Raw genomic sequence first — 144,179 nt, 5'->3', positions numbered from 1 at the left:
ACAGCCACCAAAATTATTCTCAGAAGAATGGAAAACAATTACAGGGACAACTATTTGAAGACCAGTATGGTTTACAGTGTGGGAACAAGAAAGCAATTTGGCACTGAAGCAAGTGACATGAGCAGTTGAAAAAGGGCCAGAGTACATTCATAGCATTTGTAGATCTTGAGAAAGCATTCCCCAGTGTCAACTGGAAAGCATTACTCAGTATCCTTCGCCAACCAGGAATCAGCTTCATAGCATATGCAAAGTCAGTAGTTCACTGTGGTAGTAAAGAGTAATCATCTAGCAGTCCAGTAACAGGTTACTTTTTGCTTGCAAAAATGAGGTAGGTTTTATTTATTTATTTTTTTCATCTTGGGCATATAGTTGAGAAAATGATGAATCCAAATTTTCAACCTACTAAAGACTTGTTACGACTTTTTGTGGACAAAAAACAAATTTGGGCTTTTTTCCAGGTTTTCGGCTATTATTCAGAAACTATGCACCCTACTGAAACTTTTACTATCCAAAATGCAAGATCATAAAATTTTGCGCCAAATGATCTATTTAAATGTCAAAATCAGTGCAGCCATTTGGTTGTCTAGGTTTGTTTATTTTTACCAAATGGTTAAAAAGTCGGCTCCAATGTTTGTTGCTTAAAAACAGCTACGCAAATGAAAAATGTCAAGTTATCGAAGTTTTAGAGTGCGAAATTTAATGTTATAAAAGCATATAGTTTTTCAGTTTTAGGCACTATGAAGTGTTCATACATTTTAAAGCCAAAAGCATTTTTTTTTTTTTTTCCTGGAAAGACAGCTCTCTAACTAGCATGTGTTCTTCCGTATATATGTTATTTTCTTCATTCATGTGTATTTTTACTCATTTATATCCATGCCTTAACTGGTAACAGTGGTTACTTAAATGAAAACCAAGTACATGGCAATGGCCAAAACGTATTTACACACGAGTAATACTTCAGAAACAAACTTGTACAAATGAACAAATAAAAGGGCATGACAATATTAAAAAACACACTTTAAATATCAGATTCACATTTAAGTTCTATAGAGGTTGTTTGGTAGACTGCAGCAGGTCCCAGTCCAACATCTAATCTTCAGGCTCCATTGCAGCACCTTCACCAGCTTCCTCATCCTGGAATACATATTCCAACTCTTCCCCATCGCTGACAAACTCAATTTCTGTGGCGTTCTCAGAAGATAAGCCACAATAGTGTTTGCAACTGTAACTGGGTAACCTCTTTTGATGCTAGTCAATTGTCAGGATGAGCATTACTGCGAAGGGCATTTGTTTCTAAAGCATTATGTCAGGGTGAAAAGCACTAAATAAATTACTTTTCCTCTCTTAACATGTGGGCAGGGCTTGGGTATGAGGTGGAATGAAACAGCATTCTTCCATAAGATAACTTTTATTGAAAGATTTGTACAATGGTTTCCTTACCAGATTGTTCTGGCTGGGAGAGCAGCAGCTGTGTCATTTGTTAAGCCTTCTGCTGCATGAGCGGCGGCGTCTGATTACACTTGGCGGTGTGTATCTCGTGTCGCTGTTTCGCCCAGTTGACTGGAGATGCGAATCGTGAGGTGGCCCTTTTAATTATTGAGAAAGTCGTTAATCGGATGGTGATACCTTGGATGTGGCATCCCAGTGTTTCTCTTCTCTATGCGGCCGCGTGTGTCAGTGTTGTGCGTCGGCCAGCGGAGCGGCACAGCGGGGTGAAGGCCAGTGTCCCGGACTCTAACAACGGACTCGCCAGTCTTCGGCTGTCAGATCTTCATCACCAGCTCACAGGTGACTGCTGATGTGAGGCCATCTCCTTCCCATCCTCATAAGTCACCCGGGTATGTAAAAATCAGTCTTCAAATACCTTCTAACTTCTGTCTTCTGGTGGCGAGGCTGCTGCTTGCTATTCCATTACAGCGGCGGACTTGGTACTTCTGTGTACGATGTAGTCTCTTCCTGCATGACGGTCTTCAGCACTGACTGAACTATACTGGAACTGAACTCGAACCAAAACTGAGCTGAAAACTCCTGTCGGGCCCACTGCGTCTCGCGTATTTATTTACTTCAGTTCACTGGAGGTGAACGACTTCAAGGTCATTGCCTCTTCTGTCACGTTGAAAAGCTTCTCGAAGAATCTTCTTAACATCGACCATTGGCGCTTGGAATGTAGGCGAGGGCCTTTGATCACATGTGACAATTGAGAAACACATGAGCCGGTCGGGCGATGCCCTGACGGCTGAATTGACAGCTTCCACTTATGTGGAGAGGGCGATGGCTTCTCCTGAACGTGCTATGCAAGCGCCGGCCGTTGCCACTGCTGCTTTGTCCACTGTTTCCCAGTGTGTAATTCTTCTAAACTAAGTTTTTCATTTATTTTCTAATTTCTACCTCACTTCACATTGATTTCACTAATTTATTTACCTATTTTAAGTACCACTCAACACAACATCCACACACTGTTGTGCATCTTGTTTTGCATGCGCAGGAAACCATCTCCACCAGTGTGTGTGGTGCCGCGTCTTATCATCATCATCATCATCATCATCATCATCATCACGGGAACCAGGCCTGATAAATTTTTCTTCCAGCTCCACTTGCATGGATCAATTTTCTTCCACATGTAAGATTGCACTTGACGGTAAGATTGCAGTGAGTGCTACCCTGCTGTGTCTGATGTTGGCAGTAGCCTTTCAAGTTGGAGAGATTTTCTCAGGGCAGAATTTACAAAAAGGTCATAACTGAGCTCGTCCAAAGTCATGTAGTTGGAATTCCCATACAGTGTTACCATCAGCTGATCTCCTGCCTGTGCTATTAGAGCTTGAAAGCCTGAGTTTTTAACAATTTCAGCAGCTTGCACTTTTATGTGTAGCTGTTGCTCCATAAGGTTTAGTAATTTCTTTTTCCTCAGCCAAAAAAAGATGATGTGGTACCACATCCAGTGAATGCATCGTTAAAAAGGGCAAATGTAGGATCAAAATTGAAAGAATTACTGGAGTAACACATTCCTGCTGATCTGCCTCTTCCCGGTTTATAGAAGTACAAGTAGTTGTAGTTGCTTCCTCGAGCTATTAGGAGAAAAAGTACGTAAATGTCCTTGCTCATAACCACCATAGTCAGACCCAGCAACTTGGAAGATAGCTGTTTCAACAGTTAATGAATCCACTTCTTCTGCTTGTATCACTTGAGTACCTAAGTCTACAAGTTTCCATACGAGCATCAAAATCGAGATTTTTCCTGCTGATGAAGAACCTGGTGTCTTTAGACAATGAGGTATTTCAGAAGACGTGTTCCCCTTTGCAGACCATCACTTGGGTAGAGATCAAATGTAACTGTCATTTCGGATCTGCAGTGCTTTCTCAAACAGGTTTCATGTTTCGTACAGATGGCTCCGAGCTTTTCTTTGATGTGCCAAACAATCTTATGGAGCAGGTAATCACCATCCACCACAAAGCTTTTTATTTTGGGTACTTCATTCTGTTGGAGAAGTGTGAATGCATCATACAGAGATGATTCTGTACCTTTAACAACATGGATTATGGGGAGCGCAAATGAGAAACAGAACTTAAAGTCCTTTATCAGACTGCTCGATAACACAGTCTGTGAAACAATGTTACTGGGTTTATGGTAGGAATCCTCTTCTTCCCCATATTGAGAGCCATAGTGCAGCAAGCAAGTGTTATGACCTTGAGGTTGCATCAAAATTAGGCATTTTTGAAGTTCTGTCCTTTAAGTCCGGTGATACCCTTAATTTCTTCTACTAACGCCTCACAACAATTCAGCAGTTCATCATCAATTACTCAACTGCTTACTGACAATCACATTATATTTAGGGAAAGGTGGATGTTTTAACAGCCAATCATTCAGACTGTCACTATCTGCTGCATAGTTTGCTCTATTGTTACATCAGACCATACACGACACCAAAATTTATCACTTCGCCTAATGGTGAAGTAACCTGCAGCAGCAAATTTACTGAATTCAGCAGTATCCATTCAGTCTTCCAATGTGAGCACTTCTTGTTAAGGAAAGGTAAGTGCTTTCAGTGTAGTGGAAATGACCAGCAGCATTAAAGTACAGAAGCATTTCCGTAATGGTGTTTAAATACAAATTCCACTACACTCAGCCTCAATGAACTGTTCTGCGAGTATAATCATGTGATAATATTGCACATATAATTTAGATTTTTTCCGCTTGCTTCAATGTGGCAAATTGCCTTTACAAATCTGGTTATCGCATTTCCGTAACCTTTGTTTTCATGGCATTTGAATATGGATGGTCTGTTATGGAGAAGCAACAATTTCTCAATTATTTTCATTTCATCTTTTTTGAATGCAGTCTCCTGGAAGAGGTAATATTACAATACCACATGACCAGTGTATGAGCTCTACTCTTACTGCTCTATGAGATGCATGCCCACTCAAAACTTTATCCACACTGTTTTCAGCAAATATTGTGGGCAGTAAGTCTCTCAAGCCATTTCCTTGCCATTAATACACTTAGGGGCATTAGAAGTGCGACCCACCTAACTGTACAATGACATGTTCTAAATCACTGCCTTTGCTTCTTACAATACCCACAGTCTTCAGATAAAGTGGCTGATCAAAAGTGACAGACCACCACCTTTGATCATGTTTTATGCATTCTTTTCAATGCCGTTATAAGAGATGTATATATTTTGTCATACTAAGTTGGAGGATCCATCCCACTCTGGCACATTGGTGACTTTTGTCCACTTTCCATAAAGCCACAGAATCCCATATCCAGAGAGTGATATCTTCAAGCATTCAGGGTCTTTGAAATTTAGATCGTGTATAAAAATACTGTTTAAGCCAACTCCATCACGGCGCAAGGAATGACAGTCGTGATTCTTTCCATGGAATGGAAATTGTGCATATGTTAAAACCAGCATTATTAAAGATGAACTGAATGAATCCTTCACTGGTTACGTTACGATAATCAGGTCATTCAATCGAGGACATTTCAAAAAGGGGAGCATCCATACATGGAGCTGCGAAGCCAGTTGAACTAAGAGAGTCAACAATAAGTCGATCCAAATCTTTCTTACATGAATGTACTGGGCCCAGTCAATAGTAAAAATAAAAATGACCATGGCCCTACTGCCAAAATCTACTTGTGGCAAAGCAACAATTTTTTTTCATTTACCTGGAGCTCATTTATTTTTAAAAATCAGTTCCTCAAAGAAATCGAGCAATGATTCAGGAATCACTGATTGGAGTGTGTGTGTGTGTTGGGGTTTATGGGCGCTCAACATCGAGGTCATCAGCGCCCTGACACACATTAAAAGGAACGAATGTGGAGAGACCTAATAAAACTGAAAAACACACTCAAAGAAAACAGGAAAAGAGGGAAATTACTACATAAGAAAGTATAACCGAAGGGAAGGGAAAACAGAGCAACAAGAATGACACAGGAATGTGTCATTGGCTGGCCACTTACAGAAAAGATGGGCGAGCTTGTCACACAGTGAGCAAATTAAAATCCGCTCCCTAAAATCTTTGTAAAAACATTTGACAAGGCACAGAACTTTAAAACTTTAACCACATTCGTCCGAGTGTTGCCTAAAAGAGTTGGCAGGTCCGCTGGCAAATCAGCCGAGGCCCGCTGGTCAGAAAATAAAACACAATCCAGTAAAATGTGGCTCACAGTGACCTGGACGCCGCAAGCACCACACAATGGAGGGTCTTCTCGCCGGAGCAGGAAGCCATGCGTCATAGGGCTGTGGCCTATTCGAAGCCGAGTGAGGAGAACCTCGTCCCGTCGATGGGGCTGAAAGGAAGTACACCACACACGCGTTGTGGGCTTGACTAGACGGAGCTTATTGTCAGTCACTTCCAGCCACTCATCCTCCCACCGACACATGACTCTGGAGCTCAACAGCGAGGTGAGTGCGTGCAACGGGATAGGACACTGAGATACGTGTGGATCAAGACACGCCTCCTTGGCTGCGAGATCTGCCCGTTCATTCCCAGCAATGCCGACATGCCCCGGAACCCAGCAGAAAGCTACAACCTTCCCTAGTCGCTGTAGTCGGAGGAGGGCATCCTGGATGGTCTGGACTACTTTATTCGCCGGATACAAACGGTGCAAGGATTGAAGGGCACTGAGTGAATCGGAACAGACAAGAAATTTAAGAGAGGAAGAAAGTCTCATCGGCTCCAGTGCCCGCAAGATCGCAGACAATTCTGCATCAAAGACCGTGAAAGGCGGAGGCAGTCGGACCTTAAGGACACGATCCGGAAAAACAACGGAGCAGCCAACGGAATCCCCTTGTTTCGACCCATCCGTAAAAACAGCTACATAGTCGTGGTGCTCAGATAAAATAGCAGAAAATGCTACATTAAAAACGGTGGCAGGAGTGCAATCTCTCTTGTACTGCAATAAATCTAAAATCACACGTGGCCTCGTCAGTAACCAGGGTGGCAGGCGGTTAAAACCCAGGATTTGGGGTTGTACAGACTCCACATCGAGGGACTCAAGCACACGGTGCACTCTGATCCCAAACGGCAATGTAGCCCGGGGACGGCGGGAAAAAAGGCGATCCAGAGGTGGATGGGCAACAAGATGGTGAGCAGGCGAGCTGGGAGCTGCAAGAAACTTACAAGCTTGGCGCACCAGCAGGAGCTGCCGCCGGATGGTAAGTGGCGGTTCGCCAGCCTCAGCACAGAGGCTGGGTACGGGACTGGTCCGATAAGCACCCGTAGCCAGTCGAATCCCAGCATGGTGAACAGCGTCAAGGATCCGCAAATAAGACGGCCTCGCTGACCCATATACTGTGCAGCCATAGTCCAGCCGTGAGCGCACGAAAGCTCGATAAAACTGAAGGAGACGCGCCCTGTCCGCTCCCCAAGACCTGTGGCTGAGGCACTTGAGGATGTTCAGTGCCTTCAGCGTTCTGGCTTTCAAGTCACGTAGGTGTGGCAACCACGACAACCTGGAGTCAAAAATTAGGCCGAGAAACCGCACTGTGTCTTCAAACTGTAGGACAGTATCCCCCATATGCAAGGCAGGCAACGTAAAAAGACGATGAGAACGATTAAAATGAACACAAACACACTTATCGGCAGAAAACCTAAAACCCGTCTTTGCAGCCCACTCCTCTAACCGCCGCACCGTTAGTTGCAATTGACGGCTCGCGGATGCAACACTAGAGGAGGAACAGAAAACAGCAAAGTCGTCTACAAACAAGGAGCACTGTACTGGACTCCGCACTGTAGACGTTATACTGTTGATTGCTATGGCAAAGAGGGTAACGCTTAAAACACTGCCCTGGGGGACACCGTTCTCTTGCTCAAAGCGATCAGACAGTGTGTTACCAACGCGGGTCCGAAAAAACCGCTGAGACAGGAAAGACCGAATGAAAATAGGGAGGCGGCCACGAAAGCCCCATTGATGCAGTTGTGCAAGAATACAGTGTCTCCAAGTAGTATCATATGCCTTACTGATATCAAAGAAGATACCGATACAGTGATGCTGACGGAGGAAAGCCTGCTGAATAGCCGCCTCGAGGAGGGTCAGGTTGTCAACTGTGGATCGGAATTTTCGGAATCCACACTGAAAGCGGCTAAGAAGCTGTCTGGTCTCTAGCAGCCAGACCAGACGACGGTTAACCATCCGTTCCAGGGTCTTTCCGACACAGCTTGTCAAGGCGATACTACGATAACTACTGGGACATGTGCGGTCCTTTCCTGGTTTGAGGAGAGGGATGAGGATTGCCTCCCTCCACGAGGTTGGGAACACTCCCGTGTGCCATATGAGATTAAAACATTCAAGGAGGATTTCCTTTGACGCCGCTGGAAGATGTCTAAGCATGGAGTACCGGATGCGGTCGTAACCTGGTGCAGTGTCAGAAGTCTCAGTAAGAGCCGACTCAAGTTCCCACATGGAGAAAGGGGAGTTGTAGGCCTCAGAACCGTTCGACCGAAAGTTCAAATTCGCTCTTTCGACAGTCGCACGGTAGCGACGAAACGCCGGATCCTGGGTTGCAGTGGCAGTACTTTGTGCAAAATGCTCTGCCAGCGACTGAGCTGTGGCGCTGGGTGTCGTTTGGAGGCATCCCTGGTTCAGGACTGCAGCTATTGGTAAACGGCTGCGTTTACCGGAAATCCTCCGGATGGCTTCCCATACCTTTGTGGAACAAGTGGAACGGTTGATGGAGTCCAGAAACTCCTGCCATGACCTTTTCTTGCTCTCTTTAATGACACGGCGTGCCCTGGCTCTCGCGATACGAAAGGCGGTGAGATTGACCGTTGTTGGGCGGCATTTAAATCTGCGAAGAGCCGCACGCCTGTCACGGATGGCTGAACGGCACTCTTCTGTCCACCAAGGCACAAGGCGCCGCTTAAGAGTGCCAGAAGACTGTGGGATGGACAGGTCAGCAGCATGGTGGATCACAAGCGTGATGTGATCCACCCATTCCTGTACGCTGGTGTGGCGGTCAAAGACAGCCAACCGAGTGAACAGTGGCCAGTTAGCCCTGCCAATCATCCACGATGGTGGCCGCTGCTCCAGCAATACACCATCCAGGAGATGAATGCGGATAGGGAAGTGATCGCTGGAATGTAGGTCGTCAATGACCTCCCAGTGAACGGAGTCAGTGAGGGTTGGAGAGCAGAAAGATAGGTCAATGGCTGAGAATGACCCCGTAGCACTAGAGAAATGAGTCGGAGTACCTGTGTTGAGGATGCACAACACTTGAGATGTTAGGAGGCCCTCCAAAATTCGACCTCGAGCGCAAAGAGAAGTGGAGCCCCACAGGACATGATGGGCATTGAAGTCTCCCAGGAGGAGAAATGGGCGGGGGAGTTGGTCGATAAGGTGTGTGAGAGCCTCTAAGTTCACTGCATCCAGAGGAGGTAAATAAAGGGAGCAAACGGTAAGCCTCCGACCGGAATAAATTGCAACTGCAACTGCTTGCAGGTCAGTATCCAGGGGGAGAGCAGAGGAGTGGTGGTCATTATCGACAAACACGGCGACTCCGCCTTTGGCCCTGTCTCCAGTCAGGTCATCTTTGCGATACAACCTATAGCCCCTGAGTACAGGAGCATCAGATTGTTTGAGATGTGTTTCCTGTAAACACAAGCACAGGGGGCGTTGCTGTGCTAGGAGGTGCAGTTCCTCCACATGTGCCCGGAATCCATTCATGTTCCACTGAATAATGGGAGCCATCTATCAGGGCGGGAGTACCTTCAGGCGCACTTTCTGTCGGGGAGGAGAGCCCACAACAGGTGGAGGCTCAGTTTTGGGGCGAGACGATTGCCCCAGTCTGACATCTACCTCCATCGCCTCAGAAGAGGAGTCGAGAGAGACGTCAGAGAGAATGACATCCACATCAGCAGACTGTAGAACTTCAGTCTCCTTTAGTGGGCGAGTCTTCACCTTTGTCTTTGGCTTCGATTTTCTGGCCTGAGGTGGCATTGGAGCCAAAACCTCAGAAGCAGTAGGGGGTGTACCAGCACTAGGCAGTACACAAGACTGGACCCGGGAAGGGGCAGGAAGTTCTTTGATGTCAGCTACCACAGCCTGGTCAGAAGGCCGGGAGGGAGCAGCAGGCTTCACAGGAATGGCAGCAGCACATGTACACTGACAAACGCAGGTGCTAGTGCTGACAGTAGCAACCTCCGTTTGGGTAGCGGCATCGGTTTTCAAGATAGGCTGTTTCAGAACGGAAGAAAAGGAGGCAGCGAACGTGGGCGGCTGCATGGACTTGTAGATTTTCTTTGCCTCACCATACGGGATGCGTTTAGTGGTTTTAAGTTCCTGGATCTTCCGTTCCTCAAGGAAAACTCTGCATTCCCTACTCCACACAGGGTGATCCCCAGAGCAGTTCACACACTTGGGAGGAGAGGAGCAATCAACTCCCTCATGAGCGGCTTTACCACATTTCCCACAAGTGGCTTCCCCTTTACAGCCGAGAGTAGTGTGGCCAAAGTGTTGGCATTTAAAACACCGCATGGGGTTGGGGTAATAAGGCCGTACACTGAGACGTAGGAAACCTGCCTTCACATGCTCTGGCAATTTGGTGCTGTTAAATGTAAGAATAAATGAGTCAGTTTTTATGAGAGCACCATCCACCCGTTTCATAACGTGTTGCACGTCCACAATTCCTTCCCGGGACCATTCAGACTTCAGTTCGTCTTGGGGAATGTCGACGAGATCTCTGCAAGTCACAACACCCTTGCTGTAGTTCAAGGTGTTGTGAAAGTCCGTCTCTATCGCAAACTCCCCAAGAAAGTGTGCCTTCTGAAGGTTCTGGACTTGCTGGAAGCTAGATGTTTCAACCAGCAAGGTGCCATTGCGCAGGCGCTTTACAGACTTTAACGTGCCAGCAATACCCTCTAAGCCCTTCTGTATATAAAATGGCGAAACTTTGTCAAAACTCCCATCTTTTCTTTTAATTATGAGAAACACATTCTGAGAAGCAGAATGCGTTCTGTTACTAGTACCTGAATCAGGAGGACTGGCTACACGAGCCCTCTTGTTAGATTGGGTGTTAGAACCTACCAGCGGCCCACCCTTTCCGCTGGGAGGAAAAGAAAAGTTCGAGGGTTCCATCTCGATCCCACGAGCAGCTAGGGAACTAAAGGTCCGCTCAGACAGAGCCCCGCATGCCTGAGTAAGCCCTATACAACTGGGGTGCGGCAGGTGCCCCAGAGGTTGCCCGCTTGCGACTGTTCCACCTCAACAGCCATGCATCTCATAGGCGCGGAGCACACCGGAAGATTGAGGGGTTTTTTATAGAGGTTTGTTCCATCCTCGCGATCCGGGCGGCCAAGCCAAGATCCCCATTCCCTGAGACACACAACATTCCACCGCCGCGCCGCACGGTGGTCGCTGAAGTGTACTCAGAGCTTACGGTGATGGGGGACAGGTGGCGCTTACCAGTCCCCAGCTCAGGAACCCCGGGGTCGCCAAGCCCGTACCCAGCAAATGAATGCTGAGCCCCTGGGGGCATCACTGATTGGACATCTGATAAGAAATCATAAGGTAGGGGTATTGTGATGTATCATAGACCTGTGTACTGATGTCCACACTAAGTATATCTGCAGCCACGCATACGATTCTCAGATGCTCCTCATGGATCTGATAGCTTGCTGCGACAGAAACTATCTTAGTTTCTTATAGCATGTACTTTTGAAACGCACTACTCTTTATGTCCGTCAACAACCATTTCTTCACCATGTTTCCAGAAGAGTTGGGTTTCTATGGTCCTTATATCTGCCGCCCAGCCATTTGTGATTTGGTCCTTTAAACCCTGCAAAGTAAACTGGACTCTTCCAATTGTTCAGTGTTGGAAGATAACATTTCCATTGCTTCATGTATCTGTGTGGATTCAGTACTTCCTTGTTTTCCTCCAACCCTGATTGGCTGGTAGAAATCCCTTTAACAAGACCATTGATACTGAGCATCTTTAGCACAAATGTCATCACAAATACGTTCCAATGCTTCACAATCCCACTCATCACCTCGTCTTTCAGTCACCCTGATAACAGTATATCTTTATTCAACTTTCATTACTTTATGAACAAAATTCAGCCAGATCAGTTAATAACTTACAATGTGCTGCAATTTTCCTAACCCTACTGAATTCTAGTAGCATTTCCAGTTCTTTCTGTTTCACTTTAACCGCATCACCCTCTGCCAAATTGCTGTTGTATGTAAAACACCCCTGCTTACGATCTGGAGTGCTATTTTTCGATGCATTGACCACACAACAAAAGTAAACTCTAATGATAATTTTGCAAGATACGAGGATTTTTGAACATGTCCCTCACACAACACAGGAAGACTGGTTGCGGCTAACAATGGTAACAATAACAAAGGAACAGAGGGGCTGGCAGCCTCGGCTGTTTACGACATGTCATTTGAAGGAGATCTAGAGATACCTCAAAACCAGAAGTTGGGGACACATTTATGTCTTTCTAGTCGACATTTCTTTTCTTTGGCTTTCAAGTGTATGAATGATTAATAGCATTTAAAACTGAAAAATTTAGGCAAGTTGGTAAAAACGAATGACCTTTGGCAACTGATTGTAACCAAATGGCTCCACCGATTCTGACATTTAAGTAGGTCAGTCGATGCAAAATGCAACACTCTTTCATTTTGCTAATAGTAAAATTTTCAATAGGATGCAAAGTTTCTCAGTAGTCAAAAATCTGAAAAAGTGCTAAAATGTCGGGTTTTCCCCCCCACAAAAAGTTGTCCTCAGTGTTCTGAAGGTAAAAAACTAATTCTACACAGTCTCAACTATATACACGAGACAAAAAAATAAATTCTTGTACCTCATTTTTTGCAAGCAAAGGGCAGTTTTGTGACGCGGTTACTGGACTCACAACACCCTTAAGGTGGTACGGCAGGTTTGCTACCTATCATCACACTTATTTAATCTGTACATACAGGGAACTATCAACAGGGTGAGAGAAGTAGACATACAAGTAACAATTCATGGAGATGAGGTGGACATGCTGAGATTTTCCAATGACATAGCACTAATTGCAGAAAGTGAAGGAGACCTGCAAAAAAATCCTGAACACAAGCTAAAAGGAGATATTATACAGAATTGTCCAGGAAGAGAATGCTTTTATAAGAAGAAAATCATATTCACCACAAAGAATATAAGCTTTGAAGTGGTGAAACAAATGTTGAAGACCTACATGTGGAGCATTACAACATACCTCAGCAAAGCTTGGACAATAGGAGTGAGAGAGACGAGAGGAGACTCACGGCGCTGCACCTTATCACTTGCCTCACCCACTGCTCTGCCACTTAAGTGATGAAATGTGAAATCATTACTATGAACTGTGCACTAGAGTGGACTTGTTAACAAACCCTGTTTATTTAAAGTGAAAATATGGGAAACACACTTTATTCAATGATTTTTCTTCATGTAGTAATCACAGCTAAACCTAATGAAATGGACATACTTTACATGATAAGACAATTAATTAACTGTTGCTTGACAGGCCATGCTGAGGAAACCTGCAAGGCAAATAATTTTAATATTAGGAGTATGAGAATGCACCATTGCACCAGGAGGCATGCCACAGGTACAGTAAAAATGGGACTCCAATAATGACAATGTATATTGTAGGATAATTCGAATTACAGCTTTATTTGATTGAAAGAATATACTGTGTTTGTCACTCAGCATGTATAAACTGTGATTTGTTTCATTTCACTGCTTTAACTAGACATTTTGTTCATATTAACTTAAATATACAGGCAAAGCATATGGTCAATGGGTTGCAGGAGATCAATTGAAAATCAGTACAGTTGCTCCTCGAGACATCATTTCAAACACCAATAGCAAACTGTGATGCACATATGTGCCTGGAGAGGGAGGGAGGGGGGGGGGGGGAGAGAGAGAGAGAGAGAGAGAGAGAGAGAGAGAGAGAGAGAGAGAGAGAGAGAGAGAGAGAGAGAGAGAGCGAGCGCAACAGGTGTAACAGAGATACTGAGTCAGAGATCGAGATGAAATGTATTTATCTTTTAATCCATAAAGAGTGAACAATGGTGTACTTCCACTATACTCCATCTGAATACAGTAACGTTTCAACACTGAAAATATTAATTTTCAATCTACCTAATTAGGAAAGGAGCTACTCTGAAACATGACAGCTATGTTATCATCATCTTGACAACAGTCTATTCTGTTAATGGGTCACATAAATTTTATATTTATATTTTCTCCTGAACTACTATGTAAATTTTGTTTTTGTAGGAAAGACAGTGATTAAAATTTACTAAAACCTCATTAGAATTGCCGCTAATAATGCACGAATATGTATCAATTTACAAAAGAAAGAATATACATACCTATGAGGCTAAATATTTGAGAAGAACAAAAAATGTACTATTTTCAGATGGTTTGCGAGTCTCTAAACCTTTGAAAAGGGAGACTACAGCATACCTATTTCATCATTAATGGCAATGTGATTCTCAGATTGAAAACTTAACCTTCATGTACATGAAGTGTACTCAGATTTACTAATCATCACAGAATCACACACTATCATGACTCAGTTACAAATTATGTTACAACTGAACTGTTCTCAGGCAGTCTTAAGTATTTTTATTAAATATCAGGAAATTGATTTGAATTCAAATCAACAGAAATGTTTGAGGCACCAAGTTGTTAGTACGAGCATTCAAGCAGACAATAGATTGAAAGTGGTGACATTCAGCTATCTCTAGAACCATTTGTACTTCAAAACATAAAACCATGTATTAACTTTGTCATCCAGCATTCAATGTCTTCTTCGTCTTCCTCTCAGCCCAGAAATATTTCCTTCTAGATCTATGTTTACATTCCACAAACTTCTGTGGAGTTCAACAGGGTACATCCAATATTGTATCAATTGTTAAGGCTTTTACTTTTACCATTCACACATGGAGCACACGAAGAATGGCTGCCTCATAGCCTCTGTATGTGCTGTAATTATTTTAATCCTGACTCTGTGATTCCTATGAGATTGATATGCAAGAGGTTATAAATATTTTCCAGTTTAACACCTAATGTTGGTTCTGAAAACTTTACAAGCAGATTTTCGCAAGATAGTTTGCATTTTTCTCCAAGTGTCCGGCAGTTCAGTTCCTTCAGCATCTTCATAACACTGTCCCATGGGTCAAACAAATCACTATCTGTTGCAGGCAATTTCTTCATACACATCACGGCCAAGATGTTTTCCTCATTCTTGTAATTTCTGTTAGTTTTACATCCTTTCCAATTCTTACTTCTTTGTTTCCCATCTGTCAGTCTATCACTTTAAGAAAAAATTTTTCTCTGTGACACTGTGATTTACTGCCATATAACACACCGACGAAACACCTGACCAAGCTCACTCTTCATTTTGTCCAAATTGTTTCTGCAGTCAACAAATCTTTCACATTTTCAAAAGCTCTACTTCTTATTTCCTCGGCACAGCCTCCATTTTGCGATCAAATTTGTAAGTGGCTTAAAGATTTTACTGGTTCCAAAGACATTCCTTCCAGTTTTTGTCAGTGTCTTAATGTTTCCCAATCCTGATAATGGAAATGTCGTGTGACTAGGGCCTGCCGTCGGGTAGACTGTTCGCTGGGTGCAAGTCTTTCGATGTGACGCCACTTCAGCGACTTGCGCGTCGATGGGGATGAAATAATGATGAGTAGGACAACACAACACCCAGTCCCTGAGTGGAGAAAATCTCCGACCCAGCCGGAAATCGAACCCGGGCCCTTAGGCCCAATCCTGATTACTTTGGCCTATCCTACCATTTATCCTCATCCCATACTCTTTTTCCACATTTACAATAATTTCCAACTTACATTTGATTTCTGCCTCTGATTCAGCCAATACTGCTCTATTACTTAAATACATAATTGTAATTTACCTTGTTTTTCCAGATTTTTCACTTTTTTCACACTGACTACTTTAACTACTTTTTTCTAGGCTGATCAGTTCATTATTCACCTTTCTATATCATTTTTTCCTTCTGCAGAATAGTTGTTCTTCCATTATATCTAACATACTTTATACAACCCATTCTTTTGTAATTATGGCCACAATTATTCATTTTAGACTGCAGTTAAATATTTACCATAAATTTCATTTGAGGATACATTTACCATAAAACATCACGTAAAATTGGTTTGGAATGCTTCTTCGTAACTCTTTCACTGTAATTTTACTGACACACACACGTGTGCGCACACACCTGCAGTACAACAGCACCACCACATAACCAGATGAAAATGTCAGGAGTCCTTGATAGTGAATATTATCAATGGATGACATAGCATTATTCCAAGTAGAGTTTCAGCAAAAACCTCCACTTCTACTGATAAGTTCACTTGCTAACTTAATCGCCAACTCTGAAGTACTTCCTTAACAACATGATCCAAATAGCTGAAAGTGAACACGAGAATCTCAGTGCTGTTATATTTCATAGGTTGGCCAGTGTAAAGGCAATTTTCTGAAATAGCCGGTTTCCTCAGTTGTTTTAAGTGTGAGACGAACTTGCCCTCCACTGTCCTGATGGGATGACCAATGTATGACATGTCACCACTGCAAGGGACACAGTAGATACCTGCCTTACGTAACCTAATATCATCCTTTTCCAAACATAGAAGGGCCCTAGTCTCAGATGGTCGTTGAAAAATAGAATATGACCAATCTTGTAGGAAATGCTGCCTGCATAATGCAAAAAGGCTGTAGACTTTGGTGTCGCCTTTCTTTTTTTTTATCATTCGCATTGTGTGTGTGATTTGTTTTCCACTATAACCACTGTGACACGAGGTTACTTCGAACTGGGCTAATTCAGATGATAAATTTTCTGAGATGACATAGGCCCTATGGAAGAAGTTCCAAAGTACCCGTTCACAAGAAGCCGGATGGTGACAACTATCAGCCTAAGACATATGAATTAGTATGAGCTGGCTTCCTATGAATGTCATGTCTCAATACACCACCAACCTTCCGCCTGACCAATACATTTTTTATGTCCATTGTGAAGTAAATATTCAAGTGGATTGGGTTCAGATGTTTCCACCAAAATAAATACAAGCTGTCAGTTGCACAAAATTTTTTGATTCCATTTCAAGAGATTAATCTGTTATGTTAAGTTTGATACATGCTTGAATCATAAGAAAGCAGAGATTAAATATGGATTGGATGATAACGACATCCTAAAATTATCAAGTAAAAAATATAGAAAGTTTGCAAAAAATGTGGAGTAACTGAGCATAAATAAAAAAAGTACAAAAAGTTTGTTAAAAACTAATATACAACAGTGGAGCATTAGAAGAATCAACTACCTTTGCTCACAAATATTGAACTGTTATAAATCGCAGTAAGTGCACAGTATATGCAGTGAATAGCAACTATCAGCTCAAAACAGAATTCTCTTTCCATCTCCTTTTAGTTAGCGCTGTTTCAATGTAATTTTACCTTTACACCTTATTGGCTGTTTGATCTGAAGTACAACTGTCTAGCTTCTGTTAAACACTTTATATGGTTCCATAAGTGTGTCCCCAGCTGCCTTCCCTCTATGGCTACATTGTGCCAGCTGGAAAGACCATGTCGTAACTGCAATTTGACTAGGATTGGGGGTTGTCTCAGGAGGCATGGGTGCCAGGAGAAAAATGGCAGGGAACTGGAGGGAGGATTGGGGAAAGGTGTCTAGTGTCTGGGAGAGAGAGGCTGCAGATACGAGGGATAATAATGTAATTTTGACATAGGCATTAGATTTAGGATTTACTTTCATTCCAATTGATCCGTAGTGAGGTGGTCCTCCAGGATGTGGAATATGTCAGAACTTTTACTTTTACCATTCACATATGGAGCATGTCATGCAGTGCATACTGAAGATTACATGGAGGAATGGGTTAGGAGGGGGAACAGAACAGAGAAAATGGAGGTTTGGGGAGGAGGGGACTGAGGGTGTGTGTAGGATGGGTTAAGGTAGGTTCCATAGCCAAGAATAGACATGGGTGTGCAGCAGGGGCCCAGCAAAGATTGAGACCAGGATCTAAGGTTATGTTGTGACATTGTCATTGTTAATGACTATGTTATCTCAGTGGTGTGTGCTACCACTGAAGTAAGACATATTGTGTGGCTGTATCCAACAGATCTAGCACATGTGTATGACCCACATGGCAAGGGAATAAGAAGAGGGTGTGGTCTAATGATGGACTAGCATATTGCATAGATTGGGTGGGTGACAGAATACCACACTGGGAGAGGCGAGACAAATTGTAGGAAGGATGCTCCTCATTTTCGGGCATCATAATAAATAGTCACAGCCCTGGTGAAGGATATGGTTCAGTAGTTTCAGTTTGGGATGGCAGTGGGTGATGAGAGTGGTGTTTGTTCTTGGGGACAGTCAGAGGATTAGGGGCTTGCAAGAGGATATAGTGCAAGAAACCTGTCCCTGGACTAGATTTGGGGGATAGTGGCTGTCTGTGAAGGCCTTAGAGTAAGATCTTTAGCATATGGGGCAGGGGATTTCTTGTCACTGCAGACGCGGTGTCCACATGTGTGCGGACCACAGGGGAGTGATTTTACCAAAAAATATAGACTGGCTAACTGTTGACTGTAACGATGAGCATTAACTTGCTCGATATGCTGAGTCTCAGTAATGTTCCATCAGGATTTTCCATTATATATTTATTAAAGGTGTAACAGTGACAACTCTGATGGAATGTGGTGAGGTAGCTGTGACTACAATGTTACAACTGAAATTTTACCATTCTTACAAAGCAAGTACAGTATTTAGGTGAAATGAGGCACTGAGAGCACAAGCGGACTAACCCCGGAGAAGTCAATATGGAGGAAACAGGTCTCATAATACGGGCCCACAAATAATGTATGTTTGTGATACATTGCAGCCTTGTACCATGCATATGATGTAACTGTGGTTTTATTGAACAATATTTTGACATAGATAAATTACAAAAGTACTATATAGTAGAATATTAGCAGTTTTGTTGTGGCTTAGTCCATTTTCGCTCCAAGTAGTTGAACATTCTCAATGACAGGTCCGTTAGTACGCTGATGCATGTGACAATAGTATTCATTACTAGTATACATTGTACACATTACATGTACCATTTTACATTGGTTTCTGTAATGTTACGCATTGTGTTACATTTCAAAATCATCCACAGGCAATGTGTCTACAGCATTTGATGACGTTTGTAAAGTTTTGTAGAAATCATGATGAAGTGGAGGTACATACGGAAGCAAACTTAGCAGATCCTTCTTTTTTGCCTCTGTAATTACATTTCCATTAGGATAAAGCAGTTCGAGATTGCTGATGCATGTGGATGTTCGTTTGGCCACATCAATTTCCTGAAATGGCTCTTGGTTTTGGTTCGAGTATTTATACAATATTTTGAATCTGTTGGTTGCTTCATACCGCAGCCACTGTATGTTCAACCATTGTACTTTACAATTGCCAGAAGACATTTTTCGATTCGTGATGTTTCTTTCGAGTTGTTTTGTTGAAAAGAAACATTCCGCATTCATATTAATTACCTTGAATGGATTCCTTTTTCTGGCACTCACTACCACATCATTCCAGTGTTTAGGACGGTAAATATTAGGAAAATACTTTTTTCGTTTCTGAACTAAGCCAAAATCCTGATCACAGGGCAGGTACGAGTGTCCGCTAACTAAAAATTTATGGTCTATTTCCTTCACAGAGAACTCTGAGCTGTTGACAATGTATTGGCACAGTACAGCAACCTTTATGTTTCTATTCTGGCCTCCGCACTGATCAGAGTACATAATTAGTTTTTCAGTCCTGACAAAATTGCGTATGAAGTACAGCAAACAAGAACCAATTTCTTGTGGCCCTCTCGACGCAATGGATTCATGCCACAGAAACATGTATACATCATCATTGTGCATATTGTGGATGCCAAAGCAATATGTCCACAACTGACGTTTGTAATAGCAAACTCCAGTTGAGATGATCGGTGTAGGCAAAGTTTTCATCAAATCAAATGTTATCACTGTAACGTTACCATCTGATTTGCTAAGCAATGTATCACTATGTAAACCTGCCCGTGCATACTCAGCTTTTTGCTGATGGAATTCACGTTCTGCAATTAACTCCATCCTCTCCTTATCATTATCGGCAGCTGTTATTTTTACCTGCAAAGCATCACATGTTCGACAAGAGTCGGACACTGGTGGATGAAATGACAAATTGAAGTTTTCGTAAAAAATTTTGCGGAAAATAAAATGAGAAACGGGCATTTGCTCCTCTGCACAGTACAGTGAATACATGACTGATAAATTTAAATCTGGTCCTAAATACTTTCTACCGTTATTTTTATGATACGCATAATGGCTTTCATACGCCGGGAATTTTTCTATGAAACGTTTTACTACATCAACTTTGTGGCGAGGTGTTTTATTACCAGGTTCACCTTTACCTCTACCATCACGAGGAGGGGTGGCTTTTTCCCCTTTATTCTTGAGTACCCTATCGATTCTTCCAGCAGATACGGCTAAAGTATTCTGAAAGAATCTTTTGCACACCCTCGTTTCAGACCCATTTGAATTGAGCAAGTAATACAATCTCGTCTTCTCCCTACGTGAATGTTGCTGACCTACGTAAGACCGTGCTTTATCAACGACTTTAATCATGGTAAACAGGAAAGCCGACTGCAGATCGTGGCTGCCTAAATTATAAAACTCATTGAACACTTGTTCCTGCTGTTCTTCGTTGATGTGTTTGTGGCACTCATACCGGCACGTACACTCGCTGATTTTCCGCAATTCCTTTCGAGGTACAAGGTTACCCTTACGGTTTACATACTCTTGACCTAGAGCTCTCCGTTCTTTCCTAACGTTACGAAGCCATTTATCTTCGTTTCTAAGGCGCTTCTTTCCTCGGCTCCGTACCACGGCATCGTCGTTCGTCTCTGGCACGTCCTCTGGAACAGTTGTTGCTGCAGCCGTGCTCGCTCTCGCGTCTCCCGGCACTTCCCCATCGGACGCAAACATCTCTGTAATAACAATATCCATCCCTCAATGTAATATTAACTACACTACAGTAATGGTCAACGTGTGCATTGGTATCCACAGGCGAAGCAATTGCTCAACACAACTCGGCGGGCGGTAAAACATTGTTGTACACATAACATTACAAGTGATCGTTACTTGATTACACAAAATAGCAATACATAAAGTATTGTTTGTATGTCATTCTGTTTTCGTATGGAAAACAACCTGCATTTTCTGAACAAAGTCACCATTCGAGATACGGTACATCTAGACGTGTTTGCATATGAACGCGTTAGTGTACAATCGACAATGTTATCCGCAAAAAAGGAATGGAACACAATACAAACTAACCTTCCAATTGCTCCTCCACGCTTTTCGCAGGGGCTGCCATGCTGATCAACTGAAATACACGTCCATGTGGTCACTGGTCCAATACGTTGTTCCACACTAAATACACAAGTCTTTCGTTCGCCGGCGTCACGCGCAATGGCAGTGGACGGAGAGCATAGAGCACAAATGGACTATGACGCATAGTCCACTCCTGCTCTCAACGGTATCTATCGGCGGTTGAGTGCAACAGCAATGTTTACGTTGCTACATTAGACAAACCTTCAGATAAACAAACAGATCAACATGCATTGCATAATACTCGTATACTGTTATCACAACATGTCAATACCTCAAATTCACAAAACGTGTGGGTTAGTCCGCTTGTGCTCTCAGTGCCTCAAATAGTTCTTGCCACCAATCTTTAGGATGGCTCCAAGCAGCGGCAGCAGCAGATAAATTATCAGTGAAATACTACTAAAATTCTTTGAAAACAATAACATGCTGACTCAAATCTGTTTCGAAAAGTTTTTCGGCAATACCAATTCATACAAAGTTGGTGAAAGTATGTAAGTACTTTGTTCCATTTTGAACATTTAACACGTTTTATTCAAACTTACTTTTCTTCCTTCCTCGATTTTAAATTGTTTAATTTTCTTCTTCTTGTTCTTAATATGTGCCACACAGGCATTCCGAAACTTCAGATAGAGATGACAACAACAAAGAACACAATACAGTATTGGAAGGACAGCAATTTAAGGTAGATGCAACAGCTGGCATTAAAAAAAAAAAAAGTATGGCAAATTTCACTTGAGAAATTGGAGGGAATATCCCAGAGTGAACGAACTGCATTTAAAAACATTAAATTAACATTAAATTATTTGCAATTGGCCATAAGGACTACCATCAGCTGTAGAATAGAATGACAATGACAATTTGTGCCGGACAGGGACTCGAACCCAGATTTCCCACGTATCGCAAGCGGTCGCCTTATCATTTGGCTATCTGTGCATGACTCACTGCCAGACCCAAACTTCCACATGTTGTCAACCATGTGTCTACGACCTGCACTCTTACATCCATTATGTATATTCTCATACAGCTCAGACTTACTGGACAGGATGAGAAAGCATGTCTTTGCTTCTCTTCCTGATCTGTAAGTCTCCCCAACCCACGGCTGTGGGCAACTTTCTCTCACCGTTTCCTAAACCTCTCCACACCTTTCCCTTCATTCCTCCTCTTTCCCCTTCAACCCTTCTACCAGGAGCAGCAGCCACGGCTCTGAAAGCTTGCAAATTTCAATATCTTTGTATACATTCTCTCCAGCCTTGGCTTTCTGATTATTTTTTATCTACCTAATTACATCAAATTTTCAAAAATTGATTATTTGCCTCGATATATCATCTTCATCAAAGCAACAGTTAGTCCAAATTTTTTCCTGTTTGTTTGGTGTTACACCATCAGAGCTGAAGAAGTCATCACTTTTTATTTCCACTACACTGAACTTTTGTTTCTTGACTCTGCATGTTTTGACTATGTTCTGAATCTCATGTATTGGTTAAATGATTTGGTTGCATCTCATCTTGCTCTCAATGTGTCATCAGGCATATAATTGTGGTCAGGAATTAAACATTTTTGGGTGATCTCTTTGATGCACTGGACAGGCTCTCCTAACTATTTGCATTAAAATGATTATACATATGATATTTATATTTTGGCTACCACAAGAGTCTGACCAAAGCGCAACAATTTCTTTTGTGGGATTAGCATTTGAGTGTTTAGTAAGACATGATCCTCTCTCATAAGATCCTTGACATGCTACCCCCTCATGCCAAAGATGCATAGTTGCTTTGGACATACCTTTGTCACGAATGCCCAAATTGAAGCAAGAAAGTTGATGTACATAATTGGTAGAACACAACACCTGTGGGAACTTATGGGCTGAAGTTAACTTTTGTGCATCAAAAGAAAGTAATGTGCATTCACTATATTTTGCTTTCTCTTTGTCTTTTCACATTACCCTTGCAATGTCAATCTGTTGGTGATCTAGCTGTCTTTCCAAGTTTACACTTGCAAGAGCTTCCAGAATTTTAGAAGTCTTTACTAGCACACTTAGAGAGTAGGTTTTAATTTGAAGATATCACAGCTTTCCAGGTGTGTTTTTGTGGGGATTAAGTGCAAGGTTGAACTGTTTCAAAAACTTTTTCACACATATTGTGACACAATTTCTGATTCTGATTTTCTGCTGTCCATTGCTGTTATACAGCCTATATATCAAGCTTAAGTTGAGACTGCAAGACAAATACTTTCTACTGCGACTATTATTTCAACAATAGTGGCACCTGTAGCAAGGAATGAAGTAACATGATTTCTGATGCACTGAATTCTTTCTTCTGTATATTTATTATGCGGCTCTTTTCCTCTTTTGTTTTGTAATCCAACAGACTTCATTTTCAGAAGATCCCAGAGAATCTTCCCAATGTTAATGTGTGTTTACATGCACATCTTCACAAACCTTCACATCACCTCGTGTCATAAGAGTGAAGTAACGTCAGGTGAATGTTCTTGGTGAATCTTCAGCATTTGATCTTTTATAGTTCACACAGAAAGCCTTTACAGCCCCTCCAATCAAAGACATTAGTGTTTCATACTGCACAGTGTTAAAACACACATCAAAAATTGATTGTCAATCCTGCAGTGATACTTTTTCACAACGGCTCTGTCGACATTTACTGCCGTACTCCTTAAACTTGTTCCCTTACTGTTCACCCTGTCCTGTCGATGATGTGAATGCATTTCTGCAGTTTAGCAAGTCACCTGAACATTCCATTTGGATGGATTGCTTGTCTTGCACTTCATCTCAATAGTTTCACTGGATTCTGCAAAAGATAAAAATGTTCTTAATGTAAAGCTCCTCACTTACATTTTAATGAATCCAACTTGGCAAGCAAAGAAATAAAATGAAACTTGACATCTCATGTGCAGTCAAAATTATTGTATGCATATTTCGTGTGGCAAAGTGAACCAACTACATTCCCTAAGATGACAATGTTCTCGATGTGCAACAGTTTTAACAACTGATCAATAACATGTTGCAAGTATTTCATTACATAGTTTCCACTTAAGTTAATTCACTTTCGCATATGATCTTGGTCTTAAATAATTGCACACAGTAAGGGAACATTCCACACAATTTTTAATCAGGTTTATTTACTTTAAAGTATAAAACGTACCTTAACTACTTGACTGACCTGAGGACGGCATACATTTGTTGCTGTAACCACACTCAACATATACATCGCTGTCATCTGACTCAACTGAATCCACCATCTTGTCACTGGATTTTGTTCACTTTTGCACCAGAGAGAACTGTACATTTGAGATACTCTGGAAGTGCCAACATGGCAAATATCACTCAGTCTCCCTCAAGAAGCTTGGTTTGCTTTGCCACATTAATATTTACAATATACTACATCATTTCCCATACTAAACTCAAAAACTGTAGTTGATTCACTCTGGTATAGGACCACACCTCCCCTTCCCCCCCCCCCCCCCCCAATTAAACACTTTGTTTTATTAAGGTGGGTCTCCCTAGTTTACTGCTGACCAACAAAAACATGAAAAATTTTCCAGCAATGTTAGGACAATTTTTAAGGCAAGATAAACTTAGTTTTTTGACTGATTTGTTACTGCTGATGAGCCATAAGGAACCACTTGTTGCAAAGAACTTAACAGAAGTCGAAGCAGTAGCCCTGCACCAAAGAGAAAGTAATCATCATCTGCTGGAGATATTATTGCCAGTGTTACCTGGGTGCAAAAGAAATTATTTTTATCAACTGCCTTGCAGAGGGTATAGCAGTTACTAGTAAATATTGCAAAAGTAATCTTAAACTATTGGATGATATCTTTCACCTTTTAGCTCCGGCTCACTAATATGTTATGGCAATGAGAAAACTGTGGTATCTGAAAAAGAAATTGTCGGAACACTCTCCACTCATGTTTGGAACTTACATCTAGTATACCTAATGAGTGTATGACTTGAAAACTAGTCAAGTCCAATAAGAGTTTGGCAGCTACAAATATTTTGAAATGCAGCACTGCACTTACAGGCGTACACTCTACTCACTAGAAAACAATGGGTGAAGAGCACTGAAATGAAAAGACAACTATATCAAAAATGTGTGTTCTTAAACAAAACATAATTTTTGAAATACACATGATATTTGTTTCCAGCGGACAAGCAAAAGAAATGGTGGTAATTGTCAGAAAAACAATTACCTTTCTACAAAACAGAGTAGACAGGACACATGTAAATTTAAAGACTAACATCTGGAAAGATAGTGGTCAACTGTGATAGCAGGATGGCACTAGAGAGCAATCATCACAAACTGAGTCTTAATTTAAACTGATTTTCTTTTCCTTCTTAATTTATATGTTCTCTTTCTTTCTCCTGTTTCAATTCTTTATCTTTTGCCCTCTTTATACCAGTAAGAATTACTACATCTTCTCCCCTACATGCTGTACCACATTTCTCCACCTTTCTTCAATTTACTGTTTTTCATTTACACTGTATGGTTTTCTAAAGCTTAGTTCTCATTTCTACACAATTACAGGCAGCCCTTATAGTCACAATTCTGAATCACAGCTGTTTATTCATTGTACCTAAGAATATATCTGTGTCTGGACGAAGGTAAATCAATTGATATTTTTTTTCTTCTCTTGACCACTTGTGGTTTTACTCCTTTTCTTCCCTACAGCATAATATTCGCTCCATTTAGAGAGAGAGAGAGAGAGAGAGAGAGAGAGAGAGAGAGAGAGAGAGAGAGAGAGAGAGAACAAAGTACCCATATGTACAGTTTTTATATGGAGCAACATTTATTCACAGCTTTTCAATTTGGTAACTTCGAAGTGAACACTTATTTCATTTTCATAATATGCTCTATGAAAACCTGATGCCCGACTGATATACAAAAAATATCAGACGAGTTGCAAAAACACTGTATCCCCAGCAGCTATAAATATAATGACCGAACTAAACTGGACACATGTTTAAAGTGTCACTACCATATGTATATTTCGAAATTTCCACAAAAAGAAATAGACTGAGGAGATTTCTCATGTAACAAGGGCCTCACCCATCTTGCACCTGGATTAACCCTACTGAGAAGTTTAAATCTATATGAATAGCATATTTGGCAATAACAAATCTGCAGTGTGTTTTTTTTTTTGCAAGCGTGCATGCATTCATGCACCACACTGAACACTTATTACCATTTTTCCAAAACACTTACAGAATGTATGGAAAGTGTTTATATTGTGTTAGACAAACTGAAGGTCACAAAAAATGGCAAAACAGAGGAAGTATTTGACCTCCAGAATGAATTTTCACTCTGCAAGAGAGTGTGCACTGATTTAAAACTTCTTTGCAAATTATCAACGTGTTTGGATCAGAACAGTAACCGAGAACCTTTGCCTTTTGCAGACAACTGCTCTACTAACATATCTACATGAATCTCTTTAAGTGGCATCACAGCTCTACTTCTGCCAGTACCCCTCTTCTACTTTCCAAGCTTCACAGAGAATCTCTGCCATACCTCACACGACTAGACCTCTGCGAAAATAGGGTACTGACAAGGAATAGCTTAGGGTATTGTATCCATAATAAATTTTAATGTTGCAGCAGTCTGTGCACTAAATGGAAACTTCCTGGCAGATAAAAACTATTTGTTAGATTGGAAAAGTAGAATAAAACTACCAGCACAAGTAAAGTTCCGAGGAAGGGTTGTGTGTCATGCCCAGATTACTCTGTTAGTAGAGCAGTTGCATACAGAAGACAGAGGTTTCGGGTTTGTGCCCTAGTCCAGCATGCTGTTTTGACATGCCAGGAAGTTTCAAATATTTAACTTTTTTTTTACTGTGTACTCTGCCTAGCTGTGTTGTCATTATGCACAAAAACACAGGTACCATCACATGTCGAAACCAAACCTGAAATTTTATATACAAGAACACAACAAAAGAATGCACTATCAAAATATTAGCTGCTAAGGTGCACTGTATGTATTTTTTTTTTTTTTTTTTAAGAAGTTAAAGTTATTCATTTTTGACACACAAATAACCACATATAAACAGCGGTTTGTACAGTCCTTCCTGCCTGGTGCACGTGTCAGCAAATACGCAGACACAGCCATGTAGCTCGAAGTCCAAAGTGCGAGCACATGAATTTCAAGCCTTTAAATCATACCAAAAATGTCTCAAAGCATCACTTTCATGAACAAATTGCAGTTCATGTTATTAGCTAAATTGTTGCAGATGTAATTCAGGGTGGCTGCTCAAATCGGGGAGCGAGGGGATAAATAAATACATTCCTGAGAATTCTAGGCATGAGGAGGAAGATGGTGTTAAGAAGCTCTTGATAAATTAATGGTAAGTGGGGGCAGATGAGTGGGGCCTGGGCAGAATATCACAATAATGACTTTTCTTTCCTCAGCATTTCAGCTCATCTATATACCAGCCATTATCAGTTATTTAGCCTCAGTTTTTAAACATCAATAACTTGTATGGAATAATATTCATATCATTAATACACGTCAAGATCTTAAGTATTTATAACTTACGATTTATAAAACTCAATAAAATTCCCTGAGATTTTATGAAGTTCCCCAAGATTTCTCCTATTTTTCCAGGCAAAATTTAATTCCCAGGAATTCCAGGTTTGTCCAGAAGAATCACCACCCCAGCATGAGGAAATAAAATCAAGGCTGGGTATGATGATACATTACAGATGACTTCCATCAATTGTGGTTTTAATATGTTGACATGAAATATTGTGAAACAACTCCTGTAACACAGTTCTTATAATCAAACATTGGAAAATCCAAGATGGAATGTAGCAATGTTGTAAAAACAAAAGTTGCTACTCACCATATAGCAGAGATGCTGAGTCGCAGATAGGCACAACAAAAAGACTGTCACAAATTATCTTTCAGCCATTACAGCCTTCGTCAGCATTAGACGGTAAACACACATTTACACACTCATGCAAATACAATTCACACACACGACTGCAGTCTCCCAAATGATAAAGTTCGGTCTGCATGCGGTTCTTGCACGAAACAAGAATGATTGGCATTATACAAGTTTTTACATCAACTACAAATTTCTCTGTAGTATTACCTACTAATCACGTCTTCTACATATTTATTTGAAGTGCACTTTGTGATTTTCCCATCTTCATTTTCCACATAATTTCCTGAATATGTTTAACTATGTCAAAGAAGCATGAAAATCTAAAACATTACTCTCACTTGCAATTCAGAGAGCTCAGTCAAGTAGATCTCCATTTGGTAAGGGTGCATCAACTCTCACCAGCAGTTTTAAATCTTCTGAATAGTCTTTCATTTTGCATATTTCATGTTGGCATACATTTTGTACTTCATGTAAATCTTTGTTCCATTTATACAATTCGCGTTCAGATTTTATGAAACAGAACTGGCTTTGCACACTGCTTAGCTCTAAGCATATTCTCACTCCATCAGTTAACCAAAAAATTTACCTTTTCTTTGGTTGGTTTGTGGGGTTAAAGGGACCAGACTGCTACGGTCATCGGTCCCTACAGCCTTTTCTTTGACACTTAAAGCTGTTATGTACCTTTTTTCCGGGTTAGGAAGATACTGTGTTTTGTTCTGGACTACTAGCTAGCACAACAATCATCATTTGAACCATAATTCAAAGAGTCATTAGTTATTTCCTGTTTCATCTAGTGTTCCTCAATTGCTAAAGAAATGTTGACATAAAATGAACTAATATGTAACACATATGTAGGTCTTCATGAGAAGCTTCATATTTCACCTTTGCAACACTGGAACCTGCACAAAGACAGATGCGTAAGCTAGCAAAGAAAATTAATTCAGTTTTATTGCCATTGCCAACACATAGCAATACTGCAATTACTAATTATTGCCGATATTAAATGAGTTGCAAATTGAAGAGAATAGTAACGGCTAACAAATGCATACGAGAAACTAACTGAAAGGGAAATTCACTTTACAAATTACGATCGTGTTGTGCAGTGTTATACATTTATCGATTTGTCACCTACATCTACATCTGCATCTACATGGTTACTCTGCAATTCACACTAAAATGCCTGGCAAAGGGTTCATCGAACCATTTTCAAACTACTTCTCTACCATTCTGCTCTCGAATGGCGCAGGGGGTATCCCACCTAAATATTTCCGTTCGAGGTCTGATTTATCTTATTTTATTAAGACTTCTCCCTATGTAGGTGGGTGGGTGTTAAAATATTTTCGCATTCAGAAGAGAAAGTTGGTAATTGAAATTTTGTAAGTAGATCTCAGTGACTGCCATCCCAATTGACGTATAATGTTAGTGACACTCTCACCCCTATTGCACGGTAACACGAAATGAGCTGCCCTACTTTGCACTTTTTTGATGTCCTCCGTCAATCCTACCTGGTAAGGATCCCATATTGCGCTCCAATATTCCAGCAGAGGATGGACAAGTGTAATGTAGGCTGTTTCTTTAGTGGGTTTGTTGCATCTTCTAAGTGTTCTGCCAAAGAAGCGCAGTCTTTGTTTCGCCTTCCCCACAATATTATCTATGTGGTCTTTGCAATTTAAGTTGCTCTAATTGTAATTCCTAGGTATTTAGTCGAATTGACAGCCCTTAGATTTGTGCAATCTATCGTATACCCAAAATTTATCGGATTTCATTTAGTACCCATGTGGATGACCCCACACTTTTCTTTGTTTAGTGCTAATTGCCACTTTTCACACCATACAGAAATTCTCTGTAGATCATTTTGTAATTGGAATTGATTGTCTGATGATTTTACTAGACGGTAAATAACCACATCACCTGCAAACAATCTAAGGGGGCTGCTCAGATTATCACCTAAATCATTTATGTAAATCAGGAACAGCAGAGGGCCTATGACACTATCTTGCAAAACACCAGTTATCACTTTTATTCTACTCGATGATTTACCGTCTACCACTACGAACTGTGACCTCTCTGAAAGGAAATCACGCATCCAGTCACACAACTGAGAAGATACTCCATATGCATGCAATTTGATTAATAGTCACTTGTGAGAAACAGTATCAAAAGCCTTCTGGAAATCTAGGAATATGGAATCGATCTGAGATCCCTTGTCGACAGCACTCATTACTTCATGGGAATAAAGAGCTAGCTGTGTTGCACAAAAACAATATTTTCTGAATCTGCGTTCCTTATGTGTCAATAAGTCATTTTCTTCAAGTTGATTCATAATGTTCGAGTACAGTATATGCTCCAAAACCCTACAGCAAATTGAGGTCAGTGATATGGGTCTGTAATTCAATGGGTTACTCTTATTTCCTTTCTTGAATATTGGTGGAACCTGTGCTACTTTCCAGTCTTTAGGAACAGACCTTTCGTCAACTGAGCAGTTGTATATGATTGCTAAGAAAGGCGCCATCGTGTCTGCAAACTCTGAAAGGAACCTGATTGGCATACCACCTGGACCGGAAGACTTGCCTTTCTGAAGTGATTTGTTTTGCAACACCTAAGATATATACTTTTATGTCACTCACGGTAACAGCTGTTCTGGTTTCGAATTCTGGAATATTTATTTCATCTTCTTTCGTGAAGGAATTATGGAAAACTGCATTTACTAACTCCACTTTGGTGGCACCATCATCGATAACATTTCCATCGCTATCGCGCAATGACGGTATTGACTGTGAAGCGAGGCAATGCATCCACTGTGTTTTGCAAGCACTGTTTGCTGCAGCTATAGCAGGGGTGTACATTCCTCCAGTTACCTGGTGTGCTATGAATATTTGTGAATTTTGAGTATTTTTTTTTTAATACTTGCACAGTGAGTCTTATCTGCCAAATGTGTTTCTTTCAGTGTATTCTTCCTACATAAAAAATCTCAGGATAGGTTTTGACGTGCTGGATTGGACAATCCGCTTGTCAGAGTCTTACAAACTATTTTATGGAGGTGTATGTTACAATTTACAAATGCAGCTAGTTTATTTGTAATAGTGAATATAGATGAATACTGTTGAGCATTTCACAACAGTAATTTTGGACAACAACCTCTGCAAAGATAAGAAACTCATATCCAAAGAATCAGGTTGCAAACAGTGAAGAATATTGAATAGCACATTGTCAAGGGAATGAAAAACAGTGAACTGCAAATTCAGCGTTATATAACAACCCATTCAAATGTGATTTTGTCATCCACGGTATGCTTGGTATGTGTGTATTACACAAGGTTATCCACAGATGTGACAAAATGTACTCATTAATACAACACACCAATATCATAAAGGGGAATCAAACACACACTGAATTAAAATGACAACAGACAGCTCCACAGGCTCTTAAAAATATCTTTACTCACACTTCATAAAATGCTCTTTATTTTATTTCATGGTGGATAACTGCATTCACTGAACACTCTTAATCATTTGAATTGGCAACTGTGATGCGCAAAATTTTATTTGCACCGTGTTCCAAGACGACTGTTTAGGTACTGGTGCTCAGCTTATGAACAGTGCTGAAACAAACTGATCCTAACAGTAATAGAGTCCACTAAAAAAATTAAAAAAAAATCTTTTATGCATTTTGTTACGTCTGATACTCACTCAGGTGGTAGCTATTACCATGTTCAGTTTTGTAGCACCAAATGTGTGGTGCTGCAGTTGGCACACGACGGAAAACAGCAGTGTGTCACTTTACATCACTTGAGAGCATCACTTGCGTCTATGGACACTGGTGGCATAGACGAGGAAGAGAGATGATGCTGCCACACCACCTCTGCATGCATTGCTTGATTTGGTAAGAGGGTGGGTGACTTGAAACAGCATAAGGTCAACACCTCAACCCAGCCAGAGTGCCTGATGCCTAACACACCCCTCCTCTTATACAATAATTTGTGAGAAATTCTGCTGTATAATTTTATCTGTGGTATTTACAAAGAAGTTAACTGCTAAGTTTAATGGACAGGTTATCTTACAAACTTGTGGTGAAAAAGATTTCTAACAATTTACAAATATTTTATTTGTTTACTTTCTATGAACTTCTGTTTTAACAAAACCTGATTTATAATACTGACACACTGAAAAACACACGATTAGAGAGACTGTGTACTTTTAAGCACTAAAAGCCATATCAAATAAATGCGTGGTTGCACCCATACTACCCAATACATATACCAGTAGTAAAAATGTGCTACAATCTAATAGCACAGAAATGTGAGGCAACACAAGCCTGTACTTGATGATTTACAAATTGTTTCTTTTAATTTTTCAGTTCTGAGTATATTTATACAAAATACACTGCTTATTGGCTTACATTCTTCAGCAACACAACACAGGGGTTTAATGTTTCAATCATTCACACACAAATTATTTGTTTCTACATCCCACATACAATGAACTACTTCACTGCATTTTATCTGACGTTGGACAGTCACAAACACATACACATAAGTACGAACACAGTGTTTGTTGTTTGCAATGTATACTCAGTCTTACTAAATCAGTTCTAGTCTTCATGTATATTGAACAGTTTAGCAACTTCATTTAAATCATCATACTTGCTCTCATCCTTTAAAACCTGAAAAAGAACAAAGTTATGATTTCTTTCACTGCTTAAAAGCAAGCTAAATAATACAGTACATCTTCTACAAGATTTGTTGAGGTGGGGAAAAAAAAGGTCGAAGACACATTTGTTGCATTTTACTCTTTCTCTTCTTCAATAGTGAATGTTAACACTAAGCTGCAGCAAGTGTGTACATTGTTGGCAAGATTGGGGAAGGTAAAACATTTAAGTGAAGAAAGTAATAGTGCGAGGGAGAAAGCTCAGAAATAGGTTGACAGATGCTGAATATGGGGACTTGAAGGTGCGGGTTGAAGGATGACTAGTGCTGAGAGGAGATCACAAGTGTACAGAGATCTGAGACAAAATGAACTTTATGGAGGGGGCATGCACAGATTCGAATCGTGGAAACTATGGAAGAGAGGCGGAAAGGGGTGGGAGTAAAATGATGGAAGGTGTGAGGAAAATACCATTAAAGTTGACAAAACTGATCTTACACCAGTTATTGTTTCAAATGTTATGAGATATTTCATCCACTACTTTAGAAACTGTTCAGTCAGTGTGTCGTGAATGATGTTCCCCAATTTAGAAGTGTGGGCTTTTGTAGCTGCAGTTCACTTCAGTAAAATTCTAGGAAGTATGACTTCATGATGTGACTGAACTATCAACACTTCTCATGCTATTGCAAGCAGCTTTCATCAGGGTGACTCCCTTAAATTTGTGACATAACTCAATACTGATGCCCTATCCTTCAAGCTGAAAATTATTGGACATTCCGGCTACTGTGTGTTGAACGAATGGCCATCTAAAGAGAAGAATATCAAATACTTGCTAGGAATTCTCAGTAACTTTCACAGTTACAGTAAATGAATCCAGTTTTGTTTTGTTTTAAGGCAAAAAAACAACTAGGGTCATAGCCTGTATCAAAACTGTAGAACACAAAGACAAAGAGAGGAGTGAAAAATGACTACACATCAATCCCAATCAACAGAAGAGAAGACAGCTAGAAACAGTGACATGGAGAAAGGTCTATAAACCCTCAGTGCAAGCGGAGAGGCTAGTGTGTTCGCGTAAAGCTGAGGGATATGATTGCTGTGGGAAGCTACGGTCGGTAAGGTCTTGGCTGATGGAGCAGACTAAGTGTGTCCCACAATGACCTGTCATCCCACATCCATTCCTTGTCCCTTCCCAACTCCTCAATACCCAACCCAAGGTGTGATGCCATCCATGCCAATGGGTGAGTGGCACATGGTAAGATGTGTCGCGAATAGAGCCTCAGGGATACCGGGCGACCTCTCTAAGTAATTAGCCTTGCACTGCGTGGGGTTTCCGTGGTGTGGACCAACTGCATCCCCATATTTCATGGGACCAAAATGGACAAGAAAGAAAATAGCAATACTGAGGGGCGAGTTGAGACCTCACACACACACACACACACACACACACACACACACACACACACACTGGAGGTAAGCTGGTTTACACTAGAAATACAAGAAACTCCAGAAAGAGCATATATGCGAAAAATGGAATCCCCTTCATGCTGATGGTGGACTTCCGTTCTAGGGAGTTAGTGACCATCAGGATGCGGCAACATGAGGAAGGTATAACGAGGGAGTTTGTAATGACGTTGGCATACCTTCCTTAAGAGGACAGCGCTGCTCCTCCTCAAGAGGTGATGAGACTGATGGAAGTCTGTATACAACACGGTGACCAAGTATCGGTTGGATGTGATGCTAATGCCACAACTTACTGCGGAGCAGCACAGTTACCAACAGCAGAGGTACGAATTTTTTAGAATTTCTTCTAGCTAATAACTTAGAGATCCTCAAGAGGGGCAAGGTACCCACATTTAGGAATATAAGAAGGGAAGAGGTAACTGACATAACCTTCAGTTTCACTTTGATTGGTAGTTATGTCAAACAACGGTTTGTGGCTTAGAGCCATCCTCATGAGACCACCTGTATACTTAGTTCGAGGTTGAAATGGGCATTAGATATACCATGTCGTATACGAATCCTAGAAAAACAGTCTGAGAGGCATATAGGAGGGACCTCGACTCAAGTCTATAGGAAGTCAGTACTTTGATAAGTAATACGGTAGAGTTAGAGGAGGTAGTAGAGGCAGCGGGGCTCTTCCATCATACCATGACAACTACTCATTCACTAAGAAGTGTACGAATAGGAATGTAGATAGAATTTTTCCAGCACTCCTGCAACAAGAAAGAGTGAACTAGATTCCTATGCAGGTTATTTAGGGTTAGCCTTGCAGCAGGAATCATTCCTAATGTCTGGAGGGCAGTGAAGGTTGTCTTCATTCCAAACCTGGGAGAACTGATCATACCAAGGCCAAGGATATGAGGCAGGTCAGTCTGTCCTCCTTTCTTCTCATAACATTAGAAAAACTGGTCAACATGCATGTTTGGGAGAGGAGGTTAACTAGGGCCCCTCTACACATAAACCAACATGCATACCAACTAGGAAAATCGTGTGAAAATGCACCCCACCAACTTGTTGGGAAGGTGGAGAAAGCACTACACTTTCAGGAAATAGCCCTCTGCATCTTCTTGGACATTGAAGGGCTTTTGCAACACGACCTTCGAATCCATGGTTAAGGCAGCAGAGGTGCATGGCTTGGAGACCACCATTTGCATGCTTAGTTGTAGAAAGGTAAAAGCCACCATGAGGAAAAAAGTAATCAACGCCACCAGAGGCTGTCCACAAGGAGGGGTCCCGTCCTATCTACTGTGGAACCTTGTGATGAATGAACTTATTGTAGAATTAAACTCTGGACAGTACTTTTGCCAGGAATACACAGATGATCTTGTCATAGTAACACTTGACAAATTTTCAAGTACAGTTAGAGCTATGGCACCAGGAGCATTGAACATTGCGTAAAATTGGCACATGAAACAGCATCTAAGGGTCAGTCCTAAGAAGACTGTTGTTGTACCATTTAGGAGAAATCAGATCCAACACACATATTGGAATCTCACGCTTTTCAATGAAACTCTACCGATGAAGAGGATACCGAAAAATCTGGGGTAACCCTGGATGAGAATCTATAGTGAACCCCTCACATGAGGAGCACCTGTTCCAAGGCAAAAGGTACTCTAATGAGTACCAGGAGAGCTTGTGGTAAAAACTGGGGCTTAAGCCCCAAGTGTATGTACTGGATATACACCACGGCCGTAAGATCTATGATCACTTATGGGGCTACAGTTATGGTGGAGAAAGGTAGAAGAGCAGGTACCTGCTAAGGAGCTTGCTAAGGTGCAGAGATTGGCCTGCTTAGCAATCACAGGTGGAATTAGCACACCTACTGCTGGGATGGGAACCATACTGGACATGCCCCCGTTACACCTGTGGGTAAAGATAGAGGCAGCAGCTGGAGCATACAGGTTACACACTGGCAAAACCTGGAAATCACTGGGATATCTAGGATCTCACACTAAAATACTGAGTGAGATAGACATAAGTATGGTTGTGGAAATGATGGCCAACTATATAACAACTCCCAGCTGCTTCAACAAGCCTTTCAATGCAGTAGTTGAAAGTAGAGAACTTTGGGAAAACAAATTTCGACACCGTACTGGGGACAGTCTGGTTCACTGATGGTTCGAAAAAAGACCAGGGTGTTGGGGCCAGGGTATACAGCATGCCACCCAGGCTGGAGAGTACAATCTCTCTAGGGAAGACGGCCACTGTGCTTCAAGCAGAAATATCTGCTTTCAGGATGTGTATGGAGGAGAATTTGTGGATATCCTACAGAGGTCGTAGCATTTTCATTTATTCAGGCAGCTAAGCAGGCCTGAAAGTACTGTCAGCCTATGCAACAAGATCAAATATCATGGCAGAATGCTACAAAGACCTCATGGAGCTAGAGGAAACCAATAGCGAAAAACCTATTGTTGGTTCCTGCTGAAATTAGTGGTAATGAGCAAGTCAATGGGTTGGCCAGGATTTGGGCGATGACACCATTTTTTGCACCAGAACCCGCCCTGATAATCACCAAGGCAATTATCAAAATAAAACTGAGACTGGACAAGGGGAAAGCATGTAGAATATTGGGTTTAAGTTCCAACAGCAAAAACATGGCGAGGTACTGATGCCAAAGCCATGTTCTAAGAGAAGTCTCTCAATCCTGGGCTTGAACAGGAGAGAAATGGAATTTTTGGAGATTTGTGGTAAGCTTCTATGGGACCAAAACGCTGAGGTCATCGGTCCCTAAATTTACACACTACTTAACCTAACTTACACTAAGGACAACACACACACCCATGCCTGAGGGAGGACTTGAACCTCCAATGGGGGGAGGGAGGGGGGGGGGGGGGACCATGAAAAGACGCCTCAGACCGCGTGGTTACCCTGCGTGGCGAGAAATTAAACTCATGGTTGGACTATTGTCAGGCGATGGGAATTTCAAAAAACACCTACATACAAGGGGGATAATAGAAGCAGACCCCAAATGTAGGATGTGTGGTGTGGGCGTGGAAAATGCATCACGTTTGATCTCCGAAAGCGAAGCATTGGAGATTAAAAGACAGAAAATATTTAGATCAACCAGACCTGAAGAAACTGTGTCCAGCAAAGCACTAGTAAAGGGTCTCCTTGCACTGTTCAAGGGCATTGGTTGGCTTTACTAGAGACACAGGGAACGATAGCACACACAATAAACTCTGTTTCGGAGTGGGCAGCAGCAGGCTTGACCAATGTTGTTCTTGCTTCCCTGATAAATATCAAATCAAATCCAATCAAGGTCTACAAAATACACCGTAGAGAAACTGAGTTCCAGAACTAAAAATTAAATGGCCTTCATCATATTGCTATGACAGATAAAAAGCAAAAATGCGGTTGACAGCCTGCACTTCACAGCTGATAGCTCAGACAGCAAACACAAATGAGAACGTAAGTTGTTAAAAAAAGGCATTCCATCAGGATACGGCTGACCGTCAAAAGTTGAGTGCAATGTGCACAAAGTGGTGGGGGAGCACCACCTAAAAATGGTGATGGTTAAAAAGACAGTGCCCAATACGCAACCTAGTTGTAATTGTCTCCCCGCTGCAAGAGGTGGTCGTGCATGCCCCTGGGAGAGGCTTAATAACCCAGAGCTGGTTCCCATGAAGGGAGGATCAGTGATGATGCCAAAGTGTCACCAACTGCCAACAGTCTGCAACACAAAATCATCGGAGGGAATGTAAGAACTTGTGGGTTGAGGTACAAGAACTGCAGCCTTGGCAGCAGTGTCAGTGGCCTCATTTCCTGTCAGACCGACACAACCAGGAACCCACATAAAAATAACAGTGGCTCCATCAGGAGTGAGCAAGTGACAGCTTTTCTGGACCCATTGCACTAAGGGATGGACAGTGTGCAACATAGAGAGGTTTTAAGGGCACACAGAGTGTCTAACCAGATGACACAATTAAAAAGCCTGTCACCGGATGTACTGCGTGACCTGATACAGGGCGAAAAGCTCTGCTGTAAATACTGAGCAGTGTTCTGGAAGCTAATATGAAAAAACGTTGGCACCAATGACGAAGGCACATCCGACACCATGGTCAGCCCGAGAGCCATCAGTGTACACAAAGGCACTATCGTGGAAGTTCCATGCAAAGGTCATGAAACTGAAGACGATAGAGCGAGGCTGGAGTAGTGCCCGTAGGAGGCAAATGTAGGTTGAGGTGAACATGGGCCACCAGATGAACTCAAGGTGGTGCAGGGTTCTCACCCACCAGAAAAGTTGCACATAGTATGAAGTAAATGATGATGATGATGATGATGATTGGTCTGTGGGGTGCTCAACTGCGTTGTTATCAGCGCCCATACAAATTCACAATCTTTGCTCAGTCCAATCTCACCACCTACATGAATGAGGATGAAATGATAAGGACAACATAAACACCCAGTCATCTCGAGGCAGGTGAAATCCCTGACCCCACTGGGAATCAAATGTGGGACCCCGTGCTCGTTAAGCAAGAACGCGACTGCGAGACCATGAGCTCTGGACAATATGAAGTTACGCTGCCTGAGCAAGAGCCTGAAGCAAACTTCAGGAGGTAAATGGAGAAGTGGGACATGCCCCATACTGGCGATCAAAGGAGTCATCGAAGGAGGCGGCATAGGATGGGTGGCCATGCATGGCAGTCAAATGGCATGCATACCAGCTGAGGAGAAAGTCATGGCAGTAGGATAGCAGTAGCTCGGCAGCTTCTGCATACAGACACTCAACCGGGCTAATGTAAAAGGCGCCAGTTACCAAACAGATGCCATGATGGTGAATAGTATTCAGATGGCATAATAGGGATGAATATGCATATGCATAAACAAAGCACCCATAGTCTAGTTTCAAAAGGACAAGGGAAGGTACAAGCAGAGGAGGGTGGTTCGATCTGTTCACCAGGAAGTGCCACTGAGGCCACACACGACATTGTGAGACCACATACAGTGGGCTGCCAGGTAAGACACATGGGAGGACCAAGAAAGTTTCCTATTGAGCAGGAGCCCCAGGAATTTTATAGTTTCGACGAACAGATGAGCAACAGGCCCAAAATGTAAAGACAGTGGAAGAAACAAACTGTGCTGCCAGGAATTCATACAAAGGTTTGGTCTGTAGGGAAATAAAAGTCATTGTCAATGTTCCATAAGCCAAGACGATCGAGACATCACTCTAGACGCCCATCAATGAGACAAATCCATGGAGAACTGCAACAGATGGCAAAATAGTCAATGAAAAGGGAGCCAAAGATTCCCAGCAGGAGAAAGGTCATTAGAGGGTTAATGGTGACAGTAAAGAGAACGAAGCTCAGGACGCAACAATGAGGCACACCATTCTCCTGGATAACGATGTCTGACAAGGTAGAACCCACACATACCTTGAAAACTCGGCCTTTTAAAAATCCCTGTAGGAAACAGGGCAGTCGGCCTCTGCAGCTGCACTTGTAGGGAGTATGGAGGATACCAGTCCAATAGCAGGTGTTGTAGGCTTTCTCCAAATCGATAAACACGGCCACAGTCTGGGATTTCCACTGAAAACTATTCATGATATGGGTGGACAAAGTGATGAGATGGTCAACTGCAGAACAGCAGGTTCAAAATCCACACTGCGCACTGATTAGTAACTTGTGAGACTTGAGCCATCATACCAGCCGGACATGAATAATACATCCCAACACCTTGCAAAAGGTGAGAGAAATGGGGCAGTAGCTGAAAGGAAGGTGTTTGTCCTTACCGGGTTTGGGTATGGATATGACAGTGGCTTCACACCCACATCTGGGAAACATGCCCTCTGCCCAGATGCGGTTGCACGTACAAAGCAGAAAAGCTTGCCACCCAAGAGAAAAGTGCTGCAACATCTGAATGTGAACATCATCTGGCCCCCCTGGGACAGAGGATCCAGATGAAGTGAGAGAAGATCTAGATCCCTCATAGTAAAGGCGGCATTGTAGCACTCACAATTCTGAGGAGGGAAGGTATGCCCAAGCCTCCTATACTCGTTTCCAATGAAGGAAGGTAGGGTGATAGTGGGAACAGCTCGAAATCTCTGCAAAATGGTGGCCCAAGATATTGTGGATAGCAAGAAGTTCACAATGACTTCATGTGCTACTGTCAGGCCAGAAATTGGGAAATGGATCTTGGTCCCAGAGTGTCGTCAGAGGTTGGCCAACACAATGGAGGAGGGAGTGGAACTATTAAAAGATTTAGTGAATGAAATCCAGCTAGCTTTTTTGTTATCCCAAAGAATGCGATGACACTGTGCATGCAACTGTTTATAATGAATGCAGTTTGCCATTGTAGGATGATGATTAAAAATGCGGAGAGCACTTCTCCATGTGCGAATTGCATCACGGCACACCTCAGTCCACCAAGGGACTGGGACACAGCATGGTAAGGAGGAAGTGCGAGGAATGGCACATTCTGGGCGGTAAGGATAACGTTTGTAAGATATTCTACCTGGTCATCAGAACTGGGGAAACAATGTTTGTCGAAGGTCACCAGGGAGGAGTAAAGCCTCCAGTCGGCCTTAGTAAGCTGCTATTTGGGTGTGCACGTGGGTGGGGTAGGTGTCAGCAAACTGATAGCACACGGGAAATGGTCGTTCGACTACGTGTCAGAGAGAACGGACCACTCAGGACGATGGGCAAGCTGCGCAGAGCAGAAGGATAGGTCCAAATGGAAATAGGTGTACGTGGAGTCTGAAATGAACGTGGATGCTCCTGTCTTAAGGCAGAAGATGTTAAGTTGACTGAGTTCAGCCAAGAGAGCACCTCTCCCACAGGTTCTGGGAGAACCCTAAAGGGGATGGTGCACATTAAAGTCACCGAGCAGCAAAAAGTGTTGAGGTAGCTGTGTAATAAGCAGAAGGAAGTCTGTCCTGGTAACATCGAATGACGGAGGGATGTAAACGGTACAAAGGGAAAAGGTCAAGTCAGAAAGGGAAAAGGTCAAGTCAGGAAGGGAAAAGTGAACTGCAACAGCTTGAAGGCAATTAGTCACGGAGATGGGTTGACTATGAACATCATATCGTATGAGCAGCACGACTCCCCCACAAGATGGGATGCCGTCCTCGGGGGAAGGTCGAAACGGACTGGTAAAAAATGTGAGAGCTCAAAGTGGTCATGAGGATGCAATATTGTTTCCTAAACACAGAGAACAAGTGGATGCCGCAATTATAAAAGCAGCCGTAAATCCTCTTTGCTGTATCGAAGGCTGCGAATGTTGCATTGGAGGAGAGTCATGACAAGGAAAAAAATGTAGGGCCAAGTGGCAACCTTTGAAGACACACTGTTACAGGGCAAAGAGGCAGGAGGACCCTGCTCCATGAGGTTTACAGAAGTGTCGGCATTCTTCTGTTGGCCTGCAGAGTCTAGGCCAGAAAAACAGTTGGTGGTGTGCACATGTGACACGGACGTTGGCAGGGCGAGGGTATCATGTGGCGATTTGGCGAGGAAGACCGTCTGCTTTTGTTTGACTTCTTGGAGCCTTTCCAGTTGGCAGAGGAAGACCCTGATGCTGGTCGTAAGAAGTCTTTGGAAGTATTCCTTCCGTCCTCCTTGGCCGGCCAATTGTGTAGCTGGTGACTTTGCCCCATGAGGCCAAAGTTTGATAGCATGTTGTACAGCTGGAGGAGAAGATGAGGACGCTACCATGATCCTGGGCAATTTCACAACCACGGTGCAGCATTTGAGGTCATATGTCTGCTAGGCCACGTCCTTCATGGAGTGAGAGGTAGCAAGAACAGTAATATAGTTCCCAGATGGTAGAACACAGGGTTTCTGACTAGCCAACAACTTGCAAACACTTTTTCCTTCATCCGGATGTCCTGGACAGCCTGCTCATCAAGATACATGGGACAACCACAGTAGGCGGCGGCACGGACACCATTGCAGTTGATGCAGCAGAGAGGAGGCGAACAATAGTGCTCATGAGCATACCTACCATAGGTTATCCATTTGGCTGGGTGTCGACAGGACTCTTGAGTGTGGTTGTAACGATGACACCGGTAGCAGTGCATCGGGTTCCGAATAAATGGTCTGACTGTGGTAACTTCATAACCTGCTTTGATCTTTGACAGAAGAATCACTCTATCAAAAGTGAGAAAGAGAGTACATATGGTCACTAAGGAGGCATCTACTTTTTTCATCACCTGATGGACTGTAATGACACCCTGATCAGAGAGGTATGTTTTGATTTCTGCCTCTGTCATACAATCGAGCAGCTTAGTGTAAATAGCACCATGTGAAGAATTCAGCATTTGATACACCTCGATATGAACAGGATAGACAGGGAGGAACAAAGCTGCAAGCAGTAGTTGTGCTTGAGAATCAGAAGTAGTATCTAAAAGCAAAGTGCCATTGTATGAACAAGAGTAGGATTTCACAGGGGCAGCAATGGCATCGACACCTTTCTGAATAAATGGATTTACCATAGCGAAAGACTCACTGTCCTTAGTATGTCAAACCACGAGGAGGGTCTTTGAATCGTTAGCCTAACTCCATTTAAGTTTCATAGCCCTTGACTGCTGTTAAGATGATTGGCTCACTGCGAGAAAATCCCCCACGATTTCCAGCATCGCCAATGGTGCACTTCTTCCAACTGGGAACTCCCTTCAGAATGGGGCACACCCGCCTTACGTGATTGTTAACACCTCAGGTCACATGTCCCGGACACCTGACAAGAGGGATCAATCGGCAATTTAGGAAGGCTGCAGCTTATTCATCATCCCTCCATGGGCCTGGCCTCTACCAGGGGGTACGTGTGAATTCTGTGTGTCGATCCGGAGCTGGAAACTAGGCATTACCCAGTCACCTATTATGCGTCAGACGGGTGGGCCAGCCTTCAGGAGCACCAGGGAGGGAGAAGAAAAAGAGGAAACTACAATGCCAAAACAGAGGAAGGCTAAGAGAAGGTGAATGAAGAAAGGAATGAAAAACAGTGGAAAGTATTTTGATACTGACTGCCGAAAATGCAGAATATATTTCAAAAAACAGCCCAGACATGATCCCCAAGGGTGGGGAAAAAGAACAGCAAGAGGATAGACGGATAGACATGCAGCATGGAAAGGGAAAAGAAGCTGCAAAGGCAAGGGACCCTGTGGTAGCCAAGCACGAACCCATCAAAGAGTGGAGAGGCCCCGCGGGAGGGGGTAGAATCTAGTTGAAGCTGCTATGACACAGTGCTGTTTACATATTATATGATGGGACCTGGTATCTGTCAATACTTCATGTAACCTTCATATACGGTGTTTCGAGGACTCAACAGGGTATCTCTACAAGTAATGTAACTGGCAACAGTTCACAACAAAGATGGCAGGAGCCCAGCGTCCTGCTCTTAGTTTATGTTGGTTGGTCACTTTATAATTTCGATGGCCTCTATTATTTTTCTCTTACAAGTTAAGTGGCTGCTTGGCTAAAACATGAGACTGCTTAAATTTTATCACCCCACCACATTTTTTTTTTTTTTTTTCATATTATGCCACTGCCTATGGGTATGAGGAGATTGAGTTAAGGACAGTAGTGGAGGGGGGATTACAGACGTTGGGAGAGTGTCAGCGGATAGTGGAGTGTGGTGAAGAGAGTGTAAGATGGCAGAGGGAAGGATGGAGAGAAGGAAGGAGGATGTAAGAAAGTTAGATGGAGGGTGTTAGAAGGTGCTGGCTGTGAGAGAGAGAATACGCAGGACAGCAGAGGGGGGGAGGTTGGGGGGAGTGGAGAGGGACTGGTGGCTGAGAGGGGCTTAACAAAATTTTGCTGTGGATTTAAGTATGACCCACTGACCTACGAGGCAGAAACTTCTAAATGGTCTAAGTGAGAGACTGCAGTGATCCGTCACATAGGTGACCAATCGCTTTCATATCACACGTTTGGCGGGGAGGGGAGGGGGGGGGGGGGGGGAGGGAGGGGGGGGGGGTCAAATTGCAGCGGTCTGTCACTCATGCCTGGGACACATAAGCATACATGCGTTAAGAGCCAAAATCTTGGTCTAGAACAATTTTGCAGTGTTTGTCGTGTACTTTAAGTACTGACAGCTAATTCAGCACATCAGTCATAGCTGGGTCATGTCATAAGCTTGGAAATATTACAAGAATTATTTCAAACGATCTCAATAGTTCCTATGATTTACTGACAATGAAAAGAAACAATTCAAACATGAGAAAAATGCAAATCTTTGCCGAAGCAGGGAAAAAAGGTAATGAGAACATCGTTTTGGAAATACTGACAATATTCATTGTTAAACAAAATGGTGACTAAACGCGTTATCACATGAGTTAAGACAGTATCCAGGACTCACGGGACAGTCTCTAAACTCATATGGTGTGTTGTACGCTTGCCCTGTTCAACACACACTGAGTACTTGTTGTAAAGGTAATCCGAATCGGAATGCAGCATATCAGTTAAGTGGAGTAACAGTTTATTGGGCCAGTGGAGAGTCTTCCCTTTATATAAATCATATGACACTGATCCTGCCTCTCAGTCCCAGACACAGTCACACTGTGTTTGAAAGCTGTCAAGAGTTTGCGAACTGCTGCTGTGAATTCATCATCTGCACCACTGCGTTCTGAACTTCTGTGGAAATTTAACTAATGTCTCATCAAACCTTCCATTTTCCATTCATCACGCCTTCGAAATAGTAAGCAACTGTGTTTCCTTCAATCAGTTTTGCAGACAGTACTACTTTAGGAGTGTTCCTCCAATTTACTCTCAGTGTCCCAGTGCAATGTATTTTCAGATTCAATAAGGTAAGGTTTTAGCTGTCACTGAAATACTGAGTAATTGTTCATGTAATATGATGGTCAACATGCAGCTTCTCTTTCAACACATGCGACATGACCTTCTCCGCGTGACATTTTCCACCCTTATCAGCAAGCAACCCAATGTACACAATGCACTTTTTTTACACGACTATCCAGGTTGTTTAGCATGTATATTTTGACACTATATTTATGCCTTTTACTTCATATATGTTGTCTGAAGACCAATCTCCCCCTTCAAAGAATCATAGATTCATCTAAAGATAGGTCTCTTCCTGAATAATAAACTCCACACATTCTATTGTTGAATCAATTTAGAATACGTCATATTTTATATAATCGATCATCTACTATTGGGTGTTCTGGCTGTGAATTTTTAGCAAAATTAATGAGTTTAAGTCACATATCTGCCCCTGCTCATGGTCATCATTATTTCTCTTTTTTGAAACAGATTTTCTTTTTCCCGATACTCCAATGATCAAGGGTTTTCATATTACCCATATGTAATGAAATACCAAAGAAAGACTAATATTTGGTATTTACTAAAAATCCTGTACCTGTCCTTTGTATTATTGCTCAAATGTAGTCACAGCATTATTTGTTTCATGAACTAGATGCTGGAGAATGGCTTCTGTAAGTAGTAGCCTAAAGAAATTCACAGGAAAAATGCTGGTGGGATGAATGAGTACACATTCCTCTTTTGTAAATGGATGACAATGCCTGTCATGTGGTTCATCACGGCTGGTTTCACCTTATTAATGTGTGCCAGTGTAGGTTCATCTTCAATCTCAAAATCGCTGTCTTGTAATACATTCAGTACTTAATCAGCAGAGACTTTTTCAATTTTCCTATACTTTTTAGGGTTAGTAGGTTTGGGGGTCTGTTGACTAGTTGTCATTTCGAACAATCTACCCCACAGACAACTAAGCCAATAGAAAAAAGTTATATACATATAAAACGGTAGGAACAAAATTGTTCCCGGACACACTGCCGTTTGTACAAAAATGTATGGGCTAGTGGCTCATGTTTATTTTTACAAGCATCAGCAGCAGCAGCAAACGTGTTAGGGTGGCAAGGTGAAGTGTGTTTGGACACTAGAAGGAAAAATGGGGAAAGGAGAGGAGAGGACAAAAATATTTGGAAGGCGGGAAAGAAAAGTCATCTGTGGAAATGCAGGGCAACAATGTGGGTTACAGAGGAAAAGTATTAAGTGGGCACAGCAACAAAAATAAGAAAAGGGTGGTGCGAGGTGATGTGTAGTGTGAAGACAATAAGGTCATTTGGGGGGATGCAAATGAACACAACTGCTTAACTATATATAAACCAAAACAATTACAAGCTTTCATAATTAATGATAAATAATGAGCCAGTATTCTTCACAATGATATTACCTGTCGTGCTGTGGACATTCGGTTGAATACATTCCATAAGACTATTCCCACAACTGTTTCATCTCTTAGGTAGAAGATGACACCTTTCTCATAATTTTCACCTTTCTTTGGTGCAGAAGGAGCTGATACAGTTGCTGGTACTGGCATCTTGTCCTATTCCAAAGAACAAATCGAAGGAATACTATTATTTATTAGATAAATTTTAACACAACTAGATACCATAACTTATTTAAAAGGAGTCAAAAGTCAGTACACATTATACGTAATAGCAACATACCTCTCCACCTTTATTTTTTGCATCTATGGCTGATATTTTGGCTTCAGAAGTACTATCATCACATGGCTTGGCATAAACTCCAACAGTTGGCAATTGTGCATCAACAATGCCTATAGCCTCAAAGCCAACATCAGGTCCCAGATCAGACCAAAACATAGACTGATGCCAGTAATGCTTTCCTGTGCATAATGGAAGAACTATATAATTCTATGCATGGAAAATATTTAGACACCACTAATTACTAAATAAAAAAAGAGGAAATTCATCTACCATCATGCTAGTAACATGAATGATCATTACACAATTTTGTAGCCAAATCACATGGTAACATTAATTTCTTGGTAAAAACATCACGACAATGAATGTAATTTTTTAATAACTTTGTTTATGTTTATATCCAAATGATGACAAAACCGTGTGACCACCTCTTACAAAACTGAGTTATCTTCGTGATTCATCACTAAACAAAATCTCATATAGAACAAGTTCAGAGGAGTTTGGCCTGAAAGGTAACTGAAGCAGACGAATGTGTATTACAAGAGAATCCATCATGATCACATTATCATTGATTCATACAAACTAAGGACTTTCAGGTCCTTTCCAAGGACACAAATTTTCTCGAACAACCTAAATCATACAAGGTTTTAGATTATTTTCTGAACACAAGGGACTCTACTTCGATCATACAATAATTATTTGTTCGAATGATACCACTGGAAAGTTAATCTATTAGCACTGAGAACGGGCAGTGTAAAACATGAAATGGTGTTAAAACTAACAGATATTGCAGAAAGTTACTCGCCGATATGGTGACAGTAGACAATGGCGCGGCACGGTAGGAATAGTGGATACCAAACGAAGTCACTACCTTGCCGCTGAGTGTCACCAGCACGACACCAAATTTTATGAACATGAGGCATGGAATAAGAAAGTCTTGCAGCGTATACACCAATTTACAAATCAGGCTGCTTAGCATATGTAGAGATGGTGTAGTACGGGTGAATAATAAGCCTCTCACCATGAAGTGCTTCACCACGCAGCAGGTCCGTTGCAGTGGGGGACAAACATGATGATGATGCTGTGAGCAGAATACTAAGACAGATAGAGTGAGCACTAAGTTGGCGGGAGCCCACTAGGAACCGAGTTATTGTCCTGTACTAGTTGCCAATGGCTGTAGTAGGCAGGTATCCAGCTGCATGGCGGACTTGACAGCTTGGGGCGGAATTCAACATGTAAAGGAAGAAACTCGCTGCCTTAGCAGATGCCTATAGAAAACTAGAAATTTATGAAGCTGCTAAGAGACGTGCAGCAGAAGGCCACCACATGGTCATGAAATTCTCTCCTTCATATGTTCAAAAAATTTGTATGAAATCTTATGGGACTTAACTGCTAAGGTCATCAGTCCCTAAGCTTACACACTACTTAACCTAAATTCACCTAAGCGCACACACACACACACACACACACACACACACACACGAGGGAGGACTCAAACCTCCGCCGTGGCCAGCCGCACAGTCCATGACTGTAGTGTAGTGCCCCCCCCCCCCCCCCACACACACACACACACACACACACACACACACACACACACACACACACACACAAGGGAGGACTCTAACCTCTGCCGGGACCAGTCACACAGTCCATGACTGTAGCGCCTTAGACCACTCGGCTAATCCCGCGCGGCTCTCCTTCATAGATCGCCAAAATGAAGAATGAGAAGGCAATTCCCATTCTCTTTACTGCACTAGCTCACACCAAGCATCTACAGTGTGTTTCACGAAGATACAACGACCCTTCCACAGCTCACCTTCTGAACCATTGGAGATGCAGTGAGCAGACAAACCGTGGGTGTTTATTCCCCAAGAAAGTGTGATAATACTACATGAAATAATACATAAATTACTAAAAACATTAATGCAAGAAATGCATACGATCAAAATTTACGTAAACCTTTGCACACTGATCTACAAGGCTACCAGACCAGGAAAACTGCCCAGATAAAGGACGCGCTGGCCAACACGTACAAGCAGGAAATAATCTTAATCAATGTTATGCATCCCTAATAAGAATTAAGTAAGGTTGAGGCAGTTTCTGGTTTGTGTTAAACGTTTGAGGCGAAAAACTGGCATTTTTGGACTTCTTACAGTTTTCTGCTTATAATTCGAAACAATACATCCTACACAACATTCCCAAAAAACACCAAAATGAACATTCCCAAAAAACACCAAAATGAACATTCCCAAAAAACACCAAAATGAACATTCCCAAAAAACACCAAAATGAACATTCCCAAAAAACACCAAAATGAACATTCCCAAAAAACACCAAAATGAACATTCCCAAAAAACACCAAAATGAACATTCCCAAAAACACCAAAATGAACATTCCCAAAAACACCAAAATAAACATTACTGAATATTCCCAAAACACCAAAATAAAATTTATTCTGCCATTTAGCCATGTATCACCAAAGATCTTCAATTTTTACCAATTTGATGGCAGAGTGAGTTAGGCTCATGTTCCAATGCCTGTATCTGGAAAACAGCTACCTTAAATGAAAAACTGTCATACAGAAAATTGTTGAGCATCGAATTCAGTGCAAAAAGAACTCTTAAATTTTAAAATTCATAAAACTACAAATAAAAATGTGGAAGTATTTGCTGCTAAAACTTTTTTGTGAAGTCTAATTAATTCTGAATGTCCAAATATCATATATAAAGGCAATTTAGTTAGGTACCTGCCTACCTAATTTATTAATTTAATTGTTCAAGTAGGTAATTTACAGTGTTCTGTGTTACCCACTTGGGTTTATGATGATCACTCAAAGAGTATCCAACAGAGAGGGGGGAAAACCATGGAAATTATTCAAGGGGAGACACTTTAAGGAAGTGCAATTCCTGAGGAGGAGCTGAGTAGTGCCCCTGCAAGCCACGAAGTTTACAGTCAAGTACCTGTCAGTTGAAGTGCTTTCCATGAGAAGTCAGCCCAATAGATCGTCATACTTCGTCTTTCAGCTAGCCTCATATCCATTAACTCTATTTGATGATGATGGAATAATGCACAAGACCAGAAAATCAGGCCTCTTTAAACTGTTCAACCCAGTCACTGTTAAGATCACAAGCATGAAAGACCTCCCCCTTGACAGTGGGTTCCTCTTACACTGGGTTCTGTAGGATATTCATGAAATGTTTTCCTCCAGCCTTGAAAAATACATGAACCATGTCAGGAAACACTTCCTTCAGCACTTAGTATCTGATGGATACCCTGAAGAGAGAACAAAGGGAAACGTAAAATCTGTTGAAAGTGCCTGAACAGCCTGCACCATGTCATCAGCTTCTGATTATTTGATGAGACAATGTCACCAACTACGCCAAAAGAATGTTTAGTAAGAAACGAACTTAATAGGAAATGTGCCATCTCAATACTGACAGAAAAATTATATGATTAAGAGTACTAGGCCAAGTGGGCCACTGAAGATGCAGACCCCTTGAAACATCACACCTTCTGTGGCCGTGACACCGCCTATACATTTTTTCGACATGGCAAAATCAAATTTATAAACACATTTCAAAGGGACGCAAACCTCCAACACATCATCTCAGATATCGTGGATCCCAAAATCACTCGTGATAAGGTCGCTGGTGCAGGAGTTACGTTCATTATGTGTTTGTGCACAGGTGCCAGCTCCAAACCTTTGAATGAAATTTGTCAGCAACTATTCCAAAGGCCTTTATTGAAAAATAGTAATTTCAGTTTGGCTTCTCTGCCTACTACTGATGCTCACCAGCATTCCCTTGGGGTCTACTTGCATGTACAGATATGGAGAAACCATCAGATGGATCCATTGAAATGAGGATGGATGACTACAAAAAATGGCCTGATCCCCACTGCAACCACCCAACAGCCAGGGATCCTGCAGAAGAAAGAAGGAATGCCAAGCAGCTAATTCCTGCAGGAAAGTATCTATACAGTGCTTGGCTACATGAGGCAATTGCCAGGGGCTTATGCTAGCAGAAGAGAACATCTTCCTTGATTACATGCAAATCGACAATGTGATTGACACCACTGAGGAGAAAATCTATTTAGATTCCATGCCAGAAGAGGATGAAGAATTATATGACCACGTTTCCTTCCCAAGACCACTTCCCCGAAATATACAAAAACATCAAAAAATAAATTGTAAATGAATATAAATGTAGATTAATAATTGCTGAAAGAATGCCTGTAAAAAAAAATTCTCTCTGATCAGTTTTATATTTTAATTCAAATACATTTCCATTAATAAAATCGTTCATTTGATTTTGTAAAATTTTATTATTTTTTTAAATTTTAAACCTGTTTATCATCATTTTGGACTGGCACGGTAATTAATTAATTTAATACTAACACATAGAACTAACTACGTAAGCAGGTAGGTGGCTCACTAAATTGCCCTTAGATCTGAGTATTTGGATGAATGTGGATGATTTGACATTCAAAAGTAATATGACTTCACAAAATAAATCTTAGTAAGCGTTTGATGCTGCAAATTCTTTCACATTTTTATTTGTATTTTGCACAGGTGCGAGAGAAATTTAAATTTTAGGGGATTCTTGTGCAGAATTTGATGTTCTGAAACTTTAATGTAGTTCTGTTGGGTTCATATTGTAATGGTACAGTAGCAAATGTAAAAATGCAGCATTTGTATGATGTGCTCGATGCTGTGAAAATGATTGTTTTTTCATGTTTCTACGATACTTATCTACCTCTGTGGTATAAAACGATGGACATAGTCCAAATAAAGAGGATTTGGTTTTTCATTTTTGCCTTAAAAAATTGAATTATGTTCTCTTAAACAACTTTTATGAACAGTCTTTCATAAGACATCGATAATTAAGAACTTTTGTTTTAATTGGAAACAGGAATTTAGTGTCCAATATGTAATTAGAAACAAGACTACTTGCATTATTCATAAAAAAAATCATAATTTTTATAGCTACGAGATGTAGGTATTTGAAATTGAATGAGAAACAAAAATTGATACTGGTAAGATTTGAACCTCCGGACGAAACACTGTGTGTTATTCAAGCTACTATTACCCTACTGCCTGCGCTACCAGTTTGATTCAAATCTACTAATCAACTGTGGTACATACAACTTCAAATCAGATTATTTCCGTAAATTTATGAGAAACATTAAGAACAGCCCATTTCTCGGCACTTTTTAACCACGTTACAGGTGCCTGTTTCACTACAACAGAAAGCAGCCTCCGCCATTTCCATATTATGCATTAACAGCACGACAAACCGAGCACAACGCTGGAGAGGCTGTGACTGTACACGATTTTTGAAATAAAAACTATGTAGCTAAAGCATGATTAAGAAAAACGTCGATGGTTGTTAATACATTTGAATATCTTGAAGTTTCATTTAAAGTAGCTTAGTAATAAGATCATGTAATACAGAAGTAGGACCTACTTCGAAGAGCGTAACACCAGTGCATGAGTGGTACGGCTGCTGACCAATCATCGCGTTTGTGTATGTTTACATCAGGTTTAGCATTATGATGAACAGATTTATAGAGCTGTAAACTATCTACCAGATGGAAGAGCCCGCCCTTCATTTAACATGCTGTCAATATATTTTCGGCAATAACCATTTTATTGTTGGCCGGTTGGCTGATTTAAAGGATCTCAGAAGGGACCAAACTATGTCATCGGTCCCTTGTTCCTAATAAAACAATGCCACAAGTGTGAGACTAAAACTGATGAAACATATAACACAAAACGGAAAGAAAGGAAAAGCCACAAGACTGAAGGGAAGGCAACGAACACTAAAGGAACAAAAGAGGACAAGAAAACAACAGACAGACACTAGAAACAGAAGAGAGTAAAACATGAAAGCAGATTACAGTGGCTGGCCAACCACAAGAATAAAAGGGAAAGCCAGCCACTCTCCAACACATTAAAACCTCCACTCAAAAAACCACTACTTGCTCAGGCAACAAAGGACATGCGCTAAAACCTACATAGAAGTATAAAACCCACTCTCATGGATAAAACATACAACTAAAGCTGCTGTGGAGGCACTGTCACCCAGCACCAAAGGCAGGGTGCTGGGAAAGTTAAACGTCTGCCGCAGAGCGGCTAAAAGTGGGCAGACCAGCAAGAGCTGGACGACTGTCATTTGGGAGCCACAGTGACACTGAGGTGGGTCCTCGCAACGGAGTAGGTAACCATGTGTTAGCCACGTATGGCCAATGTGGAGCCGGCAGAGGACAACTGATTCACTGTAAGACGCCTGCATGGAAGACTTTCACACATTCATAGTCTCCTTAATGACACGCAGTTTAATGTGCGTGCTGTTATGCCATTCCGACTCTCAAAGCCGGAAAACCCTGCGGTGTAACACAGAATGCAGGTCAGCATCAGAGATGCCTATCTCCAGAAGCAGTTTCCGCGTCACCTGTTTGACCAGCCTGTCGACAAGTTCGTTACTGGGGATTCCAATCTGTCCTGGAGTCCACACGAACACCACGGAACGGCGGGACTTTTCCAAGGCATATATGGACTCCTGAATGGACGCTACCAGAGGGTGGCGAGGTAGCACTGGTTGATAGCTTCTAGGCTGCTCAACGAGTCAGCACACAGGAGAAATGACTCACTAGGGCTTGAGCGGATGTACTGAAGAGCACAAGATATGGCCACCAGTTCTGCAGTGAATACACTGCAGCCAACTGGCAAGGAGTGCTGCTCAAAATGTCCTCCATGAACATATGCGAAGCCTACGTGACCATCAGCCATTGAGGTGTCGGTGTAAACCGCTTCAGAGAACCAGAACACGTCAAGAATCGAGAGGAAGTGACAGCGGAGAGCGGCAGGGTTAACGGAGTCCTTAGGGCCATGCAAAAGGTCCAGACGAAGCTGCGGCCGAGGGGTACACCATGGAGGTGTACGTGAAAAGACCACAGGTAGAGGTGGTACAGGGAAGGACTCCAGTTCGGAGAGAAGGGGTCCCACGCAAACTGCAATCGTGTTAGCCCCCATCTGAGCTGCCGATGCGGAAGATGGACTGCCGCGGGTGGGAAAAGGAGACAGTAATTCGGATGCTCGGGGGAACAATGAGTGTGCGATGCGTAATTGACAAGTAGTTGTGCACGTCTGATCTGCAGTGGAGGGACACCAGCCTCCACCAGTACACTGGCCACCGGACTCGTCCTAAAAGCTCCTGTTGCTAATTGAACCCAACAGTGGTGCACAGGGTCGAGTAAATGCAATGCTGAAGGCACTGTCGAACCATAAACCGCACTCCCATAGTCAATTCGAGATTGGACAAGGGCTCTGTAGAGCAGCAGCAGCGTAGAGCGATCTACACCCCAATTGGTGTTGCTCAGGCAACAGAGGGCACTGAGGTGCTGCCAGCACTTCTGCTTAAGCTGACGAAGATGGAGCCAAGTCAATCGAGCATCGAAAACCAGTCCAAGGAATTGGTATGTCTCCACAAAAGTGAGTGGATCGTCATTAAGGTAAAGCGCAGGTTTCTGGATGAATGGTACGACGCCGACAGAAGTGCACGACACATGACTTTGCGACTGAAAACTGGAAGCCGTGGGCTAGAGCCCATGACTGCACCTTGTGGACGGCTCTCTAGAGGCGCCGATCAGCAAGAACAGTACTGGAGCAGCAGTACAAAATGCAGAAGTCGTCTGCATACAGAGAAGGTGAGACAGAAGGCCCGACAGCTGCTGCTAGACGGTTAATGGCCCCTAAAAATAGACACACACTCAATACAGAGCCCTGCGGGACTCAATTCTCCTGTATATGGATGGGACTATGGGAGTCAGCAACTTGGACACAGAAAGTATGTAGCGACAGGAAGTTTTGGATAAAAATCAGGAATGGTCCCTGGAGACCACACTCACACAATGTGGCAAGGATATGACATTGCCAAGTATGCTTTACGCAAGTCAAAAAAGATGGCAATCAGGTGTTGCCATCTGGAAAAGGCTGTTCGGATGGCAGACTCAATAGACACAAGATTATCAGTGGTAAAGCGACCCTGGCGGAAGCTACTCTGAGATGGATCCAGCAAGCCACGTGACTCCAGGACCCAACCGAACCGTTGGCATACCATACATTCCAGCAGCTTACAATGCAGGTGAAACTGACGGGCCGATAGCTATCCCCATCAAGCGGGTTTCTACCGGGTTTGAGCAGGAGCCGTGTTGGGGCAATGTGCAAGGGCACTGAGGAGCTCCCACTCTCTAAATGGGGCATTATAGGATTCACTGCAGCGTGTAGTGGATGAGAGGATGTTCCCTTCCAGCCACCGTTTGAGTGTGCAAAAGGTTGGGGGGGGGGGGGGGGGGGGGTAATTCTCCGATGCAGAGGCTCGAGCAAAGTGCTCGGCAATCACATTTGCGTTAGTACATAACTCGTCATTTATGGTAACACCAGGGGCAGCTGTTAGGGCTCAGTACCCGAAAAGATGTTTGATCTATGCCCAGACTTGGGAAGGTGACGTGTGGCACCCAATGGTGGAAGTGTATCTCTCCCAACACTCCTTCTTACATTGTTTGATAAGGTAGCGAACAAGGGCACAGAGCCATTTAAAGGCTATGAGGTGCTCCAGGGAAGGGTGCTGCCGCTTATGCCACTATAGAGCTCACCGACGTTCCTTAACTGCTTCAGCGACTTCCGACGACTACCAACGGACTGCCTTATGGCTCGGGAACCCTAAAGAGCGAGGGATCGCGTTTTCTGCTGCAGAAACAATTGTGCTAGTCTCCTGCTCAACCATCATTTTGATGTTACCATGTGGGAGAGATTCAGCGGTGAGAGCAGAGGTGAAAGTTCCCCAAGTCCGCCTTGTTCAAAGCCCATCTGGGCAGGCGTCCGTGTGCCTGACGCTGGGGCAGTGACAGGAAGATGGGGAAGTGGTCACTACCATACAGGTCGTCACGTGCTCTCCAGTTAACTACCATGAGCCACACTGAAATGTGTGGCGGCCCCAGTACATAAGAGGCAGAGGTCGAATTGCGACAGTAAAGTTTGGCATCTCTGCCTCAGCCAGTAAGCATGGTACCACCCCACAAGGGGTTATGGGCATTAAAATCTCCCAGAAGCAGGAAAGGTTTAGGGAGTTGATCAATCAGTTCAGCTAATACATTCAGGGGTACTGCACCATCTGGAGGAAGATATATATTGCAGACAGTTATTTCCTGCATCATCGTTATTCTGACAACCACAGCTTTAAGAAGGTTTGAAGGGGCACATGTTCACTACAGACCGAGTTTAGGACATAAACACAAACTCAACCTGACACTTGATTATAGTCGCTACGGTTCCTGTAATATCCCTTATAGCCATGGAGGGCAGGGGTCCGCATTGCTAGGAACCAGGTTTCCTGGAGGGCAATGCAGATAGTAGGTGTAAAGCTTAACAGTTGCCGTAGCTCAGACAGGCGGTGGAAAAAACCACTGAAATTCTACTGGAGGATGACATCATGAGACTGGGAATGCATGGACCATTCAATGAGGCAGTTTATGCCTCAGAGTCACCTGCTGCCACCGATTTAATGCCTGAGCAGTCTATATTCAGTGTGTCTGAGGATCTGACGAGATCTAGGTCCTCAGCGGACACCAAAATCTCCACCCCATCCTCAGCTGCAGCGCTTGTAGGTAGCAGTGGTGTGGGTGCCACCACAATTTCCTTGGTCTTAGGGGTTTTCTTTTTGGATTTCTCTCGCTGCTCCTTGGGTTTTCCTGGCTGGGAGGACTTCACTGGCTCAGTCTCCGGGACTGAGGATGAGTGTGAAGCCCTACGACGACCAGCTGCTTTTGGGCTCTACAGCCACTGGTGGGTGTTGTCTTTCCCACTAGAAGAAACCTGGAAACGGAGTGACCAAAGTGACCCCTTCCTAGTGAGAGAAGCCTTAGAACACTTACACTTCTCCGGCTTAGAAGTGGGGAATGGACTTCCCCAATGGTTGGAGAGCTGTTGCTCCTGAAGTGGGTGGTGCAGGAGCAACAGGGAGGGAAATGCCCCCACACCATCAAGGGGGGCAGGTGTAGTCTTCCAGCTCTGAGAGGTGACCTGAGTTGGCAGAGCTGATGGTGCCAGAACTGTTGTAGCTGCAGCGTAAGACGATGTAATATGCAAAGGATGCAGGCGTTCAAATTTTCTCTTAGTCTCCGTATAGGTCAGTCTGTCCAGGGTCTTTTACTCCATTATTTTCCTTTCTTTCTGGAGAATCCTGCAGTCAGGCGAGCAAGGCGAATGGTACTCTACACAGTTGACACAGATGAAAGGCGGGACACATGGAGTATTGGGATGTGATGGGCGTTCGCAATCTCGGCATGTGACGCTGGAAGTACAGCGGGAAGACATATGGCCGAACTTCCAGCACTTAAAGCACCACATCGGGGGAGGGATATAGGGCTTTACATAACACCGATAGACCTTGACCTTCTCGGGCAATGTATCATTCTCAAAGGCCAAGATGAAGGCACCGGTGGCAACCTGATTATCCTTTGGACCCCAGTGGGCAAGCCGGATGAGATGTACACATTGCCGCTCTAAATTGACCGCGCAGCTCATCGTCGGACTGCAAAAGAAGGTCTCTGTGAAATATGATACCCTGGACCATATTTAAGCTCTTATGAGGTGTGATGATTACTCAAACATCCTCCAGCTTGTCACTCCTGTGACTGGGCAGAGGATGCTGTTTTGATGAAGACTGACCCAGATCTCATTTTGGACAAGCCCTCCACCTCCCCGAACTTGTCCTCTAAATGCTCAACAAAAAAACTGAGGCTTCATCCTCCTGAAATATTCCACATGAGCTCTCTAACATACAAGGTACCGGGGCGCATAAGATCTGCTGCCATCCTCAGCCTGATGTTCCACCCATGGCGTGGCCAGGGAGGGGGGACGATTTTGGGTCGTACTTCTATGCGTTAAATTGAGCTCATGATCGCTTAGAAACTGCTGGTGTTTCACTACCATGCTAGATATCTGGTGCAAAGAAGTTCACTGTCATCGTCGACTCAGAAATCGACACTGCATAGCGCATGGTGGAAAATGCAACCAGGAAGGTGTCCTCATCCAAGAGATGGAGAATGGGCAGTACTGCAATGCAACAACGAGAAAGTGGGCTAAAGATCTCAATGCACGATGGACACGATGCACCTTGTAAGGCGCCCTTCCCCAATTGGCTCGCTCTTCGGGAAAATTTGAAGAATGGAGGTCAAACCCTACAGGGGACCATCACATAAAGGCTGAAACGTGTGAAACTCCTTTTAGTCGCCTCGTACGACAGGCAGGAATACCTTGGGCCTATCCTAAACCCCCCCCCCCCCCCCCCCCCCCCCCCGGACCCGCAGAGGGACATCATATTGTCTGCACTATCAAGGGTGGAATACTTTTTGCAGCTTGATGGTATCAAATGCATAACACCAGACTCTGCTCTCTTAACATCTCAAGAGGCCCAAAGGCTTAAATTGACTGGCTTAAATTGACTCTCTCTGTAACAGAAGTACATTACTTAGGTGCTATGGAACTTCAGTTATTTCAACAGATGGCAAGCAATGCATTACAAGATATGACTGTTCTAGATTTAAACATGATTGGTGCTGAAACTTTCCGGAAGATTAAAACTGTGTGCCGGACCAAGACTCTAACTCAGGACCAACAGGGTTCCAAGTTCGAGTCTCGGTCCGGCACACAGTTTTAATCTGCCAGGAAGTTTCATATCAGCGCACACTCTGCTGTAGAGTGAAAATTTCATTCATGATTAATGCTATTCCGTAAGACATATTGACTCCCACCTTGCAGATGTGTAGTAAGTGGCCCCACTCCGTGCAGATCACTCTACGAACGCCAGTAATTTCTGAATGGAGGAGATTTATGTAGTCTAGCAGGAACATAATTAATAGTGAGAGAAATGCTGCAACTTTATGGTTATTCATTAATTCACCACCAAATGACTACAACATGGTTGAACAACTTTACATCACGCTGTGAACGAAAGTAGCAAGGTGCCACATTTACCAATCCAATCCCTTTCTCATCAACACTGTACGGATCACTGACATCAGATTTATGAATTACCTTTTTTTCCTGAATATAAGATGATCCTGCCTGTAAGGTGACCACCTTTTTTTAAGAGGCTCCTTGAAGAAAATTTGTTTTTTTACATTTTCTGACTAATAAAAAATAAAAAATTTATTTATGTAAGGTGCCTGCCTGAAAAGTTACCAATGCATATATTCTTAACTTACACCATTTATTTGCTGTCTACATTTTGGCAATACAAGTAGAAATACAATGAACAAAAAGAAATGGTTTACATATCTTCATTGCCCTTTTTATTTACTATTGTCTGTGGTTTCACCATTTTTAATCACCAACAACATCATCCTAACAGGACTTCTGTAAAATTATATCTTCGTCGTCACAAATATTTGGCTCTTTCTTCGGAATATGTTGCAGTTTCTGAGGATATGATTACAGTGAGACCTGAGAACAGAGCTTTTTTCTTAACACACAGTGAATTTCATTTTTATACTGACATGAGAAAGTCACAATGTCCCTTACTTTCAAACACATAATCTGCCTGCCACTGTCTCATTAGCTGTGTAGAACCAGTAGCTGACACACCCCCTATTGTTCCCGTCATACCTCACAATGAGCATTGACAGCATTGCTGCATGAAGTTCGTAAGTATGCCACTGGACCCAAGCTACACTTTTATCATCTCCTGCAGAAATGTACGCTGTTGTTGACTATCTGTTGAATTTCGAAGTTCATGTAATTCTGAGTACAAACAGATTCAGGCAAACTGAAGTTTAAACATGGTAGATGTCCATAAAAAGGCAAACTACGCAGTATGCGAAGTATGCAGTATACATTCCCATGGTTGGCAGCACGACAAACTTTGCTGCCTACTCACCACTCTCCTTCCCCCACTCATCTTAGTTCTCAGCAAAGCTGTTGTCATTGTTCCCCTCCAACCCTTCCGCAGTGCTGTGGTTTTGCAACAGTGAAACACAGATGGCAATAACTTCTAGGATGCAGGTCATATGCAACAATAGGAACTAGTACATAAATAAAAGATCACAATCACAATTCAGTCCAATTCTCGAACTTCTGCTGTCCTGTGAGCTAATGACAGCTGTTGGTATTGCAGGTCTTCCCACTGCAATTTATTCTTGGGATAACAATTACTGTCAGTTTAATGTGATGCATTTCGTTTGTTAGACATTCAATTCTGGATTAATTGTCTTTCTCGTTTCATCTGGATGTCACCATCTTGTTCTAAGGCTAATTAAAAGCTGGTGACATTTTTGCCTGGTATCATAATATGTGAATAGGAACAGAATTTCTTATTTGCTGCCCATCTGGTCAATCATTAGTGTCTCATAACCAAATAAAATGTTGACTTGGGTTCAGCATCAAGTAATGGTCTTATAAGAACAAGATTTTCTTCTCTGAATGTTAACTTTACTTAAAATACCAACATAAATGTACTTATATGGTATCCATACATGTATAAAAACTTTTATTGCAAACCTGTTCAAATACAACAAAAGTTTGTAAGTCGGTAGAATTTAATGCTGCTTCATCCTGTGCTTCACAAAATTGTCAATTTTTTAAGCAGAGCATTAGGTTGTTGTGGCTAGTTCATGGTTTCTTGAGTATCCCTTGCCCTAGTGCAATGAGTCAAATGTAATGTGACTAAGTATAGATGCAAGTGCTTTGACGTATCTGAAAATCTCGAGCCGATTCGAATGAAAGCACTGTTTACTAAGTGCTACCTTTACAAATTCTTCAAAATAAATTTGTACGAAGTCTCAGTAGCCAAAGTTTCATTTATAAATGTAAGACACCTCAATATTAATCTATTACAGCCCTGTATTTTTGGAATGTTTTTTGGGGGAAAAAAAGACAGTGTCTTACAGTCGGGTAAATTTGATAAGCACATCCATTGTTTATGGGAATGTACTTTATGTCACTTAACAACTGCAAGTAAGTACCCAATGAACTTAAACTAACTCCACTATATCAGCACAAGCTCAATTAAGTTATTTTGTCTATTTAAGGAAGATAATTGGACAGGAAATGCTGTGGAGATATAGTCTGTCTATAAACTGAAAAATGAGCAGCATTCATGGGGGAGAAAGTCCTCCGAGCATTGCAGAACAGTATGCACAGATTTACATAGATTCTGTCCATATGCGGTTCTAGTGATACTATTGTGGAAAATAAACACAGTGTGTCACCAGTTACTCATATGCCAAGCTACAAAAGAGTCTATGTAACTTTGTGAAACACCCTGTAGCTGCTTTTTGTGTGCTAGAGGGAATGGAGAATTCCTTCTCACTCTTCATTTTGCAGAACTATGATGACTACAATCTGGCAACCTACCTTCCTGCATGTTTCTAACTGCCACCTCCTCCTTTCCACCCTGTTATATCCCCAGAACACAATCTATACCTTAATTTGATTCTACTTGCCCTTAGGTGTGATACAAAAATTTAAAATCTGTTTTTAACACATGTTGTTTAACAATGTACATTAATTCTGCACCATTAAAACACTATTTTGAATAATCTGCAGTTTTTCATTCACTGTAATGAGGAAACTGTTAGTTGTAAAGAAAAAATGAATTTGACCTTTTCTGGAGAAAATTTAAAGTAGTTCAATTTCGTACTGGGAAACATTTATCCTTGCAATTTACATGAAAAATCTAAACCAATAACTTTTTACCACCCAACCCCACTCGTCAGGACTTAGTATTTGTTCATGACACACTCCCCCTCACCCACCAATGTACAAAAATCTACAACTGCAACATTTTTTGGTCTTTGTTCACTGAGCTCTAAATTAATTTAATTTGACCTTTTCTTAAAACAGAGCAACCTTCTGCAAACAGACATCTATCTCTGTAATACTGCCTTCAAACAATGAAAACTCCAGGTGAGAATGGCAACAATGTAGGAAAATTTGTGAGTGACTTAATTTTGCCTTTCTGCATCTCAACGTGTCTTCTTCATGGCAAGTTGCAGTCTTATCATTTCCTACATTGGTAATATTATCCTCAAAATTTGGTACTTGTCAAATCCACAAATAAGCAAAAGTACTTTCAATTTGACAGTCGCTGTCTACTCCAAACAAACTTATCCCTCAATTCTTGGCATTTGTGGTAAATACACTTGCTATCATACTGATTAAGTACATCATATGCTAAATCTGACAATTACATTCACTTTTTTCAATTGTATCATTAGCTTGGTTCACAAGTGGATGTTCTGTGCCATCTTAACTGGAATCAATACTCTCTATCTTCAGAAAACAGTAAATGGCTTTACTTTTCATTATACAGCAGAATGCATCAAGTAACTTTAACTACTATTCTTTCTGAAATAATTCTCTGAAGTGAGAGAAAACAAACAATTCTCTCTCTAAATAGCATTCACAATAGCTTTTACATAACCTTCTCAAACTCATCTACGTTTTGTCCACATCCCGTGCCCCATTTCAGTCAGTTTCCTTGCCACACAATTTATGTGCTGTGACACCATTACTGCGAAATGTCAGATCCATCTTCTTACAACTATTTACTCCAATCTCATCACACATGCAAGATCTATTTCATCCAAGAAAAAGTAGCTTGTCATAACACGTGTTAAGTTATCAGCTGATAATACCATTTTTGAAGTTTTCTAGGTTGACACGATGGCTAAATTGACATTCATGTAAGGTGTTTCCATTTTATGATACACACTTTCATAGGTGAAAAAGAAAGGCAAATTTATCAGTTTGAAGTAAGGAACCAGGCTTGAAAAGATAAGAGTCGAAAGTTACAAACTCAGACATGATGTGGCTTATCACCAACAGCAGAGTACAAAAAATTACAAATATTTCCTCTACGTAGTAAAACTGATGTACTACATACACAATAGCCACCACTGTTGAGTAGGCAAACCTGACCAACATCCTGACGTACATTATGGAGGGCGGGTAGAAAAAACTTTACTACTGCACTGCTGATGGTGTGGTATGTTTACTCACATGGACACTTCAGATGTGGAGGCCCATAAGAGTAGTCTTTCTGACAACTGCTATGAATGGGTCGCAAAAGTTGGTAGAAAAATGTAAGAATTACAGATGTACTTGTTCTTTAATTTTTATCGTCATCAGCAGACCAAGAGTAAATGTGGAACTTTTCTAATTTTTGCTGATAGTGCAAATAAACAAAATTCATTGTTATCTGAAATACAAATTTTCATAGTCACCAAATACCAGAATTTTATCTCACAAAGCAGCAATGAAAGTGGTGAAAGAGCTTTATAGGTCAAAAGATCCACATAAGGTGGCAATTGACCTTCTACTCAACGACCTTCGCTATTCAGCTAGTGAGACAACACAATGACTACTATGCCTTATTCAGTCCTACTTGAATTAATGGGTTTATGTTATTTCTTTATATGAAACATCACGTCTTTCATTTAAGTTATACATGTTGGTGCTCCCTGTTAAGTATCGCAATGTGCCATACTGAATTTCATCATGAACTGTACGTCACATGTATAATGTTATACACAGTTCTCACTCAAAATAATAGCAGCTACAAATTTCATCACAGATGGAATCAAAATCCCAACTGATATTTTCAATTTTAGCTTTTGGATGGCAAAGAGCTGGATCACACCATTAGCAAAGATAATTTCAATAGGATGTCCTCCATGGTCCAGGCATTATCTCTTATATTTTTCTGGAATCTCATTCTTAATCATAACATTCAAGTGACACACATCTACTAGAAACCATTCTGATGCCTTCTCACACAACAGAAAACTCGGCGATATTTTTTATTGTGTGTATGAAATCCTGCCATTGACTTTGAGTACTCCTTACTACAACCTCATTCAGCAATTGAAACCTGAAACAATGCAATGTTCTCTGTATTCCATTTTTTAAATGCCACAATGCACGAAGTCTACTCTTGTTTGAAGAACAGCTCTACTCACTCACCACGATAAATAATAATTTCGATGGTGGTGACGATGATTCCATTCTTAAATTTACATGCAGCTAATCTGGCTTTAATAACTTAATATTTAGAATCTACAGAAATATCAGTCCTTTCCAACGGCCTCACCTTTTGCCCCGCTCCCAAATTCAATCATGCAAGTCTAGTTAAAGACCTCCTTTCCTTCTCCTGGTCCTTACAGTGGAAACACTTTTTCGCCACCAGCCCGACCAATCAGACTCAACCAAAGACCAATATTGAACCTTGCCTAACTCAGTTCACTCCTCTATCCAACCATGATCCACTCCCACTGCCTCCAAACCACCCCCTGTTAACTTTCCAGAATTTCTTAACCTCGAACCTTGCCTCACCATCATTTCCCAAATCCCTCAACATGCAAACTAACGTTGCATCCACAGAAAGAATTGGAGTCCACCATCTAAAAACTGATCCCGACCTTATAATCCTACCTGTGGGCAAAGGCTCCACCACTGTTGTTTTTAATCGCAAGGATTACGTGGCAGAAGGACTCCGTCACCTGTCAGATACTTCCACCTACAAACCTTGCCACAGTGACCCCATATTCCAGTAATACAGCAGGATCCCCACTCACTACTCAGATCCTTAGGCCCATCCCAGAACCTCTCCCCAGAGTCCATCTCTCTACTTACCCCTACCACTCCCCACACTCCCACTTTCTACATGCTTCCTAATGTCCATAAACCCAACCACTCAGGATGCCCCATTGTGGCTGGTTACTGTGCCCCTACAGTGTGAATCTCTGCTCTCATAGACCAACACCTTCAACCTATTACCCGGAACCGATACTCCTATATAAAAGATACCAACCAGTCCCTCACCAACTCTCCACAGTTCCTGTCCCTTTACCACACAGTGCCCTGCTTGTCACTACTGATGCCACCTCCCCGTACACTAATATTCCTAATGCCCGTGGCCTTACTGCTATTGAACGCTACCTTTCTAGATGCCCTATGGATTCCGAACTAACAACCTCCTTCCTAGTCGCCATGACCAACTATATCCTCACCTACAATTACTTCTCCTTTGAAGGCATTACCTACAAACAAATCCAGGGTACGGCTATGGGCACCTGCGTGCACCATCCATCATTAGGAATCCTTCCTAAAAACCCAGAATCCTAAACCCCTCACCTGGTTCAGAGTCATTGATGACATCTTTGGTCTCTGGATTGAACGTTAGGACACCCTATTCACATTCCTCCAGAACCTCAACAACTCCCCCATTTGCTTCACCTGGTCCTACTCGTTCAACAAGTCATCTTCCTAGATGTTTACCTCCACCTCAGAGATTGCTACATCAGTACTTCCATCCATATCAAACCGACTAACCACCAGCAATACCTCTACTTCAACAGCTGCCACCCTTTCCATACCAAGAAGTCCCTTCCGCACAGTCTAGCCACCTGTGGTAATCGCATCTGCAGTGACGAGCAGTCCCTCTCAAAATATAGCAAGGGTCTCACTGAAGCCTTCACTGACCATAATTATCCTCCCAACCCTGTACAAAAACAAATCTCCCATGCCAGTCTCCCACCACCTCCAAATGTCCCACAGACCGGCCACAAAGGAGCATTCCCCTCGTAACTCAGTACCACCTGGGACTGGAGAAACTGAATTAGATTCTTTACCAGGGTTTCGATTACCTCTTGTCGTGCCCTGAAATGAAAGATGTCCTCCCCACTATCCTTCCCTCCTACTACAGTGGTATTCTGCCATCCACCAAACTTACACAATATACTCGTTCATCTTTACACAACCCCTGCTGCCAATCCCTTACCTCATGGCTCATACCCCTGTAATAGACCTAGATGCAAGACCTGTCCCATACATCCTCCTACCAACACCTACTCCAATCCGGTCACTAACATCACCTATCCCATCATAGGCAGGGCTACCTGTAAAACCAGTCATTTGCTTTACAAGCTAAGCTGCAACCACTGTGCTGCATTCTATGTAGTCATGACAACCAACAAGCTGTCTTTCCGCAAGAATGGCCACCGACAAACTGTGGCCATAAAACAAGTGGACCACCCTGTTGCTGAACAGGCTGCCAAACTTGATATCCCTCATCTCAATGACTGCTTCACAGCCTGTGCCATATGGATCCTTCCTACCAACACCATGCTTTTCTGAATTGTCCAAGTGGTAAATTTCCCTGCAATACATCCCACGTTCCCGTAACCCTCCTGGCCTCAACCTTCGTTAATCAGTGTCCTCACTCATCCAGCCCCCTCCCTGTTCCCATTCCAGCATCACACAGCTGTTATTTCACTGCCACACTCAGTCTTTTAATTTCTTTTTATCTCTCTCCTTTCCACGGCTTAACCCCTGTTCCCCTCCCCACCTTCTCTCCTGCCCACCATCTAAACTGCAACACTTCACTGTCTGCCACCCCCCACCATACTATACCCACCCCTTCCTGCTTGTTAGTGTGTGTGTGTGTGTGTGTGTGTGTGTGTGTGTGTGTGTGTGTGTGTGTGTTTTGCTGACTAAGGCCTTAAGGCCAAAAGCTATAATTGTGTGAATCTTTTTGTTGTGCCTATCGCGACTCAGCATCACCGCTGTATGTTGAGTAGCAACTTTCCCTCTCTAATATTATTATTTAGAATGCAAAATCTTTACAAAAAACTTGATACATTTTCCACCCAGTCACACTCGTGTTTCCTTGCATAATTCTAAACAAATACGTATAATTTGGAAACAGTTACACTATAAAGTATACCATTAAAACTTCATGTAATGTAAAGTCATAAAAGATTGAAATGACAGATCAGAACTGTAAGTTGTTAATTGATTCTGTAATTTATTATTAAACTGAAATAGTTTTAAAATCATCTCCAGAGATAAGTGGAAGTACATATGGTAGCACTATTGTTGAGCAGCTGATTGCCCTGACCTCAATCAATGAAGTTTGCAGTCAGAATGAACAGAAGTTCAGTTATGAACAGAGTCTTAGGGCAAATAATTAATTTACATTAAATGCTCATGGGTACATGCTCAAGCACTCATGTTGAACTTTAAAGAAGTACTGCACATTCTGACAACGAGATGAATATAAAATTATTTCACTGTTTTATTTACACCCTGATGAAGGTTACTTTCCAGATTGGCTTAGTACTGCAAGTCCCATCACTGAAAGATCATTGTGAGATACTACAGTTCTTTCAGGGCTTTGAGATTCATTGCCTGATACTTGTCCTTTTGTTTTGTTTTTGTTACAGACCAATTTCAATTACACAGTAATGGATTTTCTCATTAACATTGTGGACTTACAGCAGCTGATCTCACTTATTACTGTAGTCAATTTGAATATGACACACTGCACATTACCTTCTGCACTCTTGACAGTAAACACACAGTCACTCCAAACCTAACATCCTGTGAGTGCACCTGTCTATATTTAAGAGCTTACTTCAGAAACTTGCTTCACAATAACTGAAGGAAAAGACATGCTAAATACTGCAGATTGAGGGTCTCTGAATGCCTCTGTAGACTTTGTGTAAGAGATTTGCCTATAGTCAGAATCACGAACAAAAGCGATCTAGTTTCAGCTCATTCTGCACACCTGACATTGAACATTCTCTGACAACAGTGTTCTGAACATTCTGCTGTGAATGTAGCCAGTGTGAGCATTGAACATGTCTGTGGCGAGTTATTTTAGTGGATTTTTATTCCATTTGTTTTGAGCTGTCATAGCTGATGGTGGGAAACACAAATTCTACATGAACGAGTAATACCTCATTTTCAGGATTTATTCTTTCCTCAAGCATGAAACTTGTCAACGCACATATAGCAACTGTTGTTTGGAACCGGCAATGCTGCAGTTCTCATCCATATTTTAACCTATGCAGACCGCCTTCATTTGTCAATTAGATTACCAATAATTCTTTTTACCAAAAAAGGTAGCATCCAAAAATAATCAGCATATAGCTGCTGTGGTGAACAACACGTTTTTGAGCCATAAGTAGCTTTACTGCATTTTACCTGAGTTGCTTAGCCTTAGCAAGCAACAATTGTGTGGCCATACTTGTGACAGATGGAGTACCATAAAGGGTTAGGCACAAAATTGCACCAGCAAATAGATTGCTCCGACACTAGTGTGTGCTAGGAAAGCGTGTATTTCAAGTATACATTAAAGTAGGAGTTTTCTTGAACATAACACTGTTTTGTTTCCTACACATACTGTATCAACCTGGTTACTATACTCAATCCTAGTCACCCTCTACAATTTTTACCCTCCACGCTTCCTTCCAATACCAAATTGCCAATTCCCTCATGCCTCAGTAGGAGTCCTTTCATCTGATCTCTTATTTTAATAAAGTTGTGCCATAAATTTCTTTTTCCCCAGATCGATTCACAACCTCATCATTTGTTATTTGATCTATCCATCTACTCTTCAGCATTCTCCTATAACATCACATTTCAAAAGCTGCTTTTCTCTTCTTGTCTAAATTTTCCTTCTTCCCTGTAAGATTACACTCCACAGAAGTATCTTCATGAGAAAGATCCCAACAAATTTATTTTATATGTTAACAAATTCTTCTTTTCAAAAATGTTTTCTTATTATTGGCAGTCTGCATTTCATATCTGTTGTATTCTCCCTACTTCAACCATCATTAGTCATTTTGCTGCCCAAATGGAAAACAAATTTATTTTAGAGTCTCATTCCCTAATCTCATTACCTAAGCATCAACTCATCCACTTCGACTTATTTCCATTATCCTATTTTTACTTTTATTGACATTTGTCTTATAATCTCTTTTCAAAAGATCATCCATTCCATTCAACTGCTCTTCTATGTCCTGAGTCTCCTTTGACAGAACTGTCTCATATCAGCAAACTCAAAATTTTTCTTTGGTTTCCTTCACACACAGTTTAATAGGAAATGGAAGATCCTATCGTGACAACATTAAATTTTGTCATTTAACTCCCCTGTATTTCAGAAACCACTGAACCAACTTACATGAAACCTTTACAGAACACGTTCATCTTTTGAATCTGCAGTTCCTGTCTTTTCTTTCCACATTTGCTGTTGCTGTTAAATTATAGGATAGGGTTCCACTTTTTTGCAAGCACACTGTTTTTTTCTTTTTACCCAAACATGTTTCAACACCACTGTGCCATCATCAGCGGGTTTTTATTTATTGAAAATGTGATTTTACATTAATGTGTTCAGATTCTGTTATGGGGTCTTCTATTGCTTTATGTGATGTGTGTGTATGTTTTGTTTTGGTCCTTTTTCCAGCAGGTTTTCTTGTTGTTTGGTGAGATTAATGTTTATGATTCTCTTTAGCTTTTCGGTTTTGTTTATTCTGTTTTTCTTGCATTCTGTATGTGCCTTTTCCCTCTCTCTGTTATTTGTTCAAACTGGGCTGATATTGGAAATTTATTGGCCACTTCTATATATGTTTTTTACAGTTTGTTGATGAGTAACTTTTTTTTTTGTGCGTGTAGTTCCCTAATTTCATGTTTTATCCACATAATCTCCACTTTCTTCTTCACTACACTTGGTGCAGATGACATGCTATTCACAGAGTTTCTTTTATATAGTCTGAAATTACATTACGAGTTAGACAATTTTTATTAAACTGAATGTTAAGGGTTGTGTTCTGAAGTTTCATTACGGTGTTCCAATATTTATTGCAGAGCTTGCTAGGGAATGCCTTCCTGGGTGACAAAATATTTATCTTTTGAATCCGCAGCTCTTGTTCTTTCTTTCTGCATTTGATTTATATTATAGGAAAAAGCACTGAAACACAACATTGACACAGACGTATCACATAAAACAATAGAAGCTCTCATAACAGAATCTGAACACATCAATGTAAAATCACATTTTTAATAAACAAAAACCCACTGATAATGGAACAGAGGTGCTGAAACATGTTTGGGTAGAAAGAAACTGCAGTGTGTTTGAAAAATGGCGGAATCCATATCCTATAAATTACAAGTTATGTTCTGTCTCTACAGAACTAATATCAATGCATTTCAGCCACCACTCGCAGAAATAAAATTTTTTAATCACACGGTTAAAACTGTGTAATTTTTTGTATTGTCTTCTAAATAATTTTAATTACACTTAACATTATGTTTTCCTTTTAGTTCAGTGACTTGGGATACATATGTTGCTACTCCCTGAAAATCTGAACACTTTACTCTAAGTGGTTTCCCAGATTTAGGGAAAAATGCGACAAAATGTAAATTTTGAGGGACAGCTTGTAAAGTTTCAAAAGCCTAAAACTTAGAAAATATGGGTTTTATTTTTGTTTTACTCACTTAGAAGCACTCTACATCATGCAGTGTATCATCCTGTTGACCTTTCTCCATGGTGGTTGTTTTTTCTTCTTTCTGGACTCCTTAGTGGCCAGTTGTGCTGCATATTCTGCTTTATCAATGCAATCATTGTCCATCTGTTCAATTTCTCTGATGCAATTTGCTTCAAGATTAATTACCATATGCTGCAGCACTTTCACCCTACACATGTTGCAATCATTAAAAACAATAACAGCACCACTGATCCCCAAATTTAATGTCTTCATACTAACAAAAACTTTTTTTTTTAGTCGAGTCCACTTGAGATTATTGAAAAACCCATTTGCATTTTAGTTCTGACCACGCATACGCTTCTTCAGTAATTCAGGATTTGCCAGGTCTCTGTAAATAAGTTTTATGATATCCATGACTGTTGCTGGGATGGAACGTTTATGGCTGTGTGAACTGTTTGAGTGCTGGGCATTGCAACAATTGCACCATGAGTCTGATCTGGCAGGGCAAAGTTAGTGTACTTGTTTTTGTCTGCTGACGAGTCTGTGGAAGAAGGTAGCCCATATTGACTGCTCATTTTTAACAAATCACCAGTATTATTTCTAATGGCCATTCCTTGGTTTGTAAATAATTTTTTGCATCAGCATACCTCTTATGGTTTTACCATAAGAAATTTTCTTGTCTCTCAAAACTTTGTTTCAGCTCCCTTAACCTTCTGCCCATCCTCTTCTGAAATGACCAACACATTCCAGTTCTGTGATAAGATTATCGCAGATTATCTACTACAATGTTATATGCTTTTGTGCCCCCATCTGCTAAGAACTTGGTGTAACAGATTGACTAAAAATTTCAGCAGCCTTAATACCACCACTTGTTCCTTCATAATTTCTGTCAGAAGTATGTTGTTCTTCATTCAACAATGTTTTGTTACAATCTGGAAGTCTATTACCTCTCCAGTATTAACACTGGTCACTTTAGCAAAAGAATTCTTAGAACTGTAGCTGCACTTCTGCTAAGTGCCATCAAAAGCTGCTCGTTTGTCGGTCATATCCTTATTTATTTCAATAGGTTTGTTCGCAGGACCCTTCACTGACTCGCATGCAACAGATTCCACAGCAGCTTCAATAAATCATGTATACTTGTTAATTTTACAATGTGGGTGTGGCATATTCATCATAGCACACATCGTTTCTCTTGCAGTATGTCTTTGCCAGTAGCCTATAAAGCCACCTTATACGTCCTTCAAAAAATTGTCTTTACATTTAACAGAATTCCAAAATAAATGAGTATATTTACATCTGGCACAATCATGATAAATTTTCTGGCTAGTCCATTTGATACATCACTGTCTTCATGTAAACTAACTGGTCGTTCCACTACTTTACAACACGAACATTCACCTAACAGCTTTGTTAGGATGTTTTACTCTATCACAATATAACCTAGCCTACCTTTCGCATCACTTTCTTTTTCAGAAAACTGAAATTTAGTTGGGAGAACATATTCAGAATTTCAAAAGTTCGGCACGTTAACCTTGCCCTCTCTCTCTGCCAAATGACTTCCTATCACACCAGCAGCTGAACACAAAAACAAACAAATTGGTGCAGCCCTGTGAACTTACAGAATGTTAACCTGTATTACGCACATCTCTTTTTGACACACATTTACAATGTAATTTCAGTTTCTTATGTCCAATATCACAACAAACACCAATGAAAAACATTAAAATTAGATGTATCAAGATACACCTTTAGTAATTAAGAAAACAAAAATCAACACACCATGCAAGAATTATCTGAATGGGATGGAAAGCGGTAGGTGTGATGTACATGCAGAAACAAACAAATGATTACGATTTTTGAAAAATTAGATGATTCATGCTAGATAAACAGCTTCACAAATTTAAAAAGTCAGAAATGCACAGATCAATCTCTGGTTCTTACGCAAGCAGTTATTTGGCTTGTCACTGATTGATAAGAGTAGCTGGATGTCATCCTGAGGAATATCATGCCAAATTCTGTCCAATTGGCATGTGAGATCGTCAAAATCCTGAATTGGTTGGACGGCTTTGCCCATTATTCTCCAAACATTCTTAATTGGGGAGAGATCTGTTGACACTGCTGGCAAAGGCAGAGTTTGGCAAGCACGAAGAGACATGATAAAAACCTCTTGCCATGTGGGTGTGGGCATTATTTTGATGAAATGTAAGCCCGGCGTGACTTCCTATGAAGGGCAACAAAATGGGCATACAATACCTTTGACGTACTGCTGTGCTGCGTCCTGCTATAAAAGATGTGGTACCCCAGATTGTCAGCCCTGGTTGTCAGGCCCTTTGAGGGGTGACAGACAGGTTGGTATCCCACCTCTGTCTGAGGTGTGACTAGATACGTCTTCGCTGGTCATCAGAGCTCAGTCCGAAGTAGAACTCATCACTGAAGACAATGGTCAAAGAGATTCCAGGCTCATCTGGATATGCCCTAGACAGTGTTGGGATACCAACCTGATTGTCACCCAACACAAGGCCCAACAACCAGTTACTTTCTGGCCCATTTCTTTTCATAGTAGAACACCTTTGGTTCTCTTACACGGCATACTTACAGCACAGCTGTTACGTCTATGACATTCTGCAGCCTATTTTGTTGCCCTTCATGGCAAGCCATTCGGAGCTTACTTTTTAGCAATATAATGCCTGCTGCAAACAGTGTGAGTTTCTACTGTTTACCTTCGTACTTTGCAAACAATACCTTGGCCAGTAACTAGAACATATGGCGCATTATGGGCATGGTCCTCCAACCACCTTGTGATTTTGATGACCTAATGTGCCGACTGAACAGAATTTGGAACAATATCACTCAGGAGGACATCCAACAACTCTTATCAATCAATGCCAAGCTAAATAACTGCTTGCATAAGGGCTAGAGATGGACCACCACATCATTGACTTGCTCATTTCTTGAAGCTGTTTCTCTTGAATAAATCATCCAATTTTGCTGGAATTGTAATCATTTGTTTGTCTGCATATTTACATATTTCGAGAGGGTGAGTTTCTGGATGAGGTATCGATTATATTGCTTCCCCCTACTTATACCTCCCGAGGAGATCACGAATGTAAAATTAGAGAGATTCGAGCACGCACGGAGGCTTTCCAGCAGTCGTTATTCCCGTGAACCGTACGCGACTGGAACAGGAAAGGGAGGTAATGACAGTGGCACTTTAAGTACCCTCCGCCACACACCGTTGGGGTGGCTTGCGAAGTATAAATGTAGATGTAGACACCTATCAATTTCTGTTCTATTCAGATAATTACTTCATAGTGTGTGGTTTTTTTCCCCCCTTCGGAGAAATATGGTCCACCATGTCCCGTGAGACAAAAATAAAGCCAATGCATACTATAAAATGTGGGGTAAAAGCTGGCAGACAACTGCAAATCAACGGAAAGATTTGTTTCTCCACGACATCCTATTTCTCCATGACAATGACGACTTTTTCTTGGCAACTTAGGATCTGACAAAGCACACACTGGCTGGAATTTTTTTCGCCCAGAAACTGTGTTTCACATCGGTATGCATCTTACTGATGCCTATTTACAAAATATGAAGCTGCTGTAGAATGAAAATAGGAAGAGAGAGAGAAAAATTAGAGCTGACAATGTATCAGGTTGGTATATAAGTTCGTATCATTTTTGTTTTGCATGTATGTATTCCAGTTGCTATTGGCTTATTTATCAGTTATCATTTCTTATTTGGAGTTCACTGTTACTGTTTGAGTTTACACATTGTCATTTTGCCATTCAGAGGCAGAAAGCGTAGCTGTGGGCACTAGAAAATGGAGTGCCAAGTCGAGAAACTGGAATACTGCAGACTATTTTTCTATCCAAGCTCAAGGAAGTGGGGGCAACCAGAAACATTTTTGCCATGTATGGGGTTATGCCACTGGATAGAGCATGACAAGAAAATTGTTTTCTTGTTTTAAGGAGCATCATTTTGACATTAGTGACTCTCCACATTCAGAAAAATCTCCATGGTTTGGTGAAGATCAAATATCGTTTAAACGCATTAATCCACTATGCGTAAGTCAGTGTATTTGAGACCTGGAAAATGTGCTGAACTGTGATCATTCCACATTATTTGCATGCAATGGAGAAGGTTTAAAAATCAGGTGTACAGGTAGTGCATGCTCTTAGCCGAAATCACAAAAATCAGCAGGTGCCCATATGTGCATATTTCCCTCAACTAGCTAATGAACAACACTGACCATTCCTATCCTGTACCATTACAGAAGAAATGGTGTTTTTATGCAAACAGAACAGAAAGAAAGCAATGGTTGAGCCCAAACAAAGAAGCAACTCCTTGGAAAAAGACCTGCACACATTCACAAAAGATAATGTTAAGCATATGGTGGCACAGCGACAGTGTGGTGTACTGCAAATTGCTTTCCTGAGTTGTAACCATCACTGCTATCATTCATTGTCGACAACTGAGACATTTTGCAGGTGCAATCCAAGAACAGTGAACAGGAAGACGGCGTGCAGTGTGTACCACCTGCCTGCTAGATTTAAGAACACTTTACCGTAGTTGGGTTGCACAGTCATTCTGCTCACACCTTTTCTGCTCATTATCGAACAACCTTCAAGCAACTTCCTTTCTGGATGAAAATGCACTCCAAACATAGCTTGACAGGTTCTTCGTCTCAAAACCAAGAGACTTCTACAGCTATAGTATTAAAAAGTTGCCCCAGTATTGGTAGACTGTTGTAAACAGTGAAGGAGAATATACTATTTATGACTAGTCTCTGTTATGAGTATCTTTCGAGTTTATTGAACTTGTGGAAAAATACTATGAACGTATGGACCAACCCGATATGTAGGGACAAATATAAAGGCTCACTGATATTTTCAGGAAAATAAACCACATAGTGCATTTAAAAAAATTTCACTCATTCATATAAAGCACACAAACACACAAAAAAAAATAAAAATGTCGATCTAACCTGCACCAGTCATGTTTTCACCAGCCAGACGTCCTGAGACAACAGCGTGGTCATGATGCTCAACTCGACGGCGTCCAAATTTCACGTCATAAAAGCACGTACAGTCACCTGCCTACCACAAGAAACACAGTTACAACATAATACAGAACCTACGCATACTTAACATAAAATGCACAAAAATGATCCTGGGCCACTCAAAGTAGTGCTATTGAACTAAAAAATACATATTTATCACATCCAATCACAGGAACATTAAAAAACAATTTACTGTACATTTGAGGCAAATAACACAACTGCTAAAAAGTAAATTATTAATAATACTCACAGCCCAGACATTAGATCTTGCCACCAGTTCGGCATTAACAAGGAAACCACCTAATTTTTCATCCACCTCCAGTCCTGAGGGACCCGCAAGCTCTGTATTTGGTTTCACTCCAACAGCAACAACAATATGATCAGCTTGTACCTATTTAAGACAAACAAAATATTGCAAGTTTTAACTATGGACTTATTAGTCCTTGGTCATTCTATTTGACTCTCATACTTTTTAACACTGTTATAACCATAGACACTTGGTGGTTTCCAGAACATTTCTGAATGTGTTGTGAAAGCAATCTTAGGCAAAATTACTGAAGCTCCCGAAACATAACATTTTCCAGAATGGAGAAAATGTTTTCCAAGTAAATAGTGTATCCTACACTTACCACTTAAGTACTTACAGCTATTTACTGTTAACAAGGCATTTCTTCTATTTTTGTAACGTCTACATTTACTTCTAAATGTGTTCAAGTTCATTAAGCCTGTGCATCATATAGTTGTCTGGCTCTGTTTGTGGATTGGTTTAGGGGATGCTGTCAACTGTACCAGTGCACTGTTCTTAAATAAGTAATAAATTGTTCCTGATGTGTGAATCAGATTAATCAATGATACGTTGAATTAAGGTGGAGTAATCTAGATAATGTTCTTCGGCTACAATTTCTTAAGCTCAATAATAACAGTTTATTCTGCTTTGAGACACACACTGAATGCAAACTGGTGACTGATCTCATCAGCAAAGTTACGTCGAGTTAAATCACTTGAGCTCCCAATATTGTGGATAATTAATTCAATTTATGATTAAAATAACTGATAACACAGTATGTGTTCACAGTTGAAAGTGATTCGAAACACACACAAATACGAGTCTGATAGCTGCACGAAGGAATGAGTCTAAGTTAGCTGCACGAAGGAATGAGTCTAAGTGCCAATCAGCACTGATATGAATAATCCCCACTTAACAGGCTTAGTTGAACTCAGTACATCTTCAACCTCTTTGGTCCCAATAGGTTTAACATGGGAAAAATGCTTAATTATGTTAGGCAATAGCCAGAGAAGTTGCAGATGATCAGCATGATGTTTTGATAGAAGCATATAACAAGCAGCAATGTCCTTCAAACCAACCGCTGTCTCTTGAGTTAGAGTTGATTGCGAAGCCTGGTTCAGACTTTGTTTATGACAGAGTGCAGAAACTACTTAAATATTTAGAGAGTTCACTACAAAATTGAGAGTGCTATTTAGTGCCAAGAACAACAGATCTAATATCAAACACAGCACTATCACTGTTATTTACTAAAAAGAAATGTACCAAGTAATGGGATGTTGTTTATCTGGGGCAATACTTAAGAAACTTTAACCCACGTAGATAAGAATAGAATGTGCTTGTGAAACTGTTTTGGCAGGATAAGTGATGCATGCAAAGAAGTTTGCTAAGAAACCATGCTAATAAGCTTTGTGAACTACAGCCACCAGATAGTGTGTGCACACAGTCACTGTGTAAACAGAATTTTGGATGACAAATAGGTCTTAATTTTCTGAGGTTTATCATTAAACTGATGCCATTCATCGTAATACAATCTTAACAGCAGCAGCATGCATGCATGCATCGAAATAAATGTCTAGACATCATATTCTATCACGAATAGTTTTCTTGTTCATTAACCAGATTATCAAATATTTGAAGGACTGTTTTATTTTGACCATTCTACCTACCAGATACAAAAGAGGTAGTCAAATGAAAATGAGACAGATGGAAAAAGTAAGTTAACTGTTTATTATTTCAAAAGTAGTTGCTGTAAGCGTTAATACATTTATCACACTTTCACCCTAAGTGGTCAATGCCGCTAGGGAGAAATATTTGCGATTACCCGCAAAACCAAGATTGTACCCAGGCCTGTACCTCTTCTCCAAAGGAAGTCTACAGTCACAATTGTTTTTCTTCTGGGCTTCAAAAATGTGGAAATCACATGGGGAAGGCTGCCCAATCTAACTTCTGCAGTGTAATGGAAAGAACCTTTGCAACGTGGGAAGGAACTTGTGGTGCTATGGTTGTTTCGACTACGTTGAAGTTTCACTGAGAAGCCCTTACATATCTTCCACACAATCCAATCTCTATCCAGCAATTTCCATATTTTTCAGCACTGCAGAAAGACATTTACTGCTGTTGATTTGCTTCAGACAAGGTCCATGCCTGGGTCCAATCATGGTTCTGTAGGCAACAGCAAACATTTTTCCACGAGCCACTGACCGTCTTTTGGGGTAAATGTTAACAGTTATGGTGATTGCTTTTGAAATAATGAGCAGTTTACTTATTTTTTCCATCTGTCTAACTTTCATTTAACTTTCCGTTACAGCTTAACATAGCAGAGATACCCTCAAACCACAATGGCATAAAAACAATCCTCTGAAGCTTCTCAAAGGACACCAATATAAACTAAGTGAAATGAGAACTGCATGCTGCTCCCCAGATAAACCAATGTACACAGATCTCAATTACTATCATTCCAAAATTCTATAGTAGGTTACACTCAAAAAATTGCCCTACTTTGAGGCTGCTGACATTAGGAAAGTTAGTGGTCTGATTCTTTACAATGCACATTCTGAAATAGAAATTAATATGAAAAACAAGCATTCCTTTGGAAAGGAAAATTAGGAATATTTTATCATTCAATTACTGTATCACTTCTAAAAAAAAAAATAATGATGCAGCCTTCAGTGTCAGTGGCAGGGTTTAAATCGATGTTCCATTACACACATTTCCAGTCATGTTCTATATGGAAGTGACAAATGAATTATTTTCATTTTACATTATAATTTGCTGCCCAATAAGAAAACTATTCCAAATTACTAATGGAAGATACAAGTTAAACACACTTTTGTTTAGGAAAAGGTAAAAACAATACTGACATAATTAACACAATAACAAAACTTTAATACTCAGCAATGCTGAACTACCACTCATTCACAACATAACCTCTAATGTGCAGATACACTCCCACAAGCTCAAACATGAAGTAAGGGAAATCAAATAACTATTGGGGGAAAAAGTGCAGCAACCTGGAGTGCAGGCTTTACATGATACAAAAGACACAGAGTTTTTATGTAGGTGTAAATACGTTACTGTATTCACCCCATTAGAAGACAAGATTTTTCCCACATTCATCATTCGCAAAAGACAAGGTCACCTTACATTTACAAACTAAACTATTTTTGCTGAGGTCAACATTATTAAATTGTGTGATACATTGATACAGGGGTTGTCTTACATTTACAGATAACGATTAGACAAGTGGGTTCATGCACAGATTTTTTCGAAAAATTCGGTAGGGTTGGAAGCACAGCAGTGGCACCAGGCTGGTTGAGCACTAAGAAGAATGTTTGGGCAGGGGAGGGGGGGGGGGGGGAGTTGTGAGCAGAAAACAAATTTTATCCTGCTGCCCACTGTGGAAATATATTGACTTTTTATGAACATCTACTGCAATTTGCCTGAATCCATTTGCAGTATGAACTGAACTGCCAAAGAATTGGGCCTATACTCATTATAGCCATAAACTTCTGCAGGAGATTGAAAGAGTCTATATAGGGGCGAGTGGCGTGTTTACATGTTTCATTCAGCAATGTAGTCAACAATCACCATGAGGCCTAATGGGAGTGAAAGTGTATCAGCTGCTGATTCTCCATAGCCAATGAGAGATGAGAAGGCAGACAGTATGTTCAGAAGCAAAAAACAAAGGAATATTGTCACAATTACACTTCAATATATGTGCAAAATACACTATATATTCAGAAAAAATAGCTGTGTTCTCCGGTGCCACCATACCCATAACCACAGTCTTAGGAATCGCAACATATTCGTAACAAGCAGCTAAGTATTTGTGACAGCCAAGACTTCAAATTTCATTACTGCTGGTTTCACTTGCAGCAACTGCAGCTGCTATATTAGGTGCCACCCTAGTGATACCATAGGCTGGCTAAAATTGTAAGCAAAGATGGAAGTGAAGGTAACAATTTACATAAACAATTTGTATATTTCATTTCTCCTTGTATTATTAATATGTAGACAATCAATAAATGGTGTAAGTTTAGAATAGATGCAATGTTAATTAATTAATTTATTTTTTTTGCAGAATATCAGTAATGTACTGGTAAGTCTCAATGTCACTTTGGACCTCATACGAAGTGGAGAATCATCCTTCGAAGACCAAAATCGTTGCCCTGATCCATTTAACAAGGGAACTCAAACTGTACCAGCTGACACGTGAACTACCATGATAGACACCAGTTGTTTTTTAAGTGACTGCAGTAACCACAGGAAATGCAGTATATATCTGTTCTACACAACAAGAAAAATCTTTGCTACAATTTTAACAAATAGGCTTTTGACTGTTTCTGAGAAAACACACAATGAATATCTGTGTAGCCTTCGTGCCTCCATAAATTACAGTGCATATTGTTCTGGATCTGATGGCAGCAAGAGAAATGCAGATAATAATGTGCGCCTTCATTCTTAAGAGGCTCTCACACGTTCAATTGTCATTCTGTCAATACGACTGTCCGGGGACACACATTGACGAACTATCAATATAAGAAATATAGAGGCAGTACTGATGGTCCCAAAACATTCTCAATGCTTTCAATATGAGATGAGAGTTAGAAGTTCAGTACTGACAGTTTGGCAATATTCTCTGCAGATATGTTGACAGGGCTTCATGAACCAGCCACGTGGCATTAGTGTGCGCTATTTATGTTTTCAGCTCATTTTCATACCTATCATACATCAGATTCAATTTCTCAAATGGTCTTAGAACAGAACTAAAATAATAGGTCAATGAAGGGACAGTCACTCAATGTGCCTCTTCAGGACAGTCAACATAGGATTCACTGTGGCACTGCTTTCTTCGCTGATATGAAAATTTAATATTTGCTTGTTGAACTACACAGCCGTGTAGAAAAACACTTCCACTTCAAAAAGTATGTAATACATATTGAGGTCTGGTAAATACATGTCAGTCTCATCGTATTTTTTTTTAGTTGAAATTCCGAACACATCCTCCCATGGCAGACAACTGCTCCACAGAGGTTTCCGTAACAACTTTCTAACTGTGTTTGCTGATAATACATCACTAAACTTCAAGCACTCCACTGACCTGCCTGTTGCTATAAATCTCACAGTTTCTCCTAATCCATTATGTGCAAAACAGCAGGTAGATGTATACCGCAACTTGTATTTGATGTCAGACTGCTGGGGACTATGTTCTAGCACGTCACAACTGAATGTTTTAGACTGTGTTTCAACACCACACAATGTTTGACAACGAACGTGTGCCGAAATTGCAGTCGCAATAAATAATATTTTTAACGACCAAATGTGGAATGATTTCACTGAATGATTACACTAAGGCTGGGGACTGAAGTCAATCTCACATTTTCATCAATTGTAGGCACTGTATTTTAATCTGCCTTTATTACTTTTTCAATTATAAAATGAATATTAATATTATTTAAATACAAATTAATCTCTAAGAGTACTAAGTAAAGGGACAAAAGAATGTTATTTCGTAGACTGTTTCGGACTATGTAAGCTACTGCACGACATTGTTAGCCGACTTCTTTTTCTCACTAGTTACAGTTACTGCTCACTCTTGATGTGAATAGGTCACCAACTTCATTTCTGTTGGTTTAATTGAGGCTGCAGTAGTAAGTTTTTTATCTACACTGGGGGAAGAACATACTGAAAATTCTACAAAATATTCTTTAACCAGAGACATCCCTGTTCCAAGTCAGCACTGATTTCATCCCACAAAATAATTATTTCTCGAAGGTGAAAATGTGTGTGGGGAGAGAGGGAGAGAGGGAGAGAGAGAGAGAGAGAGAGAGAGAGAGAGAGAGAGAGAGAGAGAGAGAGAGAGAGATATATTAATTAACTGTTTATTAACTGAGAATTCATTAAGAATTGACTTTCCACTAAATAGGCTGAGAGAGTCTAAATTTTGATCAGAATTTTTTAGTGCAAACAGTTTGCTATTAACCACAAAAACATTTAACTGTGACAGTTTTATGTCAACTTTAAACTTCAATACAACACAGATGATAAAATCTCTGGTGAAATGTTATATGAGCTAGCTACAACTTTTCCTGATTATTATTAAATCTTACTTATGGGCCGTGCTTGTTAGGAAAGAATGAAATTATTTAACTGAATCTTAATGCAAGCCATCTTAAATAATAGACTCAGACCATTATATAACGGGTGAATGAACAGTGCATTAGCAACACGTCACACTCAGTGCATATTAAAAACTATTAAAACAATATATAATAATGAACTGTGTTGCTTGGGGCCAGGTTGTGTATCTCGTCAATGTCTAAATAAGAGCAGAGTAAATATTTACAAAATAGCAACCACAAAAATCCTGAGAAATGTCTAACAAGACATACTACCAAGTATGATAAGCCAAGACAGAACCGGCTTTAGGACTCAGACCACCTCAAAATTCTGATCTCTTGATCTCTCATCAACTGCAATTCTCTCTCTTATTTTGCCTCTTTATTTCAGAGCACATCAGCATTAGGAAGTTTTAATAGAAACAGAGGACTCGTACGAAAAACTTTCGGGTCTCTGGTTTCAATTTCAGTTAGTAAAATAACATGCGACAAGTCGTTATTTTCAGCAAACTTGGACCCTTTTCCTCTTTCTTGTTGTTGTCTATTGTTTCTTGCTAGCTATTGCCAAGCAAATTAGGGCATACCCATTCTTTTGTGTGTTTGAGATCATTCTTAACTTTCTTACGACATATTGCTAGCTGATGCCAGACGACAGTAACGATATTATTGATGGTGTGAGAAACGTTTCAGTATATTAAAAGTCTGACAAATTAGTATTGTCAAATACTGAATATCAGCTGACTGTTTCTGTGTCTAACACTGTGCCTAAGCCGCACTTCACCTGCCCTACAGATTTTCTTAAGACTGATCAAAGCCCTCTACAGTGGTATGATCTTCCAGTCTTTTTCTAGTGCCTGCATTCATTCTCTTTGATCTGTATGTGGCAGCTATGCTGTAAGTCGTATCATTTGAAAATAACAAGTGTGGAAATTACGTCTATTGAGCTGCTCACTTTAAAACCAACTTGAGAGCACTACTTGCAAACAATGGTTTACTTTGATCTAGATCATAGCGTAAGATTCATTCTGACACTTACACATATCAGCAAGGGAACAGCAAAATCACTCCCATTTTTTATCTTATGCTTATGACAGCTGCCCAACATTTTGAAAACTTCTTTAGTCCAGACAGGACACCTTCAATGTTGAGATGTCTGATTACTTAAGTCACCTCACTGGAAGCTTCATTAATTGTATCAAAATGCTTTCTACTGGGATAAATGAGATTCAGTTAGAGCTTAAAATCTCACATCCAGGTTTCATCAAATGCAAAAATCCTTTTCATAAACTGTTCTCCTCTTGTTCGGTAACACTGAAGCAATTCTTTTGCAACCTGCTTTCTGCTCTCCACACAGATCATACAGAAACCATCTTGCAGCTGGTTGGTTGGTTGGGAGTGAAAGGGGTTAAACTGCAAGGTCATCAGTCCCTTCATTCGTTAAGCAGCAAACAAGGAGCGGCCGAAGAATGAAGGAGGTGAAAGACAAATCCTAGACAGCCTAAGTGTAACTAACACAAGAAAAAAAAGAGGGATAAAAGCTAAGAAAAGAAGAAAGCAGAGACAAGTCATTAAAAGATCAGTCAAGAAAAGGCATTAAACCAAGAAATGAAAAACCATTAAACCAAGAAATGAAAAACAATAAAGAAAATTAATAAAGTGACCAGGCTGCACCAAAAACAAGGGCTGATAAGGGACACCTGAGAATGAAAAGGTGGAGGTGTGTGTGTGTGTGTGTGTGTGTGTGTGTGTGTGTGTGTGTGTGTTGGGCGGGGGGGGGGGGGGGGGGGGGGAGGGGGAGGGGGGGGGGGAGCAGGAGAGGGATGCCCGACAACCCCTCAAGCAGTCAACAAGTCAAAAAAAGTCCTTCCTTACACGGATGAGTGGAAACCACCTTCGCAGGCAAAACATAACACCCATCAGCCACCTTGGTGTCATCTGCTAGCACCAAAGGTAGCTTGTCACAAAGATTCAGATTCCACCTCAAAGCAGCCAAATTAGGGCAGTCTATGAGTAAATGGGCCACCATCAGGTGGGCTCCACATCGGGAATGAGGAAGATCCTCATGTCGGAGAATGTGACCACAGGTCAGCTAAGTGTGGCCAATGTGGAATCGACAAAAGACGGTGAATCCCCGGCAAGAAGCACACAAGGAAGACTGCCATGGGGTCATGGTCTCCTTAACAGTCCTCAGTTTGTATGGGGACATCAGAGCAGACGATTCTGAATTCCAGACATCCAGCAATCAATGGCATATAAATGACCGAAGGTCTGGTTCTGGGACTCCCATTTCTAGAAGCGGCATCCTGATGGCCAGCTTGGTCAATCGGTCAGCTATTTCATTTCCCAAAGTCCCATCATGATCAGGAAACCAAATGAAACCAGCTGGCAGTCCAGCTTGATGGAGATCAGAGACACAATCCTGGATGCCTGTAATCAGTGAGTGAGGAGACCAGCACTGGTCTATGGCACGAAGGCTGCTAAGGAGTCACTGTAGGTTGGGATACTCTTACCAGAGCACGAATGAATGTAGCCAAGTGCTAATTTAATGGCCATTAATTCAGCAATGAAGACACTGCATCCGTTTGGCAAAGAGTGGAGTTCACTGCACCATGCATGTGTGTATGCAAAGCCTGTTCGTCTCTCGACTGTTGAACCTCTGTGAATGACAATCCCAAACCGGGATAGGTCTCAAAGTCAGTCAAGAACAGGCGGCAAAAAATTGTAGGGCTATGGAATCTTTTGGACCAAAGGAGACCTATGGCCAAATCCAGGGTCAGGGCACAAGCCATGGGGGCAGATGCGATGTCTCCCTAACCAAAGGTGACAGTGAAGGAAGTTGCAGTTCCGAACAGAGACACAGCAAGCATTCAGCAGATGTAAACCCAGTTCTGGGCCGCCATTTTGCAAGGTGGAGCTCCCTTACAGGGAAAAGGACACAGTAGTTTGGGATGTTCTGGGAAGTTACGAATGCGTATAGTGTGATTCAGCAGCTGTTATTGGCAACTGATAGGTAATGAAGGAACTCCAGCCTTGACTAGTAGGCTGATCAAGGGGGCCAGTTCGGAAGGCTCCTGTGACGAGTCGGACCCCAAATTATAACGGGGTCCAGTAAAGTGAAGTGTATTGAAGTGTCACCAGCACTTTCACTTAAGTTGGCAAAGATGAGGAAGCCACATCAGCTGGTAATCTAAGATCAATACCAAAAAGCAATGCATCTCAACTACAAGAAATAATTGATTGTCCAGGTAAAGCTCTGGGTGTGGGTGGGCAGTACAAGGGCAACAGAAGTGCATGACAAGTCTTGGCAGCTGAAAACTGAAAGCCATGGGTGAGAGCCCATGACTGCCCCTTTTGTATAGCGCCATGCAGGCAACGCTCAGCAACACTCATACTAGAGCAATAATAAAAGCAAAAATTGTCAGCATATTCAGTGTGTGATATCAAAGACCTCGCAACTGCCATTAGACTACTGATGACAACCAAAACGAGGGGGACACTCAGTACAGAGTCCCGCAGGGCTCCACTCTCTTGGGAAAGGGAGGAGGGTACTTAGTGAAGTACCCACTTGAATCACGAATGTGCAATAAGACAGGAAGTTCTTGGCAAAAATCAGGAGTGGACCCCCAGACACCATTCATGTAATGTAGTAAGGATGTGGTGATCCCATGTCATGCCCTAAATAAGCCTTCTGTAGATCGAGAGAGACAGCAATGAGGTGCTGACAACGTGCAAAGGCCATCTAGATGGTGGACTCTAGCAGCGGAGTTGCCTTTGGGAAGACTTAAATACAGCCAAAAGGCCCCAAGACTCAAAGAGCAAACACAGCCACTTGCTCACCGTGTGTTCAAGCAACTTACAGAGAATGTTGGTAAGCCTGACTGAGCAATTACTGCCAATCTTCAGGCAGTTCTTACCCAGTTTCAGTACCGGAACTATAGCGCTTTCTCGCCACCGTGATAGGAACTCACCTTCGTTGCATATTAGATTAAAGAGGGCAAGGATGTGACACTGACAATCCTCTGCGAGATGTTTCAGCATCTGATTCTGTATGCGGTCTGGCTCTGGCGCCGTCAGGGCAGTGGACTAGGGCATTGAAGAGTTCCCACTCACTGAACAGAGAGAAAGCATTATATGGCACCAGGTGGCGGATAGAAGAAGACAAGCGCATTTGCTCCCCCACTTTTTAATGAATCAGAAGGACACAGATATGCAATCATAATGCTCAGCAAAATATTTGGCGACAGTGTCTGGATGAATGGCACTTCTGGATCAGTATAAACGGCACCATCAAAGCAAATATTTGAAATATCTGCAAGGGACTGGAAGCTACAGAAGTATCTGACCTTTGCCCATAAGTGTGATGGAGAGGTACATGATCCAATGATGGAAACATACCATTTCCAGGATTCTAGCTTTTGTCATTTTGTGAGGTACTGAACATGGGTACAGAGCTGTTTAAAGGCAATGAGGTACTCCAGTGAAAGATGCCACTTATGGTGTTAGAGAGCCCACCCATGATCTCCAATGGCAGCAGCGATCTTTGGGGTCCAGCAGGGTACTGTTTCCCCATGGAGATGAGAAGTTTTGGTTGGCTGCCTAAAGAATGGCTGCCATTCTATGCTGATCGGCCACATTGATACTATCTTGCAGCGGGTGCGGAGGGGGGGGGGAGATTGGCTAAGGACGACAGCAGAGGCGAATTCATCCCAGTCAGCATTACAGAGAAACCATCTGGGTGGGCGTATAGGGGAGCAATGCTGAGGGAGAGACAGGAAGATCAGGAACTGGTCACACCATACAGGTTATCATGGACCCTCCAGTGGATAGGTGGAAGAAGACCAGGGCTGCAAAAGAGAGATCAGTGGCCGAATAAGTTCTAGTACCACACTGAAATGTGTGGTGGTACCAGACGAAGAGGCAAAGATTGAGCTGTGGTAGTATAGATGTCTCTTTACTGTGGCCAGTGTTCATTGTACCTCCATGCAAAGAGTTATGGGCGTTGAAGTGCCCAACAGTAAGAAAGGTTGGGGGAGCTGAGAGAATAATGCAGACATACACCCTGGGACAAAACTTCATCAGGAGGAAGATAAAAATTAAAATCCTGATGTGCCCTTACCCGAACAGCCACAGCCTCCAAGGGGGTATATCAAGAGGCACAAGTTAACTGTATACAGAGTTCGCACACATGTGCAAACTCTGCATGATACTCTCTCATAGTTGGTACAATTCTTAAAAATAACCTCAGCAGCCTTGAAGGGCAGGGGTCTGATTTGCTGGACACCACATTCCCTGCATGGCAATACAGACTGCAAAGTACTTAAAAGCTGCCATAGCTCAGCCAGGTGGTGGAAAAATCCATTACAATTCCACTGGAGGGTCAGACTGTCTAAATATTCTGGGGGCATGAAGCGACTGAAGGTGGGGACAAATTACGAACCACGGTCATGTGCTGCCACCAACAGATACCAGGGGATATAATGACATAGGCTCTGCGGCAAATTGCCTGGGGAGATCTGGTGCCTTAGGAGCCACATGGATTTCCATCTTGGACAAAGGAGGACATGCAGGGTCCAGTGGCATGGCGACCACCGGAGTTTCCTTTGCGTCTTAGACAACTTTTTTTTGTCCTCTTCCTCCTTAGAAGACAAGGACTGAGGTTTCCCCAAACTGGTTTCAGGAACAGAGGAAGAACAAGAGTCCAATAGTAAGCAGGCTGTCATTCCTTCAGTCACTGGTTGGTGTCTGGCTGTGGACCAGCTGGAACCATGCTAGGAAGAGTCCCAAGGAACCTCTTCCCAGCTAGAGAAGTTGCAGGAATATGACGCATCTCCAGCTGGGGGATGGGGACCGATGTCACCGGCAAGTGAGAGTCAATGGCCTGATATGCGACCCTAACTACCTGGAGGGGCATGTATTATCAGACAACTCTGAGAGTTCACTGTAAGAAGTGCAACACAGGAGAGCACCATTGCCAGAGAAGGTGAGAATGTTGTGCAAGACTGAGTAATTTCTATGGGATTAGGCTGCTCAAACTTTTTTCTGGCCTCTTTGTATGGGAACTTGTCTGGGGTCTTGTTTTATTTTCCTTTCATGCTTAAAAATGGAGCAATCTGGAGAGCATGGAGAGTGGAGATCGCTGCAGTTTACACATGTGGAAGGAGCAGCACATGGAACATTTGCGTCAGAGGACGTCCACAATCCCTGCAGATGGGAGGCAATAGACCAGGAAGACACACATCCAAACTTCAAAGTTCAGCAACTGAAGCTTCTCACTTCATACAACTGAAGCTTCTCTTAGGAGAAGGAACATAGAGTCTCATGTCACACCGGTAGGCCATCACCTTGACCTTCCCAGGTGATGTATCACCCTCGAAAGCCATGATGAATGCCCGACTAGCAATTCCATTTTCCCTTGATTCCCTATGGACACGATGGATGAAGTGCACACTCTGTCACTCTAAGTTGGGCCACAGCTCATCAGACTGCAAAAGAAGACCACAGGGAAAGAAAGCCCTGGACCATACTGTGACTCCTGCGGGGACAGACAGTCCTAGGTATGTCACCCAACTTTTCACGAGAGAGCAGCACTTGGCCTGGAGGAAACCACTCTTCACCTTAAATATGGCTGCAACTTCCCCCTATTTTTTATCAATGTGTTCACAAAAAAATAAAGGTTTTGTGGCCAAAAAGGTGTCCCCATCAAGAGCAGGAATTTGGGGATGAGGATTTTGCTCCTTATCGTCTAGTCCTGTGTGCCTCCAATGGTGTGGCCAATGAAGGTAACAATGTTGGGATCGTTCTTTGTTGCATCATACACGTCCTTTCCATACGAAGAGACTTCTGGGGCCATGTGACCACCAGCAGGAGAAAGTTTAAGTCGCTTCATATGCGAACTATCTGCCATGGTGCCCCCCTACTCCGAATGGAGGTTCTCTCCATGGGCATCATAGCCACAGCTACTTGGCCAGTAATCTGTTTCTTGGAGTCCCCATGCCCCAGTCATGATGGGCACATGCTCTACAGCATACTTGGGGAGTGTGCAGCGCAGGCACCAACAGTGTGATCCCCGCACAGTAAGGGGGCTGAAACTCCAGTTTACATTATCATAACTGAAGTTGCTGCCGGATGTCCCCCACTGTGGCTCACTGCTCTTCAGTGAGTATGTGTATGGCTACCACAGGGCCCCAGCTACCATCATGCAGGTACTTGACACTTTCCTTCCCCCCACCCAATCCACCACGATGGGATGGCTACCCTGCTGGGGTTTGGATGCACAACAAAAGGAAAGAAAAGGGAGCCACGGTGGAAGGGCACAGGGACAGAGCATACACCACAGTAGGTGACTTTCCCTGAATGACACTCACTCCTATAAAATTTGGGAAAGGCAGCAGGTCAAGCCCAATAATGGGGACCATAAATTGTTAATGGAATGTGAAGACAACACCAGCAGTGAAACTGGAAATCAAGTAACAACACTGTTAACCAAGTCCAGGCAGGTTCTGCCCCAAAAGGACCAACCGATGGAAAGTCAGAGGAGGTAAGAGATAGTCAAAGTGTAGGTTTGCAGCACAGAAAGAGGAAGTAGTGCTGCAAAGGCTGGGACCCTGTGGCAGCCATGCACATACTCACCTAAGAGCAGTGAGCCATGTTGGGGGACATCTGGCAACAACTTCAGTTATGATACTGTAAACTGGAGTGACAGACTTTACAGCCTCACAAGCAATTTCCTAGCAAGCTTTTTGTCAATCTTCTCTCAAACTGCCATTAACGATAAAATTAGGATGTGTAGTCTGTTGCAACTGATGGCCTTCCACTTCTTGGGTTGTCCTCTGTGTTTACCCGATCTTCATGGAAACTAACAGTTCTCTGTGATACTGTGCTTTAGACATACTACACTATTCCCAGACTCCTGAAGTGCTGTAAATTTCCATTTGATTCTTTCCATGTAGGGATTTGATTTTGATATATGAATGCTAGCCACAATGTGTAATCTGACCTGACATGAATTTCAACTTGATCATGCTACCATTATGGTTGCACATGTGCCGTGTGCAGGGCTTTTGAAATTACACTTTTACAATACCTGTAAGTCATATAGCTACTGCATTAGTCAAATTTCCACCCCTTCGCGACAGAGCACGTCAAGGTACGGAAACATATTAGTAACATACGTGAACACACTGTGCCACCTTTGAGCTATAAATAGCACATAAAAGCTCCACTTCAGACAAATGACAGACAAAGCTTTCTCAGGAAATGAAAACTATGCATCAAAATACGATCAAGCAAGGTGTGTGTGTGTGTGTGTGTGTGTGTGTGTGTGTGTGTGTGTGTGTGTACTACACATGTTCAAAGTAATAGTGCACACAGTACCAACCAAAATTTACAAAATTACTAAAAATTCTATATAACTTTCACTCTCTGTTGTAGACCATCAACGGACCAGTAATCAAATTAAGTGTAACATTTCCTTAATCGGTGCTTTGTCTCAATGTTTTGACAAAGCCCTATACACATGTTTCACTTTACACAAACAATCTTGAAACTAACCGACTGTCCATTGCTGAGTTTTAACACAACTTGCCCCTTGTCCGCGTCAACTTCTTTGACTTCAGCATTTGGAATCACATTCACTCCTTCTGCTTTCACTTTGTTCATGGTCCACTGACTTAAATATTCAGGTAAAATTTTTCCCAAAGTACCACTTTCTGGAAATATCTGCTGCACCTTCACACCTTCCTTGCAGCCTGGAAAAAAGAACTATAAAATGTTGGCACTTATAATGAAACTAGTCAATATAATTTGTTACAGCAACATACCATGGCGAGCTAGAGCACACGCTAGTTCAGTTCCGAGAAATCCACCACCAATAACTGCAATATTTTTAACACCTTTATGAACTATTGCATGGAGTTCTTCAAAATCATAAACATCCCTAAATAATGTAACTTTTTCTTGAATCAGATCATTTGCTTTCTCAAAGACTGGCAAGTTTTTTGGGCTGGCTCCTGCAATAACAAAAAATCTATGAAATGTAATAAGACTACCTAAAATAAAATTGTGTAGTATGTAACAAGAAGAAGATTATTTTCTACTCACCAGTAGCTATAAGGCACTTCTTAAACCTAATTTCATGGCCATCTTCAAGATATGCTATTTTCTCAGTAACATCTACCTTTTTAACATTCCAACCTCGTGCTACAGCAACACCTCCATTGGCCTGTTCCATTAAACATTTGCAATCAACATAAAAGTCTTCTGGTTCATAAAAAAGACTTCTCTCTGTACCATTCCACTGCTTGAAAAGTAGCTTTTTGGAAGCTTCATCATCTTCATTAAACCACAGTTCCTTTGATAATGGAGGTCTCATGTAAGGATAACAACTCTCATTTGAAACTATAAGCACCTGTAAAAAACCAACTAAACTTAAAATATTAATTTTATGGTTATCTAAATGGTTCAACAAAAGCGAAAAGTAACAATTATTTATGCTGCAATCAAAGATATTTTTATACAAAAAGAGAATAGAAGTCAAAAGTCCGAACTAAAGTGCATCCATTTCCAGAAACTATGAACAACTATTTTTCAGATAATATGATGTCAACAGCAGAAAGGTGTGTACTGAAGTTAATTGTGTTGTTTGGAAACAATTCACATATAATACCATCTGTGTTAATAAATAACTTCTGTTGTAATTTGACATCTGCATTTAACACTTCAGATGTACTGCGGTATTTTGTTGTTATAAAGGAATGTATCACCCTAGTGACAGCAATAGAAATTGCAAGAAGCAAGCCTGTATCTACTACTGAATGAATGAAGCAAACACAGCCACACTAAATACCACATTTGCCCCATCATAAGACAAGGTTTTTTCTCTAAATTCATCATTTGAAAAATACAGTCATCCTACATCTGGAGATAAAACTGCTGCAGCAGAGGTCAACGTTTTTACATTGTTTAACAAATCAGTATAGGGATCACTTTACATTTAAAGGTGAAGCTTTGAAGTGTTGGCAATTGAATTCATGTGACCTTTTAAGAATTCTGGAGGGTTAGAGGGGGAACAGTGACACCAGTTTGGCTGAGAAAGAGGATTAATATGGGGAGGGAGAATTATGAGCAGACATACCACATACTTTGGCTTATTATGAGCATCTACTATAGTTTGTCAATACCCATTTAGTGTCAGAATTTAACTGACTTTAAAATTGGACAAATATTCAGCAACAGTATATGTTTCTGCAGGAAACAGTAAAAGTCTACATAGGGGCCAGTGGCATACCTACCGAATTTACCCGAGTATAAGATGAGGTTTTTTCCCCAAATTCGCCATTCAAAAAATACACAATCATCTTTATATTCGCAGATTAAACTATTGCTATTGAGGTCAACATTTTATGTTGTTCAGTGGAGTACAAAGGGTCAGTCTTACATTTATAGCAGTCATATTTATATATGAAACTTTGGCTACTGAGGTCACATGCAGATGTATTTGGAAGAATGTTGAAAGGTGATGCTTGCGTTGCAACAGGCTCAAGATTTCCTGATACGCCAAAGTTCTCAATACAATATCAACGTTGCACGAGCAATGACGTGACACTGACTCGTGAGGCACTAGTGCAAGAGATAAGCAAGAAACTATGAACTAGTCACTACAACAGTCTAGTGCTCTGCTTGAAATAAGGTGTTTTTGTGAAACACAGGAGAAAATAGCATTAAATTACATAGTATTAGAAACATTAATTCTGCTTTTTTAGTAAAGGTAACATTCAAACGTGAAAATGTTGTCCTTCAAAAACATTACTCGATTCTGAAACCAGATCAATATTTTATTGGAATACGAGGGACTAAAGATTTACTAAGTGGGCTGCAAATGAGAAAATCAGTTGCTGTTCACGTATCAGAATACTGGGTGAAAACGTTACCACATTTTACTCAGCATCAGAACATGATGGTGACACTCAGACGAAAAAAGAAGGAAAATTAATTCAGAATGAAATGCCTAAAAAACAAAATAAGTAATATTTAACTAATTGCTGTCACGAGAATAAATTTTAGTGGCAGGACCTGCAGTGGTGATACTACCAACACGTATCACTAGATCACGGGACAAGTAAAAGTTTGAGAATGGGACTGAACTGTGATCTTTTATTTAGGCACAGTGGAACCTTGCTAATTGAAGTCTCCTCATAACACACAATTTACATAAAGAGCAAAACAAACTGTAAAAAAAATGAGTTGCTTAGCGAGTGATGTTTCACATAGTGAGTGACTATGATTTAGTGAGACATCAACAGCCACCCAGCCATTCCTGCGTGGCAAGGGAAACATTCAACAATATGAACACCTTTCACTGTCAGCAGCAGCACATGAACAATGTCTTTAGTATGTACTGCTGTTTGGGTGTAGCACTCTTTCTGCTACCATCTTAGTGCAGGTTTTAATCACATATTTTTTCTATACTTGTGTTCACACAGTGTTTTGTGTGTGTGAATTTTAATAGCCTTCATAGAAACACCTCCGAAGATAAATCTGGAAGACGATGACCGTAAGAGAATGAAGATGACCTTAGAAATAAAACATAAAATCACTGAAAAACTTGAACGTGTCGTGAGCATTACTGATTTAGCAGGCACATACAACTGGCCTCAATCAACTATTTGCATTCTCCTCAAGAACAGGACAAGACCAATGAGACAGATGCTTCATAGGAAGTGACAAGAGTATCTAAACAACAGTTTCGTTTTGTGGACAATGTCGAAAGGTTGCTCCTTATATAGATAAATGAAAGGCAATTGCAAGGCGACACTATTAACAAGAACATCATTTGTGAAAAGAAGGTGAGAATGAATGAAGACACTAGGATCATCAGCAACCAAAGAAGTGTTTAAGGGAAGCCATGGGTTGTTCTAAAAGTTTAAGAGAAGAACTGGCATCCACATCATTGTGAGGCATGGCGAAGCAGCCAGCTCAGACACAAAGGCAGCAGAGAACTTAATCAGCAACTACAAGATGCTCGTAGATTCTGAGGGTTATCTGCCACAATAGGTTTTTAATTGTGATGAGACAGTTCTTTTCTGGAAAAGATGTCGACGCGGACCTCCATAACAGCGTAGGAGAATGGATTGCCTGGTCACAAGCCAATGAAAAGACTGCTTCACACAGTTATTCTGTGCAATGAAAGTGGAAGTTCGAAAATTAACTGCTGCTTGTGCACCATTCAGAAACTCCATGAGCCTTCAGTACAGTACAGAAGAGCAAGTTAAATGTGATGTGGAGGTGCAACAACAAGGCTCGGGTGACACATGATCTATTTTGTGATTGGATCAATCCAGTGTTTGGTCCTTTACTCTGAAAAAGTATTTTCTTGAGATGAATCTGTCACTCCATGTCTTTCTTGTTATGGACAACGCTCCAGTCCATTCTCCAGGCCTACAAGACCACCTGCTTGAAGAATTTCAATTCATCAAGATCCAATTTCTGCTTACCAACACCACACTGCTACTCCAGCCTATGGACCAGCAAATTATTTCTACCTTTAAGAAGTTCTACAATGTAGCACTCTTTGAGCATTGCTTTGAGTTGACTTAAGCTATCAATCTCACTCTCAGATAGTTTTGGAAATATCACTTCAACATTGTTGCCTGCACCAAGACGATCGAAAAGGTGTGAGAAGGGATTACCAAGAGAATCCTCATTTCTGCTTGGAAGAAGCTTTGGCTGGAATATGTTGAATGTCTGGTGGAAGATCACAGCCAAGGAATGACCAATGAAGAGCTTATGGAGTTGTGTGTTTCAGAGCAGGAAGGTGTGTAGAGGAGTACTTCAGAGGAGAAGGAAGAGGAGGTTGACTGGTTGGTTGGATTGGAGAAGGGACCAAACTATGCGGTCATCAGTCCCTCCGACCTTGGAATAACTAAAACTGATAAAACCTCACACTCTAAGACAGAACTACAATGGCCATAAAATTACAAATTATTAACACAGTAGGAAGGAAGAAGGTGGAAGGTGGAAGAAGAGAGAAGGGAAAGAAAGTGACTAATGACAGGGGCATGCAGGAAGAAGCACAGGTAGACAAGATAGACACTCAAGCACGGTGTATACGCGGACAAGGAAAAAAAATTTCCGGATTTTCCCAGATTTCCTGGTTAAAAACACACTTTCTCCCAGATGAAAAAACACTTTTTGCATGTTATTAAGTGACAGTATATTTTCCCTCAGAACTGTGAAACTTATCAATCCTTTTGAATGGTTATGTTTTTATACACGGGTGTAGAATTTCCTGGCACTTTAGAAAATGAAACTCAGGGAAGAAAACCCCTTTTGGAAAGATTTTTGATGTGCAGCAACATGTACGCTGCATATTTTCGTATTACAAAAGTATAAATTCGAATTCCACCAAACACCGCATGTTACTTTCTGAACCACTGTAATCAAGATTGCGATGTGCTTTTGTAAGCGAGACATAGCTCATGTCACGCGATCTCGCCAGCCGTAGACAGCGGATATTCAGACCCCAGGACATGTGATGCAGTCAGCTAATAGCAACATCAATGTTAAGTAGCGCGGATACACAAACGGGAAAAGTTAATGTTTTAAATTAATATACATAGTGCTGCTACAAGAAAAGCAAAGCTTTCACATATAATATTGATCTCTAAGGTTAAAAGGCTGCAAGAGAAGCTAAGCTTTCACATATAACGTTGATCTTTTTTTCCGCGTTACCCTTTAAGATATCACACAAATGTGCCCCTCAAATTTTTTGCCGAGCCCAGTGGCTTGTCCTCAAAGTTTTCCACAAATAAATTATCTACCGCAGAGGAGAGAGAGCTTCCCGTAGCACCACATCAATTTGGTTACAGTAACGACATGAATGTCTGATCATCTGGGCTCAAAATACTTTTAAATGGCTCGTCGTCAAACGCTCTGCGATTTGAGAAATTCATTGTGTATTCTCACACATAGTTCAATTTGCGTAAAAGAAAATTTACTTTGAAAGTAATGCTTTTCAAACCACCATTCACAATATTTTCCTGCGACCTGTTAGAAATAGGTTCGTTTCAGTAGTTGTCAGACAGCGCCAGATAACAGGCACCATCGCGCTTTGGCAGCCCATATGTTCGTACGTGTAAAACATTAAAAGATCTTACATTATGTCATAAAAAAGAAGATATCAGAGAATACTCCAAGAGCATCGGAATTTTGTGAACCATACAAAAATGGCACACTTAAATTTCATACTTGAAGAGCATATTTGTATATCCAGATTCCCAATGAAGTAGGCCTCGACCTGATATTAAGCTTTCAGTGTGGGTCTCGGGATGTGAATTTTCTTGGAGTACCAGTACTGTATAAACTCATTTTGATTCTTTATTATGGCATAATGCCATACGTGCTAGAAGATGAAAACGTGCACTTAAAATGCAGCAAGCATTTGAAATTAGCCAATAATATGGAGCTAAACACTTCGTTTCTAACACATTGACTGCCTCAGCATAAAAGATTAATAAAAACCAAATTTCTTTAGCAAACCGACAAAAATAACTTCATTGTTCTACAAGGCAATTAATGCACGACGGTCAGAAAAGCGGAAATAAAATAAAATCTGAAACTAATAACATATATTAGCCTTCCGTAATTATGTGAATGTATTTCAATTCACTTGATAGCTCCCGGCCAAAGAAATCAGTTTTGTTTTCATTTGACTTAAGAGCAATAAATGAAGAGGAAACAGCAAAATCACTAAATGTAAAAACGGGTCATGTGGAGACTACACACTTCCTCACTACAACTCAGACTGCTCTGAGCATCAGCCCCGGATCTACGATATTTCCAAACCAGGGCAATACTAAGGTAGTGCATGCGGTGCGCTCGTAACTGCTAAAACGAATCTAATGTAAACAGTTGTGAAGTCACACTCATCGGAAGCAGTTTTTGTTGTTATGAAGCATTGCATAGTCTTCCTAAAGCCTTTGACCCATTTTGCTGTTGGCAAACAGCTTGTATGAGCACTGTGTTTTGTTGTTGTATATGTTTTATTTTCATATTTTTTCTCATTCTAGTTTTATTGTTGCAGTATTATTCTGCAGTAGCAGGGTACAGAGTATCGATTCTTACCTGTCAAAATTACAAAAATTTAACTGAAAACTAAAACAATGAAAAATTCCTGGAATTCTAAAAAATTCCCGGGTTTTTCCAGGTTTCCTCCCGGATGAAAAAATTTCCAGGTTTTTCTCGGATCTCCTGGCTGTCCCGGGTCGTATACACCCTGTCAAGATACAACAGACCCCATAAAGATAGGAGTGGGAAGGCAGAGAGCGGGGATGAACCACCAAGCCCAGTCGAAGCCAGTCCAATAGTGATGAAGGGGCAATCAAGACAGCCTGCCATCCCCTCCACCCACCAATAAGGTTGAAGGTCCCACCCTTAAATAAAGCAATAAAAAACTCCATCACGAAGAAATCGTACAACTAGATTAGCCGCTGAGGCATTGTCAGCTAACGCCAGAGGTAGTGAATGAGGAAAGCTAAAAGTCCGTTGCTGGGCGGCTAAGTCGGGACAGTCCAGTAAGAGGTGAACCACAGTGAACATTGATCCACAACAGCAGGGGGGGGGGGACAGAGAAGATAACTGTGAGGCAGCCAAGTATGGCCGATGTGGAGGTGGCAAAGGATGAAAGAGGCTTTGCGAGAGGTCCATAAAGAGGACCGCCACATAGTTGTAGAATCCTTTATCGCCCTGAGCTTGTTCGGCGAAGAAAGAGTGTGCCATCCTGCATTCCAAAGTCCAAAACCCTGACAACGTAATGCCAACAGCAAGAGATGGACCATAAGTAGCCAATTTAGCCAGTCAATCGTCAACTTCATTGCCAGGGACCCCAACATGGCCTAGCGTCCAAATTGAAAACCACTGAGCATCTACGTTGATCAAGGAGAGACAGGGAGTCCTGAATAGCTACGACCAACGGGTGGTGAGGGAAGCACTGGCCAATAGCTTGCAAACTGCTCAAGGAGTCACTATAGATAGTGAAGGACAGTCCAGAACTGAAGCAGATATGGTCCAGTGCGCGCAAGATGGCTACCAATTCTGCAGTAAAAACACTGCAGCCATCTGGCAAGGAACGAAGATCCACGTATCTCGCAGAGGTGTAAGCATAACTAGTGTGACCAGCAAGCATGGAGTCATCAGTATAAATAAATCACTTCTGAACCCTGAAATGAACTGAGGAGACAGTAGAATTGGTGGCAAAGGGCCTCCGGAAGGACAGAATCCTATGAATTGATGGAGAGATAAAGACAGAGCTGTGGCCGAGAGACGCACCACGAAGGGGTACGTGCCTGAGTGGAGGAAAGAGGTGGTAAAGGGAAGTGCTGGAGCTCAGAAAAGAGCGACTGAATGCGGGCAGCCATGGTAAGCCCACATCGTGGCCACCACTGCAGGAGGTTGATCTCCGTGTCTGGATAAAAAGAGACCATAATTAGGGTGCTTTGGGGTGCAGCGAATGCGGAGCACGTAAGATATCAGCTGTTGTTGGCGCAAAACTCACAGTGGTGGAAGCCCCGCCTCTGCGAGAAGGCCAAACACGGGGCTAGTCTGGAAGGCACCAGTCACAAGTAGTACCCCACAATGGTGGATGGGATCTAGATCTGCAATGTCGAAGGTGACACAGAACCATAGACAGGACTAAGTAGTCTAAACGAGACTGGACCAGCGCTTTGTACAATCGCAAGAGAATAGAGCAGTCTGCACCCCAGGTGGTATTGCACAGACATCTACAAACATTGAGATGTAACCAGCATGTCCTCTTCAGGGAGCAATGTCAATGGGCATCAAAGACCAGACCCACGAAGCGATGGGTGGCCACCACCTCGAGGGATTGGCCACCGAGGAACAGGTTCGGATGGGGATAAACTGTATGGCAATGGTAGAAATGCATGACACACGACTTGGCCACCAAAAACTGAAAGCCATGGGAAAGAGCTCAGTATTGCGCCTGGTAGATTGCCCCCTGTAGACAGTATTCTGCAGTGTCCATGACTGAGGAAGCGATGTAGATACAAAAATCATCAGCATACAAAGAGGGGGACACTTCGGCCCAGCAGCCACCACCAGTCCATTAATGGCGACGAGTGAGAGAGGGACACTCAGACGGAATCCTGTGGAACCCCATTTTCTTGCCAATGGGAAGTGCTGTACGAGGAACCAACTTGGACGTGGAAATAGCGACAGAAAGGTGGAAACAAAATAAAATCTGACACTAATAACATATTTTGATGATGATGATGATGTCCCATACTCCAAGGAGCGTAGGGGACGATGCAGGAGACCCTTCAATAATTATGTTAATGTATTTTAATGTATTTTAATTCACTCGATAGCTCCAGGCCACAGAAAACCGTTTTGTTTTCATTTGACGTGAGAGCAACAAATGAAGAGGAAACAGCAAAACCACTTAACACGGGCCACGTGGAGACTACCACCACCCCACTACAACTCAGACTGCTCTGTGCGTCAGCTCCGGATCTACGTTATTTCCAAACCGCGACAATATTAGATAGTGGCGCTCCCCCTCCCTCGAGCGTTTGAGGTAGGATGCCAAAAATTTAAATAATCGACTTTTCAAAACTATCTTCATTTTGTAGCTCACATCTTTTTGAAGAGTCTGATACACAAAACATATGTTCGAGGGAACGTAAGACACGTTATTTGGTCGTATGTGTACCGAAGTGCAGTGCCACACCTCTTCACACAGCATTCTTCCGTCGCACGCCTCTGTATTTTGCTCTGTGTAATTCAAATGTGTAATATTTTGTAATGGGTGCCAACAAACTATATTAAGGCCAGTGGAAATTAAAATCTCCTGTGGTACCCCTCCTGCTCCCAGTCGGCCGGTTTGACAGCCTGCCCCTCTTTTTAAAAAAAATCTTGCAATTAACAGCGAATGGAATTATTTGTAATCGGAAGAAGAACAAGAAATCTTCAGAAAATTTGCACTTTTTGCTGCCTATTATCTAATAACTTGCTGTTTTATGTGACATAAAATTAAATATAGGATACATAAAATGAGTAAAGACAAGAGACAAGAAAGACAGTATACATTTCTTCAATCCTTAAGTCCTAGGTTTTTTTCTCTCTCTAATCTTGCCACAACTTTATGTGGTGTACTTTCCTTTCTGGGAAAAAAATCTATTACCTCATCGAAGTTCGTGAACGTTTTGCTATATGAAAAAACGAAATGACGTTGTCTAATACTAGGAAAGCTGTTAATACAAATAGTACCCAAGACTGGTGTGGTTTTCCGATCTAATTACATGCATTTTGTCACTGACTGCTAGATAAAAAGAAATAAGCCCACCTAATATTGCAACAATTATTACACACATCAAATAAACGAGACTGTTTTGCCACAAATCATTTTTATAACACGAGAGAATATAGTTCACGAAGTACCAATATCATATGCCTATTAGGCCTACTAAAAGCAAAAAGTTTTATGTTAGGAAATAGTTTCACGTTTCATTCATACACTCTAGCTTCTGAAGCATGAGATCGAATAGTAGTAGTACGAAATTTTTATATAAATTTGGAATCGTCATATTCTTCCGTAATTTGTGAGAGTCCCCGTTTCTTCTCCTTCCTCTGTCTAACAAACAATCTTGTCATCACTAATTCTGTAACTATTCCTGCCAGTGTCAAAACTTATTCTCTGATTAACTTCACTAACCCTGCCACAATCACCGGTTTAGTATCCCGCATTTATTCTCCGGTTAGGCGTTATTACCTGTTCGTACAACGCGTTTTCCACACTACTCCCAGAACAGAACTTTAGCAGCTGCTAGCCGGGGACTGTACAACTGGCCCTTAGTAGTGTAGCAGTCTGGCCAAAAATTTTCTGTCAAAATTTCATTCTCTTGGATACACAGAGAAGACAATACGTATTCCTGTTAGTCGTTTATTTCCACTCTGAATCTATGGATTTTGCTAGTAATTATAACAAAGCTGATCATTTGCAAACCCAGTCAACCACATAAACAGCGATTGGCATTCACCCATTCGGCTTTATTCTGCTCAGCTCATATAGATCCATCCGCTTTTGCCTGCAGGTAAGTTTACTTCTAGATGCGATGGGGATTCCCCTGCCAGAGACATCACGTACACTATGCATGCATTCAAAATTCAACTTATGATTCATTCAGAAATCAACTTACAATTTGTTCAAATACCAACAGGGATGCGTTCAAAATCATTTGAGTAATCTATAGACCAACGTACACTGGATGCTACGCGCTTTGCGAAACAAGGTCTTTTACCTCAATAACATGAATTTGGCGCCCCTCGAAATGCCTGGGGCAGATACCCCAGTTTGCGGCCACCCCCTAGTTCCGGGCCTGTTGCACATACGTGAATCCGACGGCTTAGGCGCACCAGTGAAATTTTTCCAGATTGCATCTGTCCGCTTGTTGCTTTTGCTTATACAGCTAACTGCCACACTCCTGTAGCCAGAAGTGGGAGAAGGTACTACCACAGTCTATGTTAGACTGTGGTACTACACATACGATTAAACTGCACATGCGCATAAGCTCGCTTGCAACCACTCAAACGAAACTAATGTAAGCAGTTGTGAGGTCACGCTCATCAGAGGCATTTGTTGTTAGGAAGTATTGCATAGTCTTCCTAAGGCCTTTGACACATTTTGCTGTTGGCAGACGCTTGTATGAGCACTGTGTTTTGTTGTTGTATATGGTGCATTTCCTTTGCAACTTAAGTTTTATTTTCGTTTTTTTTTTTTTTTTTTTTTTCTCTCGTTCTTGTTTTATTGCTGCAGTATTGTTCTGCAGTAGCTAGATACAGTAATATTCTTTGTTATAGTACTGGTTCTTACCAGTCAGTTACAAAAATTTAACTGGAAACTAAAACAATGAAAAATTCCCGAAATTCTAAAAAAATTCCCGGGTTTTTTACAGGTTTTCTCCTGGATGAAAAAAATTCCCGGGTTTTTGCTGGATCTCCCAGTGGTCCCGGGTTGTATACACCCTGACCCGAAAACAGGCGTTACTGCACATGGGCAGCTACAATGATGAAGGAAGCCCATATTTTCGTACATACAGAGGGGTCGAAAAAAATGTATCCAATGTTTAAAAGTCCATAACTTGCAAACTAATTGACAGAGTTGTCTGATTTTTGGTGAAAGTGTAGCTTAAAATCCAACTTAAAGATATCACTGTAGGTGTTCGAAATGGTCACCATTAACATCCACACACAAATGATGCCGCCAAACTGCAACACGAACTACTGACTGCAATGTGTTCAGTTGGATATTATTAAGCTGGACGTTAAGCTACGTTTTCACCAAAAATGAGACAACTCTGTCAATTAGTTAGCAAGTTATGGACTTTTAAACAGTGGATACATTTTTTGGACCCCTCCGTATATAGTATTGAGATATCTTACATGGCGTTATAAAAGAATTAGGATACTCCAAGAGCACCAGAATTTTGTACACCACACTAAAATGCATAGTTTGGCTTTAAGTGTACATTCATATGTCCAGATTTACAACGAAGTAGGCCACAACCCAATATTAAGATTTTAGTGCAATTTTCGGGATGCAAGTTTTCTTGGAATACCAGTACTGTATTATCTCACATTTGGTTCTTTATTATGGCATAATGCCATACGTGCCTAAAGATGAAAATGTGCACTCGAAATTCAGTGAACAGTTGAAACAAGCCAATATTGTGGAATGGAACACTTAGTTTCCAATAAACTGACTGCCCCTGGGGGAAAGATCAATAAAAGCCACACTTATTTAGCAAACTGACAAAAATAACTTCTTTGTTCTGCAAGACGATTGACTACCAAAAACATGGAAATAAAAGAAAATAAGAAAACTGAATCTAATAACATGTTAACCTTCCGTAATTATGTGAATGTATTTTAATTCCCTTGATAGCTCCCAACCACAGAAATCCATTTTGTTTTCATTTGACGTGCGAAATGTAAACAAAGAGGAAACGGCAAAATCATTTAATGTATACACGGCTTACATGGAGGCTGACTGACTCTCCACTACAACCAAGACTGCCATGCACATGCGGCAATCTCGCAGCTTGGGTGTGCCAGAAAAATTTTCCTGGGTACCATGTGGCTGCTTGTTGCTACTGTTGAAACTGCTAACAACCAAACCTCAAGTAGCTGCACGCAGGAGACAGTACTGTGCATACGCAACTAAACTGCACATGCACCTGCAGGCAACTGCTCAAACAAACAGTTGTGACGTCACACTCATTGGCAGCAGTTTATTGTTATGAAGTATTCCACAGCTTTCATTCTAAAGCCTTTGACACATTTTGCTTTATCAATTCTTACCAGTCAAAATTACAAAAAACTAACTGAGGTCTAAAACAATGAAAAATTCTCGGAATTCTAAAAAATTCCCAGGTTTTTCCCAGTTTTCTCCCAGATGAAAAATTCAGGATTTCTTTGAGCATATGCACCCTGTATGTATCATTATATTTCACACTGTAACAGAGAAATACAACTAACAGTCTGCTGTAATATGCCATATGGTACATTGCTGTAAAAACGAAGAAAATTGCTGAAAAGTAAGCATACTGCTATGTCATGATGTCAATAATAAGAAACCACATGTGAAAGGGTTAAGAAGGCCTTTGGAGAAAAGAAACTGCTACCTCAATATTAAAGATCTCTGATGGAAAACCAGTACTAACAAAAGAAGGGAAATATCTCTCTCTCTCTCTCTCTCTCTCTCTCTCTCTCTCTCTCTGTCTGTCTGTCTGTCTGTCTGTCTGTCTGTGTGTGTGTGTGTGTGTGTGTGTGTGTGTGTGTGTGTGTGTGTGTGTGTGTGTGTGTTTTTCTTTTTTTTTTTAAATAGGCACTAACTGGCGATGCTATCAGTGCCCTGACACATGTTAAAAGAAACAAATGTTGATAAAATTGCTAAAACCGTTACAGTCAGTGAGGATGAAAGCTCAAAAATGACATGTTCACTCCCACCTCACTCTCATTGACACACACAATCACTCTGTCATTGCCTTAACACAATGGAGAAAAGGTGAAAAATGCTATCCAGGGAATAAAACACAAGTAAAATGACATTAGAACTGAAACAATGGTACAGGCAAATGCAACCAGTGAATCATTTACAAAAAAACTCAGGTTTGCCAATCAACTTGTTAATACATCAGAACCATCTCCTGAAAGTATAGGAAACAATGTTGGGCAATTCACAAACTTTAAGCCTCTACCAACATTCATTGTGAGGTCACTTACAACAGATGGCAGATCTGACGGCAACTCTGACACTATCTGCTGGTCCGAAAATAAAACACAGCCAAATAAAACGCGGCACACAATGATCAGCATGTCACAAGCACCATGGTCCTCTCCCCGGAATATCCATGTGCTGTAGCACCAAGCAGAAAGACACACTATTCCTTTCAATGGAAAGCTAAAAAGTGGAAGGACTATACAGAGGGGCAACAGCCTCGTCTCTGTGGTAACATCGGTTCCTGTCAGATTACTCAAGTTAAGCTCCATCAGGCTTGGATAACACTTGGATGTGCCGCTGTCCAAGTCTGCTTACTGCTGTTAGTGTACACTTGGCCCTTGTGAGGCCAAATTGAGGGGGAGGGGGGGGGGGGGGGGAGGAGTGAGGTGTACTTAATTAAGAGGTAGGGATCATTCCATGTCAAATCAACATACTTTATTTAAAAATTTGACCTCAGCCTCTTAGATTTTGCTAAATGTTTGTATACTTGTAGTGGATGCTGAAACTAAGAAAAAAACAAATTTCAATTTTTTATCTCAAACCATTCCTGAAAAATGGTCATCTAAACTTTTCAAAAACATGCCAAAAATGTGTGAACGGACTTTTTTTAAATTGCCCTAACTGAGCTAGAAAGCTGTGAAAGGTGTCATTTTGCAGCATTTTTCATACTCTTTCCAGTGATATACAACAAAATACAGCTTCTAATTAAGGACCTTTTTCAAAATACTAATTAATATTTTGATTTTTTTTTTTTTTTTTTTTTTTTTTTTTTACAAAAAGTACATAATTGAAAATTTTCAAAATATTTCCATAGCTGCTTCATCCTGTTGTAAATCGCATGACAAAATATAAATGTGGGATGGTAATGGGTTCATTGTTTTTTAAAGAGGATTCCAGACTCTTGTTCTTCACTAACAGCCGTAGTTTGACCAAACTAACCTTTAACGAACAAGAATTTCATCAAACTACACTGAAAAATAAGTCAAAAAGTACTAGAAATATCAAAATTCACCAGGACCTATAGCTAAGATTTAAATAAGGTGTGAAAAACTTATAAGTAGACCACTGATGTAATACTTCTGGTCCAAAAATGCACAATTCATTAGCACTGACTTTAGCCACTGTATGAAGGCTGAGCATGCTTGTGTTCCTGTCTATGTATGCAGCAGGCTGTGAACAAGTTGAAACTAGCACAGCGCTTGATGTCTGTACAATCATTCAGAGACTGGAGCCATTGGTGAGAGGGTATAAGACTACTACCTTTTAAGGCTTAGTGTGCCTACAGCATTATCGTGCACTGTGGTTTTAGTGCAAATCAATTGTTACCTCTGTGTTGACCAGTTTGTATCTAGTATATTTAATAGTTCATTTACAAGTAAATCTATAAATTGAAGGAGCGTTTATAAGTGGTTTTTCCATCAATATGGAACCAAGTAAAAAGTGGAGTGCTGTAATCCATTGAAGTCAAATCATTTTATTAGAAACAGAAAAAAAAAACTGAGAAATGTCACAGCATGGATGCCCAAATTATTTCCACAAATACCTAGTGGTGGCAGGATTTGTGATAAATGTAGGAAAGATGTAACCACATTGAAAAATACACCAGAGCCCATCAATGATAAAACTGTTGAAGATTCTTCTGGCTCAGAGATAATCATTCCAAACCAAGACCCCGACTTCACTGCAACTTCAGTGGTTGTTCAAACACTTAACACATCACTTCAAGAACTAGGTGAGCCCCAGTTGATAAGAAAAAAGTAACATCTAGGCATTACACCAAATCAAAAGTGAAAAAAATCTCATCAGTGACATGTAAACTTTTTGTTGCTCCTGAAACTTCATCAGACACTGATAAATCCGTTCTTTAAAATCTCAAAACAAACTTTAATAATTCTACAAGTAGAGCAAAAAACTAATGATTCTTACAAGTTTACCTGAAAAGTGGAGTGTCAGGAAAATAATGAGGGAATTTAATGCTCCTAATAACGTTGTTTGGCAGTCCAAAAAATTTTGAAAGAGAAAGGATTCATGGATCGTCCAAACCCAAAACCAGGGAAATGTTTACCACAGAAACTGTCAAAACTGTACATTCATTTTATGAAAATGATGAAGTTAGCTGGGCAATGCCAGGTATTAAAGATTGTGTGGCAATTACAGAAATAAGTGGAAGTAAAATAAAAATATCAAAAAGACTTATTTTGTGTAACCCTAAAGAGGCTTACAAACATTTTAAAGACAAGTTTCCTAACATAAAAATAGGTTTCTCTAAATTTGCTGAGTTGAGACCGAAAAGCAGTACATTTCAAAAATGCTTTGAAATCCATCATCAGTTGATTGCAACATGGGAAACTGTGAATACTGCCCAGGCGAAACTGTTTTACATAAAATTTTACAAGACTCTTTTGATGAAAACTTAATTGAACAAGTTCAGTTCCAACAGTGGATGTCAGTTGACCGCTGTAATCTGGAAATTGTTCAGAAAACTTCTGAAGAATTCATAGATTTATTTTGTAGTAAGATGTCTACTTTGATTCAGCATGACTTCATTTTCAAGCAACAATGAATATTCTTTAAGTCCACAAGAGAAAACCTTATGGAATCTGAATTTGTTGTCATATGTGAGTTTTCTGAAAATTATAGTATAGTTCTAAAGGATGAAGCTCAGAGTTACCACTGGACAAGACAACAGATTACCATTCATCCTTTTGTTATACGAGGGTTATTCCAAAAGTAAGGTCCGGTTATAAAAAAAAAATCAAAACTAAAATGTTTTTTCAAAACAATTGTTTTATTTACATTCCTTACATCTTTATCTATTTTTCTACATAACTGCCATACTTATTTAAACATTTGTCACATCGTTCAACAAGCTTTTGAATGCCCATGTTATAGAAATCGGCCGCCTGTGACGATAACCAGTCCTTAACTGCTTCTTTCACTTCATCATCTGTGTCGAAGCGCTTGCCGCCGAGAAACTCCTTTAAGTAACGGAACAGGTGGAAATCACTTGGCGCCAGGTCCGGACTGTAAGGAGGATGGTCCATCTGTTCCCATCCAAATTTCTTGATCAGAGCTTGCGTTTCATTTGCAGTGTGGGGTCTGGCATTGTCATGCAACAACAAGATTCCAGACGACAAAAGACCACGTCGCTTATTCTGGATTGCACGTCGAAGTTTAGTCAGGGTAGCGCAGTAGGCGGCTTTATTAATCGTTGTTCCTCTCTCCATAAAGTCGACTAACAATACTCCACGTCTATCCCAGAACACAGTCGCCATAACCTTACGTGTTGAGATTGTCTGCTTTGCCTTGACCTTGACTGGCGATGACGTGTGACGCCATTGCATTGACTGACGTTTAGACTCTGGAGTGATGTGAGAAACCCGTCTCATCCCCTGTGACAACATTGTCTAAAAGACTGTCACCTTCCTTATGATATCGCTCCAAAAAATCAAGAGCAAAAGCCATTCTTTTCATTCGTTGGGGCTCAGTAAGCAGCCTGGGAACCCAACGGGCACACAATTTGTGAAACTTCAAATGTTCACACACAATTCTGTACAAAGTTGTTCTACTCACATTCGGAAAATGCATGTCTACGTCTGTAATAGTGAATCGGCGATCTTCACGAATTTTTTTGTCAACCGCATTGACCAAATCGTCTGAAATCACTGATGGTCGGCCACACCGTGGTTCATCGTGCACATTATCCCGTCCTTCATTAAAAGCTCGCACCCACTTGCGCACTTTACTGTCGCTCATTATGTTAGGACCGTACACTTCAGTAATCTGCCGATGGATTTCCGCCGCTGAATTGTTTCTTGCAGACAAAAACCGTATCACTGCCCTTACTTCACAATCGGCGGGCTGATCAATTGTCTTAAACATTGTAAAGTGACACTGTCAACTACACTCAGCAACAGTAACAAAGCGAATGGCGGCGTTTGACGCGCAAGGCTTGCCGGGAGTCGGTGCGCATGCGTGTTTTGTCATTGGCGCCAAATTTCAATAGTTACGGCGAATCGGACCTTACTTTTGGAATAACCCTCGTATATTACAAACAGGAAGACAAAATTGAGCATATGAGCTTTGTCATTGTTTCAGATTGCCTGGAGCACAATACAGTTGCGGTTTACACCTTTCAAAAGAAGCTTATTTCTTATCTAACAAATTTCAAAACATTCCAAAAAATACTATTATTCTGATGGTTCTGCTGCTCAGTACAAAAACAAGAAAAACTTCCTGAAACTTTGCCTTCATGAGAGAGACTTCAACATAAAAGCACTTTTGAGCCACAGCACATGGGAAATGGCCTTGTGATGGAGTAGGGGGTTAAGTTAAGAGATTGGCAGCTCAGCTCATGCTAGTTTGCAAAGGCCATACCAAAATCAGATCCAAACCCCACAATATCTACTTGAGTGGGCAGTAGATAATATCACAAATATTGATTTTGCGTATTCCAATCAAGAAAACTATGCTGCTTGAGAAATATCATTAAAAACTTGGAAGAGGCATTGACAATCAAAGGAACACAGCAATTTCACACTTTCATTCCCAACACTACATCAAAATTAATAGTCAAATACTTTTCAGGCGACATGCAGAGTTGGAAGAGGGAAGTAACTACATCACCAGACAAACTGAAGTTACAATATTTATCAGGCTATGTTACCACTGTATATGCCAGAAACTGGTGACTTGGGTACATTTTAGAGGAAGGGGAAAAAAAACAAAGAACTTGATGAAGTGAAAATAACTTCTCTTCATACATGTGGACCAGTTAACTCATTCTCCTCTCCTGCACATGCAGATGTCCTGTGGGTGTCAGTTGTGGATGTTCTCACAAAAGTAATTCCATTTACTCCGACAGGGAGAACATACATTCTTAATGAAAGTGATGTAAACCAAACCCAGTCAGCTTTATTAAAATGTAATCTGTGAAGTTCCATGACAATTTATTGGGAAACTGCTTTCAACACAAAACTTAATTTTTGTCTCAGGTTAGTGTTAATGTATATTTCATAGAAAGTTGTTTCAAAATTACTGTTAGTACCTATTGTGTTAAATTTAGCTATGTATAGATACCTGTTACTCAAAAACAACTCACTCTCAGTCACTCACTCACTGGTCATACCAGACTCGAGAGTCCATTACCGTAGCCAACGTATTTTCGCCATCCGTCCCTGTCTTGGGCTATTTCCTTCCATTGACCTTCAATACGTAGGCTCCTCAAATCAGCGTTCACATTGTCCTCCCATTTACGCCTCGGTCTCTCCACAGGATGTTTTCCCTCTAACTGCTTTACTAGTACTCTGCGCGCTGCCCTGCCCTCATCCATTTGAGCTACATGACCCGACCATCGCAGCCTATGTGATTTAATAATACTGATTATGTCAGGGCAGTTCTTGAACCTCTTCGTTATGCAGTTTTTGCCACTCTCCGCTAATTTCATCCCTTTTTGTTCCAAAAATTTTCCTCAAAATTTTGTTTTCAAATACTCGAAACGGCTTTTCATTTTGCACAGTGAGAGATCAAGTCTCACACCCATACAGCATAACTGGTAGAATAATAGTTTTGTGTATTCTAATCTTTAAATTCCAAGACAATATCCATGGTGAAAGTAATCTATTCAGTGAGAAGTAGCACGCATTTCCCGCCCGTTATCTCTTCTTCAGTTCAGATTCAACCTCATTATTCAAAGTGATGTCCACACCCAGATACTTCAATGTGTTCACTTTTTCAAACTGTATGTCTCCAACTCTTAACATTTCCTGATCTACTGCTGTTGGCATTCTAGTAGTAACCAGGTATTTAGTTTTGTCTTCACTTATCCTTAGGCCTACATCTTCACTAGCCTTGATTAATGCATTCGAATTTGCTGTTACAGATTCTTTCCTATCGCTAATGATGTTTAGATCATCTGCATACCTTAATATCTTAATACTTCCATTTAACTTCCACACCCTCTGAATTATCAGCTGTCATTCGTACAATATATTCTAGGACCAAATTAAAAAGTAGCGGAGACAGGGCATCTCCCTGCTTAAGTCTGTTCTTTATTACAAATTCTTCTGACTCCAATTTCCCCACGCATACTCTACCTTTTGTGTTTTTCAAACTCGCTTCTGTAAGTCTAACATACTTCTTTGGAATTCCAAGTTCCAAAAGAATTCTGTACAATTTTGATTGCAATACTGAATCATATGCTTTCGTAAAATCTATGAAAAGATTATGAACTGGTTTACTGTATTCCCATTTCTTTTCCAAAATTTGATGCAGGGTGAATATTTGGTCTATAGTTGATCTGTTCCTCCGAAAGCCAGCTTGGTGATCCCCCACAATCTCATCTGCATATGGTGTAAGCCTGCTTAACAGAATATTCGAGTAAAGTTTGGAACATACTGGTAATAGCGATATCCCTCTATAATAACTACAATCCATTTTGTCGCCCTTCTTAAAAATTGAGATCAGAATCGATTCCTGCCACTCTTCAGGTATCATATCTGAGTTCCATACTTTAGTTATCACTTTGTGAATTACTTCCACCAATTTCTGTCCCCCATTTTTAACTAATTCTGCAGTTATGCAATCTGATCCTGTTGCTTTATGGTTTTTCAATTTGTTGATTGCATCTCTTACTTACTTTAACATTGGCTCAGGTATCTGGGGTTCTGCTGTATGTATTTCGTACGCCTGCTCATTTCCTGCTTCCTGGCGTACATTTAATAGATGCTCAAAATACGCCCTCCATTTACTTAATATAGCACTGGGGTCTGTCAGTATTCCCCCGGCATCCCCTCGAAGTGCTTTCGGCCTAGCCTTGAAGCTCCTCCTATGTCCCATTTATGTCTAGGTAAAGTTCCTTAATGTTTTTTGTTTTACTGTTTGTTTCCATTTTTTTAATTTTATTGTTCAAATAATCTCTCTTCTTTGCCCGTAGCCTACAACCAACTTCCCTTCCCATGTTTAATAACTCCTCTTGTTTTCTGTCTCCCATTCTATCCCAATATAATCGCACTTTTCTCCTTTCCTCTACCAATTTCTTGTATTCCTCATCAAACCACGGTTTTCTCCTGTTCTTCTTAATTGTACCTATTGTGACCTTCAATGCCTCTTTGATATTATTCCTCACAGCGATCCACTGTTTATTTACATCCTCGTCTTTATCTTCGTGTGTCCTGAGAGCATCAAACCTATTTGAAATTTCTATCCTGTACCTTCTTCTAAAGTTTTCATCATTTAGCTTGTCAGTGTCGAACCTAACGAGTACTGCATTGTGACACTTTGATGTTGCTGTAGATAGCCGTTGGTGAACTTTGGCAACTACAAGAAAATAATCAGAATCGCAGTCTGCTCCCCTGAAAGTCCTAATATTTCCTATACTAGTATGCCATCTCCTATCTACAAGAACATGATCAATTTGGTTTCGGGTGTGTCCATCCAGAGAGACCCAAGTTGCTTTATGAATGTCCTTCCTCTTGAAATATGTGCTCTCAACAATCAAGTCTTTTGAAACAGCAAAATTAACCACCCTTGTGCCATTATCATTCAAAATGTTATGCAAACTTCCTTTCCCAATTGTAGGCCCTATCTTCGCATTAAAATCACCTATGATTAATTTTGCATCGTACGAGAAGAACTCATCCCACAGTTTATCCAGTTCTTCATAAAAGCCGTCTTTAACGACCTCTTCAGTGTCCTCAGTTGGTGCTTGTACATTAATTACTACTAGTCTATTCCACCTGCCGGACAACACTATAACCAATAGTTAGTCACTAACGAACCTTATATCTCCGATAGCGTGAAGCACTTTTCTCTGTGCTGTGAAACCTGTTCCGAAACTGTGAGCTTCCGCACCTCCATAGAAAAATGTATAATTACCTCTCTTTATGCTACCCTACCCCTGCCACCAAGTTTCTTGAATAGCTATAATGTCTACATCGTATCTATCTAATTTGTCTAACAATGTCTGGAACTTTTCTGGCCTGTTCAAACTTTTAACGTTCCATGTTCCCAACCTGAAAGTTCCTTTCGGCCTGAATATCTTTGAAGTAGGTTCTGCCCGCAGATCTGAATGGGAACCTAGTTTACCTCCAAAATATTTTACTTCAAAGGAACCCATGCCCATTAATGTTGCTGATTCTTGATGAATAGATTTCATAGTAAGAGAAGAAGAAACAGGGATGGTTCATCATACCATCGCCTGTTCCCCACCGGCTGTCCACGACTGCTTATTTTTTGTATTCGCAGCTACCCTTCATATCTGAAGGCCATATCCTTTATCCGCAACTTGGGGACACGCTGTGCCGCGGTGGTAGGGGCCCAACGAGACAGACTCAAAAACAAACATTATGTATTTAATTTTTTTAATAGTTTCATTCCAAACATCATGGACCAGAACTATTATGTAAATACTTGTACTTTTTTATACTTTATTTCAGTTTGTAGTTAAATGCTCCAAATTTTTTGTTTTATCAGTTAATATACCGTTAGTTAAGTTGTATGAAATTAAAATAAGCAATCAACTATAAAATATGCTGATGAGTTTTGTTTTAATAAGGTGATGTTTTGATATTTCTAAAACTTTTTTTACTTACCTTTCAGTATATTTTAATGAAATTCCTGTTTGTTAAAGGTCAGTTTGGTCAAACTACGGCTGTTAGTGAAAAACAAAGAGTCCGGAATCTTTTTTTTTTTAATGAACCCATCTTCATCCCACATTTATATTTTGCCATGTGATTTACAACAGTATGAAGTAGTTATGGAAATATTTTGAAAATTTTCAATTATGTACCTTTTGTACAAAAATTAAATCAAAATATTAATTAGTATTTTGAAAAAGGTTATTAATTAGAAGCTATGTTTTGTTGTTTATCCCTGGAAAGAGTATACAAAATGCTGCAAAATGACACCTTTCCCAGATCTCTAGCTCAATTAGAGCAGCTCCTAGGGCAATTTAAAAAAAGTCTGTTCACACATTTTTGGCTGGTTTTTGAAAAGTTTACATAGCCACATTTCAGGAATGGTATGAAATAAATAATTGAAATTTGGAATTTTTCTTAGTCTCAGCACCCATTATAAGTGTACTAAATTATAGCAAAATCTAACATGGTGAGGTAAAATAGGTGTGTTGATTTGGCATTGAAAACCCATAGTGGCTCTAGTCACGAGAGCTGACACTGGTCGGGAGAGCGGTGTGCTACCCGCATGCCCCTTCATATCCGCACCCAGTGACGCCTGGCGGCTGAGGATGACATGGCAGTTGGTTCATACTGTTGGGTCTTTCTTTAGATGGGGTAGTAGTACACAAGGGAAATGAACTTGAAAGCAATAAGGGAGGAAGAAGTAGATGAAGATGAAATGGAAGAAACGATTCTGAGAGAAGAATTTGACAGAACACTGAAAGGTCTAAGTCAAAACAAGGCCCTCGAGTTACCTGCTGTGCTAGATGTATGAAACATGCAGAAAATCCTCAAATTTGATGTAGAATGTAGTAATTTGAATTGCCAAGAAAGTAGCTGCCGACAGGTGTGAATACTACTGAAATATTCGTTTCGTTAAGTCAAGGCTGCAAAAATATGAAAATGAATTAGTTATAGAATGGAGAAACTAACAGAAACCTGACTTCAGGAAAATCAGTTTGGATTTTAAAGAAATGCAAGAAATGCGAGGCAATACTGACTCTAAAACTGCTCTTACAAGATAGGTTATGGACAAGCAAACCTATGCTTATAGCATTTGTAGACTCTGAGAAAGCTTTTAACAATGTTAATTGGAACACAAACTCAAATTTTGAAGTTATCAGGGGTAAAACATAGGGAGCAAAAGGTTATTTATAACTTGTATAAAAACTAGATGGAAGTTGCAGGTGTTTAAGGGCAAGAAAGGTAAACAGTTACTGGGTAGGGAGTGAGACAGGGTTTTAGTCTACCCCAATGTTATTCAATCTACACTGAGCAAGCAAGTTGGGAAATAAAGGAGATATTGGGAAAGGGAGTTAAAGCCCAGGGAGAAGGACACAAACTTTGCAGTTTGCTGGTTACATTTTAACTATATCAGAAACAACAAGAGATTCTGAAGAGCAGTTGAACAGAAGATGCCAGATTAACAGCAAAAAAAGCATAAGAAAGGTAATGGAGTGTAGTTCTAATGAAATCAGATGATGATGTGGGAATTAAATTAGGAAATAAAATACTACAAGTAACAGATGTGTTCTGTAATTTGGGCAGTAAAGTAACTTATGAGGCAGATGTAGAGAGAATCTAAAATCTAGACTGGCAATGACAAGAAAAGCATTTCTGAAGAAGAGAAATTTGTTACTATCAAATATAGATTTAAATGTTACAAAGTCTTTTCTAAAGGTATTTGTGTGGAGTCTAGCAACACATGGAAGTGAAATATGGACGATAAACAATTTAGACAAAAAAAAAAAAAAAAAGAGTAGATGCCTTTGAAATGTGTTGCCACAGAAGAATGCTCAAGATGTGATGGGTAGATCGCAGAACTAATGAGAACATACTCAATAGAACTAGGGAGAAAAGGAATTTGTGGCACAACACGATTAAAAAAGGGATGTGTTAAGAGGACGTTTTCAGAGATATCAAGGAATAATTTATTTGGTAACGGAGGGAAGTGACGGGGCAAGAAATGAAGAGGGAAACCCAGGTCTGACAACAGTAAGCAGGATCATATAGCTGCAGGTTGCAACAGTTAGGCAGAGATGTAGAGGCTTCCAATGGATGAACTCGCATGAAGTAATGCACTAAACCATTGCCCCCCAAATAAATAGTTCAACAATAGCCATTTATGGCTTTTTTAACAGGAGTAATAAGCTTATGAATCTTGTAATTGAAGAAATCGGTGATTTTTGTTTATTTGATTGTAAGAATGTTTATTACAGTAACATTTTGCTGATTTAGCTCTCTTCCATTACTGCACCTAGGATATCCTGCCTTTACTGTCTGGAGAAATTATGATCCCTTCTTATCTCTCTAACTTCTCTCTCTTCTACCATACCTAAATCCCATGTGCATACAACCAACCCAGTATTGAGCAACTTAAATTGTCTGCAGCTGTTATTTAATTCCATCTTGCATTCTGTTATAAACAAATAACATGTAATCCACACTGCCAACTACTGCTTATCAGTCACTCTTACCCTTCTTTTTGTTATCTTCTGAACCATCCTCGTATTAGTTACCATTTGAATCCCTTGCCAATCTATTATCAGAAATATCACTGATCTGTAAATTATTTCCATTACTGCTCTCTCATTTTCAATCCTTACCACATTTTGCTCATTTAGTTCTGTCATTTCAGAAAACTTACATCTGATCTAACCAAACTTCAGTATTTTATGTACTTTCTGTAATTCTTTTATGTACTGTCCAACCCCTCTTAAAGAACTTATCAGTAACACCCATACTTCTAACTGCCATACACTTTTTCACAAAAGCAAAGCCTCTCCTTTCCTTCACCAAATTTTAGTATTCTGGGACTATATGATCACACCACAACCTACACCTGGATAATTAAATACTCTGCAAGCTACCCTACAGTGCTTGGCAGACTACTTCGTAAATCTACATACATACTCCACAACTCACATGGCACATGGCGGAGGGTACTCTGCAGCATTACTAGTTGTTTCTTTTTTGTTCCACTAGCAAATAGAGCGAGGAAAAAACTGTCTGTATGCTTCTTTACAAGTCCTATTTTATCTTTATGTTCCTTATGCGAAATGTGTGTTGTCAGCAGCAATCTCATTCTGCAGTCAGCGTCAAATGTCAGATCTCTAAATTTACTATAAAGTGTTCCGCAAAAGGAAGTTCGTATTCCCTTCATGGTTTCCCATTTGAGCCCATCAACGTAACACTTGCCTACTGATGGAACCCATTGTTAATAAATCTAGCAGTTCACCACTGAATTGCTTCAATGTCTTCCTTTAATCCGAACCGGTGATCATGACCTCAAGAAAGGGCCACACTACTGTTCTATATGGGGCCTCAGTAATAAATGAGCTACATTTTTCTCAAATTCTCCCAATAAACCAAATTCAACCATTCGCCATTTAGCACCAACTGGAAATTTTACCTAAATCATCTTGTATCCCCTTAGACACTCAATGATGACATCTTCCTGTACATCACAGCAAGCAACTGCAGGTTGCTGTTCACACTGTCCATCACATCATTTATATACACAGATCATAATAGTCAATCCCGATGATACCCTTTTATCTGATGAGCACTCGCCATCAAGGGCAATGTACTGGTTTCTACTATTAGTAGCGAAGTCTACAAGTCACTCATGTTTCTGGAAACCTTTTCCCATACACTCATACCAACATTACAGCCTGCAATAGGGTATCATGGCAAATGCTTTCCGGAAATCTAGGAATATAGAACCTGCCTGTTGCCCTTCATCCATCGTTCGCAGGGTATCGTGTAAGAAAAAGGTGAACTTAGTTTCACAGGAGTGGGGCCCTCTAAATCCTTGCTGATTTGTGGTCAGAAGCTCTCCTGTGTTAAGGAAGTGTATTATATTTGAACTCAGAGCATGTTAAGAATTTTGCAGCAAACCTGTTTCAAGGAAACTTATCTGTAATTTTGTAGATCCATGTTTTTACCCTTCTTATACTGGGCATTTTTACAGTCGCTTGGGACTGGGTGAAAGACTCACGATAAACACAAGCTAATAAATGGGTCAAAGCCATGGGGTACTCTCTGTAAATAAAACTGGGATTCCATCCAGACCTGGTGACTCACTTGTTTCCAACTCTTTGAGTAGCTTCTCTATGCCAGGGATGCCTATTACTACATTCACCATATGGGAGGCTGTGCAATAGTTAAGTAGCATAAATAATTTCTTAAATGTGAAATTTAAAACTCTAGCTTTCCTTTTGATGTCTGCTATACACAAACTAGGCTGGTCAATGAGAGACTGGACAGAAGCCTTCAATCCCTTTAGCGATTTTACGTAGAACCGGAATTTTCTAGGGTTCTTGGCTTGGATATGATGGCGGAATGAGTTGTATGCCTTGCACATCTATCTTTTTACAGATGCATAAATTTCAACTAACTTTTGCATGTTATCACTTGCAGGTCTTTTTTGAACCAGGTTTTGTAATAGTCTCTGTGTCTTCGGCAGTTTCCAAATTATGTTATTAAACCATCATGGGTCTTTCCCGTCCTTAATACATCTGCATATCTGCTCTTGCCAGCAAAAATACTCTCCTAGAGTTCTTGATAGATTTTTAAATTTTAGTTACTATCATCAGTATGATGACATCATTATCACTAAACGCCATCTCTATACTGTCATTTCGGTAATGTCAGACCTGTTTGTACATACAAGGTCTGTGCCATTTCCACTGCATGAGGACTGTCGGGACTTTCTTTGAACGATTCTATGATGTTAAGGTGGAATCAGGTGGCTGGTAAAAACATCTAATAATGAACCTGACTTCACTTATGCCTGTTACTTGTGTCCAGGTAAACTGACAGGATGACTTAATTTTGAAACTGATAGACAATATTTCTGCTGACTGCAGTGAACAGTCCCCTTTCTATGGTGCCTTCTCTCTCTTTTTCAACATATGTTCCATGTCTCCCTAAATATTTCAGAGTTTCTTACTTCGAGTTACAGCCAACTCTCAGTTACACAAATAATTTGAGCGTGACAACTCTCCCAGAAACCAGTAAATTCTGAAACTTTGTTATGAAGACTTTGACACTTTACTGTTAAAATTTTTATGGTCTGTTTACTATGTACAAGGTCTGATGTTGTTCTCTGTGTACTGAGAGACGAGCAATCAAGAGGATCTCAAAATAACAATAAGCATGTAAATTACCCACATGCACTACGCTACTTGAGTAGATACTTACACTGTGTAATGCACCTCTGACCTATCAAGAGGAGTCCCACAATTCTCCACTGGGTTCATAAATCTGCAACCAAGACTACACAGTATCGATGCAGCCTTTGGTTGCGATCCTCCACTCTGTTTCAAACCAAAGGACCCTAATCAATTTTGGGAACGCTGCTGCAAACTGCAAGTTCTGCTTGCACCCTGTGAGCGAAGACAGCAGTCTTTGCCACTTCCACAAGTTACCTGTTCTAACCGAGGATGATTTCACACCCCAAGTGATAGACGTCACTGGTGCTGACATGAGACAGAACTTTTAGACAACTGCACACTGTACGCTCCATAGCCGCATGCAGTGACTCTTCTGTATCTCTTGTGACGCTCCTTGGCTGTCAAACTGAGCACACAGTGGATTTCTTTACAGCCTCGAACATTATTTCTGTAGGGAGCTGCATGATGCACCTGACATTGGAGTTCACAATAACTAGCAAACCACGTCCCCACATGCCTCCTCAGACCCACCTGAAGAAGTGGCCATCTGTCGACCCCAGAATGATCGGGCGAGGCCAGAAAACAAGCACTCACACTGACAATCTGCCTCAAATGAGGAATGAACGTTGACAACCTACAGTGAAGGCAGAACCCCAGTACCAGGTACACTGCAAGGTGCCTTGGCGGCAGAGCTCATGGGCAAAACAAGCAAGTGCCCTAGGTGTTGCATGTGACACGCCAGATTCTCCACCATTGCTAAAACCCAAGGCAGCAGCCTGAAGACGGATGACAGCAGCTGAAAGGGTCTTCAGTTGTTCGTGAACTGCGGCCAGGTCCTCCTGCCATCAGCACACATCCTATCCATCTAGAACTACTAAAGATATGAATATAATAGAGGGAAACATTCCACGTGGGAAAAATACATCTAAAAACAAAGATTCTGTTACTTACCAAACGAAAGTGTCGGTATGTTGATAGGAGACAATAAGAAACACACAAACAAATTTCAAGCATTCGCAACCCAACGTTGCTTCATCAGTAAAAGAGGGAAGGAGAGGGAAAGAAGAAAGGATGTGGGTTTTAAGGGAGAGGGTAAGGAGTCATTCCAATCCCGAGAGTGGAAAGACTTACCTTAGGGGGGAAAAAAAGCACAGGCATACACTTCGCGGGCGCACGCATGCGTATATCCATCCGCACATATACAGACACAGGCAGACATATGTAAATGCAAAGAGGTTGGGCAGAAATGTCAGTCGAGGCGGATGTACAGAGGCAAAGATGTTGTTGAATGACAAGTGAAGTACGAGGGGCGGCAACTTGAAATTAGCGGAGGTTGAGGCCTGGTGGGTAATGGGAGGAGAGAATATATTGAAGGGCACAAGTTCCCATCTCCGGAGTTCTGATAGGTTGGCGTCAGTGGGAAGTATCCAGATAACCCGGACGGTGTAACACTGTGCCAAGATGTGCTGGCCGTGCACCAAGGCATGTTTAGCCACAGGGTGATCCTAATTACCAACAAATACTGTCTGCCTGTGTCCGTTCATGCGAATGGACAGTTTGTTGCTGGTCATTCCCACATAGAACGCTTCACAGTGTAGGCATGTCAGTTGGTAAATCACGTGGGTGCTTTCACATGTGGCTCTGCCTTTGATCGTGTACAACTTCCGGGTTACAGGACTGGAGTAGGTGGTGGTGGGAGGGTGCATGGGATAGGTCGTACACCCGGGGTCGGTTACAAGGGTAGGAGCCAGAGGGTAGGGAAGGTGGTTTGGGGATTTCATAGGGATGAACCAAGAGGTTACGAAGGTTAGGTGGATGACAGAAAGACACTCTTTGTGGAGTGGGGAGGATTTCTTGAAGGATGGATCTCATTTCAGGGCAGGATTTCAGGAAGTCGTATACCTGCTGGAGAGCCACATTCAGAGTCTGATCCAGTCCCGAAAAGTATCCTGTCACAAGTGGGGCACTTTTGGGGTTCTTCTGTGAGAGGTTCTGGGTTTGAGGGGATGAGGAAGTGGCTCTGGTTATTTGCTTCTGTACCAGGTCGGGAGGGTAGTTGCGGAATGCGAAAGCTGTTTTCAGGTTATTGGTGTAATGGTTCTGGGATTCAAAACTGGAGCAGATTCGTTTGCCACGAAGACCTAAGCTGTAGGAAAGTGACCATTTAATACGGAATGGGTGGCAGCTGTCAAAATGGAGGTACTGTTGCTTGTTGGTGGGTTTGTTCCATATTAAACGGTCGCTTCCCTACAGCTTAGGTCTTCGTGGCAAACAAATCTGCTCTAGTCCTGAATCCCTGAACCATTACACCAATAACCTGAAAACAGCTTTCGCATCCCGCAACTACCCTCCCGACCTGGTACAGAAGCAAATAGCTAGAGCCACTTCCTCATCCCCTCAAACCCAGAACCTCTCACAGAAGAACCCCAAAAGTGCCCCACTTGTGACAGGATACTTTCCGGGACTGGATCAGACTCTGAATGTGGCTCTCCAGCAGGGATACGACTTCCTGAAATCCTGCCCTGAAATGAGATCCATCCTTCATGAAATCCTCCCCACTCCACAAAGAGTGTCTGTCTGTCATCCACCTAACCTTCGTAACCTCTTGGTTCATCCCTATGAAATTCCCAAACCACCTTCCCTACCCTCTGGCTCCTACCCTTGTAACCGACCCCGGTGTAAGACCTGTCCCATGCACCCTCCCACCACCACCTACTCCAGTCCTGTAACCCGGAAGTTGTACACGATCAAAGGCAGAGCCACATGTGAAAGCACCCACGCGATTTACCAACTGACATGCCTACACTGTGAAGCGTTCTATGTGGGAATGACCAGCAACAAACTGTCCATTCGCATGAACGGACACAGGCAGACAGTGTTTGTTGTTGGTAATGAGGATCACACTGTGGCTAAACATGCCTCGGTGCACGGCCAGCACATCTTGGCAGTGTTACACTGTCCGGGTCATCTGGATACTTCCCACTGACACCAACCTATCAGAACTCCGGAGATGGGAACTTGTGCCCTTCAATATATTCTCTCCTCCCATTACCCACCAAGCCTCAACTTCCGCTAATTTCAAGTTGCCGCTCCTCGTACCTCACCTGTCTTTCAATAACAGGTTTGCCTCTGTACATCCGCCTCGACTGACATCTCTGCCCAACCTCTTTGCATTTACATATGTCTGCCTGTGTCTGTATATGTGCGGATGGATGTATGGGTGTGTGTGTGTGTGTGTGTGTGTGTGTGTGTGTGTGTGTGTGTGTGTGTGTGTGTGTGTGTGTGTGTGTGTGTGTGCGCGCACTCTCGCACGAGAGAGAGAGAGAGAGAGAGAGAGAGAGAGAGAGAGAGAGAGAGAGAGAGTGAGAGTATATCTGTGCTTTCCCCCCCTCCTAAGGTAAGTCTTTCCACTCCCGGGATTGGAATGACTCCTTACCCTCTCCCTTAAAACCTACATCCTTTCGTCTTCCCCTCTCCTCCCCTCTTTCCTGATGAAGCAACCTTGGGTTGCGAAAGCTTGAAATTTGTGTGTGTGTTTTTATTGTCTTCTATCAACATATCAACGCTTTCGTTTGGTAAGTTACAGAATCTTTGTTTTTAGATATATTAGAACTACTAAATTAAGAATTAACTATAAAAGCAAACGGATAAAGATAATATGGAAGTTGCTACTCTTCTGGCGTTTCAAAGACGACAGATACTTTGTACCATTTCTACTCACTCCCTTTCCTGTTCTGTTCTCAATTAACTCTTGCTTCTTTCACAAAATAACTTTAATTCTAAGATTTTTACCATTCCACACATCAAGTGCTGTTGATATTACTCTGACAATTATCAGTCTTACTGGGTGAGGAGCACTGAGGGGAACGACAACAGATATGTAGGCGATTGTTTTTAAAACTAAATACATTATTCATACATTGACAGGTAAACTACACTGAAGCAAACCAGGTAAGTATTTTGATGCTGCATGTGTGTACAGCAGTTATGTTATGCATTCAGTATAACACTGAATTTTGTACTTGATAATGGTAGCAAATCTAGTGATTTGTATTAAGTGATACCATTAAAATATGACATGTACTTCAGATAATGTATGTACACACACACACACAGAAAAAGTATCAAAGGTATGTACCCAATACCACAATTTTAGAAAGCACAAAAGATGACACATTGAACCAAACAAGCCATTAAATAGTTTTAACACAAATATGAAGTTCACTGCACAAAACAAGCAGGCATCAATATAAATTTCTTAGGCCTGACCACCAAAATAAATAGTCAGTGGAAAACCTCCCATAACATACATCAACATTCAAGACTTCTCATCACCGCAGTTGCCATAAAATGCAAAACAAATGGCAGCTTTTCAACCTTGGTAAAGACAACGGCCTACATATGATTAGTTAAAGGAAGGCAAATTTAAACAAGAGATGGAAATCATATAACAAAGAGAAATTGAAAGCTGATTTGGCAGCTCTGTAAATTCACTGCCAAGTTCAAAGATGTTCAGTGCTAGAATAAAGAATACACAGACAGAATAAAATCTTTTTCACCATCCGCTTTCTTAAAAACCTTCCAAAATTTCAGCCCCCAACTGATTTTGAAACCTATACATGCATTAAATGGGCACATGACTAAAATTTAGCCAAAAAGTGCACAGAGTACTTGAAATGATACTTAACTATACTTTGCAATAAAATTGATTATTTTAAACAGGAAAGTATCATAACTATGGGAAAGCAATGGAGCACGGAATAAGCTGTCTCGATACATAATATAGAGGGACCAGTGACAGAAGTGCATTCAGCTCTGTGACAAGTGTGATTTTAGTGATCGTCACAATGTAAGTTTTGAACTTACTTATTTCTTTACTTTATTTTGCATTTTTAATACTTTTTGCAGATATATATTCTGTACACTGAATTTCCGTAAGTCATTATCTAGGTTTGACCTTCGTTTACATGTGCACATCCGTATGTATTTTTATTCATATCTTTTGCTGTTAATAGTAACATAAGTGACTTTTTTCTTGTCAGAAGTGAAGATTTAGCATCTCAGAATTAGTTTTAGGAAATATCTGATGTTTGGAATTTCTGTTAAGCGCATGTTTTGACAAATGTCTACATATCAGTAGACATTACATTCTTTTAGAGTGAAAGATATGTATTACATCTCAGAATTTTCTTTTAGTTCCACGTATGGTTTTTCTCCTTTGCTATTGGGTTTTTACCATTGAACTGTGGGAGTTGCTGTAGGAAAGTAGTGGGAGCTGTAGCAAACAATCTCACCTGGGGGGAGAGGGGAACTGTGCTGAAGCCACTAAAGCGCTCTCTTGCAACTACAAAATATGCAGCAAGAATGGCTTAACAGTGGAGCAGGAAAGGAAGATCTGTACCTTTCAAGCATATCTGTATGACACTACGAGAAAGAGCTACTGAGGATGACAAAAATCAGAGGTGGGGAGGATGGCTGGGAACTTGCAGTTGGTCAGAGGGCTCACAGGATGAGGATGGTGTCTAACAGTTTTCTTGTGTCTACCAGTAAGAGGTTCAAGATGCTGGAATTGAGGGGGGAGACGCCTCAAGCTGGGGCAGAAGTAAGAAATGTGCAGCAGACTGACTGAGTAGTGAAGATAGGAAAAGCACAAATGTTTGTGTGAAGAGACTAAGGGGTGTATAGGCGGACGAGGAAAAAAATTCCCCAGATTTTTCCCGGATTTCCTGGTTAAAAGTACACTTCGTCCCTGATGAAAATACACTTTTTTTCCATTGTAAGTGACAGTATACTTCTCCTCGGAACTGTAGAACTTATCAACCCTTTGAATGGTTATGGTTTTATACACTGGTGTAGAATTTCCCAGCACTTTAGAAAACTAAACTCAGGAAAAAAACAACCACATTCTGGAACGATGTCTGAAGTGCAGCAACATGTATATCACATATTTTTGAATTACGAAAGTATACATTCAAATTCCACCAAACACCATTTGTTACTTTCCGAAGCATTGAGATCAAGACTGCGATGTGCTTTTGTAAGCCAGTCATAGCTCATGTCACTTGATCTCACCAGCCGATGACAGCGGATATTCAGAGCATAGGACACGTGATGTAGTCAGCCAATAGCAACATCACTGTTACTCTGTAAGTAGCGCGAACACACAGATAGGAAAAGTTACCTGTTTAAATTAATATGAATAATGTTGATAAAAGAAAAGAAAAGCTTTTACATATAACATTGGTCTCTAAGATTAATAAGCTGCAAGAGAAGCTAAGCTAAGCTTTCACATATACTACTGATCTTTTTTGCGTGTTTTACATTTTAAGATACATCACACCAACGTGCCAGTAAAATTTTTAACAATGACAAATGTCTGATCTGTGCTCGAAATTATTCTAAATGGTCATCCTCTGAGAGCTGATTTTTAAATGGGAGTCAAATGCCCTGTGATTCAAGAAATTCATCTTACATTCTCGCATGTAGTTCATCTTGTGCAAAAGGAAATTTACTTTGAAACAACCATTCGCAATATTATCCCATTACCTGTTGGAAATAGGTTCGTTTCAGCAGTTGCCAGAGAGCGCCAATTAACAGGCGTCACCGCACTTGCGCAGCTACGATGGCATAGGAAGCCTGTATATTCGTACGTGCAGAACATTGAAAGATCTTACATTATTTCATAAAAGAAACAAGGCATTAAAGGATACGCCAAGAGCATCGGAATTTCGTGGACCATACTAAAATGCCTAATTCAGCTTAAAGTGCATATGCATACGTCCAGATACGGATGCAAAGTTTCTTGGAGTACAAGTACTGTATTACCTCATGTTTGGTTCTTTATTATAGAGTAATGCAATTCGTGCTACAAGATGAAAATGAGCACTTGAAATGCAGCGAACAGTTGAAACCAGCCAATAGTGTGGAATTAAACACTTCGTTTCAAATAAGTTGACTGCCTCAGCAGAAAAGATTACTAAAAGCCAATTTTCTTTAGCAAACCGACAAAAATAACTTCATTGTTCTGCAAGGAGGGTAACGCTTGACTGTCAAAAAGTGGAAATAGAATAAAAATCTGAAACTAATAAAATATTTTAGCCTTCTGTAGTTATGTGACTGTGTTTTGATTCATTTGATAGCTCCCAGCCACAGAAATCAGTTTTGTTTTCATTAGACATGAGAGCAGTAAATGAAGAGGGAACAGCAAAATCACTAAATGTGAACAGGGGTCATGTGGAGACCACCCACCTCCCCACTACAATTCAAATTGCTCTGCGCATCAGCTATGGATATACGTTATTTCTGAACTGGGGCAGTACTACATAGTGGTGCCCCCTCCCTCGAGCATTTGAGGTGACTGACTGACTGACTCTATGACACTACGGTCCTCTGAGGACCTTGGCCTCCTCAATCACAGATTTCCAATTGTGTGTGTCTTCAGCACACCTGTGCCACCTCCTCACTCCCACTGCTCTCAGGTCGGCTTCCATACCTTACAGCAATCTCACACGTGGTCGTTCTCTCCTCCTCCTCCTCCTCTCTCACCAGAATGTTCCATCATCATCTTCTTCGGGAGCCTTTCTTCTGTCACACGCCAGACATGTCTTTACCATCTTAGCCTTCCCATTTTGATTGAGGTTATCACATCAGGTTCTTTGTACAGAGCCCTTATTTCTTCATTAGTCCTAATTCTCCATATCTCCCCTTCTTTTACAGGACCAAAAATCTTCTTCAGCACTTTCCTTTCCCATATATTTAGTTTCTTCTCCAAAGCCTCCATAAGTACTCATGTCTCGCCGCCATACATAAGAACTGGTTTGATCACTGTTTAGTACAGTGTCAGCTTTAGTTTCCTACTTAGATTCTTACTTTTGAGCATGGTATATAGTGCTCTATATGATCTGCCGGCAGCCGTAATTCGATCTGTTATATCTACCTTCACTTAGTTTTCTGGTGTTATTACTGAGCCTAGATAAATAAAGCTATCTACTCTTCCAAAGTCGTACCCTTCTAACTCTAGATAATGTGTTTCTTCTATCTCTCTCAGTTACCATACACTTAGTTTTTGTCTCATTAATTTCTAAACCAAAGTTCATAGCAGCGGCTTCAAACTCTTTGCAGGCCGATGTGAGCGCCTCCATACTTCTAGCACTTATTACTACATCATCTGCACAAGCTAAGATTTGCAAACGTCTATTGTAAATATTGCCTCCTGGGTTTGTGGTTACTGATCTTACTGCATTCTCTAATAGCAGGTTGAATAGTAATGGGGATAGTGGGTTTCCCTGTCTTAGTCCTCCTTCCATTGGGAATGATCTCAACAGACATCCCTGAACTTTAACCTGGCTTTTACTGTTTTCCAAGATCAACTTCATTTTATTAGCTTCTTAGGAAATTTGAATACCTGCATGGTTTTCAACAGTGTTCATCTTTTAACTCTGTCACAGGCCTGTTCAAAGTCTATAAAGAGATGTTCTAATCTTACATTATATTCCTAAGTCTTCTCCAGCATCATTCGTATTGTCAGCTGTAGACCTCCCAGCTCTAAAACCTGCATGGTACTTGCCTAGAATCTTTTCTGCTCTTCTACTTACTTTCCCTGTTATAGCTGTACAAAGGATTTTGTAGGCGATACTAAGCAGAGATATTCCTCGGTAGGTCTTACACTGCATGCGTGATCCTTTATGTATAGGGCAGACGGTTGCTAACGTCCAGTCCTCTGGCATTTTCTCTGTTTTCCAGGCCATTGTAATTATTTTATGTACCCTCCATACTAATATTTCACATCTGTGTTTTATCATTTCTGCCGTTACCAGGAGCTTTGTTATTCCCAAGTTTCTTTATAATTACTCTTAGCCCTTTTATCGATGGTGGTTCTGTGTTCACTGCTTCATCATCTCTATCCACCTCTTGTTCTTCTTCAGTTTCTTCTCTAGCCCCTCCATTTCTTTCTCCACTAATTATATGTCTGTTTGACAGTAACACTTCAAAATGTTGTGCCCATGTTTCTATTATTTTTTCTGAAACCTGGAAGTCAAGGAAGGCAGGATTCGGTTACGATTGTGGATGGGGCCATAATCAGTTACAACACATTTATTTTAAAACGGTAATTCCAGACTCGGCAATAAATAAATATATCACATGTTATTAATGAAGGAATAAACAACTGTGTAATTAATAGTGCTTTCAGTGTGTTACAATTTACCAAATGAGCATAAAATACAGACACAGCAAATAATGTTTTAAAAACAAGCCAATGTGATCCCAATTAGAATTTTAAGGCAAATAACCACAGTCACGGCTGAAGGCATTTAACACCAAGAACGGCAATTATAAAAAAAAATTAACTAACATACCGTAAAACAATAGCAAAGGTTAATTTAAAAAGACAGGCAACTGATCACCAAATGGGTGAGACAGGCAACACTTGCGAAACCAAGTGGCGCCAGTCAACATGAGAAGAAGACAAACAACTGCAACCATGTCAACTAAACAATATGGTCTGGCCTCCAATAGAGGATGGAAACCGACAAGCAGCACCAACATGAGCCGCAGCACGGCTCATTTTCCTGTCCAACTATCAAACTGCCTGTCATATTTCAGCATATCCATCCTTGGCTGATATCCTCTCTATTTATTCCACCCCATAAAAGAATTTCCTCCCCTGCTTATTTTCAAAGTTCTGTATTTCATCCATCCATTCCCTTTCCTCTACTCTCTTTTTAATCCACACTAAATTCTTAGCTTTCTTTGTCGAGCTTGATTTCTACCATCTAGCACCTTTGACATCTCATCAAACCATCCATTTCTTTTCTGTTTTCCTTTTTCTCCAAGTACCTCTTGAGCTGTTGTATTTAAAGTTATTTTAGTGTCCTCCCATAGTACATTGATATCCTTTCCCTCCATCCTGCTGATCTTTTGCAACTTCTCTTGCACTTTGTTCCTATACTCTTCCTTTTCCTTCTGATCTTTGAGCATCTCCACATTGTAGAACTTACTTTACCCCAACTCTTTAACTGCAATCCTTTCTAAGGTTTTGATTCTTACCAAAATATGGCCTGAGTCAATATCCACTCCTCGGTGGCTAATCGCATCCAAAATATCTGAGGCTTGCCATCCATCTATCAGTACATGATTATCTGATTTGTCATCAACCCATATGGCAATATCCAAGTCTCTTTATGAATGTCTTTGTTTCTGTGAGAAACACGTGCTTTTAATCACTAGTCCTTTGCTAAAAGCAAATTCAATCAGTTTCTAACCATTGTTATTTGATTCCAGGTGTTTACTATGATGACCCGCCACAGGTTGGTTCTCTTCCCTTTACCTAGTTTAGCATTACAATCCCCCAGAATAATTTTGACATCATACTTTGGCAGTTTATCAACATTTGAGGTAGGATACCAAAAATTTAAAAAATTGACTTTTCAAAAATACATTCATTTTGTAGCACACATCTTTATGTCTTACATGTTATTTGGTGTTAAGTGTGCCGAAGTGCAGTGCACGCCTCTTCTCACAGCATTCTTCTATAGCACGTCACTGTATTTCATTCTGTGGAATTCAAACGTGTAATAGTTTGTAATAGGTGCCATCAAACTATATTCAGGACAGTGGAAATTAAACGTTGGCTAATATTGCAGCAATTGTAACATACACCAAATAAACAAAAATTTTTTGGCACAAATGGTCATTTTTATAACATGACAGAATATAATTCGCCAATAGCAATGTCAAATGCCTATTAGGCCTAATACAAGCAAAAAGTTTTATGAGGAAATAGTTCCACATTTCATTAGCTCTAGCTTCTGAAGCATGAGATCGAAAAGTAGTAGAAAGAAATTTTTATATAAATTTGGAATAGGCATATTCTTCCATAATTTGTGTGACGTCTCTGTTTCTTCTCCTTCCTTGTTCTAACTAACGATCTTGTCATCACTAATTCTGTAACTATTCCTACCAGTGTCATAAATTACTCTCCAGTTAACTTCACTAACCCTGCCACAATAACCAGTTTAGTTAACCCATTTTTATTCTCCAGTTAGGCATTATTACATGTTCGTACAACACATTTTCACACTACTCGCAAAATAGAACTTTAGCGGCTGCTAGCTGGAAATGAAACAGGCCCTTACCAGTGTGCAGTCTGGCCAAAAATTTTCTGTCAAAATTTCAATTTCTTTGATACATCTAGAAGGTAATTCCTGTTAGCCATTTATTTCCACTCTGGTAATCTGAATCTATTGATTTCGCTAGGTATTATAACAACGCTGATCATTCGCAAACCCAGTCAACCACAAACAGCGATTGGCATTTACCCATTCGGCTGTTTTCCGCTCAGCTTGTATAGCCTCGTCCCCATTTGTCTGCAGTAAAGTTTATTTCTAGATGCAACAGGGGTTCCCGTGACAGAGACATCATGTACACTATGCACACATTCAAAAATCAACTTACAATTCATTCAGAAATCAACTTAGAATTTGTTCAAAAATCAACAGGGATGTGTTTCAAAATAGCATGAATGATCGATAGACCACCGTGCACTGGATGCTAAGTGCTTTGTGAGACAAGGTCTTTTTCCTCAAGAATATGAATTTGGCACCCTCCCCCCCCCCCTCCTCCCCTGAAATTGCCATCCAGGGCAGATACCCTGGTTTATACCCTGGTTTGCCCCCGCCCCCTAGTTCCGGGCCTACTGCACATGCATGAATCTGGCAACTTACGTGCGTCAGTAATTTTTCTGGGTAGTATCTGGCTGCTTGCTGCCACTCCTTATACAGCTAACTGCCACAATTCCACAGCCAGAAGTGGGAGAAGGCACTATTCATATGCAACTCAACAGCACATGCACATGAGCTCGCTTGCAACTGCTCAAACGAATCTAATTAAGCAATTGTGATGTCACGCACATCAGAGGCAATTTTTTGTTGGGAAGCACTGCATGGTCTTCTTAAAGCCTTTGACATGTTTTGCTGTTGGCATATGGTATTTTTGTTGTTGTATATGGAGCGTTACCCCAGAACATTATGCCGTATGACATTATTAAATGGAAATATGCAAAATATATCAAGCTGCTGATCTCACTCTCATACTGATGCTAAGTGCAAATGGGGCCGAACTAAGTTGTTTTAGGAGTTCCAAAATGCACTTTTTCCAGATCCAATCCTCACCAATATGGACACCTCAAATTTTTGAAGTATCCATACTACTAATTATTTTATCATGGTGTGTTACGCTTAACCTTCATGTAGTTCCTATAGATATACAGAACTGAATATGTTGTCTTTTTTTAAAAACTTAGTATTTTCTCAGAAAATGAATGGCACTGTTCACATCATTGTTAACAGTTTCCTGTGTTACCGTATATATACTCTGACTGATTGTAATACTATTTTCATCTGCAAAAAGAATTAATTCTGCTTGTGTCTTATAAGGAAGGTCATTTACATATGAGAGGAACAATGGCAGACCTAAGATTGAGCCTTGGGGAGCTCAATTTGTGATTTCTTCCAAGTCAGAGGAATCTCCTCCGATTGCGTTGGCTTGATTACTAAGGGAGGGCATGACATTCAGATTATGGATTTACTTCAAACTTTGTACACCTTTAGTGGTCCATTAGGACAACATAATGTTCTAGTTGTAAGGTGTACTACTTAGCCTATCTCTCTCTTTCATGTATATTTTTTGGAAAGTGGTTCTATTACTTACATTTACAAGACACTGAGAAGGTACTGTAATGAAGAAACAAGTGTATTTGCATGAATGTTTGTTTAATCTGCAATGTCATTTGGCTGTTCACTAACTGTAATTATTTCAACAAGCATTTTGAACTGTTGACAAGTAAACGACAAAACACAAAGTTATCCTGAAAATGGATGACTGTTCTGATTTCAAAGTAAAGTCCGCTTCTTGCAGAAGACTCTCACAGTACACAAATACATCTTTGAACTGGCATTTTTATAACTACATTATGCTTTAAATCTTAACGCATTCGTCATTTGCAGTAGTCAAAGAATCTGAAATCTCCATTTTTGCAGTAAATTATGTGATTTTCAAAAAACTTGCACATACACTATTTGTTCTCTAAAGTACACCTGACAATTATTTGTACATTACCCTTGTATTCTGGCATACTGTAACATTGTGTTATTGAATTAAGTTATTTACACCTCTATTTACTAATGTCTGACTTAGGCTTTCCAAGCCTGTCCCTCATCCTCAAAACCAATGCCTGCAGGTCGAAGTGTCCAGGTGCGAAGCAGTTCCATGTACCTCCACCAATTGCAGGTATAAGGGATTTTAAAATCACGACAGGTGTAAATTTTCAGGGAAACTTTATGCGTTTAGGTGTTTACTTGTCAATAAGAACATATATAAAACTTGTAATTAATTAATATTAAGAATACAGCAAAATACCACCGGAAATTCAATAAAAGTTCAAGTAAACACATTGTTTTTTGCATTATCTGAGGAATGTCACATATACATGAAGAGGTCAGAATGATTCAAGACTACACCAAAAGTATTAAATTTTACAGGAGAGCAAAAGACAGATTTGGAAAAATTTATAGATCAAATTAATAAGGCTTAATGACTTAAAAACATGGTTATATTACTGCACCGTCCGTTGAAAAATCAACAAACCACTTAAGCAATAGTAGCTATATTCAGTCAATACATAGTGAAATCTCATTTTTTAGAGACGCTTAGGCTTGAATCTTTCAGACCTTGGCAATGCAATGGTCCATATTCAACACACAGGTATTCAATGCATAGAAGTTCAAAAAATTAAAAATGTATAGCCATCACAAGTTGCATGTAACTTTTTCTTTATTTGACACGTTTTATTCAACCAGCACTAGCATCCTCAGAACTGTGGAACTACAATTTGTTACCCTACCACATAAAGTAACAAATTTAACTTACAACTTGGTGACTTTTATTGCCTGGCTAAGGGCAACTCGTTACAGATATCAGGCCAACATACACATAACGGACTAGGTTGGCTGTGTACGTTTAACATACACTCTCTGGTTAGGTGCATTCCAAGATTAAAGAGCAAGACATACCAGTTCTTGTTGAGATAGTCAAAGCCCTATCAATATGAACTTTCATTGACAGCTACCTCATTGTCTTGCATAAAACTACATAATACAAAAAACAGTAATACCAATAAACTATGGCAAACATTCACTGCTTTTTTGGGCATTCACACATACAAGACTAAAAAACATACCCAGTTACTACAATAATTTTAAAGGGACACAGTAAAATTACAAATGCCACTTTTACAGGCGTAATGCACATGTCATGTATATGGCAGTAAAACTAACCTGTATTAGCGTAGATTAAGCTTACCATTCATAGATGGTGGCACAATTCCTCTTACATCTACAACTTTGTCCAGTGCAGTCCCCAACAATCAGTCTTTCTTTCTCATTCCATCCTCTTAAGGTCTCCCCTGAAAAGGATTCTGGGCGACTTTTACAAATTCTCTCAATTTCCTAAACCTTGCTCATCCTTTTCCTAAATCTGCTTTCTTTCGCCTTCAATCCTTATACCTGAAGGAACCACTGGCTCCAAAAGCTTGTACATTTACTTAACCTACATGTAGGTTTTCCCCCGTCACCACTTGGCGAGTAGATTTTTAAAGTATCCAATTACATTATATTTGCAAAAAATTGATTGTTTTCACTGACACAAAAGGATACTGTGCTACAGAGAGTCACAGAAAATAGCAACCTGTGTTATTTTGTTATTTAATGCTTGTAAAATTTGGTGAGAGAAAGTTTAAGTGCCATTCTCAGTTACGCAACCCTTCTGAAATCAAAAGTGAATAGCACAGCTGTATGTATTACAGAGTGCCGGTCTGGAGATAAAGAAATACAACATGTAGTGCTATTGTGATAATGTTCAAGCTACTACTGTAGAACTACCTAAAAGGGTGTGGGATCATGTATTTGTATTAGGGCTGGCACATATTTTAAAGCCAGAAAAAGATCATAACACTATTAATTTAGGTAAACATTTTGAATTGTTAGATGTTTAGCTATCGAAGCTAGATGTCTAATAGGAGTTAATTGTACTGTGTGTGTACTGTTCACGTAGAGGCAATGTGGATTCTTTCTTCAACAAATTAACTAGTGCTGGAAAGACTCAGCACCCAAAACTAAACATAATATGTTTAAACATTGATATTAACATTAATACAGGGGTTGAGTGTGAAATTAGTAATGGCCTTCTAAACATTCTGAGCTATCAGCAGTGCACAAATTGTAAACAATGCTACTAGAGTATCCATAGGTTCAGCATTAGTCTAAGACCACATTCTTACAAACACAGAGAGCGGAAACTGAAAAGTGTTTGTAAGGCATTTTGGCCTTTCTGATCATTACTTAAAATAATAATGCTAAAGACACGATTGGGAAAACCCACAAAACTGCAGGTCTACAAAAGGAACTACATAGTTTTTTTAGGCATTTGTCAATCGCACTTGCAATGAAGAGTGCATCCTGCAAATAGCTGAAATTAATTTTTGAGGGCGCATTTCCACAAGTAGCTACTTCAACAACAGCATCTGGGGAAAATAGATACACAACTGTGTGTATTGGAAAGCCCTACATACTCAGATTTCTACATTCTTCACAAAGGCACTACCTACACGAATCCACAGCACCTACATTACTGTCACAAGTTAAAACAACAACAACAACAATAATAATAAAAATCTAGGAGGACACTACTAGTTGCAGAATATCACTAAATGACAAAATGATATATAATGTGAAAATATAAGCAAATTATTGTGGTATGTCATAAAACAAGAAACATTCAGGGGAAGAGACAAGTATACCAACAGGGAGATCAAAGATGGAGATAGAACAATAGAAAATCCTCGGGAATTGGCAAATTTTATACATGACTCTCTGGAAAAGTAGCAACAAAATCTACCTAAACCACATGTATCACCCAGAACAACTTAACACAAACACAATGATGAGGTTTTGTGCACAAAGGAGCCTGAAGTTAGCAGGAAAAAGTAGAAATTAAAAATAAGATGTCAGCAGCAGGAATGAATGAGACTTCAGTCTCTGTTCTACGCAAGAATGAAGAGCACACAAACCCCATTAACAAATGTAATAAAAGAGTCCTTTAATTCACGTATTTTTCCAGAGTACCTAAAGTGTGCACGAATGGTGCCTTTACTAAAGAAAGGTAATAAAGAGAGCACTGAAAACTGCAGACCAGTTTCAATAGCATCTGCATTCATGAAAACAACTAATCAGTCATGAAAGGTAGATCAATGAGTTTCATGATCCAATACAAGTTTCCCAAGTGGAATAAGTGCAAAATTGGCTGCTATCAAGTTCACAAAAGTGGTACTCTAATAACTTGACAAGGATGATGGTCTTACAGAGGTATTCTTAGACTTGTCCTAGGATTCTGACACATGACCATAAAACATCACAGAACAAGATAGAACCACTAGATTAATTACGTTTCCAGTCTGAGCTGTGAAACAGGATGAAAAAGGTAGGCATAATTCACATCTGCTAATGATCTTAACTCTTATTAGAGAAGGCACATGAAAACCTGAAAGATGTTTACAATTGGGCAGTAAGTAACAGCATGCATTTCAGCAAAAAGGGGGAAACCAGTTCTGTCACATTAGGCATAGGTAATGAATCTATAGATGGAGTAACAAACCAAGCTTTTAGGGATGAATATTGACTGATGGAATGAACACACAAAGATGCTGGCAAAAAAAGTGTCATCACTATGTTTTCTGTTACACTTCTGTTTATCAAACTCTTTATGTCCTGTTCATAGGTTCATCACACAAGTGTACAGGCATACAATAAAAAGTTTGTCAATGTGTCATGCTCATCAAATTTAACTTCAATTTTGAAGCAATGGTCATGCTGCTTGTATTGTGTTATGAAATAATTTGACACTACTAGGAATGACTATCGAAGCAAAGCACTGTTTGCACCAACTTTAGTACTACTTATAAAGAAGAAAAAGAAACAAGATACCTCAACTAGGACATGGGTGAAAACGAGATTAATATGCCCCTGAAAATCTGTTAGGAAATATTACACTCAGAACCTGATGATTACAGCAGCTTTTCTTTTTTCTTTTTTTTTCATTTTATTGCACTCCTACTTGTATACTGTGCATAGTACATTTGTTTTCTTCTTTACATCTTCATGCACAATTTATGGCTGAGAAACATTTCACTGCAGATTGCGAAGTCATCAACAAACATGCCAAAAAGTAGTGAATATTATGCAACTTGAAGTTATCAACCAACATGCTAACTATATTATCATGCACGTTTTAAATATCATAGTATCCGGACTGAAAATTTTGGAGGGGAGGAGGGGGGGGTGTGATGTTGTTGTTATCCATACCTTGAAATGCAGTAAAAACATGAAAATCTTACACAGTGGGGGAAAACAGTTGTTTAAATAAAAAAATAAAAAAAAAAAATAAAAAAATAATAAAAAAAAAAGGGCTATGGGAAGTGAAGAAGAAAGAAAAACATTAGAACATTTCACTGGCTTTTCCAGCTCACAATCAATCAGATCTTCCATCTTATGTAAAACCTTGGACTACACTACAGATTAGTCAGTCTACAAAAATGACTCCCTTCAAAAGTTGCAATGACTAAATCAGTTACAATGTCAGCAGTAACCAAACAAGGTCCTACCACATTTCAATTGCGTCAGAATCACAATAAAAGAGGAGGTAGCTGCTATCATACTCAAGTAGTGCATCTGAAAAAAAAAAAAAAAAAAAAACACACACACACACACACACACACACACACACACCCCTACATAAACAAAGAATTAAGTGAATTTTCATATTTGATTTGAGTATGGAAAAAAAGGAATATTAAATCCCAAAAGTCTTTTGTGGCCAGGAGACTAGACACATTGTAATGAAGAAAATTACAAAAGTTATTTCTAAACCCTTTCACCTGCATGATGTGGGCATCAGATTGGAGTCAAAAATTCAGAAATAAAATCAAACCAATTCTGAGAATCATACAGGCAGTTTACAATTTTATTCTGACAGCACGTTCCACACACTGGTAACCATTTCAAAACTTACCAGCATCAGTAATATGTATTATCATTATCTGCCATCAGTCCTATCACATACGTGAATGCTGATAAAATCCGAAAATACCATGTACCTTCTCCTTTATTACCTGGTGTATATGCATTGTATGCATCACTAGAGAAATTTTAAACCAGTCTTTATGTACAATATAACTAGCTTGAAACTTAACGTGCTCCTACAAATCAATGTTGAACTTAGTATGTTCTTTAAGCATATTACAAGCCTATATACTATGGACTTGTGGAACATACTGTCAATACAAATGCAAACTAACTGTTCCGAAAGACCATTAAAATTTACTTTTTTCACATTATCCCAAGCTTTTCTTTCACTTAAAGGTGGCAGTTATCTAAGCAGCCAACTAGTTTAGTCACTATTTCAAAACCAATGTCCAATTTGTATGTTGAAAGTATTCTCTCTATGGACAGTTTGAAGCAGTGTGAGTAATATACAAAATACGAATCACATGTAGGCACCTAGCAAATAGTAAATAAAATTGAAGAACTACACATAAAAACCTAGACATAAATAGGGCAAGAGTGATATCTGAAACATTAAGCAGTATAATGTACCCACAGAAAACACAATTGACATATTGAGGCATAACAGTGATTTTCCTCACTGACAGCAGTGAGGAGTAATCAGAATGTGTTTCTTAATTCCTTCCAAACAAATACATACTGTAAGTGCTTAAATTGTTGTTCAATGGTGTGTGAATTCCTAAGGGACCAAACTGCTGAGGTCATTGCTCCCTAGACAATATGCTACGGGTTACAACAGAGGGGGAAGAAACGAGTGGGACAATTTTTATTCTTCTAGTATAAATTACTATACACCTGTTAGCTAGAATAACATCAAATTTTTTTTCTTTTGCCAATAAAAATAACAGTAAGTTCATACCTTAGCAGTAGGATCAGATGACTTTATAGACCGGAACGCAGAAAAAGCAGCAGTGCCGCCTCCAATCAACAAATATGGTACACACTTTGGTATATCTTTAGAGTCAGGAGGGGACTTCACAATTGGCTTTGTTTTGCCTGCAAATCAAAAGTTCTGTACATAGTAAAACTGAAGTAATACATGTACACCAGGATGTAAGTAAAATTACATACGTTTCTTTCCTTTGCGTACTACATCTCCTTTATCCTGCTGTTTCTGCTGAAGGAAGTGGTACAACTGAAACAGCAAATCAATAACTGTTTACATATTTTAACGAGATTGTCCGTCTACAGAGGACAAACTATCAATGTAAAATGATTATCTTACAGTGAACAACGAAATGGCTGCAAAGAGCAGTCCACCAATCAACTGCCGGGTGTATTTCTTTTTCGAGCCATCATCCTTTGGACAGACTTCCTTGGGAGGAACTGGCTTTTTCGTATCGCGACATTCCACTGGTTTCTGAGGGGGACACTTCGGCGTCTGCTTGCACGGGTCAGTAGAGTTACTTCTGAATGTTGTGAGACACAACCGGTATTTCTGAAAGTCTGGAACAGGGAACTCCAGCTAATAAGAACATAATTTTCAAACTATGTGGATGCGCCCGCAATTAGCCTGCCAATATACGAAAGCATAAACATCATGAGATTACTTCCTTACTAAAACACTGCTTGGTGTTAACCGCAAATTGATATGACATTTGAGGTGTAAAAATCAGCATATACGCCATTGATAATAAACAGATTCTCTATTTCACGCAGCAGTCCCTTACAGAAAACTATATAATTTAAAGTATATACCATTTACGTACCGTGAGTGGGACACCTCTGCAGTTTCCAAGGCCCAATCCCAGCAATGTGAGCAACGTATCTTATATTCCTTAACATTTTATTTTGCACAAATACCAGTAAAAGTCCTGTAATCTAGACACTTAAAAGACAATTTTGTTAAAAGTGACCTATTGATCCATCAGGGAATTCAACACTACTCCCCTACATTTCTAGTAATTACAGCACCAATAAGTGTCAACAATACCGTCGGTTTACCACGTTTATTTCAAATGCTCTTTGAGGAGCGTTGTATCTTTGACATTTTTATTATTCTCTGTATTTTGAACCTATTAGTTTCAAACGCACAGTTAGAGATCCGGTAATTAATTCAGCTAGTATGGTCTATCATAAACCTTTTACAAAATGGTATCAATGTCTACTCCCATTACTTGAATTCACTAAACGAAGCTACAGCTTCAGTCTCAGATATTATGAGCGGTGGTCGTTCTCAGGACGGGCTGCCTAGTGAAAGTACGTGGTTGGTTTTATAAGGGACGAAGCTTGTGTCGAATTTTTTTATGTCCTGCATGGAAATACATATCGCATTCATCTGAAAAACAAAGCAGTTACTTTCTTCTTCGCACAATGAAAGTTATAACTACATCAATGACTCAAGTGAAAAGGCCAAAGGTAAGATTTAACTTACGTACGATATAACAATATAAATATTGTAGTTTTGTTGGGTTAGAGATACATTTCGTAGGTACGAGGTAACTGCTACGACGTACATTATTACTTTGCTTATTGTGAGATAAATATTTTCCGATAGTTTCAATATCGAGACCTGGAAAATTGAACAGTCATTAAAGACCAACTCGCACTTGCCATCACGTCACTTCGTTCTGCGGTCTCATTCAATGAAAATAATATCATAAAACTTTTAACTACCTTCCTAAAGCACTTGTATGTATAACATCACCACAGTCTATCCTGAAATTAGCGAAAGGATCAGGTATTTGTTGTTTGACCAGTATGAGATCTGTCCAAATTTACGGAAAAAATACGCACCAGTTTCTATTTACAAACAATTTCACATAGATCGACAGAGCAGCTACATAAAAATGTTTTCCAAGAAAGAAACACGTAAATATTGCGCCCAGAGAAGGCAGCAGAGGCTATAAATTTGTCGCGCCCCATACATGGAATGTACGTTCCAAGTTGTGTATACTGAAATAAACGATTTGATAAAGTTGTCAACGGAGGGATGCCGCAGTCAGTTCGATTGAGATGCAACCTTTCTAGACACGAGAATATTCCACCAACTGTATCTGTAAGGCAGATAATGAATTTTAAATATGCATCTAATATAGAAGCAACTGTGAGGTGTGGCCTGTTTTGTGAAATAGCAGCTTTTTTTTCAGAGTCTCCAAAAAACTATGACAACACAGACCTCATGGAGACTGATTTGACCGACAATTCTGAGAGGTTTTACTGGCTAGCCCGCTGTTAGATTTACTTATTAGAATGACTAATTCATTACAGTAGCAATGAAAGTTCTATAGAACTGAATTATTGAACACTCTTTGTATGTTCACTTTTGCAGTTCTTGGGCGTATATAAAGCCAGTGTCTTTAATGGGATGATTATTAATAATTATATTGAGAGCATGTACGAAAAATAAGAGGCCAGCATTTACAGTGGACAGCCATAATGTTTTTTTATAATCCTGGCACATATCCAAACTGGAAGCTGTTATCGTAGCTCACCCTAAATGTTTGAGGAAAACTAACTATTTAACAGATAATTTTGGCTTGTGTGATCATCTCTAGCAGCTATATGTAATTTGGGAAGAAAGGGGAAGTAACGGGAGATGTGACACAGTCACTGTGTTGTTTCTTCTTTTTTGCAATCATCTGAGCTTAAAACTGTCAATTTCGTTTTCAGAATAAAAAGTAACTATCCTCATGTGTGAAAGAATTAGCAGAGTTGCAATGGTGCTGCTTCACTAGCAACATGACAAGAGACAGAGAAGGAAGGAAGAACTGTATTGTTACAAAAAAAAAAAAAGTGAATATATGTCAAAATGGAGATGAGGACCAAAAATAAAAATTATGCCAAATGATTTCAGAATAAAATATATTAATCCATGTACATTTGTTTATTTTATTTTCATTTAATTACAGCAGAGAACTGAAATTATTAACAAAATTGTCCATGTCCATGTTGTCCAGTGTCTACACATACTTTTAGTACTCCTGCTGGCCATTTCCTTAACAGTATCAATGAAATCAGAAGGAAACCACCAAAGGTTGGCAGCAGTAGCTGATTTGTTGGCAGAACCAAGTCATTTCCGTAAAAAGGAAAAGAATTACATTAGACAGTTGATGTGACAATTCCAAAAAAATTAAAAACATGCAGATAAGTAACTATATATTCCTGTTACCTGAATGAGAAATACCTATGTTCTTATAACACAGCAATAACAATTATTTTATGCTAAACGTGGATGTGGTTATGTGGATAATATTAATAACTGAGAAACACGTCAGCTGTAACCTACAGCTTTTTTTAAGTTACTGACTTTCCTGCTAATTTTAGTGTGTTGAAATTAGCCTAAGTAAGCACAAATAATTTACATGTTTATGGGAATAATGATAGGTGGGAGACAAATTTGTTGCTGTGGAGCATTCACTAAAAGATGGAAAGTTGTTGTCTCAATGTGGCTGAGTGAACTCGGGTTGTTAGTGTACTATAAAACTTTTTGTTACATTAAAAATCGTAAACGTGTTGTCCAACACTGAAAAAAATGTTAATACAAACAGTGTTCAAGACCGGCGCTGTTTTCGATTTGAATGGGCCTATTTTGGCAATATCTGCTAAATGAAACGAAGTAGTTTTTCTAATACTGCAGCAGTTGTAACACATGCCAGGTAAAAGAGGCTATTTTTGCATGAAATATCGTTCTTTGCACCTAGTGTATATAAATAACACGGGAGTAGATCACTCACAAAGTAGTGATATCAAATTCATGTTACTACAAATAAGCAATATGTGCTAGGATACACAGAAATATTCTCAACTGTCAGTCATACGCTCCAGTTTCTTACATACGAGATCGAAAAAACGAATTACTTTTTGCTTCAATAAACGAAAGTATAAATTCAGATTTGTGATATTCTTCAAAGTAATTGGGGTGACGTCTCACTTTCTTCTCATTCCTCATTCTGACAAATAATTTGGCCAAATTCTTGTCATCACTGCCTGATTATGTCACTGTTTCTGCCGTCATCAGAAGTTATACTGCAGTTCAACTTGTTAACCCACTCAAAATCGGTGCTCAAGCTATCCTGAGTGTGTGCTCCTGTTAGGCATTCTTCCAGGTCAGTACAACGCGTTTTCCGCACTACACCGAGAGTAGAGCTTAACAGACTGATTAGATTAGATTAGTTTTTCGTTCCATAGATCCATGCTGAGGAGATCCTCGTGGATGTGGAACATGTCAATTTTTTAAAGCTGAAATAACAATACTAATAGTATGAATATATACAATACATCATTTGTTTCTATTAAAAAACTCGTCAATGGAGTAGAAGGAGTTGGCCACTAGTAAGTCTTTCAGGCTCCTTTTAAACTGATCTTTATTTGTAACTAAATTTTTTATGTTTGCTGGTAAATGATTGAAGATGCATGTTCCTGAGTAGTGGACCCCTTTTTGAACTAAAGTAAATGCTTTTAAGTCCTTGTGCAGATCATTTTTGTTCCTGGTATTGTATGTATGAACTGAGCTGTTTGTTGGAAAAAGAGAAATATTATTTAGGACAAATTTCATTAAGGAGTAAATATACTGAGAGGCAGTAGTTAGTATACCCAGTTCTTTGAAGAAGTTTCTACAGGACGTCCATTAATTTACTCCAAAAATAATATGTATTACACGCTTTTGGACTCTGAAAACTTTTGTTTGACTTGAAGAGTTACCCCAAAATATTATACCATATGACATTATGGAATGAAAGTAGGCAAAGTATGCAAGCTTTTTGATTTTTATGTCGCCTATGTCTACTAACACTCGAAATACAGATTTGTTAAGGCGTTTCTGCTCCTCCCAACTGAATTTATTATCAAGTTGTAATCCCAGGAATTTAAGACTGTCAACCTCTTCTATCTGCTCTTCTTCATATTTTATGCATATGCTGGGTGGAAACCTCTTACAGGTTCTGAATTGCATATAGTGAGTCTTTTCGAAGTTTAATGTGTGAGTTGGCTTTAAACCATTTATTAATATCCATGAAAATATCATTAGCAGAGCTTTCTAGAACTACGCTCGACATACTATTTATTGCAATACTTGTGTCATCTACAAAGAAAACGAACTCTGCTTCTGGCAGTGTAACTGATGAGAGATCATTAATGTACACAAGAAAAAGCAATGGCCCTAAGATGGATCCTTGTGGGACACCACTTGTAATATCTTCCCATTCTGATGATGACTGATGTATTAATTCACTAGTCCATTGCACTGACACCCTTTGTTTCCTGTTAGTCAGGTATGACTTGAACCATTTTGCAGCACTGCCCGTGACACCATAGAATTCTAATTTATTTAAAAGGATGTTGTGGTTCACACAATCGAATGCCTTTGACAAATCACAGAAAATACCTGTTGCTTGTAACTTGTTATTTAATGAATTAAGTACATTTTCACTGTAGTTGTAAATAGCCTTCTCGATATCAGAACCCTTCAGAAATCCAAACTGTGTTCTTGATAAAATGTTATTTGTGGTCAGATGGTTGAGAAGCTGCCTGTAAATTACTTTTTCTAAAGTTTTTGAGAATGCTTGCAAAAGTGAAATCGGTCTGTAGTTTGATGGTATCTCTTTATCCCCTTTCTTGAATAGAGGCTTAACATCTACATATTTTAGCCAGTCAGGAAATGTCCCAGTTATAATTGACTGATTACACAAGTAACTTAGAATTGTACTAAACTTACAAGAACATGCCTTAATTAACTTTGCTGATATTTCATCATAACCACTAGAATGCTTTGTTTTTAAAGATTTTATTATGGAAGTTATTTCTTTTGGTGAAGTGAGTGACATATTCATGTACCTGAAGCTATTTGTAAAGGCTAGTTTCAGATATTCAAGGACATTATTTACTGATCCTGACAATCCCATTTTATCAGTAACGGATATAAAGTATTTGTTAAATAGATTTGCCACACTATGCCCATCGGTTACTAATGTGTCATCTACCCTTAGTGCTATTTGCTCCTGTTTTTTTCTGGTTCTACCAGTCTCCTCTTTCACTATATCCCATGTTGTTTTTATTTTGTTCTCTGACATTGCTGTCTTCTTCTCATAGTGCGTTTGTTTAGATGTCTGACTTACTTTTTTTAATATTTTACAGTATTCCTTGTATTTAGCAAAATCATCAGCATTGGAGCTATTCTTGGTCGACAGATACATTTTCCGTTTTGTCTTACATGAAATCTTTATTCCTTGTGTAATCCATGGTTTTATTATTGACTTCTGTTTAATTTGAGTAACTTTTAGAGGAAAACAGTTTTCAAACATGGTACTGACATTCTTCATGAATGTGTTATATCTTTCATTCATGTTATGAGCACTGCTAACCGGATTTTGTATTAATTTATTTTCCCCACGCTCACACCAGATATAGTACTTTATTTTATGCTTTTGTTACTTCTTAATGTTTATTTTCTTACTTTGCTTCGTTTTCATGACAAATTGTTGAAGTTTCATGACGATTTGGATATTTTTTCGTTGAGTATTCTTCCATAAGTGAGGCCAGATATGTGAAAGTGAGAAATGGTTTAGGTTTCACAATACCAAACAGATTTGACGCCTACACTGTTTATAAATAAGAAAGTAAGTTGATACAACATTTTTCAAGAAATTAGCTTTTGTTCACTGAAAAAGTCAGAATTTTGGAGAAAAATACTGCTGTTTATGGCGTTATTTGCTATGTAGGAAAGGAAATCTGTAAGGACTAGCTAAACAGTCTCCTTGTATTCACTTATAAATATTGTTTGATGTGTTTGAATGTATAAATTTTGGTTTGCAAGGAAAAGTCGATGTTTTGAAGTGTTGTTTCCTTTCTCAGCAATTCATCATACAAAACTGATCAACAAATACCGTCATGAAATTTGCTTTGGCATTTAATAAACGTTATCGCCGTTGTTTTCTATTCTAACGCTATACTCCGACTTTTTGCATCATGGGGGGTAACTCATACTCTCACTTTCACTGTTCAGTTCTGGGATAAGTGAAAGACATGATATGATGTAAATTCAGTGTGATGTGATGTTCTAGTGTGAATCGATATTAATCTGCGAATTTAGACTACATTGAGAATTTTCTTGTTAGGCAATGTAGCCATTTTTATGAGATAATCTAGCCTTTTTGTTAGATATTTAATTACATTTTAATCCCATTAAAACGAGAAAATAGACAGAAGACTGAGATAGTGACTATGGTACACAATAATGAGCTTTATAGAGAATAAAAATACAACAATGATACACTAATGAAGTTGAAAGTGCTAAAGACCAGTTCACAGTTGGCGTCACATCAGATAAAAAGCATTCCTCAGTGCATTTCAAATGGCAGAATTCTCACAGGCTCTCAGTGCCACCTCATGTCATGTCACGTCACCATCATGGCTCAGGAAGAAAGAAAATATCGAGAGTTAAGGACAATTCATATAGGCCATCATGTCACATCAAAAGATACCATGATCCATTTCAGTGACGGCATCACACAGGTCGCCAAAAGACCGTAAAATCACATCCTGTCAAGGTTTCTTGGGAAGAAAGTTTTGACGGTGGCTCTTTCGCTAAAATCGGAAGTTAACCCATTTTCACCGCACTCACTCATGTTATAGTAATTAATTTTATGCTTTTGCGGATTCTTAATCTTTATTTTTATTAGTGTGCTATGTTTTCGTGGCAGACTGCAAATATTCCGTGCGATCTGGTTATTTTTTTCACTATATGTTCTTCCGCGAGCGAGATAAGATC

The 144,179-nt window shown here is 40.5% G+C and overlaps 1 protein-coding gene across 1 annotated transcript; it reads right to left on the bottom strand.

Moving 5' to 3' along the window:
- Positions 1-31,274: 31,274 nt before the first annotated feature.
- LOC126412405 (apoptosis-inducing factor 1, mitochondrial) lies at positions 31,275-137,762 on the bottom strand. Its single transcript, XM_050081989.1, has 12 exons — positions 137,182-137,762; positions 136,698-136,918; positions 136,544-136,607; positions 136,332-136,468; positions 90,253-90,559; positions 89,973-90,161; positions 89,704-89,900; positions 74,999-75,139; positions 74,674-74,785; positions 46,361-46,539; positions 46,084-46,236; positions 31,275-32,464 (listed from the first exon to the last, which is right to left on the bottom strand). Exons 1-12 carry the CDS (start codon positions 137,255-137,257, stop codon positions 32,393-32,395), a joined length of 1,848 nt encoding a protein of 615 aa, XP_049937946.1. The 5' UTR covers positions 137,258-137,762; the 3' UTR covers positions 31,275-32,392.
- Between the last annotated feature and the right edge of the window lie 6,417 nt (positions 137,763-144,179).

This window comes from Schistocerca serialis, chromosome 7 (genome assembly GCF_023864345.2).
Source record: "Schistocerca serialis cubense isolate TAMUIC-IGC-003099 chromosome 7, iqSchSeri2.2, whole genome shotgun sequence".
NCBI lineage: Eukaryota > Metazoa > Arthropoda > Insecta > Orthoptera > Acrididae > Schistocerca > Schistocerca serialis.
This window is presented reverse-complemented; position numbering and strand designations above follow the sequence as displayed.

What these genes read in the sequence shown, in the direction of transcription:
- LOC126412405 (XM_050081989.1), bottom strand. Translation starts at nt 137,257, where the DNA reads ATGTTAAGGAATATAAGATACGTTGCTCACATTGCTGGGATTGGGCCT. An exon ending in TGAAAACATGACTGGTGCAG is followed by an intron (nt 46,540 to 74,673) that starts GTTAGATCGACA and finishes CATTATGCACAG; the next exon opens with GAAAGCATTACTGGCATCAG. An exon ending in GAATGTCCACAGCACGACAG is followed by an intron (nt 32,465 to 46,083) that starts GTAATATCATTG and finishes GTTCTTTTTCAG; the next exon opens with GTTTTAAAGGATGAGAGCAA.